General features: G+C 39.9%; 6 protein-coding genes and 3 long non-coding RNA genes across 9 annotated transcripts in view; 3 read left to right on the plus strand and 6 right to left on the minus strand.

Moving 5' to 3' along the window:
- Positions 1 to 815: 815 nt before the first annotated feature.
- Positions 816 to 1,536, minus strand: LOC146970388 (uncharacterized). Its single transcript, XR_015038137.1, has 3 exons — positions 1,442 to 1,536; positions 1,145 to 1,225; positions 816 to 1,045 (listed from the first exon to the last, which is right to left on the minus strand). It is a non-coding gene; the product is annotated as an uncharacterized LOC146970388 (long non-coding RNA).
- Positions 1,537 to 2,418: 882 nt separating this feature from the next.
- On the minus strand, positions 2,419 to 3,586 carry LOC146970389 (uncharacterized). Its single transcript, XR_015038136.1, has 3 exons — positions 3,264 to 3,586; positions 3,064 to 3,141; positions 2,419 to 2,943 (listed from the first exon to the last, which is right to left on the minus strand). It is a non-coding gene; the product is annotated as an uncharacterized LOC146970389 (long non-coding RNA).
- A 5,845-nt stretch (positions 3,587 to 9,431) lies between these two features.
- myripa (myosin VIIA and Rab interacting protein a) lies at positions 9,432 to 33,027 on the plus strand. The gene is made up of 17 exons (XM_085803680.1): positions 9,432 to 9,753; positions 10,770 to 10,940; positions 18,030 to 18,251; positions 20,590 to 20,726; positions 23,582 to 23,662; positions 24,449 to 24,546; positions 25,234 to 25,314; positions 25,447 to 25,581; positions 25,934 to 26,069; positions 26,683 to 27,212; positions 27,346 to 29,337; positions 29,527 to 29,583; positions 30,069 to 30,248; positions 30,493 to 30,654; positions 31,122 to 31,226; positions 31,355 to 31,415; positions 31,534 to 33,027. Exons 2-17 carry the CDS (start codon positions 10,831 to 10,833, stop codon positions 31,560 to 31,562), a joined length of 4,116 nt encoding a protein of 1,371 aa, XP_085659806.1. The 5' UTR covers positions 9,432 to 9,753; positions 10,770 to 10,830; the 3' UTR covers positions 31,563 to 33,027.
- On the minus strand, positions 32,802 to 40,560 carry plxdc2a (plexin domain containing 2a). The gene is made up of 14 exons (XM_085803678.1): positions 40,386 to 40,560; positions 38,365 to 38,591; positions 38,132 to 38,275; positions 37,825 to 37,894; positions 37,460 to 37,582; positions 37,233 to 37,348; positions 37,057 to 37,156; positions 36,839 to 36,934; positions 36,475 to 36,556; positions 36,005 to 36,065; positions 35,660 to 35,891; positions 34,235 to 34,270; positions 33,881 to 34,038; positions 32,802 to 33,017 (listed from the first exon to the last, which is right to left on the minus strand). Exons 1-14 carry the CDS (start codon positions 40,486 to 40,488, stop codon positions 32,802 to 32,804), a joined length of 1,764 nt encoding a protein of 587 aa, XP_085659804.1. The 5' UTR covers positions 40,489 to 40,560.
- Positions 40,561 to 41,863: 1,303 nt separating this feature from the next.
- Positions 41,864 to 45,082, minus strand: LOC146970392 (peptidyl-prolyl cis-trans isomerase FKBP1A-like). The gene is made up of 4 exons (XM_085803679.1): positions 44,925 to 45,082; positions 44,786 to 44,833; positions 43,751 to 43,863; positions 41,864 to 42,896 (listed from the first exon to the last, which is right to left on the minus strand). The coding sequence occupies exons 1-4, from the start codon at positions 44,959 to 44,961 to the stop codon at positions 42,771 to 42,773; spliced, it is 324 nt and encodes a 107-aa protein (XP_085659805.1). The 5' UTR covers positions 44,962 to 45,082; the 3' UTR covers positions 41,864 to 42,770.
- Positions 45,083 to 48,849: 3,767 nt separating this feature from the next.
- Positions 48,850 to 72,498, minus strand: LOC146970393 (MAM and LDL-receptor class A domain-containing protein 2). Its single transcript, XM_085803937.1, has 51 exons — positions 72,459 to 72,498; positions 72,024 to 72,152; positions 71,167 to 71,295; positions 70,946 to 71,039; positions 70,633 to 70,783; positions 69,971 to 70,184; positions 69,603 to 69,734; positions 69,304 to 69,428; positions 68,759 to 68,996; positions 68,370 to 68,638; positions 67,965 to 68,055; positions 67,720 to 67,860; positions 67,186 to 67,308; positions 66,190 to 66,323; positions 65,937 to 66,108; positions 65,608 to 65,727; positions 65,280 to 65,434; positions 65,083 to 65,178; positions 64,632 to 64,722; positions 64,417 to 64,536; positions 63,639 to 63,741; positions 63,403 to 63,550; positions 63,075 to 63,294; positions 62,060 to 62,189; positions 61,399 to 61,528; positions 61,236 to 61,314; positions 60,985 to 61,140; positions 60,619 to 60,744; positions 60,283 to 60,492; positions 60,062 to 60,181; positions 58,928 to 59,089; positions 58,751 to 58,842; positions 57,578 to 57,745; positions 57,199 to 57,354; positions 57,008 to 57,116; positions 56,169 to 56,291; positions 55,903 to 56,002; positions 55,586 to 55,745; positions 55,167 to 55,281; positions 54,890 to 55,033; positions 54,277 to 54,464; positions 53,787 to 53,952; positions 52,469 to 52,687; positions 51,793 to 51,971; positions 50,542 to 50,779; positions 50,280 to 50,439; positions 50,073 to 50,187; positions 49,674 to 49,794; positions 49,359 to 49,455; positions 49,044 to 49,107; positions 48,850 to 48,961 (listed from the first exon to the last, which is right to left on the minus strand). The coding sequence occupies exons 1-51, from the start codon at positions 72,481 to 72,483 to the stop codon at positions 48,866 to 48,868; spliced, it is 7,143 nt and encodes a 2,380-aa protein (XP_085660063.1). The 5' UTR covers positions 72,484 to 72,498; the 3' UTR covers positions 48,850 to 48,865.
- Positions 72,499 to 75,127: 2,629 nt separating this feature from the next.
- Positions 75,128 to 89,409, plus strand: mrc1b (mannose receptor, C type 1b). The gene is made up of 31 exons (XM_085804737.1): positions 75,128 to 75,259; positions 75,876 to 76,232; positions 76,486 to 76,656; positions 76,910 to 77,065; positions 77,919 to 78,029; positions 78,390 to 78,527; positions 78,633 to 78,809; positions 79,203 to 79,357; positions 79,642 to 79,755; positions 79,980 to 80,095; positions 80,193 to 80,341; positions 80,438 to 80,637; positions 81,560 to 81,678; positions 81,944 to 82,016; positions 82,123 to 82,276; positions 82,699 to 82,737; positions 83,337 to 83,500; positions 83,620 to 83,681; positions 84,149 to 84,249; positions 84,366 to 84,508; positions 84,730 to 84,835; positions 85,160 to 85,287; positions 85,385 to 85,429; positions 85,541 to 85,643; positions 85,924 to 86,156; positions 86,401 to 86,566; positions 86,825 to 86,989; positions 87,128 to 87,244; positions 87,531 to 87,686; positions 88,580 to 88,609; positions 88,752 to 89,409. Exons 1-31 carry the CDS (start codon positions 75,157 to 75,159, stop codon positions 88,997 to 88,999), a joined length of 4,299 nt encoding a protein of 1,432 aa, XP_085660863.1. The 5' UTR covers positions 75,128 to 75,156; the 3' UTR covers positions 89,000 to 89,409.
- LOC146970395 (uncharacterized) lies at positions 89,078 to 89,928 on the minus strand. The gene is made up of 2 exons (XR_015038054.1): positions 89,854 to 89,928; positions 89,078 to 89,452 (listed from the first exon to the last, which is right to left on the minus strand). It is a non-coding gene; the product is annotated as an uncharacterized LOC146970395 (long non-coding RNA).
- An 8,021-nt stretch (positions 89,929 to 97,949) lies between these two features.
- Positions 97,950 to 106,873, plus strand: part of LOC146970396 (macrophage mannose receptor 1-like) — a 60,591-nt gene continuing 51,667 nt past the window's right edge. Inside the window, exon 1 of the mRNA XM_085805917.1 lies at positions 97,950 to 98,114. Within this exon, the coding sequence (XP_085662043.1) occupies positions 98,018 to 98,114 (97 nt within the window). The 5' untranslated portion in view covers positions 97,950 to 98,017. The remainder of the gene's footprint in view (positions 98,115 to 106,873) is intronic.

Raw genomic sequence — 106,873 nt, forward strand, 5'->3', positions numbered from 1 at the left:
ATTTATGAGCAGAGCCGATGACATCGAGGAGGGAGAACTAATTTAGCGGCTGAATTCAGTACTAGGCCTACTGGAAAATGAAAGGTGAGTTTTTCATGCACACACAGACATGCTACCTAATCCTGTAGAAACACAAAATACCACAATCCAACGTTTCAGAATGAAATTCTAACGGTTATGTTTTATTTCTCCAGTCATTAAACAGTGAAACAACCGGCTTGATTCAAACTTTTGGGGGGTTTTTTTGGACCGCTATTATCACCCCTCAACTCATCTACTGGCTTGTTTTGTTTGTTATTTCAATTGGCGATAATAAACGCCTATAATATCTGTCAGGGCAATAGTACCTGTTTATTTTAACATGAAATATCTGGGAAACATCAACCCGGATGAAATGTCTGATGATGATGATGATGATGGTGACATGTATAGACAATGCTATATGCTATATATATACACAAGCAGTACTAATGGACATTTGTGGATGTTTGTTTGTTCCAACCAATTTATTTTGTGCCCAACAAAACAAACAAAGTGACAGAGACAATAAGCAATAGAACAGGAGAAATCCATATACTTTTAATCAAATAAGTATCACTTTTAAGTCCAATATGATATATGAATTAATGTATTGAACATACACTTCTATAGACATTCTCAAATTCACATAAGTACAACAAATTATATTTAACAACTAAATCGTCTCTTATCATGGAATAAACCCTGTACCATGAACATTACTGTGATACAAATGTACTTATCATCCACTCCTCGTGACTTCTTGGGTTTTAATGAGAAAGTGAACAGTGGTGTGTTCGGGGCACCAAGGTAGGCTACTTTTTAAACCTTTAGATTGCCTCAACAATTTAACAATTCTGGTAATTGAAAATCACACTGAAGATTAGAAACTATATGAAGCATTTTGCAGTTTTTTTCTTCTTCTTTTGTTGCAAGTGCAGATTAACAGCAGTGAGATGAAGCGCTCTGGTCCTCCAGTCTCTGGAAACATGGTGTATGGTGTGGAGCATCAGACCTGATCTTCTGTCTTCACCATGAAAAGAATCATAAAATAATGATGATTAAAGAGGAGTAATAAGATGATTTAACCATTTGTAAGATGTTGTAAATTTGTTGATTTGTTTACCACGGGACCAAATTGTCCTGGTCTTGGGCAATTTCTCAAGCATCTCTTACATCGGTACCAATGACGTTTCTCCACACAGACCTAAAAAAAACCAAAACATTATTTTACACAGAAAGTCTAGAAATTACTGCAACTCCACACGGCCCTTAAAACAATATGAAAGGCTCCACACAGACTGTGGATCTTCTTACCAGTTCAACAGACGGTACAGTGATAATAAGATGATTTAACCATTATTTCTAAGATGTTGTAAATGTGTTGATTTGCTATGTTTGCAAGAAAGAAGGAAAAGTTTACCGCAGAACCAGATTGTTTTGGATTTGGGCAATCTCCCGAGCATCCCTTACTACATTGGTTCCAAGAATGGTTCGTCACACAGATCTAAAAAACAAAACAAAACAAAACAAATGAAGACTTTTTTTACGCAGAAATTCTCTTTGTGGGCGGTGTTTAGCTCAGTTGGCACCCGCCCCATGTGTTGAGGCTAAGTCCTCACTGCCCCGGTTTGAATCCTTCGTCGAGCGGACTGTCATTCCCCCTCTCTCTGCCTCCCCATTTCCTGTCTCTCTCAACTGTCCTGTCCATTAAAGGCCAAAAAAAAATCTCTTTGTATGGAAATTACTGCAACTCCACACGGCCCTTAAAACAATATGAAAGGCTCCACTCAGACTGTGGATCTTCTTACCCGTCCAGTGTTTCTCTCTCTCCGTGCTGCATCAACAGGTGTGGGGACTGTGAGGAGCAGGAAAGCCTGCAGACACAACACCAACAGCAGCACAGTTCGGTCCATGGCTGATGTACTGAAGCCAACATCAGGCCTGTATTTATACACACACTTGACCCACAGTGGACAAAGGTGAAGCAACAACAGGATGCCAGTCCTGCTGCATTAATATCAGCAAGTCATGACTGCAAGATGCCAGTCATTCTTGGTAACGGCCTCGCAGATAATCAGTGCTGAAAATAAATGTTGAACTAAAGAAATGTTTCGTCTTTACACAATAATGATCCATAGATTCACAGAACACAAAGCAACACATGGGTATAACAAATATCTTAATTCCTTCACTTGTGGGTTTGTCTTTTGGTGTGTTAAAGGTTCAGTGTGTAAAGGTTTATTGGCAAAATCTGAATATACTACCCATGAATATATTAGTTTAAGTGTATAATCGCTATATTGTTTGGTTTCCGTAGCCTTATAATTCTTCTATATATACACATACAGTAGTACGGGTCTTGCTTTACACACAAGCAGTAATGGAAATTTGTGGATGTTTGTTTGTTTCAACCAATTTATTTTGTGCCCAACAAAACAAACAAAGTGAACTTGCTGTCAAAGAATTAAATCACTCCATCTTGTGTTCACATTATGCAGCTCTTGGATTATTTGTAAAACAAGACAATAAGCAATAGAACAGCCACCACTACAGCTACCACTTTCAAATCCAATATGATATATGAATTAATGTATCGAACATACACTATACACATTCTCAAATTCACAAATTCAGTACAACAAATTATATTTAACAACTAAATCGTCTCTTATCATGGAATAAACCCTGTACCATGAACATTACTGTGATACAAATGTACTGTGTACTGTGAATGTAAATGTGAACAGTGGTGTGTTAGAAACTATATGAAGCATTTTGCAGTTGTTTTCTTCTTCTTTTGTTGCAAGTGCAGATTAACAGCAGTGAGATGAAGCGCTCTGGTCCTCCAGTCTCTGGAAACATGGTGTATGGTGTGGAGCATCAGAGCTGATTGTACCAGGACTCAATGAGAAACTACTCCCCCTAGAGATGGACATGAAGAAATGAGGACATTGTCAGTGTTACAGTTACAGTATCAAGTTACAGTATCAAGTATCAGTATTGTTGTATTGCTATGTTTACAAGAAAGAAGGAAACGTTTACAATGGGACTATATTGTCCTGGTCTTGAGCGAGAGCAGCATTTCTGAGTTTGTTTCCATGATGTTTTCTCCACACAGACCTAAAAAAAAACAGAAGACTTCATTTTACACAGAAAATCTCTTTGTATGGAAATTACTGCAACTCCACACACAATCCTTAAAACAATATGAAAGGATCCACTCAGACTGTGGATCTTCTTACCAGTTCAAAAGACGGTACAGTGTTTCTCTGCCGCGTTGCATCAACAGGTGTGGGGACTGTGACGAGCAGGAAAGCCTGCAGACACAACACGAACAGCAGCACAGTTCGGTCCATGGCTGATGTACTGAAGCCAACATCAGGCCCGAATTTATACACACACTCGACCCACAGTGGACAAAGGTGAAGCAACAACAGGATGCCAGTTGTGCTGCATTAATATCAGCAAGTCATGACCGCAAGATGCTAGTCATTCTTGGTAACGGCCTTGCAGATAATCAGTGCTGATAATAAATGTTGAACTAAAGAAATGTTTCGTCTTTACACAATAATGATCCATAGATTCACAGAACACAAAGCAACACATGGGTATAACAAATATCTTAATTCCTTCACTTGTGGGTGTGTCTTTTGGTGTGTTAAAGGTTCAGTGTGTAAAGGTTTATTGGCAAAATCTGAATATACTACCCATGAATATATTAGTTTAAGTGTATAATCGCTATATTGTTTGGTTTTCGTAGCCTTATAATTCTTCTATATATACACATAGAGTCGTACCGGTCTTGCTTTAGAGAGTGTTGCCATCTTGCGCCATGTTTGTACGGCAGCCCGAATGGTAAATCCATCCAGCCAGAGAGCACATTTCACGTGCATAAATAAACCAACGAAGAGGCAGAAGGAAAGAAGAAGGAGTAGGAAACAGCAGACATATTGTAAAATGGTTTAAATCTTCACCTCATCGCTCCATGCCCCTGAAATACTCCCAGTCGTCCCGTGTTACACCCCAACTCAGTTCGTCCTAAGGGGCATACTGTAACAACGCACCACCAATGACCCCAAACAGACACTAAATAAAATAGGAAATGGTTTAATACATAATATAAGGCAGACACAAACTAAAACAAAAGAAAAGGTGAGGCCACTGTCACTTTGCCGACAGAAGGGGTGAGTGAGCGAGCGCTGCAAACCAGAATCTGAATGATAGATATCACAGTTTTACCCCCATATACACACTGGACCTTTAAGGTTAAAGGTCAGAAATTAGACATTAAAAGAACTGCACTCAATCATTTCAGTGTCAGAAATGGCAACGGGGCTTATGGTAGTAGGATATAAGTTACTCCATCAGGAGTGTGAATGGTTGTTTTGACAAATAAATGATAAAATCAAGTCAAATATTTGCATTGTGACACATTGCGGTTCTTTAGTTACTATTGGTTACAGATTACTTTCACATCTGGCTTCTTCAGGTTCACTCAACAGGATCCTGCTGAAGTTTCTATTGGACTTTGTGTATTTGCTTAAGATTTTGAATGCAGGACATTTCCCTTGTATTAACACATTTTTTATAGTGTGCTATTGTGACAAAAGTGTGATTCAACCACAGGCTGTTATTACAGAATATTTTAACCACAACAGATTTACAGATATCGAAGGATTAACTCGTTCTCTATCTTGTGTTATTAATGATTTATTAATTTTTTAAACTTTATTGATACTGGTTTCATATATTCACCTGTTTATCCTCATCTTTTTTTTTTATACTTGTTTTTATTTGCAATTTTCATCTTTACAAGATTAAAGTGTTGGCCAAATGCTTAAATGGAAATGTAACTCCTCAATCAGCACAATTGTGAACAGCTGCATAAACAAGAAACACAAGACACGGAAATGATGGAAAAAATTAAAACAACCATTCTAGGTTTGCATAATTTTTAATCAATAACACATTTTTGTGACATGTATAACATCTGTAGTGGTGCACATAATGTTGAACATAATGTGAGGCCTTTATTTTGCAGAGGGTTTCTCAAGCAGTCGCTGTTAGCAGCAATGCCAAGTGACAAGTCTCGTCAAAGTGCAGGGAAAGGAGACGATAACATGCTGTTTCTTGCTTGAACAGATGTTAAAGCTAGTGCAGTGTGTGTGTATGCATTGCAGCCATTACATTATGACTTTCCATTCATGAAGAAGCGGAGGAGTGCATCTATCTCTGCATTCACCTCATCCTCTGGTCTGGAGAAACAAGAGAGAGAATGGCAACAAAAAAAAGCAAGATGTTACACAGAAGAACAAATAATTTATCAGCTTCTTCTATCTACAACATGCAATAACTGTGGTAGATTTAGCAGAGAAATTATTGGCAAATTTTGCAACCATGGGTCCTCGATTTTAGAAACAAGAAAGCAGTTTCTTGTTTCTATCCAGCTAATGTAAAGTTTGGCAACTGTCACCAGCGAACTGGATCACCACTGGCCACTGAGCAAACGAAGCAGTTTGAAATGTGCTCTTGATATCTACATGTTGAAATCACCATATTAAGACTGTGGCTATGATAAGTACATTTTAGTCAGCAAGAAAAATAAACTTTTACCTGGGAGGAGTGGGTGGAGGTGGAGGGGGAGGGGGCTGCAACAGATACAGAGAGTAAAGAAAGAGCAGCTGATAAGACTCACAGCAGCAAACCACCATTGGTACAACTTCATTTCTTTGAGCAAATTAAAAAAAAGTTAGAATCTGACAATGATGATCCTTAAACGTCCATTGAACTCAAGAGTCTGTGAGATATGACCACTGTCTTGTAAGTTGGAAGTTTGCACTTACTAGTATTCCTAGTACTCCATACATTCCTGGTCTGGAGCCACCATAAGGGTTTCTATTTTTGTTCACCGGCGACTGAGCAGACTGAAAATTCAAACAGAACAAACATTTCAAGTTTAAGGCCTGCACAATGTAATTCTTTACCTTTGTGTCATAGAGCTATGTTGAGACATAAGTATAGGACTCTAGCTTAAGACAACATACAAGTTAAATTACATATAAATGAACTAGTAGTTCAATTATTAAGTATTTGATAAGTGTGGAATAAAGTATAGAGTCAATAGGTAACAAGAATGAGATCAGTGTTTGTTCCATATATTTTAAAACGCTGCTAAACATTATGCTGGTCAATTACATCTCAAAAGGCTTGTAAGTACACAGCGGTTATTATTTAAGTACAGGCAACAAAACAATATGTATTTTTTGTCCTCCCTTTTACCTACAGGTATGCACCTTGTATTTAATTGTGATAGCTATCACAAACTCTATGTACTAAATACTATTTACATAATTCACAGGCTGTTATGTGCAAGCATTACCACCAAGCTAATGGTAAAAAGAAAAAAAACAAGTAAAAAGAAAAAAATACAATTTAAATCAAGGGTGTTCTTACGGCACCCAAAGGTTCTTACAGCAGATCTTTTCACCAGACTTGGGGGGACTTGAGGATCTTTCATCACAGCGGCTGCATCGGTAGAAGAGAAGACGGCGAAGAGCAGGAAAACCTGCAGAGACAACAGGACCAGCAACAAACTTTTGCCCATGGCTGCTGAACTGAAGAGTTTGATGCAGCTGTGAAACACACATCTGCCTTTATATAACCACTGTTGACCAACCACTTTCATGTGCAGAATAATAAAGCAATTAAAGGGGTGTATGCCGATGCAAGATAATTCATCCACATGCAAATGCACTGTCTGAAATGGGTTTGTTTAACCTATTGCCTCTGGGGTTTTAACTGATATATCTGCTTCCTTCCCTTGCAGACCCTCCATGGACATTTTTTGATCCTATCAATGAAAATATGATTGGCATGTCAACACTGAATTGTATCGTTATATAACCTTTAGGCTTCTACTTACATAAACTTGATTATAATGAACATCTTGGTACATAAACTGAATTATGCCTAACCCCTTGCTTGCATAAAATTCAGTGGTATTCAACACACTTTTTTGTGATAGACAACACACAAAAAAATCTTCTATTGTATAATAAAAGAAAATAAAGTTGCAATGTCCTGGCAGCTTTCATAGCCTCCTGTTTGAACCTCCATGGGACCCTCTAGACAACAATCAGGGTGTCAGGATGGACATAAGAGCCCCTATTGGCAACCTCTTCTCATATGCATTATTATATAAAGCATATGGCAAACGATCAAAGAGATCAGTCTGGTCGAAGACGGTGGATAAGAATTAAAATAGTGTAATTTTGGGATTTAAAGACAAGAACAGAGCAGTAATGGCAACTGGTTAGTGATTTCAACACATTGCAGTTGAAATCAACACAACTGCATATGATAATTAACCAAAACCTCATCCTCCTCCTTTACAGATCCTGGTTGTTCACCACCACAGTTACTGCTATCATTATGTGTCCCTATGTGTATTTTCTTTTTTGGGACATCCCTTTCATAAAAAATAAAAACTGACTGACATTTCTTCAGTAATAATTATTAATCAGGTTGGATCGATCCATTGCAGTTTGGTTTTTATGTGCCTGGTTCATAAGGTGTCTGTTTCTGAATATCAATAAAGTTAAAACACATAAAGATTCAATTTCATACAGCTGCAATTTTGTTTGCATCTATTTGATCGTATGGTAGGAAATGGAATTGAAAGTTACTGCCCAACAACCGCTGTGAGGCACACCCGTGAAATGAAGCAACACCAGTATCACCAGTGCACACAGAAGGACTATATTTCGACATCAAGTTACAAGAAAGTTGATTGTAATCTTTCTGACTACATCTACCCTATCTGATAACATTTCTGAGAACTTGCCTTTGTCCCTTGCAGCACACAACAAATGGATTTCACAGCGGTCTTACACATAAGCATGTTGCACATTATAGTATGTGGCATGTTGTTGTTGTATTTAGTGTATGTCAGTGAGTGATGCCAGTGTGTATCTGCTGTGACAAAATGTTTTGAAGAGCCTCTATTCATGTGAAGGATGGAAAGCTACAATTTTTGAGCAGGTGACACCCACAAAAACACACACCAGATGAAACACAGTAAAATGACTACAACAGAGAGATGGAAACACAACTACAAAGAGACATAAATGAAACCAAAGGGCCACAAAATAACTACAGTTAATGTATCAAACCCTTTGACTTTAAACTTGATCAGATAGATACCATCAAATAATGTAAATGTATGTTTCTTTGATGTACAGTGGACTTACGGCTAAGATTAGATAATTCTGTTTCATGTTTATTTGTTCCTCCCCTAGGCTCCTGTCCTGAGTGTTTTTCTTATGTTATTTTATTAAACTGCATGTTTTATCTGACTTCATTTTTTCAATAGGGTTACGGTTAGGGTCAACCCATTTGGCACATGAGTGACAGCATGTCCTCTTTACTTCGTGGTATAAACACCAGACACTGTGGCAACTGGAAATACGTCAAACAAGCATGCACGTGATTGCTCACTATACAGTGTGCAAGTCTCAGTTTTGTGACAAACCCAGCGTGACAACACTTTGTCCTCATTACACCCTCAATGAAGACAAAATATCTAACTGTAACGTGGAATAAGGATAAATATAAAGAAAGATTTGCAGTATCTGCAAGTTGTTCAAACATGTTACAGGTGAAAAACTAGCTCTGGTCCTCTTTAATACCTCTTCATACCTTTTGTCCTCCCTCTAAAATTTGTAAATTCATTTTTCACAAGAAGTCATGCGAGAACTGCATGCAATATTTTCATTAAAAAAAATATTAGCTTAAGGAGAGGAAAGAAAATGATGCTAACATAGCTAATCATGAGGAAAAATAAAATAAAATGTATTAAATATAATTTTGAGAATGCCAATTTATAAATTGAGAACTTGTGCCATACAGTACCTTCATTAAAAAAAAATAGTTCTGACCTTGTGAATTGATTGGACGAGAGGAGATGGGACTTTTAACCACATGTATCACTCCGCTGCACAGGTGCTCATTCAGCTGGTTAATTAGCGCTACATTAACAGCCTAGATTGTAAGAAAGGTTGGAAAGATTTACACATTTGAAAAGAAGGAAAGAAGCCTGGATACATATCTCATATACATATTTGAGGTAACATGTGCAAACAAAATAAGTTTGAGAATGTGTAGGTCAGGAAAATGTTCGTGTATCTTGTAGTAGGCCTATGGAGTAGCGAGCTAAATAAATTATTAGGCTAAATAATAGGCTACTTCTCACTACTGTTTAGGCTACTATTGTAATATCACTTTTGTTTAAGGCCACTTGTGTGCAATAAATGTAGGCTATTATTTTTTCCTCTAAGAGCCTTTACACGCCGTTAAGCTGATAAGTTAAAACACGTCAGGTTTCATAACTCCCACGTCTGCTCCATAGCTGTGTCCGGCAGGGAAACAGTGGAAGTAGACGAGGCCCAGCTTTATCCTGACTTTCTCTCGGGAAACCGGGACAGGCTGCTGCGCTTAGCAGACCTCACCACATGCACTTCAACCTCTGGTACGAACAGGAAAGAAAGTCCTGACCAGCCCCTAGACTCTTTGAGACTCTGGATATCAGGCGAATTTCTGGCAGTGACTCTCACACACTCCATATGAAGAGTTTTATCTTTTTTATCTTGTTTTTTTCCCCCTCCTTGTATGCGAATGGGAAGGTAAACAGGTGGAAGTTGTTTTAACCAGGGAGAGAAACGGGCTCAGATGTCGGTGAGTTTTTCTACATTTGATTTATGTTAATCTTTAAGAACTTAACACAAAGAAAATAACTAAATTGTCTTTACAAGAACTTGGCACATGTTATACATTTTCATGACAGCAGCCTGAATGAGAACAATTATCTTATCTTTCCTGAGAACACACTGGTCTGTACTAGTAAACATTATTTTGTCTAACATGCTCAGTGAAACAGCTTCCTAGGTCTAAAAAACATACTGTTTATATGCAGAATGTGGATACTCATATCCACAGGGATTCATTATTTACTGTCATCTTAGCTTCAATCACTTAAAAAACAAAAATCTCTGCAACTCCATGTGTGGCTGAGAGACTGATATTCTCCTCAGGAATGCTAATGCAAAAATCCCAAATCCTGCTCCGTGTTAATACCCCTGATTTACTTGTGTAAGTGGCTTGTAGGACGACAAAATGAGTTTTCAGTGTTAATGGACACAGCCCTGAGATATATGAGGTCATTCAGGAGGGTGTTTACATGTGAACCACCTGGCATGCCAGTAATAAAGGATGAGTGTTGTTTACAGTATGTGCAGTCTTACTGACAACATCTCTTATGGGTCTTTCTTTTAATACCAATAATAATGTAGTTTCTTAGTGGGAGGATTATACTACTTACAGACCACAGCTGTGAAATACTCTTTGTTGTTCTCTTTTTACATTTCATGTCAAAAGATTTCAGACCTGTCATAATAGAATCACAATACTGCCATGTGTTAGTTCAGAAAATACAACATAATAAAACTACTATTTAACATTTTTAGCTTTTAGACTACTGATTCAACTAGAAGTCCTACTAATGCAACTATATAGGCCTATTGTAGTTTCAGCTGATTTTGTTTCTCTAATGTCTAGATCTGAAAAATAGTAATTTTACACGTTAGATAAATGTAATGGAGTAACCATTACAAAAGGCTGTATAAAATAGAGTCCATTGTATTTTTCTTTGCCTGGTTTTGTTTGACTCTTCATATAAAGTCTCTCTTCTTCAGGTGACAACAAGCTGATAGATTGGTCAGAGGGGTTGAGTGACAGACCAAAAGTTTGCCAGCCATGGGCCGGAAATTAGACCTGTCGGCACTGACAGACAACGAAGCGGAGCATGTGCTGAAGGTGGTGCAGAGGGACATGAAGTTACGCAAGAAGGAGGAGGAACGTCTCAGGTGAGTTCACACCTCCACAATGAGCCTGGATGGTAAACATGGAGCAGTGTGTTTTTTTCTGTCAGATCATTATATATTCAACACTTTTTGAAATTGAACACCCCTGTGTTTTTACTCAATCTTAGCCTTTTTAACGCATTATTCCAAAAGTCTGTATTTACTACTTAGAGTCAGAGGTGGATGTTGTATTCAGATCTTTTCTTCAGTACTTAATATCTCTTTAGCTGCCAACTGGCTGTTAACAGCATCTCTCTGCTGTTGCAAGGAGTGTATACAACTGAAAACAACTTCCTGTTGTGGCTGATAACAAAGCTGTACGAAGAGTGAGGGTGAACCAAAAACAGATAAACAGTGAGCTGAAACTCATTAGAAAGATTCAGGCATATTGTATACTGTATCTCCATAGGTTATCACTGACCACTTTCACATTACCACAAAGATAAATCGGTGGCTGCTTTGATTTTTACCAGTTCATCTAGTTTCACAGGCAGTTTTAGACTATCTCTACCAGACAAGCAGAATAAAATAGAAGCTTTACAGAATGCAGGATGTTGTAAAAGCAGTGTACATTTATAGGATTCATACTACGCCTTTTGTCTGTGACTGGTGTTTCACTGGGGCCTGATTTGCATTCAAGGTATTTTAAGTCCTGAGTGGAGATTTTCCGAACTGCCTCTGAAGTCTTTCCTCAAAACATCAGACAGGAAGTGACAGCCCTTCCTGTTTTACTCATGGCTGGCTTCCTCAAAACTTCTATCAAGCCTCAGAGGCCAAACACAATACCTCCTAATGGAGAGACAGAGGGATTTGCTAATTGGGTGGATTTGACTGGAGTCCCCAGTGTGTATCGAGCTGAGCCTCTGCAGAGAGCAAGTGAGGTGCATAATAGTCGGAAATTATCTGTAGTCACAGGTTAAGAATAAAAGTTAGGTCATTTCCACATCACTCTCCTACTTGCACTTTGTGTTTTATGTCCATAACACACAGTATTAATCTGTTGCCTACCTTACTGAATGCTTTCACCAATCAGGGACCCCACTCAGATAAGAAATTTGTTTTTTAGAAGCAAATATGCAAGATAAGCTTAATGGTTGTTATTTCCCTCAGATTTACATCTGCCTTAATGTGGAAATCTGCTCCAGCCCCACCTTCAGTATTCTGACCTACATGACAGCCTGTTGAGATTCAACATTCCTGATATAAACATAACAGAGACGGAATAATAGCCGTGTTGTCAATGGTTTTGTTAAATGTTAGTAAACAGGATATATCCGAAGTCATGTTTTTCTGTATGAAACCAGACCAGGAGCTTTCCATAAACTTAACCTAAAGCGAGCTGAGCCTAACCAATAAAAAGTCTAATGATGCAGTTTACTGACATGTACATTCAACATATTTGTGTTAGCCATATTGTCGTCATGTCAATACAAGATATAATCTATTGCAGTTACGTTTCCTACAAAGGTATTTGCTGTTGCTGTATAGTAGTTGTACAGAAACATGATTGTTGCCAAAGCATTTTCTTTACATTTTACAAACCTATAAACACTTCATCACTGCAAAACATCAACATCTTTTAGTCTCCCATAATTATACTTCTAAAAGAGCACAATAAACCAAAAATATTTGTCTTCATCTGTTAGGAGTTGGGGAAAGGTTCTGCGTGGCTTTGCTTACAATCAAGGACATTTAGCTTAGATAATACTTCCAACACTACAACTACGAACTCATTACTTACAACATAACTGATGCAATATGTGAAGAAATGTCCAATGTCATGCACATCCCATAGCCCGAGAGCACAGCTCACCCAAGACAGACACAACATTTTCATAGTTCTGTGTTACAAAATAGGTAAAAACCAGGGCATTTCATAAAAAAAAAAATTGTAAATCCACTTACTGTTGCCTGAAGTGGACAAACAGCGTAACAGGCACATTATCTAAACTCGCTCAGACTGTTTGGCATCTCCTACTAATTAGGGGAAAATTAGAGGAAACTGACCTTGCCAATTTTGGAGGGTGCAGTTTGTGATTGTGCCTGCTTTCGCCATGGCACTGGTGGCAAGAGGAGCAGGCTTGTGACTAGACGGCTGCCAGTTCAATCCCTGAACTGGCTGGATTAAATCCTGTTGGGAAAAGCACAGCTACCTCATGTATGTCACTGTGGTGCCGTTGAGCCGGGGCGCTAACCTCCATTCACACTGTATCTGTACTGAGCATCTTTCAGGTGTGAATGTGTGTAACTGCATGAGTATAATTAGGGATTTGTTAACTTGTCCAGTTGTTGAATCTAGTTTGATGAAACTATTGTTGTTCTGCATGGAATTTATTTCCTTTTTTTTGTGGTTGTTGTTTGCCATATCAGTATATGTCTAGACATATTCTGACATTTCTCTGTTGCTTCACACTAAGTTTCTCTATTTATGAAGAGACCAAGGACATGTTCTCTCAATATAAAGGATCTAAAAAAACCAAGCTACCAAATGATGTCCACCACATTCTCACACCATCCCCTCTCTCTATAGCAGAAGTATATTGACACACAGGATCACGTACCATTTTCTGATATCAAATCTATGATCCAAATCCCTCATGTCATGCAGGTTGTGCACTTTTCTGCTTCCTCAGTCCCTGAGTCGTTAAAATGGGCTTCTGGCTTCATGCACCGTGTTTCTCAATTTCTGCCCTGCCACCCCCGTGAGAAGAAACACCCTCACAGAATCTCAAGCAGTAGTGAGTGATAGACAGCGGGGACTGTGTGTATCTGTAAGGGAGAGCAATCTGCATCTACACTTGATGTTAGGAAAGGAATACAGATGAGTACCGTATGTTGAAAATAATGTTAGAATTTTCGCTTGTTTTCTTTTACTTTGCACAAGTTGGCCTCCCCTCTTTTAGTCATGCGGAGAGGAACTGTTGGTTAACTCAGATCTGATCTGATCTTGAGGCGTGCATCCCCTCTCATGAACTCTTGCAGGTGTCAGTGACAGATAACTGAACGTGTATCACACAACCATTTAAAAGTGAACTAATATTATGCGAGATAAAATCTTAAAATGCTGAAATATTTCACTCTGGATTGTTGCAACACAGTAACTACTTCAGATAATACTCCCTACAAAGAAAGGGGAAGGAAGAGCTCAGGATGAGATTAGCGATATTCATGTACTTTCAAACGGAAGGAGTGTTGAGCGGTAAAAAGGCTTTGAAACACTGCAGTAATTATTACTGCTAAGGACTGTACGTCTCTTGCCTACTTAGTGTGCATACATATATGTTATAATCTGTATGTACAGTTCCATGTAAATCTGTGTAATCCTGTGTAAAACATGAGATTATCTGAAGAATGAACTGAGTTGAGTACTTTGTCAGAATCTCTTCTGAATTTCTTCTTGTGTCCAAGACACTTGTTTCTCATAACAAAAAAACATTACAAAATATAACACCAAACGTCAGACAAAATGTCACATCAGACAAAAAACAAAAACATTAGGAAAATATAACAAAATATAACACAAGACAAACATCAGGCATGTGACGTGCTATATATACGTAACATCAAAGTTGCTGCAGTGCCTCCAAGTCCCTCCACTAACAGCTATTCAGTGCCCTAACGGACCCTGATTCAACAGCTTAATAGTTTAACATTTAATCTAGATATAGGTACTCTATATACTTAGATAGCAACAACTGGTATTCTTCAAATAAAACATATGTCGGTCTCACTGATTAGTAATTCTTAAATTAGTTTAGTAGTTAGGTCTACTTGTAGCTGTGTGATACACACAAACATGAGGGTGATGGTGTTAAGTTCTGTTGAAAATGTTGTGGAGATGTGTTGATTGATATTTATGGTGATAGTGATTATGCAGTGCTGTTGTACAATGTTATGTTACAGTTTCTCTCAGTTGCTAAAACACTAAACCCCGTTCTCTGAACCAAATTCTCAGTGGTCTAAACTCTAAACTCACACTCAACTAAACACTGTTCAGGTATTTCTGCACAATTTGCAAAACTCATCCTCTTTTTCTTTTTTGTAAAAACCTTACACACATTCTCAGTCACTAACCACCTTTCACACGGTGATAACGCTTGTGTTGCACATCTGTAAACACGACGGCCCTCTTTTATACACAACTACTCAAAATTGAACGTGTATATATATTTCTAATAAAAGTCAGTTCAGAGCACAGGTGGCACATGTGCATCCATCTACAATGCACATTAAACATACAGTTCAGTGTCTTCTGGCCGGACCCCTGCACAAAGACGTGATGTTTGATAATGAATCTCAGTGACTTTGTGCAGTAATGCCCTTTTCATTACAGTTTTTTATTTAGTTTTTATGAAAGTGCTAAATGTAGATATTACTTTGGTCATGATATTTTTTTTGCGAAATGCATTTACAATAAACATTTTCTTTTACATAACGACATGCCCTGAATGCTTTGTCCTAAATTATTTTACGTGGTGAATATGTTTTTACTTGCTGTGTGTTTGATCTGAACACATGTTTGGTTTTGAATGCAGGATAACTGCTTTTGAGGTGATAGTTTGACTTTGATGAAAAAGACTGGAGTTTGGTCAGTGTAGTTTGAAGTTTTCGATCTGTGTTTAAGGTTTTGAGAAAACGGGTGGAAGTTTCAAGAAATGTGTTTTAGCAATTGGGAAAAAAACTGTATAGAGAGGTGTTTTTACTATCAAATGTTGTGTACTGTATCAAGTGTAGACTGGATTTTGGGACAGAGTGTGTTTTCAATGCACATAACAAAATGGTGTTAGCCTTTCTCAGGTTTATCTTGTGTCTTCCAGCAGAGTGACAATTTCTCAGGAACAAACCACAGGAGTCAGTTCACTGCCACTGCACCTGATGATTCGGGGATTGCTGGCATGTGTTTCTCGCCCACACACGACAAAAACAGCAGACACACACATTCAGAGCACATGCACACAAACAGAGCACACACATCTTGGCATTCTTCACCTCCGGAGCTCACACACTCCCAAACACACACACACACACAGATATAGTATAGTGAGGGTGGTAATCCTGGTAGATTGAGAGATGAAGCCTGTGGAGGCGCAGACTCCTCTGCATGTTTCCTCAAATATAACAAATCGTTGCAAATGTCATGTGATAACTTGTAACTGACCTCTTTAAACTAACAAACAGCTATCAAAGCAGTTAGCAGCAGACCAGCAGTGGACCACATTACCCTTAAAAAACAGCATGACTGTGATTTGCCCTAAAGAAAAGACCACAGATTTTCATTCACATCCTCAAACACTAGTAAATTAGTAGAAGTCACATTAGCTTATCACCAAGAAACAGACTCTTTGTGAGGATTATTGCAGCTGACGCAGCTCGAGCTCTGTCTGTTCTCTTTGTACGCCTCAGAGCTCCTGTAGACGAGGATGTGTGAGGACAGAGCTGCACCACAGATACTGCACAGTGTGAGCTGGTGCACTGTATGTTTCATGTGTAATTGTGGGTATTTAAGTGGGAAATATTGGTGTTGTTTTGTTGTTGCTCCTGTCTATGTGTGCATTTCTGCAACGTGCTGCTGAGTCAGTGTATGTGAACATGTTTAGTGCAGTTATTCTCAGTAGGATAGTGTTGTGTGCATGTATATTTCTTCTTGTTACTTATCTATCTTGAACGTTACTGTTATTGTGTCTGACTGAGTTTGCACAAGTGTGTGTGTGTTCTGTCTCAGTTATTTATACCGTCCATTGAGCCTGAGTAATGGAGTGTGCTGTTGTACTGAGAGGACGTCCGTCTCTCTCTCCCACAGTGTGTGAGGCACACTGTTACATTTTGATAGTGTGAGAGTTGCAGAAATGGTGTCCTAAAGATTAGAGCCGTTTGAATGATCAGAGTTAACGTTCAAAAAATGTGTCTCAGTTGTTGTGTAGAGGTGAAATGATCAGTGGAACAATTTTGATCCATCAGTGGATTTTTCATATACTGTAGCTGGTTATTTTGACTGACTGAGATGTCTATGTTCTGTATTTCTATTCTGTGCACACAAAGATACAAATGATCTAAAATCTTTAAAGAGTGCAGTTACATTATGGGCTGTGAAACCAACACAATACAAAAATGTCACTCATGCATTCATACTTTATCAGTTTTTGTTCACTCTCTCTTACATAGTGTAATTTTTAGATTGTTGGCAGGACATTATTTTCAGATCTAAAAAGTCCCTAAAATCACATCATACGCTGAAGTTGGCAACTAGCTGGTGAACATAGTAGTGCATTTAGCAGCTAAGGAGCTAGATATCGCTTATGGAGAGTTGATGGAAGGGAATACGAAGTTAAAACGAGTGAATACTGGGCAGAAAATGGGCCCAAAATAGTGGTAATGTTGCCCAGTAGGTGTTGGATCTGTTCAAAAGAAAGTGTTCGCTAACAAGTTCACCATATCAGAAACTGAAAGTGGATGATGCTATGTGAGTGTTGTATTCAAAGCTTGTTTCCAACGCCCTCAAGTGGCAAAAAAAAGAAGTCAGGTTTAAAAGTTGCACATTTAAAGTGAATAAAGTGAAGTGAATGTAAATTTGAGCTACTAAATAGACTTTGAGCGAGTTGGTTGATCAAGCATTAATTAATGTTTCTACAGTACTACCACATTGGCAGAGAAGTGACTGATATGATGTTCAGCTCAGCCTCCTTTAACCTTTACATCAGAGTTTTACATCCAACATTTCTGAACAATTATTTTCTCTCTTTATAACATTGAAGACATGTACATTAAGGGATAGATGTGCAAGTCATTGATGTTTCTCAATCATTATTCAGTACTATACAGTGCTTACTATAATATTATGAGCATATATTGTTAAGTCTTCATTAAGGGAAGTATGGGATTTATGTGATAGTATTTATATGCACACCATGTCCTCATTGTGATAATCACCCAGTTTGATACAGTAAACTCTTGACTGTTGATTTATCCACACAGATGAAACACGTTTTCCTCTCACAAATACAAATACACATTCCTGGTTTCACTATCTTTCTCCCCCTGACATCTCTAACTCCCTCCCTCTCCTCCCTCCCTCCCACCCTCTACTCCCCACAGTGAACTGAAGCAGGAGCTGGATGAGGAGGGCAGTCGCTGCCTCCTGCTGTCACGGCAGAGTTGCTTCAACCAGCGCTGCTGCATCCGCTGCTGCTTGCCCTTCACCTTCCTGCTCAACCCCAAGCGCCAGTGCCAGGACTGCCGCTACAACGTCTGCAAGGCCTGCCGGGTCTACAACAAGCGGGACAAAACCTGGCTGTGCTCCGTCTGCCAGAAGAGCAGGTAAGGTTGCTAGTGGATCTACAGAACTGGTGGCGTTTTGGTGATTTGTGTGTGTTTGCGCCTAATACAGGAAGGCTGGGTTAAGGATGAGAGTCTGATAGTGATGCCAAAGGTTATTAAGGTCTTAGTCTGCTGCTGGTGAGATGGATTTACCTCTTAATACGCCAAACATGGTCACCAAGATACAGTACGGGATCAAGTCTGCCACTGGCTGGAATATTTATACTCATCCTGGCAACACAACATGACAGAGAGGAAGCAGGTCACTCAGACATGGTGTGGGAAAATACGTGTACAAAGAAATTCTTCTTCATTTCTTCTGTACGGATTTTATTTTAACATGGGCTGTGTCCCTCATGTACTGAAAAAAACACACATTTTCCAGAACATGGGTGACATTTCCTAGTTTAGCCTTGGGGAATATGAGCAAAATGTGAAACTAAACTGAGATTTTCTCCTAAAATCTACAATAAATCTGCAATATACACAGAGTCTGATAAATTATCTCAACTGACATCACTTTTGGAGGTCAGAAGGACATGTGCTTACCAGACCCATGTAGCATTTGGAGGCTACATTAGAATAACACACATGTGGTTGATTTGCATTGTGGACTGTGCATGAGCAGTGTCAGTGTCTCTGGTTCTGCTACAACAGCTTTGATACTTATTGTCAGGAGTCTTGTAATGTTACTGAAGTGCACAGAAGAATGTTGACGTTGGATGTTTTTGCAGAGTTCAGTGTTATTACTCGTCTAAAGATGGGGTTGAGATGCAGACATGAGGGGAATGTCGCCACCAGGCATCATCAAAAATGTCTAATTAGTTTAAGTTAAATTCCACCAAGAGGTTTACTTCCATCTCAACAGTAATGTAAATGATGAAGGACACACCATTGTGCAGGCTGCAGGATTTACCTCAAGATGGGCGACTCTTGGAAACTTCCTGTGTCACCTTCACTGCCCGTCAGCACACCTACTGTAGACTCTCACTCGGCTCCCGTCACACGGAAACTCTCTGACACAGTGAACAGATGGCAACTCATTAAACTCGCCGACATGAATATCTCTGCAGTATCCTACAGCTGTCACTCCTAAACATTCAATTAAACCCTAATGCATTTTAATCTCAGATAGGAAACATGAGGATGAGCCAGAAGCCCTGTTGTTGTCTGACTGTGTACCCTTTCAAGTAATAACAAATTACACTGTACTGCATGCAACACACAATGCTCAAAATGACTGTGGTGACAGGAAAATGATAACAGCTTACTTTTAAAATAGTTTTGCATGAATATAAATCAGGTGCAATATGTAGTGGTTTGTTGCTGGGAGCTGGTGGTGGTAGCAATGATGTTACCAAGAACTTCAGCCACCACTGCATTTGCCACTGTATCGTCGGAGCTGTGCTGCTTCTCCATCCTCTCACGCTGAAGTGACTACAGTGACTCACTATCGCAAAGTAGCACAGCCTGGGGCTAGCTGGTTAGCATGTGAACCTCGATGGAAGAACAGGAGTGATAGAAATAGAAGCAAAATCAACATTGTGTTTTGCCCGCTGGAGACCGGTCTTAGTGAGTAACATGAATGAACTATGTAGGTTTCTCTTAGACTGTTAAGCAGCTGTTAATTAAAATACATATGCCAGTTTTCATCACACACTAAATGTGAGATGTTTTAATCATTTATAGCATTTATACAGTAGCAGTTCACATCTGTTCTGCTTTTTTACCACAGATGTATTTGTGTATTTGTGCCATATATTTGTTGTTTTCAGGCTTAGTATCATCTGTTGGTGGTGTGCCATAGGGTCGGTTATGATCCTGTTGCTGGTAGTATCATAAGTACTGTAGGTAGCACAGTCTTTATATTTAACGTTTACCACATGTGTAACACAGTGACACTGAATTTGTATCACTAGAAGTAAATCAAGGTTCTACTACTCCATTTTAACAATCCCATCAGGCTTGCACACTTGTTGCGTATGAAGATGACCGTAGTAGATTAGTTAATGGGTTATTTATGACACTTAATTCATGCAAATCAATCAGCTTCAGTGAGATTTGCTGGACCTTAAATGTGAAAACTGAAATGTCAGGAGGAACAATAATGGAAAAGATTTATTTTCAATTACTTGTATTGGTTTCCAGAGAGATCGCCTTAATGGGCTGATCCAATGTACATATTTTTTCTTTTATTTGGGGGATTTGGGGATTACTTGGCCATCCAGTTGTTTTCTGCACATTTGGTATGAAGAATAAACTGTTACTGCCACAGGTTTAAAATGTAACACATGTTGAGAATGAAATTGCAGGTCTGCTGTCTGTCTGTCTCTCTCAGGTTGTTGAAGACACAGTCACAGGAGTGGTTCTACACTAATGTGAAGAGGCGCTTCAAGAGATTTGGCAGTGCCAAAGTGCTGAAGACTCTCTACAGGAAGCACCTGGCGGAGCACAGTGCGCTCTCAGAGCTGACTGGTAACCTACTCTGTCCATTAATGTTGCTGCTAAAAGCTTTGGTCATTCGTTTTATTATTTCAGGCACACATAGGACGGAAACAGTGAGTTTTTTTTTTTTTACTTGTGCCTCACGTTGGAGATATTTATAAGACAAATACGTAAGCTGTAAGACAAAAAATATGACATCTTAACTAAAATTTTGTATATGACGAGTTCATATATTTTTCTCCAAGACTAATCCTATAATGAATGCTGTAAACAGATTACTGTCAGGAGAATTTACTCTCATGAGAGATGATGTGTTTGTATTAGAGAGTTTGTGTCTGCTCAACTTCATGAGCTTGATTTTGTTTTGAATTTGTCTGATTTTTGCTGTTTTGTTGCTCAAAGCAGTGGAGGACAGGAAGTTAGGAGTAGGGTGAAACAGGATTAAGCTCTTGCTTAGCTTTCATCTCACATAACTTCAGCAGATTACTGTGGCTGCTGTCAGACTCAAGTGTATTAATGTTTGTTTGCTTCCCCCATAACATCTCTCAGCAAGGAAGGAGGACTCATCTCTGCTTTACCAAGCAGAAGTAACAAATATTCTGTGTTTCTTGTCTCTCAAATGTAAATATTGATTTGTTCTCTTGGTGTTTTATGATAGTAAACTACAGTACATGTCTTTGGATTGGATGAATAGTGGATTTATATTCATCAGGTGTTCACAAGCTTCTTTCACCTAAACTGTTAATAACTTTTAACATATCAGTAATATTTAATATAAATTAAATATTCATTCTTAAATAGATAGAAAGTGGCAGTATAATTTGTTAAGTTATGTTTTCCTCAGTTTAAACATGTTTTAATTTCACATGCAACAATAAGAAAATAGGTGTCGGCATGATGTTTTACACCGTTTCCGAACTGAAATGTTATAATCTGACAACACAAGGCACACTTTTTCAGTCTTTTTTTTCCATCCACTGTGTCAGTAGCATATTTCTTTAAGCAGTTCTGCACAGTTAAATATGAAGATTGTGGTACAAATACAGACGGGGTTAGGAGCTTTGCTGGTGCCAGCGGTGCTGAAAATGTATTCGTAGTACTATACAGTGCTTTGAATAAGGGTGTTCACCCGGCAGCATATGCCTCAGCATGTACCGAAGGTCTAGTCGGGGACAGAGGAGCAGCAGTGCATCCCGGTTCAGAGACTCTGATCTGATTGAATAGACAAGGGATTTCAGAGAATTATGCATGTTTTGTGGGGGAGAGGTCGCCGGCTGCAGATGATGCAGAGATGTGACCCCCGTGGGAGGAGGACTGATGTGGGCTGGCATCGGGCCAGCGCTCAGCATCTCATTCTGATTTAGGTAGCTCTGTTTATTGCACTCACACGCTCGCTCTTAGCACATGTTGTATCATACATTCTCATTAGTTTGTGTCTGACCTGCGCTGCCTCAGCCGTTTTTATTCAGCAGCCAAATCCGATCTGCAGTCTGACTCATGCTAATGTTACTTTGCGAAAGAACAATGTGAGCTGCATGAATAGCATCAGAATTAATAGAGCTGACATTTGGGAGCTAAAAGCTGTGGGCATAGACTGGATTCTGTGCGAGGTTTATGTAGCAGTGAAGCATTTTCCACCATGGCCCAGTGACTCAAACAGTGCTCAGAGATATCCTCCTATGAAGAGTGAAGCAAAAGAGCAAAGTGACCCTGAGGAGCAGAGGAAAGCGGCAAGAACACATAGTAAAAATCATACGAGTCGTAAGTCAAACTGATGCTAAACCATAAATCAATATTGTGTTAAAATTATAGCCATTTTGTTCTTTTGTCATTCATGGTTTCTGTCTATTTTAAATTTAGGCTGAATAAACTCAGCCAGGGAGGCAGAGAAAAAAAGCACAAACACTTCCCAATGTGGGGATGTCAGAGCTTGTAGAGGTTGCTAGATAAATCTGAGTGGTCAGAGTTATACCTCCTCAGGACAAAAATATCATTATCAATCAATCAGAGAAGAGAATATGGCTCTTTAGTCTTTAGTCTAATCTGATCACAGTTCATTCTGTTACTGAAATACAAGTTAAGAGCCTGGGTTTCCCACATCAGTGATTTCATGTCGGAGTTTTTAGCGATGAAACAGCTCAAAGAAACGGAGCAGAGTGCTCTCAGCGCTCTTTGCATTTTCAAAATAATCTACAGTCCATATCACTTGATTTAAGTCCTCATCTTTGCCCCTTAAAATGATTGGAAGTGACCCTGTGTACTGCACTGTACTTCTGAACCAGCCTTCTGCACACAGATCAGGTCGCCTGGTAATGCCACACACGAGGCCGCGCTAATGCACTTATATAACCACAAATGGCTGCATTGTTGCATGAATATTTACATGACGTGAAACAAGCTCAAGGCTCAGAGTCAGAGGGGGAGACAGTCTAGAGAATAACTGAGCTCTGCTGCTGCCCAATCACAAACTCTAAAATCAACTTGAATTTCAAATTTCAAACCCATGATAGTTAAGGGCAGTGATACTGCTGCAGATATTCTACAAATGATGAGAAATGTATCATTGCTGTGGCATTTGCTGTAAGTGGGGAGTATATACATTTACTAATATTTGATGCCCTACAGTATATTCATCAGTGGCAAAAAAAGAAACAGATTTAATTTGATCAGTGACATCGTGGCACTCTCTCCCTTTTCCTGTTTATTCATTCATCTCTTTTACTTAATCTTCCATCTAATTTTAAAATTCACCCTGATCCAGTTTTAGGATATGAGGTTAATTCCACAGGAATGTACTGTATCTGCCTTTTCACATCCATGTGAACATCTGTCTGCTTGTTTGTTTCTGTGTGTGTGTGTGTGTGTGTGTGTGTGTGTGTGTACAGAAGGCAGCGCCTATGAGGAGAGTGTCTGCAATGAGGGCAGCATCTCTGAGAGCGACTCCACCTTCTACAGACAAAGTGAAGGTGCAGATATGTTTTAATGCTTGTGTTTTCACTGAGGTTGTTGTTTAAGTAACCTTTGGTTTTCTGTTTGCAGTTTGCTTCACCATATGAGATTACATTTCCAGTGATACAATAAGTTGTATGTAATGATATGTGCGGGAACAGTAAAGCTCAGTGTTTCCCTTGTTCCCACACTGTGTGCTAAAGCTAAGCTAAAATTGTTTTCTGAACGTTTCCATTTCAGCTTGTATTAAGTAAGTTAATTAAATATTTACATTTGCCACACAATGAACCCTGCACTTCATGGCAGTTTCCCTCTTTGGCTTATTTGTAATCCTACAATCAGCACCTATAAGTAGAAAGTCACCACAACCAAGCCACATAAGTTTTTTAACAATCCTCTCATGAATCCATAAGCGAGCACTTGATATTTACAGCACGTAGAGCGGTGGAAAGTGAAGAGTTAAACAATCTTGGTTGTAATCTTTTTTGTGCAGGTTGCCAGTTGAATGTTAAAGACTTACTGTGATGAGCTGTCCTCTGTGTCCCACTGTGTCCTCACTGCCTCCTCACTCTCTCAGTTCACTGCGCTAACGGGATGATTGACAGCAAACATGAATGAACAGCTGCAGCAGCCTGATGGTCATGCTTCTGTCTGTAGTGGCTCTGTAACACGAAAGGAGGCAGCGATGGATTATTAACAACAAAATTAAACTGAAACCGATGCATACACTTCCTAGTGTACTAATTGTAATGAGTGAATTGTGTTTTTGTTAAATTTTTTAATTTGCATCCCTGTGTGTACAGAGCACAGCATGGCTGAGACGCTCTCTGTGGCCATGCGGGTGGCAGAGGAGGCCATAGATGAAGCCATCTCCAAGGCAGAGTTCGACACTGCCAATCAGGTCATTGATGATCCTCATATATAACTGTCTGTTGTTATAACTGGCAATTTAACTACACATTGTTAATTTTTTTTTCTTCAAATCTTTAAACTATATACACTGTACTTGAATTCATAAGAGTGCAATGTACCACCTTTTTATAGTAATGATAATGCATTGAGGAGGATTTTCAGACTCACTGTAGATGCTGCATGCATTATGTTATTACTATTGTTGGTCTGTCATGTATCCACTTTAAATATCCTCCATCATTTTTTCAAATTTCCCTTAATCTGAGATTATGGGAAACATAAGGATTATCTTGATTAATACGACAATATAAGACAATGGTACATGCAAACAGGATTCACAGGTATATACTGTATATATCTTAATACACCAAATAGGAAACCAAATACCGGTAGTTACAATAAATAGTTACAAGTTACACAGTGAGTACAAACAGACCAAAATGACTGTGCAGAAACACACACAACCCAGCAAGAGGCAAAACAACTACAGAGACACAAACTATGGGGCCACTTGTGGTCAATCTTAGAAAAGATTTACTGATCTGTTAAAGTATCGCAAAGCTTTTAAACAGAAAACATGTATTTTTAGAGAAGTAATCAGCTTATAGTGTGAGTGGTTCTGAATAGCTTCCTTCTTGTGTGTGTGTGTGTGTGTGTGTGTTTGTTTGTTTACCAGGAGAAGCAGAATGAGGCTCACTATCTGCGGGAGCACAGAGCAGAGCTCGTTGAGGAACTGGCCAAAACTATTGTGCAAAAAGTAAGAAAGAAGTAATAGATTTCAACAATGGATGCCTAAACTACAAACACTCACTTTGTACAGTGACAAATGTTTTATAGTGTATGATTAGTTTGATTTGCTGTATGTGTGTGTGCGAAAACCTATTCTAAGATCATCAGTCGGAGGAAGACTTTAGCTGAGATGAACACAGAGTGCGATCAGGACTGGCCCCTCGAACACAACGCAGACCCCCATCATCACTGTGATCAAGCCTCCAGGTCCCTCAAACACCAAGGAGGCCTCTGGGTAAAAAAAACAAACAAACATCACAGTCACAACCACTGTAGGCTGGAGCTGCATCCCAAATCCTCTCAGCTGTACGGTGACATGTGCTGACCTCTACTGGTCAAAGAGGTAAACATGCTGTGTTGTAAAGCCACAGCTAATTTGGTGGTCAAAGGTCAAGGTCGTTTTGTGACCTCACAAAACACGTTTTTTGGCCACAGCTCACAAAGTCACAAGGTAATCATGATCTAATGTCTGATGGGACGAAATGATGAAGTGAGGGCCAATGGCCGACTGTGACACACATAACCACAGAAGAGTGAGTTTTGTTTTCAGATGGTCGTACATGTAACTCGTGTGTCTCTCTCCTCAGAGGTCACACTCTGTCTCCTCACTGTTGGACAACGACTCTCCAGGTCTGATTCAAGAGTCTCTGCAGGCGTTAAAGAAGGAAGGCAACGCGTCGACTATTTCTGCCTGGAAGAGCGTTGACCGGCTGGACAACGCAGGTGAAGTCGTGCTGGTCATTGTTTCAACCTGTAACCAGTCATTACTACTGTAGCTCATGAGCAGAACTAAAAACCTCAAATCCTAGCGGCTCTCCCAAATGTCTTTAACATTATATTTCTATTTAGGCTACTTGAGACACAAGTATTTTCTCTGTTTCCAAGTCTCTGGTGGAAACTACAGTAAAGGTGACAGAGCCTTTAGTAGTCGGGGCCCAAAAACTTTGAAAAAAGAGATTCTATAAATACATTTTATTTATTTATTTTTGATTTGATAACAATTCTTTGCCCAGAATATTTAATATTTCACCCACTGTTATCACATACAGTATTTTCAGTGCAAAGATGGTTAAAGTGATAGAGAATATATACAGTCTGTCACAAACTCAAGTGGTGACTAAACCGTCATATTCAGTTAGGAATAATTACAATCAATGCTCAAACATACCAGGTGTAAAGTAGCTAATAGAGCTTTATGCAGTCACGACTCTTGGTTCAGGTTAAAAGTCTGTCAGCTGATTCTTGCCTCCTCTGTGTTTTTGTCGCTGTGTGTGTTCTCTGCTGGTCTGCATGATGTCTGTGTCCATGCGTGTGGCATGCGGAGGTGTGTCCTCAGTGCTGAAGAGCCCAGACGGGAACTGGATTGCCCTGCAGAGCGCCCAGCTGTCTCGGCCCAGTCTGCTGACCAAAAGGAAAAGCCTGGTCTACAGTGCCTTGGAGAGGGAGTCCGGAGTGGTGTCTGCCTACGAAGGCATGGGCTCTGACAACGAAACCAAGTCTGAGCCCGAGTGCTCCTGGGGCGCTGCCCTCCAGGAGATCCAAAGGAAAATGGCAGACTCTAACTCCAACCTGCGGGGAGCTCTGATGGACCGCCGAGGCAGCAGAGATGGTCTGTCTTCGGACTCGGAGGGGAACTGGAAGCCGAATAAACCTCTGCTTGCTTTTATATATAGAAATATGCCTGCGGAGCTCAGGCGACCTTCATCACCCCGACGGACAAGTATCATCGATGTGAACTTTAATGTAGAAGGAGCGGGAATGGGAGAGGAGAGCAGTGTTGCTGCTGCACCAGTGGGTGGAAAAGTCAGGAGGTCACGCAAGAAAAGGAAGAGTAAAAGAGATCAAAAAGCTGCTTCTTCTGTGTTGGTGAGAAAAAAAATCACCTCAAAATACAAATTGAGCAAAAGAAATTGTTAAGATTATTTAGTTTTTTGTAAGAAGGTGTAAGATTTGGCGTATAAAGTAAAATAATACACTAACACACTTTCTCTTTTCACAGGATTTTGACGACAACCCATCACAACCGAATTCTGACGGCGTGACGTCTGACACTTTGACTTCTGGTGCCACAACATCTGAATCTTTTGACCTCGACAGCGACATGACCGAACCTGCAGTCGGTCAGATGAGCAAGGAGCTCAGGTCAAAACTACAACAGCTAGTAGACGCAGTTTGTGACTCCTCTGCTCATGAAGTATTTGACAAAGACTTGGATTCTGGGGATGATGGACGGAGGGAGGAAAACAGCCAAGGAGATGAAGATAGAGGTGAAGATGATGAAAGGCTGTGGGAGATGGAGATCGACTTGGATGAAGTAAGAACGGAGGATAAGAAAGATGAAGAGAGAGATTTGGAAGAAGATGAAGATGAGATGAAACACAGATTATACAAGCTCATTGCACAGTCCAGGCTGACGTACTTTTCCTCTACGGATGACGATTTAAACAGAGCTGGCCGGAGTGAAGGAGAATGGGATGAAGATATGGAGGACGACAGAGAGCAGGAGAAGGAAAAGACAGAAGGACTCACTTATAAACTCTGTCAGCTGGAAAAAGAAGTCAGAGCTACACAGTTCTCCTCCACGGAGGACGAGCTGGACAGAGTTGGCATCGAAGAGAGCAGGACAGAAGAGGAGGGGGAGGATAGGAAGAACGAGGAGCTGGCTGTGAAAGTGTGCAGATTAGCTAAACAAATCAACGCCACCCAGTTTTCGTCCACAGAGGACGAGTTGGACAGAGCAGGCAGAGGAGAAGAAAGAGGGGGAGCTATAGACGACGGATCGCTGTGGATACAGGCAGAGAAGACGGTTCAGGCCGCTCAGCTGCGCGATCTGGTCAGTCTGGTCAGCGCCTCTCAGTTTTCCTCCACTGAGGATGAGCTGGATAGATTGGGAAAGAACGAGGGAGATGGAGAGCAGGAGGTGAATGAGAGAGGAACCGAGAGCAGCGTTGAGATGGAAGACGTGTGGAAAGGAGCAGTGAAGAGGAGGAAATCATTTGGAGTTCTGGATGTGAAGATGTTTGATTTGAGAAATGAAACTAAGGAAACAAAGACTGTGAGTAGTGATGAAAAGGAAACAGCTGAGAACGTTTTGGATGGTCAGATTAAGATAGATGACGTCCAACAAAGCAAAACAGAGCGAGAGAAGAGAGATTTCTTAGAGACAGTAAAAGGAAAGACTGAGGGAGAAACATTAGTAGTAGAGGAGCAGTTATGTGAAGACGAGGCTGAGAAAGCTAAAGAGACACAGAAAGGACAAGAGATGAAACTGGAATCAGTGGTGGAATCAGAGAAAACGGAGGACGTAATCCACCCCAACGAGACAAGAGAGGAACGCGAAAATCAGCCAGAGGCAAAGCGGCCGGACAAAAACCAAGGACAGGACAAGTTTAAAGAAAACAAAGAGGGTCAGAGGAGTTGGGAAGCAGCAGCGGACAGTGAAGAGGAAGACCCAGAATTTGCTAGAATAATCAGCAGCATGTTGATGATGACCCTGGATGACATGCAGGTAGAGACATTAAAGGATAAAGCTGCAGAAAACGGGAGAATAAAGAGAGATTTAGAGGAAGTAAAGACAGGTGAGAGTGTTAAAAAAGAGAGAGAGAGGAGTTTAAAGGATGATGAAGCACAAAGTAGAAATGCATCAGAGGAGACAGGAAGTGCAGAAGAGACTGAGAATCGATACTACAACATGACGTCAGTGTCAGCTGGGAGACAAACAGCAGGAGAAATTACTACTGAGCAAACTGGAGAAAAGAGTTTCAGAAAAAAGGAGAGTGGAGAGATGATGGATGGAAATGAAAAAGAAAATTTAGCATTTGAGACAAATCAGGCTCAACAGACGGGAAAGGCAATAGAGGTGGATGATGAGGAACAAGACGATGCAGAAGGAAAAATGGAGGAAACCAAAGAAAAAAGTGGGGATGACTCGGAGCGGAGCGACCCATCGTCTCCACGGGAGGGTTTTCTGTCACCAGAGGAGATTCAGAACGTAAGCACCGCAGCTCATCCTCTGCACGATCCTTTTCCTTGAGTAACGTAGACGTCATCGATCAGTTTAACAACATGGACGTGGCTGTAGGAGCTGCTAAATATTCACTGCACTGCAACTAACCTACTAACTGGTCAGCTAACCATTACCGCTCTGTCCTGTCTCCTTCCCTCTCTCTGTCGGCTGTAGGGTAGCGACATGGAGCTTTACAAAACTATTCAGTTTATATCCTCTCTTCTGGAGCAGGTGAGAATCAACTTGCTTTGCTGTAGTTACACAACAGTGTTTAATGCTGATTAATGGTTATTAATGATCTTTTGCACTTTTTACACTAACATTTCTTTCATGCATCTTCTTTTTTTCAATATCCTGTTCTTCACATGGCCTTGTCAGACACAGACCTTCTATTATGTGACGGACATTTTTCTGCCTTTATCGGGCAAGTGTGTGGCTCAACCTGAAAACTGCTGCTTATCCATTTCACAAAACTTTATCCAAGTGTTAGAGTCCGATTATAATCTGAATCCTGCAGACTTGACCTGGTTTTATAATCAGTGTTTATCTAGAGTTTTAAAAAAAGTAGAAGAAATGCAACATTATGGTCAAACTTTGTTAGGAATTAAAAACCAAGAGGACAAAGTTGGAAACCGGTAATGTAAAATATCATGTTTTTACTAAAATGCCAGTCTTTTTTTTAAGAAACTGTCTTTTTGTATGTGTGTGTACTGTAGAGGTATTCAGCGGTGTCTCTGCGCAGCATCACTACTGAGGTGCTGAAGGTGCTTAACGCCACAGAGGAGCTGCTGCAGGAAGCCGAGGGGGAAGACAACACCCGGCACTCCCCCACCTTCCTGCCCCCCAACACTGACCTCAACAAACTGGATCAGCAGTTCTCCAGACTGGAGGAGAACGTACGTTTGGTTTCATCTCAGTTTACATTGTATCTCAAAACAATAAACCTTCGTTTGTCTTACATGAATCCTACTGTTAAAAAAAAATCCATAAAAAGTTAAAAATGTAGTGTCTATTAGTACATTCAGTCTTTAAGAGATCACATTCTACACATTTTCAGGTTGATATACACTTTTGGTTTCTCTTCTCTGTAAAATACCTTATTTTAAAGTGAAGCCCTGTGCTGTGCTGGACATGCTTCAGGTGTACGTGACCGCTGGCTCGGTGTACAGTCTGGAGGCGGAGCTGAGTGACCTCGAGGAGTGTGCCAGGGGAATCTGCAGCTCCACATCCGACATGGAGCTGTCCTTCCTGGAGGAGCAGGTGGCATCAGCAGCTGCCAAGGTCCAACAGTCTGAACTACAGGTGGGTAGAAGCTGCACCAATGCACCAATTTGAGATGTAAAGTGGAACATTAAGAGATTAGAAAACTGTTCTGCTTCTCATCATTAGACTTGTATACTTACCAAGGCTCCATGTTGGAAAAGGTTTTTCTTCTGGGGTGGCAAATGAAATGCTACTTTGTCACTGGACAATTTGGACTGAGGGAGATGTTGGAGGACAGATCAGGAGGTCACTGACACACTGGCAAAACTTACTTAAGAAAACTGACGTCTAATTACACTGCTATAAGCATTTTTAGCTTTTTTTCTCCCTTTTTTTTTTAAACAACACTTACTTTTTTACTGATGTTGATATGTATATAAATCTCTGTTCCATATATATCAAACCTGGGTTATTGTGATACGTTGGTGCAGAGTCTTTAAAAACGTGAATGAAAACACTGCAGTCATCGGTCACTGTGTAACTTGTTTGCGTTACTGTTGCTGTAGATTTGTGACATCTCTGCAAGAATCGCAGCGTTGAAGAGCGCAGGCCTGGAAGTGGACACACAGTCAGAGTCACGCTTCACTAAGACCAAGACCATTCCAGTCATGGTACGATGCCTGTATTCGTTTTCATATTATTAGAAACATACTGTACTTATCAGATTCACTGTAACTAATGTTTGTATGTCAAACACCATGTGCACAAATAAAAAACACTAATGTTTTTTTTCCCACAGCCAGTCACCTTGGACTCATCAAGACAACTGAGGAGGCGACTACCTGCACCGCCAGTGAAGGGTAAGTCACATTATTTGACTAAATACAATGACAAGAACGATACTAGTATTTTAAAGTTAGTTTGGTATTTTGGACACATTAATGCATATTCCTTTTCCCGTTTGTTTGATTCTCTCAGATCATAAAAACGATCACCTAAATGACTGATCCAGGATCGTTGCAGTACCTCCAACACAGCAGTGCCTTTCCCCCTGTGACTCTGCAGCCTACAGGCCGGTCTTAAATGATCCATATAGATACCATTTGCCTTAATTTAACCCTACACTTAACATGCCTCAAATAAGACAGAACATAGATTTTGTGTAGATGTGTGGTATGTCACTGATAATACAGCAGATCATTGATTCTAGTATCATCTTGTCAGAAATGTTCAGTAAATGAAATGACTTTATTTTCAGATTAGAGGCCAAACAATGAAATTTTAGCAGCATTAATTAACCAAATAAAAAGACAGAGCAGATGAACCTCAGATATTTAAATGTCACAACAAGAAAATCACTAGCACTTGACTTTTAGATTTTCAAACAAGTAGATAACTCTGGTGGAAATATTATAATACACAGTATGTGTAAAAATAATTCAACTTTTATGGACTTCATTTTAACGCCATTAGTTGTATTTAACTTTTTGATGAATAAAGTTATAAAAAATAGAGTTTTTACTGTATATCATAAATATACAGATTACATATACATGGGAACAATAATAGCATGTTAGAAAAGTTGGGAGACTGTGTCATGTGTGAAATTAATACTATAGATAAATTAAACCTGTATTTATCTTGGTTGTGTATGTTGTAGTGTACATATTTGTACAGCAAAGCAATCAGTAAATGCTGTTTTCTGCCTTTATTTTTGAGTACAGAAAATAAAAAAATATCTTGAGTTGCAAACAGATGTTGTGCTCTCGGATGAAAAGCACTGAACACACTGTGTACCCTGCCTTCCCCTAGGTGTTATGGTGAGGAATTTATACTGTATTTTTGAGATGAGGAAGTGACACCCAAATATGACATTCCTCCTTGTGAAGTAGGTGTGGGAACGAAAAACATCGGCCGTCTTTGAGAGAAATGATCTCAAAACAAACATTCTGCAGTAAACGAGTGAATGACCTGAGCAAAGAAAAAACATCCAAGTACTTTTTTCCATTGAGTGAAAACAGTTCTGTGGCTCACAGAGCAAACACAAACATGAAGCCAGACTGTTGCATAAAATCTGTAGTCAGTTTCCTCCTCTCTCTTTGAATGCTTGGATCCTGTCCTGAAAATAAATCTGAGCAACAGCTTAGGTGAGAAATGCATCAGCATTCAAAGAAGGAACACTAACTCACATCATATAATAGAGTACCAGCTCTGTCCCAAAGGTCTTGTGGGAAACGTAGTTTTGGTCAGGAGCTCTCTGAGAACAGGAAGCGCTCTCTCTGATCGGGGACTATGAATCCTTCTTTCTGTTCGCTCTCTCTTCTGTCCGACATGACAAAAGACTGTTTGGGGTCGATGACCACTGTGCTGTCTCTGTCCTGTCCTGGAGCCTCCACCTCAGCGTACGAAGGCCGACCGGACCCCCGCCTGAACTTCATGATTGGCCAGTGGGTCGGCCGTCGCTGTGGGGGGAGGAAGGAAGGAAAACTGAAACACAAGTGGGACTGATAAAGGAAACTTTGGATATAGCATAAGAAAACAAAAAGTTATTATAAAATCCATATAAATTATTTATTTCTGATCCAAACTGGTGAAAATGATCAATTACCCATTTTGACACTTTGATGCATTTTGATGCTGCTAAAGAAAGTACGTAGTGCCCCCTGAAAGTTGAAGGGGGTCGCCAACATTTAAGAATCGAGTATTCATACAAGGTTTTCTGGTAATCTTGCAGTTGCTGTCAAAATGTCTTGCTCTCAGTTCAACCAGTCAGTCAACACTCTGCACTGATTGGAGGTCATAACCCACCAGTTTGTTGTTTATCAGCTGTCAATTAACTAGAAGAATCTAATGTGGATATTTTTTTCATTTAAAAGAAATCATGGCTCCAAACACAAATGGTTTGCTTGTTTTGTTTTTTGTTTTACCTCAAAGTCATAACACACTGCTCTGCTCCTGCTGCTTTCCCTGAGGTTTGTTCAAAATACTAATAAATAATAATAACTTTTATTTGTAAGCGCTTTTACAAATGCTCGTAAACACTTTACACTTTAAAAATCATAACATAAAGCAAAGTCAGAATTAAATAAAATTTAGAAAACAGCAATAAAACAGTATAAAACACACAATGTTGACACCAGATTGGAAATGTGTGGAAGCAGTTCGAGGTAGGACGCTGATTTGGTTTAAAAGGATTTGTGTGGTCGCTGCTTTTTTTCTCTTTTTTATTTAAATTGCGAAGGAAGATGAAAACCTAAAATGAAAAACTCTGGTAACTTGAGGAGTTCAGTTGTTCCAGACGGTTTGTACCAAGTTAGACACTGACCTCCATGAAGAAGAGGCTGGCGCTGGAGGTGGGGTGGTTGTACACATAAAGGGACAAGAGGACGGCTGCTGCCATGACGACCATCGTCAGGATGATGCCTGCCAGGAGACCGATCTGCAGCCGCTCCTCACTGTCTCCTGCGCTTTCCTTGTCTCCTGCTGTAGAAGGGTGAGGGTCACACGTTGGTGAGTCAGACTCCAGGTGATGCAGTTTGAAAGTTACAAAACCAAGTTAATAATCAAGTTTTCGCCCGATACTAAAAACACACACATCAAGTTGCAGTGTTATGAGCTCTTCCATAGATCATTTATCAACCCAGATGCTCAGTAAAGCAGATAACAATAAATGACTTACATGCTTCTTTGATGTGCAAAGAAATCTCAGTGTTATCTAGAAAAACAAAACAAAAACATAATGACATTCACTTGGATGTTAATCATCGCATGCATTTTTATTTGTTTGTCCTGTGACGATATGAAAAACATCTCAGGATAAAAAAAAAATGCATGTCCAAGACACCAGTTACATTTTACTAATAGTTTAGTAGCTTTTTGAGCACTTGTTATGTGATTACAGTAGTTCTTTAAGTCAGTAATTTTGATTTAAAGGGATAGTTCAACATGTTTGGCAAATTAGCCCATTGCCATAATCCCTATAGTCATAGCAGTAGGTTCGTTACCTTTAATTGTCGGTGCAAACTATTTTTAGAATGGCCAAGCAGAGCCGTGAGCTGCTCAGAGCTACGCTACGGAGGCTCATGGGATTTCTTGGTTTCTCTCATCAAACTCATCAAATACACAATCCAACAACTCCAAAACGCTCTGGTGGACAAGTTGTGAGCTGCACATTCACCACGCTATGAGATAATAACACAACATTACGAGACAGAGTTGTTTTTTAGGTAAATGCAGAGACTGCTTGCTGAAAAACTGTCCCCAACGAGAAAGCGCATCAGTGGTTTTTCATGAATTTACCTATAAAACAACTCGTAACGTTCTGTTATTATTTCGTAGCGTGGTAATTGTGCAGGTTACAACTTGTCCACCAGAGCGTTTTGGAGTTGTTAGATTGTGTATTTGATGAGTTTGATGAGGGAAACCAAGAAATCCCATTAGCCTCCGTGGCGTAGCTCTGAGCAGCTCACGGCTCTGCTCCACGGTTCTAAAAACAACATGCACCGACAATTAAAGGTAATGAACCTACTCCTAAAACTATTAGGGATTATGGCAATGGGCCAAATTGCCAAAATGTTGAACTATCCCTTTAAGTCAGTAATTTTAGCGTCCATCTTGTCCATCTTCCTCTCATGTGGCTTCCAACATTGTTACACTCAGTGAACAATTACAACTTAACTCTCAGCCATGTCAATGGTCTTTGGGGAAAAATATTAAATTCAACAAACATGTGAGTATTTTTCTCTGGGTAGAATATCTGCTTTGCTTTTGTTTGAGTAGGACGTCATATTCCTTTCATGTTACAAACAATAGCTACTACAGCCAAAAATAACAGACCACAGTGATGCACATATATCCAGTCGTCCCTCAGTAGCTGAGGACACTATGCAGTATTTAACATGGCACTGTATACGCTTAGCTATGACCTAACAGAGGCCTGGGAAATAGCTGACCACTTGACCCCGACACTCTCAGGCCTTACAGAACTCAGCCGGTGTGGAAACTGTGCACAACAACAAACACTAATCCATGAGATGGAAATGACGCCTGTCCTGAGCTGATATCAGTTCACTACAGACGACTTGTCCAGCGTTTGCCACCTTACCTTCTGCAGGTTTGCTGGTCGGGGGCTGTGGCGTGGATATTATTCTTCTGCTTGTGCTGCTGTGTGTTGAGGGGTTGGTGGTGATGGAAATCCTGCCAGTGGGGGAGGAGGTCATGCTGGAAGTCCTCTGCTGCTGCACCGTGGTCGCTGTAACGGGAGTGGTCGTATGTGTCAGCTGGCGAGATGTGGAGTTGGTGACGTCTGTTTTCCGGAGACACCGGGGATCCCGTCTCTGGACAGAGAAGACAGATCGGTATAATCTTCTTTTGTGCAGAAATACTGAAATATGATTCAGTCCTATCTTAAACTTTAACTCTACAAACATTTAGTAAAATGCAAAAGAACCTCCTCCGGGCAGCCGAGGTCAACCCAGTCCTGCCGGTTACGATCAAAGCCACTGGAGCATCTGAGGAAGGAAGTACATGTGACTAATGCATAGAGAGTATGGAGAGCTTAACCACAACTGCTTCATTTACAAATATATAATGACTGCTTCGTATAGATTGTATTTACAGTGTTTGATCCAACCGGAAAGAGTTTTGCAGTTGGATGACTTTATTTTTGTTAAATTAAACTGATCTGAATAAATGGGTGGGTGGACAATCATCACTTACACTGTAATTACTATTTATATTCCACTGCAACAGTAAGAAAAAAAGACATTAAAACAAGTATTACTCATATTGTTGCTGCCTTCGGCCATGATTTTCCAAGGATGTGTATTATTATAAACATTTAGCCATTATTAAATGACATTTAGAGGAATGTGCAGCCCTCTCAGTGGTGTGCACTCTCTGCATGCTTTTCCAGTTTACCTTTGTAGCCGACTGCACCAACTGCAGTTAAAGCCAATCTGAGAAGTGACACATGGACCACAGCTGGAGAACTGGAGACATGCTGAGAATAAAGATGAGAGAAGAGTCAAGAGGAAGGGACGGCTTTGGCCTCAGAAAATACAACCTGAATGCATTTTGACAGAATGTCTTGCAGGGTAGAGCTCACTTGAAGCAGCTACTGTTATCAGTTTCTGTATACTTTCTTGTTTTACTTTCATTTCTTTCTATTTTTTTTTTTTTTCACTATTTGACTGTCTCTGAAAATAAAAAAAAGATTAGGTTTGCCAGTGAATAGTGCACAGACAATATTTTCTGCCATCTATTATTAAGTAGATAAACTTACTAGGGAGAGGAATCATCTCCACAGCTGTAGAGTTGGAGATTTTGGACTTGAAAATGTCAACTTTGTGATACTCATAGATGGTTCTCCTTCGAACATCTGGAGCATGTAAAAGAAAGATGTGAATAGATGTGTAAATCATTGATGACTGTATTTCTGTTGAAAAATGTGGCTAATAGTATTTTTTTATAAAGATTTTATAGGACAAATCTATCACTTACTAGGGATCTGCTCTATGTCATGAAGAACTACAAAAGCATCTGATAAACCCACTTTGACGGGATGATTCTCAGTGCTGATTTCACTGACGTCAACAGGAATCTATAAAAAATGAAGAGCTGATTAAAATAATTTAACATTAAAACCGAACCACAATGTAAAAAGGGGGAAAAGTCACCTCTTTGTATGCAAACACAATCCGTCCGTCGCTGTGCAGAGCGGCCTGGAATGTGAACGTTCCCAGACCGACGTCCTGGAGGTGAATCTGGTTCCACTGAACCACCAATGCCGTTCCTGAAGGGAAGACATGAACACACACCACACTTATATTTAGTAAACATACTATACAGAAGATCCTCATAAGACAAAAAAAAACACAGGGTTGTGAATAACTGTTTTTCTAACCATTGTCAAAGTAAAACACAGTGGAGTTTTTCGAAAGACTTGGGTCAAAGTCTGCCATCAGGGGGGCGATGTACTGAGTGGCTGTGAGCATCCGGTGGATTATATCTCCAGTGTAGATGAAACCTGGAAGAGACAAACATGCAGAGGTTTGAATAGATACTTAACTTGGGTAGGAAAACATTTAAATAAAGAAAAGAATCAAAGGAAAGCTGTGATACAGGTGTGTCTCCTTAAACAATGACATAATTCATCATAAAATAATATAAACAATATGTGTAATAATACAAACATCAATTATTTTATATTTGTGGCACAAAACGAGATTAAATACTCAATGTTAGAAAATACTTCTGTGTGTGACTCACCTCCAGTTGCCACTGTGATTTCTTTGAGTATATGACCATAGAAAGGAAAATCAAAGGAAAGATTCACTCTCTGGAAGCAAATATAAAACAAAGTGCAATATCAGCTGTATGGTCCAGATGATTAAACACCACTATACAGCATGTAAGCAAGAAAAATAAAGTGAACTCGTTATAAGCACCAATGCAATCTATCCTAGAAGCTGCACTGCTTTGATGAACAATTCTTATGTAAGTCGAGTTTAATTCAGCAGCTAGGGTTTGTGCAAAAACAGCAACTGTGCCATTTATTCATTTGCTGATTTCATACCTCAGCCTGTCTGTGGGAGCTGGACAGGAAGCCACGGACCTTCGCCTCGTCTTCCTCCATCTCGTCAACGTTCACCCACAGCTCTTTACTGGCTGCATCTCCAGGGCCGTAGATTTTAGATGTGTAGTAGGCGTGATCGTTGTCCTGCCAAAAAAATATAGGTATGGGTATTTATTATCCTTTATTAGAACCGTTTATCATGTAAGTAGACAATGAAATGAAAAAAATAATACCACAATCTGCGTGGAGTTGTCATGTCCCTCCTCCATAAGCAGGTCTGAGGCGGACTCCTCTGGTTGGTACCGGTCTCTGTAGTGGTCTCTCTTACCTGCAGCCCAGCCCGGGCCCCCAGACCTGGGCCGGGACACCCACCTCCTCTCCCTGGGCCTGTGACTCCCGATGTTTACATGTAGCTTTCCCTCTGGAGACGGCGGTCCTTGTGCATCGCTACGGTGGACTCCTGAGGAATCAAAGACAAAGGGCAGGGGGATAAGGAGGGACAAGGATTCACACTAACAACATGAAGTCTAATGCAACACAGATACTACTTTGGTCTGATGTCTCACAAAAAGTCGTGACATAAACAGCCAACTGTGGTTCTCTTTTATTTATTTATAAAGATTTAATTGGAAAAATGCCATCATGTTTTACCTCCTTGCTAAATCAGTCTCATTCTCAACTTACTCAAGTAACTGGTTGACACTCAAAATTACATGGACAAACACCTCATTTGGAAGAACTGCTTTTAGTTTTTCTGCTGCATCCACCTGGAATAACTTTAACTAACATTAAAATCACACTTATAAACGTACACTTGTGTCTCCGGGTCAGTTTAAAACTATGATAACAAACTCCTCTGTCTATGAATGTAACTGTAAATGAATGTAACTGTTTTCCAAAATGTATGCTGTGTTTTTGTTGTCTTATCTGCACAGTATATTGTGTTGTAAATATCTGTCTTGACTCTCCACATCATTGAAAACGAGGGCTCTCAATGATTTTCGAGATTTAATGAAGGTTGGGGAAAAAAAGGAAAAATATCACACAAGTTTTGTGTTAGATATTATATTTTTCAACAACCATAACGCTACTGAAGAGGGAAACCTGCATGTTAAGGGATGCTAGATGTGCACATGTCCCTGAACATCTCAGACATCAGTTAACTAATCCCTGCATCTTCTCACATGAAAAATTCCTCCCCCATCCGTCCATCCGTCCGTCGTTCTGGCTCTCCAGTGACAACAGTGCGTCCTAATTCCTCTCTTCACAGCAGAGGGTGAAGACATGCTTCACATTCTTCACACCAGCAGGTCCAGGACCAGCCATGTGAGGCTGGGGAGCAGTGGGTGTTGTGTCTATATTTCTCTCTCAGGGTGTCCTCACAACCGTCCACCTGTGTGTCGGTGTGACGTGCTGCATAATCTGACCAGTGGTGCCGATGTCAACACAGAGCAGTAACTAAATCACTGATTGTAATCACTGCTAACTTGAATTAAATAAGGCACAGTAACTTTATATTTATCGTTTAGGATTAATACAGTTTATAAATTCCAGCACAAACAATCAAAGCTGCAACAGCAACACCCGATTACACCTTTAATTATTAGGCTACTTCCTATCAGGTTCTTCAAAATAAAATCTCAGTGTGATGGTTGGAAGTAATCAACACTTATAACACACAAACAACTATTTTAAATTGAGTGGTTATTATTCCTTGTTCTGTTTTTATTTTATTATAGTGTTTATGATTAACTATATTGTATTTTTACAACTGTAGGTTGTTTTAAATGTGCTTTATAAATAAACTGTGACGTGACTTGACTTAAACTGTGTTTGTGTGTTACTGTGTTAACTTGCAGAACAGAAATGTAATAGGCCTAACACTTTTTTACATTTTAGTACATTTTATCATCATGATTAACATAATATGGTCAAAAGTGGAGCCACATTGTTGCACAATGAGTAAAACCTAGGTTACCAGCAAATCCCTACACTAACAGCATATATGACGCAGTAAAATTACAGGAGCTAGAATTAATATAGGTTTGGCATTTATGTAGCTGGTTATATTTCCATTGAAAATAAAATTGACGGGATTAAGTAAAAAAAACAAAAAACAATAATAGTGAAAATAATATTTTCCTCTTCAAATCTAGTTTTTGTTTCTTTTTAGCTGCAATACTTGTGCAAACTGACCTGCCCACAAACAACATGCAGTTCTATGCAGCTTTACTGTTCATTTCTTGTGACTCACCGTTGGCAGATTTTAGCTTCATGAAACTGATTTGAAACTGGACAACGATGACGAGTCCGGTGATGAGATGAACCTTTGTCTTTGTCGCGGTCACCGCCATCATGTCCGTCCTGTCTGTCCGACTCCTTCAGAGCGCAAGGAAACTCATGAATGGACGCAAAGTGTTCAGACCTCAACGTCTGTCTCACTGCTGGGAATATATAAAAAATATATATTTTAAAACGCACACACTCGTGTAATTAAGAGAAAAACAGCACTTTGCGAGCCTAACTGTTAGTGTTGCCCAATATTTAAGTTGTTAACATATCAATATCCGCGTAGGCTAATTTCTTCTTTTAATTGTCCGCAGACAACTGTGCGCCACTTCGGCCTCAGTGGAATAAACTTCGCTGTTGATGAGACAGTAGGAGTAGGGATGCTGCCTTCAAGTGCTGTCGGAGTTTCCTAAATCATACACCCAAAAAGAGCGTGTTATTAATAACGTATTGATTTTAACGTGTTCAGTTACTGTTATAAATTTTATGAGGGGGTGACCAACTAACTAAATGTGCTGATTTAAGTGAATTACAAATTACGTTCATGTCGTATCATAGGCCTAATGCATGTTTCTGATTGAAAAGATTCCCTTATGTAGCCTATTAATCCACCTGGAATCAACACCTGAAACAATGCGTGTTGTTAAAGTTCAATCATCAAACAAATACATTGGATTTAAATTGCTGATAATGTAATAGGCCTAATAGTTCACCGTAGTTGCTCTGCCTCATAAATTTGTACAGATTGCCAGTGAAGGTAGCAGAGCTCCCTGGTGTACATCCAGTATTTTCCCACTAGATGTCGCTGGATCATAAAAGCTAGTTCACCTCAATCTTGTGATTTATCCGTATATTGAATATCTTTGATTTAATGTCGGGACCTGCTTGAATCCTGCAATATTTTTGTATTTGCACAAAGCATCATTAAATTTATACTTAAATGCCTACACTCTATGGAAGATTATATTTATATAAGTCATATTTATTTATAATTAGGATTCTTCATGTATGAGAAACAGAGCTTTGTTTTTGGTCATTTAAAAAGGTGATTGTGAAATGCAATCTGCCCACACACAGGGCAGAATCCAGTCTACAATCCAGTCTGACAACATTATTGTCATGAATAACATTACTAATGCCCGACGGGACAATCCCTTCAAGTCAAATATTTCAACCCCATCAACCTCTGTGAATAGCAAAACGTGGTGCCAAAAACACACACTTCAGTTCATTCACTTCTGTAGCACCTCCTGGAAAGACAGGCTTGATCATTCTTAATATGAATAAACCACCAACTCCTGAGCGTTATTAGTGCCTGAACAGATTTGTTTACAGGCTGTATCTAAAAATAAATGTATCCCCATATACGTATATATACACATATATATAGCTGTGTGCAAAGTGTGAAACGTGATCCTGAATGAAACATAAGACATTACAGTATTACGGTATATTTTTTTAATGCAAGAATGCAATACCCACAGATCAGACAAATTCTATTGGATGATACAGTGAAGAAATAAAAACAGCAGAAAAATGTCAGGAATCATGACAATACAAGAGCACTTCAGGCCTATAACGTGACAAAAGACCGAATAGTGTTAAGGAACCAGTTTTAAAAAACCTGTTCCCTGTATTATAAATGGCAACACAAGCAGGGTGAAGAACGAATTGAACCATGAGCCAATATTGTTTCTAAACATACAAAGTGTCTCTTGTGTCAAATTTTTAAGCTGCCGACTCGATGCATCTACTGAAGGAATAAATGGATGGAAAATACAAATATGCTTTTTAGTGAAAGGTGTTACATGTGCATTTTGACATCAAAAATCATTATCACACTACATCTGAAACACTAGAATAAACACTAAAGGACAAAGATGTTTCTGGTTCACTTTTCTGAAGTGAATTATTTAGCTTTTGTGCTATTAAATAAGTTAAGTCAAAGATCGAACCGGCCAATACAAGAGTGAAGATCAAATAATTGGATTTATGGGCACTGCAGATTAATCAACAAGATATTATGTGTTGATGGCAGGCTGATCTGAGTGTTATTGATCGTTTCATGTAACCCTGCAAGAAAGCGATGAAGAGCTTTCCCATGCTGTTGTACTATTTAATTTAAGTCCTTTGAAAGCGTCATCTTAGCACCAATGATAACACTTGCATTAACAGGATATGTTTGTAATTTGTCTCGATTACAACAGGATATCAAAATTATAATGATTTATCCATGTACGTAAATGCTACTGACGGCACCTTAAATTAAACACTTATTTGTTTCATAGATGTGGGTGGAATGAAAAAAAAAAAAGACCCTCTGAAGAGCAACTTTCATCTTAAAAAGACTTCAGCACCTCAGGAGCTCCACTTCAAAGATGAGAGTGGAGTTTCCCGGGATGATGGGTGGGTATCCTTTGCTGCCATAAGCGTAGTCCGGCGAGCAGGTCAGCAGTGCCTTCTGGCCAACGCTCATCTGTGGAGGCGGTGAACAGCAAGTTGAATGAAGGAAATTGTGCGGTTTTAATATTGAGCAGCTAATTTGTATAGCGAGGACCAGCCAGCTGCTGAGATTTATGACAGATTTGTGACTTAGAAAGCGGACAAGAGAGGCATCTAGCAGCCAGGGAGGCCTCAACACATGTTGTAGGCAATGGAAAAAATGTTGAATCAAGTTTTTATAAGAGTTTGAAGAGAGAAACAGACTGTGCACACGTATCTGTGTGCTCAGTATGTGTTTGTTAATGAGATATTATTTATATAGTATATAGCTACTAGGGCTTAAGCCAAAAGAGTTGACAAGGAGTGTGTAGCTTTTACTTGGTTGAGTCCGTCGGGCTCATGTTTAACAAGCACAAGCAGTCTCTACTGAAGCTGATTTATTTAAGTGGATGTCTGTTATCTAATTAGTTGAAGCCTGAAAGTCCATTGGTGTATACATAATGTACTTCTAGCAGCTACTGGGTGTATTATCAGGAACGGGAGGGGGAGTACAGGGATCTGACTGACAACAGCCTGAGGAGAATGAAGCAACAAGAACTGCCTCTGACTTTGGACAGTTTTCAGACGGTCAGTGTTCAAGGAAGGGCCACTGAGGTGGTGCACATTTATAAATATCCAGGTGTGCATTGGACAGTTAACTGGACTGGTGCCATCTACCAGAAGGGGCAGAGCCAGCTTTTGTTCCTCAGGAGGATAACAAAAGGAAACTGGGAAAGCTGCTTAAAATGGTCTATCTATCTATCTATCAATCTGATTGCAGGTTAACGTGCCTATGGGTGCTCTACGACAGGTGCACCGAGTATCTTAAATGTATGATCCTGTCCTTACCTGAGCTACGCCTTCATCCCAACCACGGATTACTTGACCTTCTCCAATTTTGAAATTGAAGGGTTGTCCCCGGTCCCTGGAGGAGTCGAACTTTTTCCCATTGGTCAGGGTGCCTGTTCAACAACAACATGCTTGTTATGACAGATTTTTTTTTAATTCACTCATACTCTTCACTTGTTGAAACAAAAATGACAAATGTTACCTCGTTCCAATTTCATAAATGTTAAGAGCCATTAATTAACATAACTCTAAAGGGTTACAGACACTTATAAGAACATTACTCCTACATTCTGGCATTTTACAAGCAAAATGATTGATTAAATAGTCCAGATCTTCGATAAACGTACACCATGTAGGTGCAGACCTACACCCTGTGATAATGATTGCATAACTGCTAAATCCTGAGTGTGGTGGTGGTAGCATCTTAACCACAACACGACTTAGTGTTAAATGTACTACAAAAGTGAAAAAATAGGTACAATTTCGTCGATTTAAAAAGGGAACAGTAGGACGATATTGTGGGATAGAGACCATCGCTGTCTCTCGTGGTTTTTCATTCATGTTGCAGGAAGCGCAGGGAGCCCGTTAGCTCGAGTTAGCTTAGCACAGTGGGTGGACATGAAGGGAGGCGGCTAGCCTAGCCTAGCCTGACGGTTGATTTACTACCTCGGTGTTTAAGAAATATAATATAACCATATGAGCTGTACAGCTGTGTGGGGGCTGTTTGGCAGCTGTAGGGCAAAACCAGGCTATCAGTTTCAACACCAAATCCAGTCGATGCCAGGCTAAATATACGTTAAGCTAAAATAGGCTAAGCTAGGCTAGGCTAGGCTAACCGCTGTTACGTTAGCTTCATTCACACAAGTGGCACCGATTTCCTCGTTTAATTCTCAGATAACGCGACCAAATATATTTCCAAACTGTGTGAAAAAACAAAACAAAACCCTTTATCTGTTGGGATTCCGTTTTAAATCGATAAAAAGTGTAAATCTGAGCAGGTAACTCTATATATAACGGTGAGTGAAAGTGTCTCACCAACGTAGTGCACGGAAACGTTCTGTCCTTTCTTCGGGAAAGTCCTTCCTAAAATGGGAGGAAAAACGCTTCATTTAGAAAATATATAATATAATATTACACTATCGATTCATCGCGATTAAAATTAATGAATCCTCACCGTCTCCGGGGGTGATGGTTTCAATCTGCACTCCCATTGTTGCCGTCTGACGCTTCCCTGCAGCAGCTCCGTGTGTCTACGTGCTCGGCTCAGTCACATGTACTGGGGTCGGCCTGGCCCGCTCCCTATAACATGTCTCACATGCTCCGCCGAGCTGGTCGGGCTTAAAGCAATGGCTCGCCCTATAACTGCACTGCATTGACTTGCAAGTGCAAATAATGCCCCCTTTTTCCCCCGAGCTTGTTTGGGTGTGTTGTTGAGTCTCCATGTCGGTGCCTGCCTGGTCTGGAAGTAGAAGAGGGGAAAAATGTGAATGAGAACAAGGAGTGAGAGTTGCAAGCAACAGCCCAGCCCTGAGTTTTATTCCCCAAATTCAACATGCATGCTAAATTACAGGCCAATAGAGACATGTTATGTAGCCTATTCATGTTGTTCCATATCTCTCACTGTTTCATAACCTGGATTTTTATCTATCAAATTAAACTAAATCGTGACATCTAATACAAACTATTTACATGTGTCTGCTATTAAATGGAGAGTGTTATGTCTGCAACACAAATATATGATTTAGTCTCAAACTAAAGGAATTTTAAATGTTAATTGTCTGACTGTGAGATATTCTATACTGAAGCTTTAAAAAAATATATTTTAGCAACTGAATTTCTTTTTTCCCCACATAATTTGTTTGCGTGAGCCAAAACATTTCAACATGTAGGGGAGAGCGGGGTAAGTAGTGCCAATTTTTACTTAAACTGCCTTTAAAGCAAGGGGATTATAATAATGCCCCCAACTAATATATAGTTTAGGATGTTGTGCATCCCTGGGAACAATCACTTTGAATCTTAAATCAACCGTTTCGGAAATATAGGGTGACATCAGGTAAATTGGGCCATCAGGTAAAATGAGCCAGTTAAGGTTTGAGCCTCCTAGCTTTTTAAGTTTTAACAGGCAATGGCTGTAAATGATTTCAAATTGTTGCTACAACTGTACTTGAAAAAAAACAATTGATTTGAGTGGTCTCTGGTTGCTGTTGTGGGTGGGACAATGCTTTATATCCAGCCTGCTGAGGAGAAGTGTGCGAAAAGTGGCCTGGCAAACAAATTTCACTTGAAACTGATAAGGTTGATAACTCCGTAAAAAAACAGATATACAATAAAAAATGTGATTTATAATACATATTGTGATTCCCCCCATTGGATAGAATGCAAAATTCTTGCCAAGCTTACTTATTTTTAATTTAAATGCATTTTTTGTGGGTGGCCCAATTTACCTTAATGCATCATGGTAAATTGAGCCATGCATTTCAGCTAAAGTGGGCCACATACAAAACACAGTCTTACACTGAAGTTACACAGAAATTGAGGGTGCAAAACATGTTCAAAGTTAGATATATATCCAAGGTTGGTCAGTGCCACTCATGGTGCCATTAGCACTGTGGGGGAAAAAATGGCATCTATAATGCCACACACACACATACACACACAGTAAAAGAGCCTATAACATAGTCAGTTAACAAAGAGCATAGCAACAACATGATCATGCAATTTTAAAATGCATTTTAAGATTAAAAAATGTCTTCAACCTCTTATGTATTCACTGTTAATGTTAAGTTTAGTGTTGTAGTTTAGTAGTAGTGTCAATTTATTATTAAAATGTAAATGATTTCTGCTAAAATTACTGTGTTGTTCTCTCTTGGCCCAATTTAACTGAACGGCTGGCCCATTTTACCTGAACCTTCATCGTACCTCGAGAGGGAACATCCCGATACTTTAACTCTCATAATTCCAAAATAATTATACTTTTTAATTTTTTTTTCACACAGAAACATTTAAGAGACCTATGTCGATTTTTAAAAATATCAATGGATTTCATGCATAGCGTTTTTGATGGTCTTATTAATCGTTTACCAAAAAGTGGCCCATTTTACCTGACTTCACCCTAGCTTTAGAAAAAAAAAAAAAATTCTGGCACAACTTGCCCCCGGTGCGGGGTAAGTTGTGCCATTAGAGAAAATACACTGGGGTAAATTGTGCCATTGATAATTGAAGTAAAACAGATAATTTTAATCTCACAAATGATAATGCTATATAAAAGCAAGACATTCAATACAAAATTAAAGCCAGAAGCGGCAATGATCGGGCCTTTGCGTGTCCCCATGCAGTCGTGGAGGCCTGAGCCACGCTGGGGGCTGTGGCGCAAAGAAACGCAATGTTTTGTTCATCCACCAGGCTACGAGCACAACCAGACTGGGCAGGTGTGTTCAGGGGCGGTCCCTCATCACACATGTCAAGTTTCAAGCAAATCCGTGCCCACTGCCATGTTTCTCCTATACACAGACAGCACTGCCACTGGCACAACTTAACCCAGGCCCTTTGGCACAAATTACCCCAAGCCCAGCATTTTGAGAAAAAAGGATTCCCCAGCTGTTTTGAGCTGGCATCATGCTAACTGTATAGACTCATGGTGTAGCTTAATAAAGCACTAAAACATGTGTGAACTGTTTTCAAAGTTATCTATAATTGTTCAAACATGGCAATCAAAAAACCTTGATCATAGAAATTTTTACTTTGGAGGGCAAAAACTTGTTTTTTGAACATAAATGTGCTTTCCTCTCAAGCCATGTGTCTCCCTTCTTGATAGGATGAGTGAAATGGATGCCCCTTCAAAAATATGTGGTCACATGACCAACTTCTTCTATGGTTTTCTAGATAACAGGGGTGGAACTACTTGCCCCATGGCACAAATTACCCCACTCTCCCCTACAAATGTTCACCAGCTCCAACAGTTTGTGGTGTTGCAATGCTCTCAGTATTGTTATTAAAAGAATACCTACAATAAACATCACATAAGAGTTTAACCACTGCCTAGCTGTGCTATTACAATAAGAAAAATAATAAAAAGTAGGGAAAAATGTGACTTTCTTACCTCAAAATTATATTTCTTTCCTCCTAAAGCTGTGCCTCCTACTTCTTTACATGTGGACTAAATTAAGCAGGTGCATAGTTTCCCCTTTGTAGCATTGCTATCTGGCTTTGTGTGTGTATATGTAAAGCCAGATAGCCAAGCCATATATAAATGAATGTATATCATGCAACACATTTCTGTCATTAACGTAATAAACACTGTATATTTTTCAGTTCAGCTTTTTATTCAGATCTGATATTGGAGGTATTGGTATATATATTGGAGTAAGGGGATCCACAGTGGCTGCATATATGTTCAGAGCCCTGAGAAGTTGTGCTGCACCACTGGATCGTATGTTCACTTAGCAGCAACAACCTCAGTCACGTAAGCAACAACATCCTGTTTTGTTCAAGGAAGTCATGTAGTAGGTATTTAGACCCCGAGACAAAAGCTGCCAGTCCTTACATACCTGAATGTGTTCAGCAGACAAAACCTTATTATTAGCCTATTCCCAGGAGAGGTAGAGGCACTTAACGTGTTTTACCTTATGTAATGTAGAGATGTTGCATCAGTTTTTCAGTTTACAGTCTATCTTTGAAATAGTGACTTGTTATGCATGAATGAATTAGTGCATAACAGGAGCTTCTCATTTCAGCTCTGTCACAGGTTTCTTGCAACAAACTCAGAGGCTTTAAGCAGAGCATTTCATTCAGAATTGATCACAATAAAATCCCTCAAACATTTGGGTGAAGACAAATAAGACAGGTTATTAAGATATTTCATTTTATAAAAACGGGTTTCACTTTGGCAGTATTAGTACTGTATATACATAAGCAGTACAGCAGTTTGTATTAAAGCAAAAGTGTCATTGTTTCATTGAACTGCTATTTAATCCTTTCATCCATATTTCTCAGCACAATGCTACATTGTCATTTAATCTTCTGCATAAAATTTTAATGGAATTTAAAAATCTTTCAGGAAAAGCTTACAAAATGGTTCATGTGTTTTATTTATATTTATATAACTATAAATGTGGACTAAGCATCAGATGAAACCACACTGGTTTCAGTTCCCTGTGGTGATGGATCATACAGCGTGTTGCTGAAAGAAAACTCAGCTCCATGTCGAGTGCCCTGAAAGGAAAAACATTCCTTTATCATCCGAGTTTTTTGGCGTTAGGACAAGATGCTTAGTTATCAATCCCTGTTTACTTACATCTATATTGCAGTCAAAGAGGTCAAAGGCAGAGTTGGGTTCAATCATAGTTGTTGGCTGGTTCCTAAGACACAAAAAAACACAGAGATGTCAGCCAATAACACAAATCTTTAGTGTTATTATGTACATCATGTTAATTATGTGGGGTTTTAAATCAGGGATGGAAGCGTTTATGAAAAAAAAGGTTGGAAATGGCAGATTGTCTTGTCTGACTGTCACAACGATGAGCCTAATGTCAAACTGCCTCGAATGTTAACAGAAAAACAAAACAAAACGCCATATACCGGACTGAAAACCTGCTTAAAATCACTGTACATTGCATTTCGTTTCCTGTTCAGCATGAAGAGCAGGACGGAGATGATGATCCCAGCCAGCAGAGTCAGACCAACTGCGAGGCCGGCGGACAACTCATCTACAGAGACAGAGAAACATGAGAAGTGCTCAACATTTTACATCAACACCTTTGTTTCTATCATGACACCAGTTTGACCACAAATCTTACAATGGAAGTAGTTATTTGCACTAAGATTCAGGAATTCAGGAGAGGTGAATGACATTTTACAACAACATAAACAGCAGAAGATAGTAATAGTAGATGCTGGAGTTGAGCTGAGGAGGATTTAAAGTTACCATTCCCTCCATCAGGAGGGTCGATGGGTGGATCTGAGTAGCAGCCGCCAGGGGAGATGGTAATATCATCGAGAGCAACATCCCCACCTGTAGTCATTCCCCTCTGATATACAAACACAAACTGTGCAAAAAAAAGAAAAGGAGCGATTCAGAAAATTCAGAAAAAGACACTCAAAAACAGTAATTTTACTGTTTAATGTGTCAGAGGTTACATTTTTCAGACACTCCTGACTAAATGAAGGTGTTGTATTTCAGCTGTAGTTCTTCTTTAAGTCCAGAATATCAAATCAATCCTTCACCTCATGACGAATAAAACTGGGTTTATTTCTAACAAACTGGCTCCAGAAAAAACAAAACAAGAGAAAGCCCTTATAAAATCTGTCAGAAGTCTATAATTACCCAGAATGCTTCTTTATGTTCAACAGACAAACTAGCCATCTGCCACTTGTCTCCCTTGTTTCCTGACTCAATCCACGTCAGATTCCCGTCTTCGGTGCCACTAGCATGCATTTTTCTATGAGAGAGACGACATCACCAATTCAATAACCACATAATGTTCATGTTTAACGTTGATACTCGTCAGATATCAGCTGTTGGTTACCTTACCTGTCATTTAAGAAAACTCTGAGAGTCCCAACATTGCTGCCGTACATGTGGTACCAGAATGTGAGACAGTGCCCTCTGGTGGACGGCTGAAACACATCACTGATCAGGAAGGACATGTCTCCCCACTCACCCACTGAGCTGTCCACATACAGATAGTGACCTGGTGAAAAACAATGCGAGACCAATCAATAAAATTAAGGATGGGAAGTGCTCATTCTTCATATAAGATGAAATGACCAATATGACTTAGCTCTTAACCCACCATATTTTGAGTTGGTGGTGTGATCAACACTGGGTCCGGTGTTGGGGTTAGGCGAGGCTCCGCTGCCATGGAGCCAGTCCCCCTGGTCGACTCTTGTACCCAGGTTACTCCAGCTGCACATGTTCTTCTCAAAGTCGCAAAATCCCGAAGAGGGACACTGAGCATCTGACAGCTGCACATCATCAAAAGCCATGTCCCCTTCCTGGGTCGGGCCGGCTTTCACACCCTCCACCACAATCTGAAACAGAAAGCAATGTATTGACAGAAAATGCTTGGTTGATGTATTGATAGTTTAAAATCAGTCAACTTTATCATACTAGAGAAGAGAAGGCAGAAGAAACAGACATCCAGTTGAGTTATATTTGGATTAACAGCATGGGTAGTAAGAGCCTTCTCACTCAAATCTCAAAGCAGATAGTTTCAGTTTAATGTGGCTGAAAGAGAAATCAAGTTAAATATCGAGTTGCATGTAGGCAATGGCCCATGTTATATTATTAATGAAAAACAGACAGTATTATAGTAGAAAGAAGAGGTGCCACCGCACATAAAGTAGTAACTTTAATGTAATTTATTGGTTAAAAGCTTTGCAACGCGTTTCACCACACGGGCTTCATCAGGCTCATAACAGTCAGTCCATATCAGCTGGTTTTTATAGGCTGCTTCTGCAATCAGTGGAATCAGCAGCAGCTGATAAGGGGCTAGTAGGAGCCAATTGGCATCAGTTACCAATACATAGAACATAAATCTGATGATTTCAAAATGTCAAAATATCACAGGGCTCAATCAATACAAATATCAAGCTGAACAATATATAAAACATTAAATATACAAAATTCAATACCACTTCATAATACTCCCTACGACTGATCCCTACATAAGGGGAGGGAGGGTAGTGAAAGAGAAAGAGACAGACAGTATTATATTGTTATTTGAGATAGTGCTAATTCAGATATTCAATATATTCTAGTAGTTTTATTTTCTGGAAAATCATGCATACTGCATAGGCACGTTTCGTTAAGTCAGTGGTTACCATAAACCAAGTAAATGTATTATAGCCATAGACTATAAAATAGCCCAATAATGAGCTATTTAAAGGTAGTAGAGTGCAAGTAAATAGTAGCATAAAAATGGAGATACTCATATAAAGGACCTACATAAGTACAGTTCCTGAATGAATGTAGGTCATTGCCTCTTATTGGGTGTCTATCTATATCTCTTCTCCCCCGGGGTGGCTCTGTATTAGTGACTCACCCTGTAAGGCTGAACCCGAGGCAGAAGTGAAGCCTGGGCAAACCTCCACAGCCGGCCCTGGTCTCCTGTCTGAGAGAAAATCAGAGCTTCCTTCCCATCTTCACTTTGCTGGTAAACATTCAGTGTCCCCGTGCCTTTGCCGTACATGTGGTACCACAGCTGCACACAGGCTCCTTTGCCTGCAGGCCCACAGGGAGGAAAACCACATCAAATGCGATTTCCATTAGGAAACATTATACTGAATATCCACAAAAGCACAATATTGTCATTGTAAACTTCAGACTGCTTAGATATCAAGCTATTTCATGGAGAAAAATAGCAGAGGTGAGTGAGGTCAGTCACTGTAAATTAAACCGAACATTGGTCAATTTGTTGGGCAGAGGACGGAGAATTCACACCATATTCAAGAGGCTTAAATCATGTATCTTTTCTATTATAATTTTCAATTAAATTTGGACTTTCTGGCCCTGAACCAGTGTCTAGAAGAACACACAAACAGTGGCTAACTGTCAAACCAATAGCGGCACCATCTTTCTAGTTGTGGAAAACATCAGTAAAACCAAATCAGAGCCATATATATGTGCCAAATATACGATGCCCTAATGCTGATTATCGCTTGTAGATCTCTTAGGAAACACTGAGAGAACAGTGGAGAACATGCTGGTGCCTCTCTGACCTGCAGGGAACAGCGGTGAAGACATGGCAGCTCTCTGGCCGGCGCGGTCCGCAGCACTGGAGGGTAGGTAGTAGTAATGGCCCGCGGGTGTGTTGGTGGTGTGGTCGCTGTCTGGTCCTGTGTTCGGGTTGTGAGTGGAGCCCGACTCTCTGACCCAGTCAAAGTCATCAGTCGTCTGCTGCTTCCAGTTACAGCTCCCCTCCTCAAAGTCACACAGATCTAAAAAAGAAGCATTTTGAAGTGCATTATAATAATATGCATGCATGAAGAATAACAGTTGGTACTTAACGTCGTCATTATCTCTTTAATAACGTGTGGAACTGAACATAAATGAAGTTCTGTGCTTTTCTTTGAGGATATTTAATCCTGTTCGCTGCAAGCTGTCACTAAAAGCTGCTGAGTGTCTGCACTCTAGTTACATCTCCGTCTGTCTGTATGCTGTTAGTTTGTTAATATATCTCCTTTCTCCTCCGCCTGATTTTATTTTACCCTGCTTTGTCTTTGATTGTTACTGTACATCCCCCCCATAATCCTTTAAAAAATAAAAATAGAACAGATTATATTCTATATTTTTATTATTATCCAAAAAAATCCCATGAAAAGACCAAAACACACAGGAGTTTCCGCGTCAGATTCTAAATCTAAACCCCGAGCACATCTGTAAAGACGTGCAGACGGAAACATTGCTCAAACAGGAGGAAATTGTGCATTTAGCGGTAACTGTTTTCAGCTGCTGATCTGGTGCACTTTGGTGTAAAGCAGCAGGAGGGTATGTGTTGGGCTGACTCAAAATGAACTGCGATTTATTTTATGTTCATTGCAATGAATGAAGAAACATGTCGACCATGTTTAAACAACAATGGGGATGTATGACATTCAGTAATAAGCTGTACCAGACTGTAGCCACACAGTTTGTATGATCAGTGTTGGGTTCAGTCCCCACATGAGATTCAAACATGTATCAAAAGACATATGCTTGAACTGCATCAGATCTAACATCACATGCAACTTAAGCATTTGTTGTCCTACAAAAATACGTATCAAGGCCTTTGCATGTCACAAGACTGAACACGTAAGGATGATACTGAGAAATAATTAAGTGGGAGGTTAAGTGGGAAATCAGTTTTCTTGTTCCACAAGCTTTCATGTCATTTTGAGCAACAAGATGAGTAAGTAACTTTAAACAGTAAAGTGTGCCCTGACTTGAGAGATTCAAGTCAATCTTTAACTTGCATAACAGTTGCATACTGAATCATATGGGGAAATGAACTAATAACTATGTTTAAAATGTGATCTTCTCCAGCTGTAGTCTTATTACCAGAAGCAGGACACGGCCCACTGATAAAGGAGATGTCATCGATGGCTATGTCTCCTGCCTCTCCTCCAACTGTAGCCTCCAGAACCACCTGGTGAACTTTCTGCAACGTCACATGGCTCTGCACCATCAGCCACTCATCCCCCTGATTTCTTGATTTTTGCCAAACCTACAGGACAGACGGTAGAGGCTGATTCACTTGTCACAAAGAGGATGTGAGGAGATTTTTTGCAACACCACGGTATGCAAACTGTGCAACTTGCACTAAGTATACCATGCATTAATGTTATTTTGCAATCAGTATTTCACAATTATGTGAAAAGTATAATAACATAGAAAACACAGTAGGAACACCCTCACATATTTCTCAATCAGCCTCACAGATGTGGCAAAGGGAAGTAATGTGGTTTTCACTGTCTTCCTCCATTTATACTTTTCCCTGCAGCAAATCGAACACATAATAAATAAATTAAACATTTAATGCATGCTTTACCAGTGTTTTCTTCAGGGGGTCAACAGTTTGTAGAAGTATCCTCAAAGAGCCGACAGTAGCACCAAACATGTGGTACCAAACTGTGAGACAGTATCCTTTTTCTCCAGCAGGTGGCAGTGGTGGAGACTTCAGCTGGGCCGTGTTCCCCTTCACACTGGGTGAGGAACTCTCGATGTAAAGGTATGTCCCTGTTAAACAACACACAGCAATAATCCACAATCTTTCTCCCTTTTGACACCTTAACACAAACAAGGGCCAATTTATAATCCTACAAATGTATCAATGAGTTGCGGGGAGTTCATTTACAAACTTTGTTATGTTATAAATAAACTAGAATTACTACCTTGTGGTTGCTTGTGTGTCTGCCAACCAGTCCAGTTGCAGTCAATTATGATATTAATTCTTAAATTGTTCTAAATTGACCATCAAAATCGAAGCATCATCATCCGTGTGAAGATACTGTATGTACCACATTTTAAGAAATTGTGTGAAATACTCATAAGAACTGAAATACATCTCTCTTCAATTCTGTTTCAGCCTTGCTTGATCTTGCACAACACGAATGTTTAGGAATCTAGAGATTGAGATTGAGATATTTTAGCACTGCAGTGACCTTTGCCGGAAGTGTGGTCTCCTGCAGGCCCGGTGTTGGGCGTTTGAGTGGGACCTGACATGCTGAGCCAGTCCAACTCATCTTCAGCCCCCTGCACCCAAACACACAGACCATCTTCAAAGGAACAGTCATGGGCCGACAGAGCTGAGAGGGGAAAGACAGTTTCAAAATAAGACAACCTGCTGTTTGTTTCAAACGCATAAATGACGAACTACCCTTTCCACTACTACTCGTTCTAAAATAAATTCACATGTCATGTTGATGAAACCTTATTTACCTGGTGGCTCATAGGACTTTTCACAGTTTAGAAAAGAGATGTCATCAACAGCAAAAATACGATCTCCAGTGACTGCTGCTCTCTGACTCGCTTTATTCAAGCTACTAAACAAAACCTGGAAATATAAATGATCATATTAGTGCTTTTGTAGGATTAGTATCCATGGAAACAAAACAGACATATTACAACAGTGCACTGAGGACATAATTGGAAAATGTTATGCATTTTTACTTTCAACATCCACCTCCATGCACTCCCTAGACTACTGATATTCACATCCCATTCTTATAATGAATTTGCTGCTGCATGTTTTAATGCTTTCCCCCTATTGATATTGTGACAGTAATCAACAGACTTTCTTCTTTGATATGCACATTTCCATGTTTTTTGAACTGTTTCATAGAGACATGGGCATACACCTTATAAGGCTGCTGGTGCAGGCCTAGAAGCAGATACTCCGAGGTCCAATTGGAGACAGTGTTGTGACTGCGTGACCACAGGATTGCTTCACTCCCTTCGGCTTGCTGCATAAGCACTCTGAGTGACCCAGCACTCTCTGCACTGATGTGGAAGTGAAACCTTTGCGCAGGAAAGAAGGAGGAAGGGGATAGTGTTGGATTGGAAAGACAGTTAAGACGGGGGCAGTGGGGAGGATTGAGCAATTCATACAACCTTCAATCAAAAAAAGAAAATTACAGATGTTAGATAATCAGAGTTTGTGGTGGTTATCACTCACAGAAGCTGGCAGTAGGGGGATGATAGGTGAAGTGAGCGACTCTGTAGCCGAGCCTCGCTCTGTGTAGACCCCTGACTGAAATTCACCGTCATGTAGTGGCCTGAGAATGAGGAACAACAACCTAAATCAACAAGACTGACTCTTAGAGAGAGAGAACAACTGCTATCATTTGTGTGCTGCGATATTTTGGCATGTTATTCCTTGAATGCTTTACCCTGTGCGTCTAGAAAAAATCAGTTACTCAGTCAATGAACCACCTCAGTTACCTGTGTTGACAGTGTGATCGGTGGGTGGCACAGTGTTGTTGCTGGCTCTCTGCCTCTCCCACTTACTCTGCCCCTCACTCTCATCGGTCCATTGGCATTGGTCACTCTCAAATGTGCAGAGACCTAAAATGCCAAGAAAAAGTGTGAGTAATACTGCTGCCACAAGAGGGGTGGTGGAATTGGTTCATGAATCAAAGGTTTAAAAGAAAACGATTTGTCCCATTGAGAAGGTTTAATGGATTAAAGAAACTGGGTCCTGTAGCAGAGGAGGTTGATGGCCCTTTGTTTTGCATCTTTAGTCCTTTGAAATAACATCAACTTCTCTTTTCAGTTTTTGTTTACAATTTTTTTACTTTTATGGTACCTCAACTTTAATAGGAAATCTCAGACAAATTCAGTGATCCACAAGATCTGCTCTGCTCGGGGTGAGCCCTCTATCAATTAGAGTTGTTGTGCAGTAAGTAACGTTACTGCAACTCTCTTTTGATCAGCTCAAATTGTGTACGTGTTCATCATTTCTTGTCAATGCAACTGTTGTTCATTTCAGCTAAAGAGTGACAGTTTGTCGTGACCTATTTTATCTGACAATGTAGCAAAACTGCATCTTACAGTGATTCATGTTCTTTAACCAAATGCTTAACTCGTCTCTTTCTACTTCACTAAAAAAGAGTTACTACCCCGCCCTGTTTTCCATCTTGTAGCCTACTAATGAATACACCTGAACAAAAAACTGAATACTTCTCAAAGACCGTGTGCCCTGCTGAGAAAACGGTGAAGGCGTTTTTTACTGCAGGTCTCTACAACCTGGTCCAGATCGATGAAAAAAATCCAGCTCTTACCACAGCCGTCCTCATCCTCCCCCTGTGGGCAGTCTGCATGAAAATCACACTGTAATGTTGTCAGGATACACACTTCTCCGGCTGACCGCCAACAGAAAAACTCATTTTCCTGCAACACCAAAAATAGGAAACATTAGCAATGAAAAACATAAATTTGTTTTATGGAATAATTCATTTCAGTTGCTGTTTACCTGACAGGGGTTGGATGGTGTAGTTGAGGGTGTATTAGTTGTTGTGGTGGTGGTGGGTGAAATGTCAGGGTCAAATACACACTCTTTGGAGAAAGAGATGTCGTCCAGAGCCGCCAGCCCTCTGGGGCCGTCGCCATGCTCATATCCGAAGACAATCTGAGAGGAGGAAAACAGAAAAAGACAAATGTTCAGCTTTCCTGCCCATCAGTTGTAATCAAAGTTTCATAATTTCTAATTCAATCTGTGGAGGGGTGCATTCATCTACAGATTCTTTCATTGCATCCAATAGCCTCCACGCTTGTTCTTAAATCTCAAATATATAATTTGGATACAAAACCAACAGGATGTAGAGATTTTGTCATCTACTGTCCTCACTGACCTTGCTGCTGGCTGCCGAGGAGAAGGTGACCTCTGCTCTCTGCCAGCTGTAGCTCTGTGAGTTTTCCCTGAGCCATAAAACTCTGTCGTCACCATCAGGCTGAAGCGTCCTGGACCGGGCCGTTAGTGTGGCCGCTGCATCATCCAGACTGAAGTAGAAGAATCTCACCTACATAGAAAGAGTAAAGTGTTGTAACGGTGGATGAACTGAGAGAAGAAGCCGATAGTGTTTCTTTAAAAATAGCCTTGTGAACTGAGTTCAACCCGCAAGAGTGGTTAATGATATACTACACCTTTATGGAGCTGAGATAGATAATAGCTGAATATTCAATATTCAATGCACAGCTAGGTATTACTGTAATAAAACCAGGAGACAGGACAGAACAGGCGTCTCACATCTGACATGTGCACTTTTTTGATACTTACAGTAAAACTACATGATTTAACCATTAGTCATTTCATGAGTTCACAATTAGTCATTTCTGGTGGATGTGAAAAAGATTCAGATTAAGACTAACTCAGCTTTTCTTAAACCTCCACAGAGTCTTTCTTCATAGGCTCATAGTTCTTTTGATGCCAAGATTTTGTATTTTACTGATTACCTGTTTATGCTGTGTATGATAATATTGTCAGTTTTTACTTTTATTCAATTACAGAAGAGTATTATAGCTACTCATGAAAAATAAAATGAGAGGAGGAATAATTTCTTTCATCATGCAATTCGAGAATAAAGTCGAAATGTTGTCAAAAAGTTGATATCAATTAAATGCAGTTGCATAACTTCAGAAACCTGCTCTTACCGTTACACTCCACGGATGCGTGCAATTGTCAGTCGCACTCCACTCCAAATTTAATGGACCAGAGAGGAAATTTTGACTTCCCTCTTCACACTGTATTTCGACTTTATTCTCGACATTTCAACTTAAGTCTTGAAATGCATAATGGAAGAAAATCTTCCTCCTCTCATTTTTTTCTTGAGTGGCTCTAATACAACCATAGATAACAACAGCACACTGATTCATTTTAGAAAATCCATTTCAGACCTGTCTCTCACATGTTCTTTTCACTGTTTATTCTGCACCATCCAGTATTTGATTTTTTCAGGGACCTTCTTAAGAACAACATGGTGTATCTAAAGTGGGTTTTCCTGTGAGCCAACATGTGGTGTACTCACAGTGCAGTTTGAACTGGGTAGTAAAGTCCTGGAGACAATCTCTGACGTCTTTCCCCTCTCGGCCAGGAAGGTTCCAGGTACAATATAGTGACCTGTGTGGTTGACAATCCAATTAAATCGAGTTATTCAGAGACACAACTGTGAATAACTAACCCTGTGGCTCAGAGAGTCTGATACCTGCAGCAGAGTTTTGGGTGTGATCCCTGGGAGGCCCGTGGTTGGGCCAGGCCTCTAGTCCTTGGCGATGTGTCCACTCAGCTCCTGGTGTGTCCACATCACTTTCTGCCCAGGAGCACAGGCCTTGTTCGAAGCTGCACCGCTCCACCACACCTTGTTGCTCTACATTATGTATTATTATCATGAAAAAGGGGAAATAAAGGAGGTCAGTTATTACCACTTGGGTAAATCCAGATCTGATGATATATTTTCTTTTAAAGGGATAGTTCAACATTTTGGAAAATTGGCCCATTGCCATAATCGCCATAGTCATAGCAGTAGGTTCGTTACCTTCAATTGTCGGTGTAAGCTATTTTTAGAACGGAGGAGTGGAGCGGCAGGCTGCTCAGGGCTATGCTACGGAGGCTAAGGCAATTTCTTGGTTTTCCTCATCAAACTCATCAAATACACAACCGAACAACTCCAAAAGGCTGTCGTGGACAAGTTGTGAGCTGCACAATTACCACGCTATGAGATAATAATGGAACGTTACGAAACGGAGCCGTTTTCGAGGTAAATTCATGCAAAACCGCTGATGCGTGTTGCGTTCAGGGACAATTTTTCAGCAAGCAGACTCTGTATTTACCTTGTATTTACCTTGAAAACGGCTCCGTTTCATAACGTTCTGTTATTATCTCATAGCGTGGTGGTTGTGCAGGTCACAACTTGTCCACGAAAGCGTTTTGGAGTTTTGGGATTGTGTATTTGATGAGTTTGATGAGGGAAACCAAGAAATTCCATTAGCCTCCATAGCGTAGCTCTGAGCAGCCTGCCGCTCCGCTCCTCCGTTCTAAAAATAGCTTACACCGACAAATAAAGGTAACGAACCTACTGCTATGACTATAGCGATTATGGCAATGGGCCAATTTGCCAAAATGTTGAACTATCCCTTTAAGTAAATCTTACAAGGCTGAAATGACACAGATCATTTCTTACCATATATTGAAATGCCAGGATTTAAACAATTCAGGGTTTTACCTTTTCACGTTTGGAGCTGTTAATTATTCATAAATCTTTGCAGCAGAGTCCAGAATAGCCTCCACACCAGTGCAAAATGTACCTTTCACCATTTACTACCATTGCGATATAACTCACCGCAGTCGTTCTCATCAGACCAGTCCCCACAGTCATCACTGAAGTCACATACTTGGTTGCGCTCGACACAGACAGTGTTGTTGCACCTGAACATACTCTGTGGACACGAGGGCTGTGGCTCTGAAAAGAAAAACAAATATTTTATGAAATCAGTCAGAAAGATATGGATATGGATGACAGAAAATAATAAAAAATGTTTTCAGTTAGCGCAGGTGCTCTACCTGGGAGGGTGCAGTTTGTGAAAGCTATGTCATCAATAGCGACGTGTCCTGGATTGTTGAAGGTCCTGGAGGCTTCGAAGAGGACGGCGAAGTCCTGAGGTATTCCCCCGAGCGTTACCGCGCCGCGTTGCCATCGGTCTCCTTGGCCGCCAGACAGCCACCACAGTGTCGTGGACCTGGAGCTTTCCTTCAGCACCACATTGAGCTCTCCTGTGTTTGAAACAGTGCACAGAATAAAAGATAACATGCAGAAAGTGCAGACTTACGCACGAAGGGAAGAAGAACATGTGATTTGTTTAATAGCTACACACATACACGTGCGTATGTGAAACGTACCCTCTCCATACATGTTATAGTAGAAGTGTAGAGTGCAGGTGGTGCTGGCCTGGGTCATGGTGGGACTCTGCAGGGCAGCAGGGCTGACTTGGTCGCCTCGGTCAGACTCCACTGACATGTACCAACCTGGATGAGTCAGGTTAGAACAACCATCATTTAACTTTGTGACTGATTTGCAGTTTAATATGAAAGACAAACATCTTTTTATCATTGGTGTAATATAAGCTAAAGATTGTGCGTGTCTGTACACAGGTTATGTTTGCTTTTGCACAGATTTGAACTGTGAAGTGGTTCAGATGCAGAAATCCTGTCTCTATGACTGTATATGAGTCTCAGTGTAAGAGGAGTTATAGCAGATGCTCCTACCCAGTTCAGTGCCCAGTGTGTGGTCACCGGAGGGTCCAGTGCTCCCTGTAGCATTTCTTCCTCTCACCCACTGAGACCGTCCCACACTGATGTCCTCCCAGTCACATGTGTCATTTTCAAACGAACAACCCACAAATCCTAAACTTGTTTCATTTACTACAAGGAAAAGAAGATTGTTTTATTCATTTAAAAACTCTACTGGAATAGAACTTATTTTAGTTATTATAGGTGGAAAAAAAGACAATCGGTACCTTGACAAAACCCTGGTGTGAGACTGATGTCATCAATGGCAATAAATCCTTCATTGTGAGCCTCTGCTTCAATCAGCAGCTGAATGTGATGTTGTCAGTGGATGTCATTGATCAGCCAGTCTTATTTAGTGTTATTGTATTTTAAACAACACATATACATTACCTGGAAAGGATTGACCGTCTCTATAGATTGGGAAAGCTTGGTCCAACTGAGTCTACTGTTGTTACGGTGGAACACCAGATCCTTGTCGGATGACCCTGAACGCTTGTACACCCGCAATGTCCCAGAGTCACTGACAAACAACAGACAAATATCATGCTTTTCTCTGATACAAAAAACTGCTTTACTTTAGTCAGTTAGAAATGTATTTTTGGTTGTTTTCTGACTGAACAAAGCAGAAGACGTTACACTTCTATTTCATAGTGCCAGAATGGGCTTTTGATTGATAAATGGGCTTTTGGTATTTTAATTTCCTTGTTTTCATTTGGGTTACAATGAAGGTAAAAATATCATTTATTTTTCACAGTAATTTTCAGGGAGTAGTTTTTAAAGGCGTAAAACTACCACGTTTTAAATATTAAGTCCTGTGTAAAGACTGAACTCTGCCACAGAATATTCTCAGTCTTGCCCAAAGAGAGAGCAGATGATTCATGTCTGAATGACATTTGTGCACACTTCCTGAGGAAGTCGATGAGGAAACTAAACAGGCTAAACAGGATAAAGTGCATCCTCTGCATTGTCACATACTGTATGATGTGAGAAGGTTGGTGATTTGGATGTTTATTTTTTTATTTACTGATTTATTGTTTTGTTAAATTCTTACCTGCTGTTCGTGTAGTACCAGTACCATAAAGTGAGACAGGAGGTTGTGTTTTTCTGTTGGATCCATTCTGACACTACCTGCGCAAAACTTCTGTGGTTTAGGTGCAGCGATGAGCTCAATAAAAACCAACCTGCATGCAAAAGAAAATAAAATTAGGATAAGAAAATATTAAGTTAACCCACCCATTTTTGCAGAAAGATCAATGTTTGCTAAAAACAATCTTGTCCAAGTGTCTTCTAAAGAAAGGTCACAAAGAAATCTTCTCTTCAGAGAAGGAAAAAGGTCATGTCAGTAACATGACGTACAGATTTTGTTAATAAATAATAGACTGTGATAATTGAAGGCTGTCAGCTGTTAACATTGCACCATCGGCAGCAGCACTTGGTCAGCTGATCAGCCGCGTCATCTGACCTACATTCACAGGTTTACCTAACTTATTTAAATAATACTCAACATCTTTTTATGCACTCCACTGTTGGCAATGCAAAGCAAATCGTTGCAGCAATATTAGCATTCGTACTCTTGTTTCTGAAAGACAATCATCTAAGGATTGTTCAGCACCATGGAACAGATCCCATTCACATTATGGATGGTAGTTTCCTTCTGTTTAAATTTTGCTGCCGTGCGGCTTTTGCTGAAGTCGCTACAACTAGAAAAGTTTGCGGTCGGCAGAATTGATCTCCCAAGGTGGCTTTTACTCTGTGTCACGGTGTCTTAGACCAGGGGTTAAACTTATACCGGAATATGCCTATATAATAAAATATTAATTAGTGCAACTTTAGGGGTCAAATCTGTAAATACTATTGTCTCTATGCAATCTATAGATTTACTTCTCTACTGAGACTGTTCTTGGGGATGTGGGGACTTTTTTTGCTGGTTCAGGAAGGCCCTATGTGTGGATATGGTGCTCTATCAATGGCATCTGACAACAACAGTGAGAAGACCTCTACATCTACTCCTCCTGAGTCATATCCATATTTATTCTATTATGATAAGATTATATCCGAGGTCGTACCATCTGGGGTCTGAGTGGTGTGGTCTGTAGGTGGACCATGGACTCCCCCGTTTGCCATCACCCAGTCATGTCCATCTTCTTTGGGAACGTTAACCCAGCTGCATTGTCCGGACTCAAAGTCACAGCTGCCTGGAGGACTGCAGGTCCCATCCCTCATAGAAATGTCATCTAGTTTTACTGTGGAATTAGTGCCTGGCACTTGGACCACCGTGAACGCCACCTAGTGAGGGAAATGCACTGTTTTAGTTTAGCATTTCACGGGAATGTTTGTAGTTTTGTGGAAAGGCATCATCGAAAAAACACAACAACAACCAAAACAACAGCTTACGCGGAATTTGGGCGGAGACGACACGGTGACCTCTGCCACCTCCCAGCCCGAAGACGGCGCTCCGGACCGTTTCCAGAGGGCATCGCCTTCTTCCCCACTCCGCAGCAAAAGGACAGCGAGGTCATTAGAGGACTCAGGTAACCAGTACCTGAAGAAGTACAGTGGATACACAACGATTAAGATGTGCACCACCAGATGACCTGTGGTGTGTGTTAATGTGGCAGCACGGGACTCACCAGAAGCGAATGCACATCTCTGTAGCTGATGTGAACTCCGGTGTGACCAGTTCAGCGATTTCAGTCTGTGTAGAGTTTGTTTTCATCACAGCGACATAGAAACCTCCAGGACAGAGAGATACAGGTGGTTCAAATCCAATCATGGGCTTAACACTACAGTATACATATTATTAATAAAATAACCACAATAACACTGTGCTAGTTCAGCTCTGAGCCTGGCATTGCATTGAGCTTCAAGCTAAAATAAACATGCAAATATTCCCATAATAATATTACTAACTGGCTGACAAGCAGGTATGTTTACAATATTCATCATCTTAGTTTAGGCTGGGTTTTAGCATGCTTACATTGTATATTTAGCACTAAACAGAGAACATCTGAGTTCAGTCTTCAAGATACTTGGTGATAAACCAAACTCATGGACAAATGCCATTTACAGATTTTTCTTTTAAATCACGGCAACTCTATATGAAAAGTTAGTTGATCAGTAGGATTCAAACTCAGTGAAGATCTAAAGACAACTTATTTTGAATGCAGTCCAGACGTTATGAGAGATATAATACTAAAGTGATGGACCATCTGAAAGAGTCATGCTGCTAAAAATCTATTTAAGAGTTAACTGTTGTTTGATAGCGTCCAGCATACATTACATATTCTAACCCCTAACCTGATCAGAAGTTAGTATTGATTTACAATTGATTCATTAACCTCTCTGTGGTGAGACTGTGATTGCTTTACTCTTTCAGGGTGTTGCGTGGTACCACAGTTTCCCACTCACCATTTTCAGTTCCATAGGTGTGATCCACATGATGCTTTGTTCCCCTTTCGCGGTGCCATTTACCCTTATGACTGACCGAGTTCGCAAAGCCACACAAGTCAGACTCAAACCCGCACATCTCTAAAATGTGGTTAAAACAGGAAAAGCTGTTGTCATCAGTGGTTTATTTTGAATTTCTGTTGACATCAGGTAGTGCTGGGTCTGAGTTCGCTTACGCCGATCGCTGCAGGCCCCCTCCCTAACTGCAATGTCATCAATGGCGATGAATCCTCGGCTGTTGGTGTTTCTATGGCCGGTGAACACAATCTGTGGAAAAAGAAGGAATAAAATCATGTAAGGCAGAGAAAAAAAGGGAATCTAGGTATAATCTAAATAAAATAATAAGTTAGAAATGCTAATAAAGAAGATTAAATAAATACATGTGCATATTTGAGCCCATTTGATACACTCGACAGTAATAGCTAACTTAATATATAGGGAAATATGCAATAGCTGTCAGCATATACTGTAAAAATCAATAAGTTACAAGAGGTTTGAGCTAAAATAACTGTGCCACCAATATATAGTATGTCCACATGAGAGATTTGGAAAGTACATTTTGTGATAGTTATGATACCTACTAGTGTCATTGTGCATACATGAAGAAGTTCTTTTGTCAATATTTACCCGTGCTACATCACTCATGCTGATGGTAACTTGTGCATTGATCCACTCAGGATTCTGAGTCCCCCTCCGAGTCCACACCGACACCTCAGAGGATTTCTAGAACAAAGCAAGGCATTGTCTGTTTAGCTTTGAGGTAAAGTCGCTAAAAGCAACATCAGCAACAGAAGATTTGTAGGAGTATAAATTGGGCTACACACTGTCTGAACCAACAGATCCAGAGTGGACACAGAAGGCCCGAGCATGTAATACCAGAATCCAACACAAAAGTTTGGCGCAAGATTGACAACAGGAACAGAGATGACGGCTCGCTCTTTGTCCTTGGAACTGGATCCATTTACCAGCAAAAATGCACCTTGGTAGACAAAGACAACACAGACGGGCTTTTATAACTCAGTGTAACTGGATCATTGTTCTTCTGTCAGTGTACCAGCCAATACAAACAAACATCGTTTTTTTTTTGTTTTTTTCTAAAACCAAAATAGGATTATTTAGCATTCATTATTTTTAACATTCAATAGTCAGTACCTTTATTATTTCCATGAGTATGATCATACTGAGGTCCATCCCATGGTTGGCCCACTTGAAGGCCACTACCAAGTGTCCAGTTGAAATCATCACTTTCTTCTTGTGCCCAGTTACAAAGACCTGTTGTACAAGATATAATTGTAATATCTTAATATATTTCATCTAAAACATTGCTAATAGAAAGCACTGGCTGCAGAAATATGTATTCAAACATGAAATGCTCCATCTCAAGGGGCTATTCTCTAAATAAATTCAACAACTGATTAATAAAAAATCACATTTATACTGTAACTCTAATTTGACTGAGCTCTACTGAAACTCAGTGTCACCTTCTTCAAAGGTGCAATCCATGTTGGAGGCAGGAGCAGCAGTGGTCGTGGTGGCAGGGGCTGGGGTGGTCGTTGGGACGAGGTCATCACAAGATTTGTCCCTGATGATGTGGACGTCGTCCAGAGAAAAGCTTCCGTCTACTGTGCCAGTATAATTGGCTTGCAAAATAATCTGCAATGAATGACAGTTCATTGGAAGTTTATTTCTATTGCTCCTGTGCAGTATTTTCTTGCCATTTTCATGTTATTCTACCTGGTGAGGCCCTGGTGCGTTGTAATCCACCCTGTCTTTGATCCATGTCCTATTCATATATCCATTCGTATTCCACAGAGGCCGCAGTCCTGCAGTCTCATTCACAAACACTGTGAGCGTAAGGGGTGAGGGCCCTGAAAGTACCACAATTAATCATCATCAAAGGACTGAAGTTTGCAGGCTTTAAGAATTTGCCACACATGGATAATGCCATGGGACACAAAGATGAGGACAGAGATGAGACATAAACATTTTGTAAAGTGTAATTACATCAGAGTATCCCAGAAAGCCTTTCAGTGCTAAGAACGGATGCTGGTATTTTGTTATGTTATGAGCCTGTACTGTACAAAGATTTGCTTATAGTTTGGTCACATTTTTGTTTAATATTTATCATGTGGGAAAACCTAATAATTTGGTGTTGCAGCTACAAACTACTAACGAAAGGCATGGCTATGCAACAAGGCATGCATTGAGTGCTCATTTTACACTGCCTCTACCAAGAACTGAGGCAGAACTGTAATGTACAGAGCAGTGACGTATTGGAATAGGCTCCCACCAAACATGACCAACATTGAAAATAAATGGAGATTCAAAAAGAAAATAAAAGAGGCCATTATTAGTAAAGAACTTACATTTTCTTAAGGTTTTGAAAAGTCAAAGTTGGTTTGTATTTGTAAAATATTTGTATTCTTATTATTTTGTTTTATTTTGTTGTTTGTCATTTATCTAATTCTGTAAGTTATTGTATTATGTTTTGATTGCCATATATGAGTGTCTGGACCCCAGGAAGAATAGTCCTTACCAAGGTGAGGACTAATGGGGATCCATAATAAAACTAAAAACTAAACTGTCTGCACTGTATGTGCTGTACTCTCACATGCATTTACAGCAAATGTCTCACTATGATCTACAGCCTTTGTTGACACAAGAGTTACAATCTGTGTTTTAACCAATAAATCATGCATAGTGGGAGAGCAGAGACAAAAATGTACTCACCATATCGCCACCCATCAGCGTAGTGCCACAGCTCAAGACAGGCTTGGTCCACAGCCGCCATCGACTCACTCTCCAGTCGGGCAGATTCTGTTTTCTTGTTGGGCCTGAAAAAAACAAAGTGGCCTAAAGACAGAAAAATTTCCACCTGAATTATTTTCCAGCAGTTTCAGCGTTCAATGTTGTACTTACAGGTACAGGAGACTTTACTGATCCCCGAAGGGCAATTCAGTTTCTACAATCCACCGTGACCATACACATACAATCAATCACACACAGCCTAACACACGTAGCAGGGGTAGCTTGATGGAACGTAGGAATGTACAAATATAGCTCATCTATGGATATATATATATATATATATGTATATATAAAACTCTTAACACACAAGGCAATTGTCAATAAAGTGCAATACTAGAAGAATGCGGAGAGCAGAGTAAATAACTGTGTTCTTTACCAACATAGATTTTGTGAAGTGTATAATGTCAGGATGGATATATTGCTGGGAAGTGGTGTGTTAAGTGTGTGGTGCTTTACCTAAACTAGAATCTGTTGAGTGGTCACTTCCTGGCTTAAAAGATCCCTGACTGGCGCCTGAAAGCCAGTCCCAGTCCACTCCGTTCTCTGTCGGAGGACTGTTGACCCAGCCACACATGTCCATCTCAAAGTCACAGAAACCTGCAAGGAGCAACACAGATGCCCACTGTACTCCCAATAACAAACATTCATTTTCATCTTTCATGACTTTTATTTTATTTTCCAAGTTGACGGGGGTCACTAACCTGTCGGGGGACAGGCACCGTTCAGGACAAAGAGGTCATCGATAGCTATATCTCTCCTCGGTCCGTCCCCAACTGTTGCTTCAAAAATCACCTGGCAGTCAAAATGACAAATTGATTTGATACCCTAAGCTATTTCCACACAACTTTCCATGTCTTATGAGGAAGCTTGGGCAAGAATTTCTTAAAATTTGAAGTATCTACTAAAAACCTTTATGTGTATACCACTAGTCGAGAATGTTATAACACTTCTCATCCCAAACCAGTTTGTCTGGAGAGTCTGCAGAGTCACAATATTTTCTACTGGTGTAGCTCTGATAAAGTCTGGGGGTTTGTTTTGCAATTCTTAAATTATTCATTCAAAAACCATTTTCTGATTACATCCCACTATGTAGGTATTAGTCCTACCTGATACGGGGTATCAGGGCTTAGAAGTGTCACTCTTCCGTGTCTCCAGTGCTTCCCCTGATCTCCACTTCTGTTCCAGAGCTTCTGGGTGTTTCTGTGGCTGCCAGGACTGTGCAGGTGAACAGTCAGTTCACCCACTCCACTTCCCTCCATGTAGTACCAGAACATCAGACATTCCCCATCAGCAGGGGTCGGGTCCATCGTCGCAGTCATCATTGCACCTCTGGACCCAACAGGATGTCTCCACAACTGCGCACTCAAGTAATAACCTACACATAAGGCATACAGTAGTTACGCACATGCTGACTTATATGATTGTATTTAACTTTTATCTAGTCCTGACATAGCAGTGGTACATTAGCCAGATGAGATCTCATGAAGTTGCAAACCTTGCTCTGTCCCCAGAGTGTGATCTGCGTTGGGGCCGGAGGAGTTGGCCGGTTGGGACGTCCCCGTGATCCGGCTCCAGCTGAAGTCTGAAGAAGGCTGGTGCTGCAGACCGCAGAGCGAGCCCTGGAAGGTGCACTCTCTCTCAGGAGGGCAAGAACCATTTCCCTTGGCGGACACGACTATGTCATCAATGGCTATGGTCCCCTGTGTGCCCCCCACGACAGCTTCTATGATAAACTAGAGAATAGCTTGAATTAATTGAAAAGGCAGTGGTTTCAAGATAGGAAAGAGTTTGACTTTGACATGAACTTGGAAGTTAATTGGACATAATATCACAACTAAAAAACACATTTATTCTACAGGGATGAGGTAACTATAATAGTGAGAGAGAGAAATAACGAGATAAATTTGTGATTTGGGGGGAAACATGACTTGATGTGTTTATAGTCTTTCCCATTTTCATATGAAACTGATCTCCATGGTCCTCTAAATACAATGCACAAGGTGATGTTGTCATTCGCACAAAAAAGAACAATAAGAATACCTGTATTGGTTTTTCACTGTTAAAGGTAAGATCAGCAAATCGCCATTTGTTTCCTTGGGTACCACTCCTCATCCACACAACTGTCTCTCCTTCACCTGGATGCTTTACCATAAATTTCAATGAACCTGGTGATAAGACACATAAACAGAACTTGATGTGCATTATAAGCTCAGAAGGTGCTGAGGATTCAGAATGACTGTAGTGATCTAAGGAAAATGCCAGAAATAATATCTTCCTTTAACATCCATATTGATTTAGTTTAGTTTAGAGAGTGCAACTTTGGAGATTTAGGCACGTACCAATGCTGTTGCCAAATATGTGGTACCAGAAGCTCACACATGTGACTTGACCTGCAGGTTGAGGGATGCTCATGAGTCTTGCTGTTGATGAAATGTTCCGGTTGTAGCGAGTGTCTATTAACATGAAGTAACCTGTAGAGAGAAAAAAAAACTTTCAAACTGTGCAACTTTTAAACTCATGTAGTAAGGGATGAGTATGCAGCACTGGCTGCATTATTACATAACCTATGACTTTTCTTACAGCAGCCCTGGGAGTTTTATCATTAATTAATACAGTTCATGTTGTACACACATGGTTTAAAAATATCAAGTCGCCACAAAGTAGTTGCTGAAAACATTTTTTTGTTATCTGTCCATAAGATATTTACCTTTGCCAACCAGGCCTTCATATGACCTACGTTCCCGTTTCCAAAAGGTGCTGGCAGTGTAATCATGATACCATGAACAGGTGTCGCTCTCAAAATCACATGAGAGTTGGTCTGATCCTGAGGGGACATCTCCCTCCCTGCAGCTATCGAAGCTGATATCATCCAACATCATGTATTTGGGTCCATGGTATGGAGGGTCAAATGAAAACAGCAGCTGTATAAAGAGAAGTGCTTTACTCCACATTTGCTCTGACAAAATAAATCATTGTTTTATCATTTTTTACTTTAATCCCTGAAGGAGCAGGTTACTGTGACAAGATGAAAACATTTTCTTGAGAAGTACAGGTGCAGCGATTGCATGTTACTGACGTTAAAGGACACGCTGGGCTCTCGAAGAAATGTGGTGTGATCTTCTGATAATACCAAGTAGAGATATAAAACCTAAATTATTTTATTGAACACCCAGGCGGAAATTAGGTGTCATAGAAGCTCATGAAACCAGATACAGATACAATAAAATTTTTAGGTACAATAAATGAAACCTTGAAAGTGAGTCCAGTATCAAGCTATTATATGTTTATTAAATTGTAGCATGACTTCTTAAATATTTTAGATTGCTCTGTCTGCATATGGCCTAAAGGCATACAGGATATCTTACTGACCTTGTATCCTCCTGGCTGATTACCAATGCGGACCTTGGCGTTCTCCCATGCATCACTGCTGCTTTCAGAAATCACCAGCAAATTTGTTGTATCCCAGCCTCTGAGAATCTGTACTTTAAGACTCTGGTAATCATATTTATGGTACCAGAAGCTGAAACACATTAAGAGTCCAATCACAGAAACAGCAGACAGCTAGCAAAGCATGTTTGTCAAGTCAGGTTCCAGTAAAATCACTGATATGCTCCATTAATCGAGCACATGCACCATCTAACTGTAAAATACATAAGTTACAAAGACTCATTCTTCGGAATACCTCATCTGGCAACCCAGAGCAGTTGCCTTCTCAACAGGATACTCCAACACAGCCTCAATCACAGTACTGCTATTTCCTGCGCACATGAAATGACCTGTATCCAGCAGACAAACATCCAACATTATCAATGAACACTAGAATTTAAAATGCTACTGCATGTGTTTAAAGTGAATAATGAACAAGGAAATGGCATGAACTGATCAGGACCGGTTAACGATTACCCTCAGGGGTTCCTGTGGTATGGTCATGTCCAGGAACTAAGGTTATGTTTGCCATCTCCCAACTCCAGTGGATATTGCCGTCACTGTTGTCTTTCCAACCACAGGTGTGATTCTCAAAGTTGCACGAGCCTAAAGGAGAGAAATAGGAAAAAAATCCAACCATAAAAAGACATATAATACACTGTGAGAACATAAAAGCATACCTCCTGTTCATGAACATGGGCTGTCTTTCATTGACAGCCTATGTCTATGATAGAAAGACTGTCAATAATAAAATCACCTGTAGACAGAATTCCAGTTTTATTTTTCATTTTTCAGTTTATTATAAACAATATAATATCTAATATTTTGAGTTATTTGTTCACAAGTGCATGTGTCCTTTTGCATGCACTTTGGGTTCCTTGCAGCTTCATAATTTGTTTAATTGAAAAAATGATGACCCTAACCCTAACCCCAGAAAAAAGGATGAATTTCAGATAAGGATAGATTCTAAAAGTGGAAAACTTTTGCACACCGGTTATCAGGAAGGTGTGTTGTGAAGCAGCATCAGACTAGTAGAGAAACTCCCACACACTTTCTCACTTGAAACATTTATTAAGCCAACGTCAATGACCTTTCTCAAGTCTTCAATGATGCCTTGAGAAAGGTCCGTGACCGAAATGATGGCTTAATAAATGTTTCAAGTGAGAAGAAAGTGTGGGAGTTTCTCTACTAGATAAGGATAGATTAAAAGGTGCTGAGCAAAGTCAAGGATGAATGCATAGAAAGTTGATAAAGGATGAACCAACATATATCTACTCTAAACAAGAGGACCTACAGAAATGTTGAAATTAGGAATTAGTTTGACAATGTTTTACCACAAAACTCCTCATCAGAGCCATCTTCACAATCCTCCTTAAAATCACAGACAAGTCGCGCAGGAAGACACTCTCCAGATGTGCAGTTGAACTCCCCATCAGGACAAGAGGAAACGATGACCAACAATACTATAAAGACATTACAGAGATTAAAAGAAGAGAACTTAGGAAAGAAATGTGACCATCTGTTTGAGTTGCACTACAGTTTTTCTGTTTTTATTCATCTCAGAGCTGCCACACATTGTAAATCCAACAGTTAAATACACATTTTCATGCAATATAGACATTGCAAAACGTTTCACTGTGGAGTTTATGAGTGACAAGTCTAGTGACTTCTCTTTACTGGACCAGTATGCATATTAAAAAAAATGTATATGACCTGAAGATATAAATGACACAGAGATGTGCAAGATATTCAGCTCTGGTGACCCTTACCTGACAAAACAAATAATTGCTTCATGTCTGGAGAATCATGACATGAAATCCAGAGAGAGGGTAAATCCTTAAAGCATGACTGATTAACAGTATGTGCCTGAATTATTGAAGAGCAACTTCTATTACAACAATTCAGCTAAGGCTGTGAATTCTTATCACTCAACCCCAGCTTAAAGTCCAGGGTGTACTCAGTAAACTGCATTACATTTCCGTTGCTTGTCTTTATGGCTCTGACTCTGAGTGCGTGCTGCACTTGTTTTAAGCAGAGCTTTAGATTACAAGAATGACCTAATGTCATAAAGGTGATACAGTAGATCCAGATTTTTATAGTCTCCTGTTGTACAGACAATCATTTCTTCAAACTGTGAGGTGATGGAAAATGTTAATGTGGGTCAACTTTGACATCTGCAAAGATTTGAGGATAGCGTCCAGTGAAATTAAACATGAACCTTTTACCTTGATGGATCCAGTGAATTTGGCAGAAACGTGTGAATGTGAACAACAGTACATGTTGTGAAGGCCAAACTGGCTCTTATCTGACCTTCCAGCTGGGTGGCAAAAATACAATATAACTTAGAAAAGTCCATGTTTCAACTTCACTAGTGAGGTCAGCAATAATAATTTGAATACTGATAATGATAATGTTGATAATGATATTGGTGTGACTCGGAGATTTACCTTGACCCAAAAAACATCAAACCAGTATGACTGTGCTTTAAGAGCTTGGGAAGACAAATACAGTAACTGTACATTATTACTTTAGACTTTACTCTACTTTTATTCCAATTATTTATTGTTTAATTGTACAATGAAACTTATAACAGTCTAACTGATATAACTCCATCCTACAGTACGACCATTCCTTTCCTCGAATTCAGTCGTCTGGAGCGGCTGTAAACTGACGTGTGTTTACAGTGTCAGGTCTTTCAGGTGTGCGGCCTGTAAAATTAGTGATGGTAGTATTCTGACTGTAAAGGACAAAACGCCTGAGCAAAGGTTTGTGTCTCTGGGAGTGATGGGGGTGGGGTTGGGGGGGTCACAAAGAGTGCATGTGTGCGCACGCACACACACATACAGACTTTTGAGCTGTCGTTACTGAGCGGTGGTGAGGTTTGGAGAGCATGCAGGAGGGGGGGGCAGCAACACTGACACTGACTGTTGTAAATTTTAATCTTCTCACAGCTTTCCAGTATCGACAGAAATGAAATGGTGCTATGCTGATTATATTCTCAACATTATGTTTTATGTTTTTATCCTCCACCAAAACGTACCTTGATATCGACCAGAAGACAACTCATTGGCGATTCAAGCTAGTCTCAATCTCAATCTAGTCTGGTTTTTTCTTCTTTTTTGGGGGGGTATTTGTGATTCTGGTATTCAGTTGATTGCAAAGTTTGTTTTACAATATGTAGTTGGTGCCTCCTCCTCCCTCTCCCAGTTGTAGTCTATCTACTTGTTCAGAGGGAAAGGGGCAATGTTACTTGTGTTTTTTCACCTTTGTGTTGGTCCATTTTTATTTGATATCTTTGTGCATTAGGCTTTGGCGTAGAGGTGCGGTAGTGAGGTTTAATTATAACATCTTATATGTATTTCATCATTTATTATCACTGTGCCAAATTGTCTGAAGAACATTTCCATTGGTGACACTAGCAGTGAAGTATAAGAGCAGTATAACAAAAGTGTACCAATCCCGCTTGTCCTACTTAAAAGTTGCAATGTTAATATTTCAGCACAGTCACACCAAAAAGGAGAATAACCAAAGAGGAAGTGAGAATACAAAATGCTATGATACATGTTAAGGAAGAGTTGGAGAACAAACCTCAACATCTGAATGCCTCTCCCCCAAAACAGGATATTGTGTTGCTACACTCAGGATGCACACAATGTTCTCTTCATCAGCAACAATGCAATATCACTCTGGTCTATTAAAATCACAAGTAATTTAAACTTATCACAAAATGTTTCTAGTACACAGACAATGTGAATTCATCACTTAATCAGCCTATGTCTGAGATTTTAGGTTATTATTGCCACTGTTCTATTATAGTTTTTCACCTATGTGTAGGTCATTTTGAAATATACTTTAAGTGCTCTACAAGAATCACAGAGGTTAAGTGTAAAATAAAAAAAATTAAAAGGGGGAATTATTGAGAAATAAATATATATAAACTTGAAAAAGGAGAACATTTCTGAAGAAAATCAGTCCATGCCTGCTGACAAGGCAACACTCATCAACTTATTGCTGACTTCTTCCTTGGAAGTTGCTTAATTTGAGGCCACCAACTCCATTTTGCGTCGAATCATTTTTAATTTTGATTTTCAGTCAGTGGAAGTCATCACGGATGTGTCTTTGGGGATGGATGCTGATCTGCACCACCACCCAGAATCTGATGAGTCATGTTTAAGACAAGTCTCTTGTAAATCTCTTTTCCCTTTTCCCCAGGACAGGAAGTAAATGGGGCCACACTTTCTGGAGTGTGACATCCGTGCGAGCAAAAGAGTGAGTGTATGTTGACCATACTTCCCTCCAAACCCCCCACCCCTTTTTTTTTTTTACCAGTAGCAAAATGCTGAAATCTGCCAATCTGAAACATGACACTCAATGAAAAGGAAAAAAAAAGTGATAGTGTCAGTACTATTAAGATTCCCTCCTTTTCATGGTCACGCTCATAAGTCCTCTGCTTGCAATGCATGGACAATGCCTGCTGCTGTAAGACTTATCAGAAGAATGCTGACCCCAAGGATAACGCTTGTAGCCTTTGTGCTCTTCATCCTTACATTTCAATGTTCTGCAGCAAATGGTAAAGTATGAACTCCAGGTTTCTTATGTTGCATAGTCTATATCTTAAGACTTTGTTCTTTGGGATTAATAATCTGTATTTGCTTTAGTGCACATTTGTTATATTGGAATACATGCAAATTCCAGCTGTGACATTCATAACTACTACTGCAAATAATACTGATGGCCTTATATTGTTCTTATGCACTTATGCAATTTATTCTAAAGAAAAAAAGAAGTGCAAATCTGGGCAAAACAATAGACTGACACAACTGCAGTGGTAGACTGTATCAATTGCTATTTCAAGGATGCTGTGAGTGCAGCTCTAGTCTGCCAAAGTTGAACAGGAACTGTCTTTGGAACAGAGAAGCTCAAGTAGAAAACAACAAAGACAAATGAAACAACTGAGTCTCTCAAAAGTAGACATGCTCAATAGAAATAAACAACACATTTTCTTTTTTTTTGTCATCAATCAAGTAGTAAAAGTAGTGATAAAAGGATTCATAGACAGAACATGAGGCTACCTGTGTTTCAAGGTAAATTCGCAATATGTTCCAAATTCACCTCTGCATGTGATGGGCTGTTCATAATATAACGTGTGGAACATGAGTTATTTATTTTTTTTTATTTCTCTGCAGATGGCGCATTCTCACTCACTAACAAGGCCACTGGCTTTTGTTTGCTGAAAAAACTGACCCGCTGCCTTGACGTGCGCTGGACGACTGGTAACCGGCTTTATACTGTTACAACCAAAAAATGCCTGGGAGCACAGGGCAAAAGTGTCGGGAGTGAAGTGAGCCTCTACGACTGTGACGACAGGAGCGATCTCCAAAAGTGGGAATGCAGGAATGGGACCTTGCTCGCCCTGAAAGGCCAAGAGCTTTACATTGAAGTCAGATCCGATGAAACGATCGCTCTCTCCAGAACCACTGGACCAAATAACCAGCTCACAATCACTGGGACATCCAGCGGTGCTTGCTCAAGAACATATAGAGGTACGGTATGAAACCTTTGGAGGCACTAGATATGTAGCAAACAGGACCCAGGAGCACTCTCCTTCTAAACTAGCATGTATGATTTTGGCAACTAAGATGTAGAGATTTTAAAATGTCAGGCAACAACATCCTCCATCCCAGGTTTTGACTGTGCAAAGTTTAGTGTGTCAATTGGCAATTTTGGGGAAAAATATTCATTTGTGTCATTTCGGTTTAATAAAATGGATTTTGATCAACTCTTTTCCCCTTTTAGAACTTTATACCATCGAGGGAAATGCGTTTGGCAAGCCGTGCATGTTTCCCTTCATGTACAAAGACCGGTGGTTTGGAGACTGCACTGCGTTTGACTCCTCACAAAAGCGTCTTTGGTGTGCAATTGAAACTAAATATGAACGTGAACAGTGGGGATACTGCCCAACTACAAGTGAGTACTGCATCTAGGATTGAAATATCACTACAGTGAGTAGGCAGTGATTGAATCTTGTTATTGTTATTAGTTAAATTTGATCTCAGAGCACACTTTAGTTTAGATTAAAAGTTGAATGAATAGAAGCCTAGCCCTAGTTTAGTCAACATGTTATATGTATGCAAAGCACAGCACAATTTTGAAGTCACAGTAATGAGTTAAACTGATTGAACGAACAACTCATTTCCCATATTTCTATATTCATGAACAGCAAGAGACAACTGGCCGAAAAACCTGGTAACAGGAGCATATTACCAACTCAACACACAGTCACTTCTGACTTGGCCTCAGGCTGAGACCAGCTGCAAACAGCAGGGCGCCTCGCTGGTCAGCATCTCCGATCCCAATGAGCGGGCTTACATCTCAGGTAAGGTGCCACCACCCAGTCATAATACATGATTTCATATACTTGTATATGTATCGCTTTGATGCATATAGGCTTTTATAAAAAGAAAAAAAAGAAGTTTTTTTTGTTAATGTTGTTAATTGAATCCAGTCTGACAAAGATAACTATGCCAAAGATGTACTCTAAAGGCTGGGAGGTTTTCATGAAAATATTTTGTAAAAAAAACTAAATTGTAAATGTGGGGAAATGAATGCCAGTTAATTTTTGCTCCCATCAAGTCATTTGATCAGGCGAGAATATAGTGCAAGAGCTTTTAAAGACCTCATGCAAACCTTTGTAACTGCAGCTATTTCATGCAAAAGAGCTCCACAACTTCACAGCAAACACACACACTGGTGTTTCCTTAAATAGTCCAAGGATCATTGAGACACAGGACAGATTGTGCAATCCACTTTGTTCACGAGTGATATGAGGCCTCTGTACTTTGGCTCCAAATCTGAAGGTCTCATTGAACAGATCACCCTGAATTCATTTAATATCACTTTCCCAGGAGTTACTATATAAAGCAACTCCTGGGAAAGTTTGCCAATGCATATATGCATTGATAAATGCTTGTTTTGTTTTGATAAATTCAAGGGACATGATTAAATTTGTTGCCATTTGTTCTCTGTACAATACATTGCTTCCTCTGTGTTTTGATGAACTTCATTCAAATGTCTCTGTGACTGTTGGACTGTGATTTCTGTTTTTTTTTTGTGGATATTTTTATTAAGCAAGGAAAAAAGGAACAGTGTGAAAGAGGAACAAGTTCTTTACTCTTTCCTTTTCTCTTTTTATGTCCCTCTCAACCACTCAAACACACATAAACACGCAGCACTACTAGGACCAGGGAAGCAAAAACTTTGGATTGGGCTGGTTCTGGACCCAGAACATGGCTGGCAGTGGTCTAACGGCAAACCTTTCCGTTATCTGAGATGGGGCACTGGTAAGTCGCCACTCCCATAAAAGGAAGTCAAATGCACTGCTATGGTTCCCCTCAGCTCTGACCCCCCAAAAATAATCTATCAATCCATGCTCAGATGTGAGTAGTGTGAAACTCCCCCTCTGGAACTTGAAACCTTCAAACCTGGTCATTTATACCAGAAGACATCATTTTAGCTTTGGCAAGTGAAAGAGTCATTGCTACTCTGCCAAACAGGAACAGTAGAAATTTATTTTTCAACAACAATGACACATTTTATTACATTAAAACTGTTGTGATATGATGTATCCACAAGTCAAGAATGAATCTGAAGTTAATGTTGACATTTTTCTTTGCATTTTTTTTTGTTTGTTTGTTTTGAAGGAAACCCACTTCCTAATCCAGGACACAACTGTGCATTTCTTGACTCTGTTGGGCAGCACACATGGCAAAGTTCATCCTGCGTGAAGAAAATGGGCTACATCTGCTTCAAGGAGGGGGCCCCGCCAGCTCCCCCACAGAGTACAGAGATATATTCTATTCTCCTTTTTGTTTATCTGACTCACTCACTGTTGCATATCTGTCATCCAGTCACTTATACTGTATATTTGTTCATTTCATCATCAGTTGAGCAAGGATTTTGTCCAAGCCCGTGGATTCCCTACAATGGTCACTGCTTCCACCTTCAGCGTGTCCCTCAGACATGGGTAAATGCTCAGAAAGAGTGTCGCAAAGAACATGGGGACCTGGCGACCATCCACAATGTGGAAGACCAAAGTTTTGTCATCTCGCAACTTGGATACGGTATGTGATGCATGAAGGCATTCAACCCTCACCAACACTTGAAACACAAGTGGTTTTCATTTTGCTCTAGACTGATTTGAAATGGAGGAAATCCTTTCTATTGATGGGCTGGTTCTTATCCCCAGTTTGCTGCAAGTGCTATTTCCAAAAGAATTAGGGTTGCCTATGTAAGAATTCATCCTTGTATCGATCAACTTGATTCTCCGTTATGTATTTATAAATACATTTCCTCAATAACTACACAACCTTGTCAGTTTCTCCATAATGGCTTAAACATAATTTACACAATTTTTGCTGACAGAAGATCTGTGTGTCTGTTTACCAATGCACAGATGCCACAAATAACACTATTTTTTTTCCAATATCATGTACTCTTCACTGTCTATGCTGCAGCACCCACTGATGAGCTTTGGATTGGACTGAATGACAGAAAGACAGAGGGGCTGTTCGACTGGAGTGACCACTCTACTGTCAGCTTCACCAGTTGGGAGTATGGGAAACCTGCTCTGACCACTGATGAAGAAGACTGTGTCCTCATCAAGGGGGAGGTAAGGAGCTTGGTGCATAGAAATCCTTCTTTGAGACATAAATCTGTATATCTGGACAAGAGGTGTCACAAAAACCCTCATGCAGCCAATTCTGAAATGAAGTACTGACCAATAAAAGACAGAGAGCAACACAAAAAATCATTTGTACACAATCAGTGGTATAAGCATGCTTTTTCCATGCAGATTCTCAGTTTCAGTAAGCTTTCGCCACAATATAAAATGTTTTTTTTTTAAATAATACATCCACAAAATTCAATGGCTTTTATGGTGCTTTTTTCTTTCAGAATGGGAACTGGGCAGATCGCTCGTGTGATGAGAAACACGGCTTCATCTGTATGAAGCAGGGTGAAACTGATCGTCCTGCAGAAGAGGTAGAACTGGACCCAGGCTGCAAAGCGGTGAGTGAAGATTACATTTCATGCTTTTTGAACAACTGGCTAATTAAGGTGTGGGGTTAAAACTCACTAAATAAAATTGGAAAAGTAACTGGTTCATTCACGTTAGAGTCATCTCATGTGGATCCAAGAAACCAAATCATTTCATTTTTTTTCTTCTTTGTTTAAAATAGGATGGATGGTCAACATTTTCAAGCATTCACTGGGTTTTTCATAATTTCTTACAGGGTTGGAGAAGACATGGCTCCTACTGCTACTTTGTAGGAACTGAGACAAAGACTTTTGATGAAGCAAAAGATCACTGCAAGAGCTCAGAATCCTACTTAGCTGACGTTTCAAATGGGTACAAAAATAATATGTTTTTACAAATCACGTTTTGTTAACTCTAACACTGCTTTTCTGAGAAAGAAATATAATCAAATGCATATATATCATTTCAGGGTGGATAATGCATTTCTTGTCAGCTTGGTGGGCTTGAGACCGGAAAAGTATTTCTGGATAGGCCTCTCTAACATGAAAAACATCGATCAGTTTATGTGGACCAACTCAGACTCAGTGAGGTTTACTCACTGGAACGCTGAAATGCCAGGTACATACAGATATTAAGTTCAATCTTTAGATAGTTGGGACAAACAACGGTGTGTCACAATGTACATTTAACGTATTTTCCCTTCTTCAACTCAAGGCTACCAACAAGGCTGTGTTGCCATAACAACTGGGATATTGGCCGGACTCTGGGATCTGCTGCCCTGCACCAATCAGGAGAAATACATCTGCAAACACCTGGCAGAGGGGGCAGTTATAACTGTCCCACCGCCGACTCAAACTCCCCCTGCATGTGCGGATGGGTGGACTCGTGTGGGAACGAGAAACGTCTGCACGAAGGTACAACAAGAAGTCAACCTCGGTTACGGGCAATTAAAACATGTTACATGCTCATAACTAAAGGAGGTATTTGAGCTGCAATCACCCTAACCCTGACACTAACTCTAACCTATTCAAATAACGCATTCATACTAAATGTGTAAAATTTCAGGAGCAGATAAATGGTGCTGGTGATGGAGGGGTGGCTTCTTGAACACTATTTCAAAATAATATATTCTTTTTATGATGTTGTTTTCCTTCTTGTCACCTGATTTCTTGGGGTTTGTATGCCTTTATCGGGATAGGATAGTAGATATTGCCAGGAAATGAGGAGGGAGAATGAGAGACAGACGTGCAGTACAGGATCAACACATATGGGAATCGAGCCAGCAATCTCAATTGTTTGGAGTAATTCTGCGCTGTGAGGGAAAAGTGCATTTGTAACCTAGAACCTGAACAATAAGATTTAAAATGGTGCACATATCACCTCACATAAAGTTGTATAAAATAGTAATTGTGAGATAGTGAGATAGTGTTTTCATATGAAAACATCTTACCAATGTGCTTTGATTACAAATGACTTTGATTGATAAGCTGTCAGAGCCACAGTTATGGTTTTGGTTCACTCTTTACTCTGCAGGTCTTGTTCAGCCAGAGCTAAAAGAACAGTAGTACACTACCTGACGGACACAGTGACTAGTTCATAAACAGATAGGGATAGAGTAGAAAGTAAGTTATTATTGGACCATTGAGTTTTAATTAGAATGTTGCTCCATAACTGTTGGATAAACATATTTGCCTTAAACTTTAAACATTATAAGAGATCAAGACTATATTCTCAAGTCAGGTTAATTTTGGTTTTAAATGAAACTAATTCAAATTCTTTGCAAATCTTCTCATGTCCAGTGAACTAAAGTCCAGCACACAACTCTTCTCTGTCAAGTTTTTTACAGGTCCCCGTGCAGATGAGAAAACCTGGTATGAGGCCCGGGATTACTGTAGAGCCATTGGAGGAGATCTGCTCAGCATCCACGGCTCTGCTGAACTACACTACGTGGGACGGTATGAGACTGTTAAATACAATTTCAACTTAAAATAGAACACAACAGCACTGATATCTATAACATTAATCCAGCAATTAAATGTCACACACATCAGCTCCAACATCTCCGCTCGAATCTTCCCTCAAGAGCGCAGAAAATGACGTATCCTGCTTTACACAGAAGCCGCAAGAGAGACGACCACACAAAAATGAGTTAAAGTTTTGTCTTTAAGAATACTGCCTGATCAAATGGCCTGTATGTCTATATACATATTTGCACTGCAGGCATGGAAAAGGCTGGATTGGGCTTCATGTTCCTGATCCAAGCACGGGTTATGCATGGAGTGATGGCTCCCCGGTTAGTTGTTCTACTTTGTACAACTCATTTAATTTGAACCAAAAATGTATCTCTCTCTTTTTACTATGCATGCTTTCACTATAAAATGATGTATATCTTTTCACAGTTTAACTTTCAACACTGGGAGGAAGGCGAGCCAAACAATTTTAATAACGCAGAATCTTGTGTGGAATACAAAATGTATCACTGGGGTGAGAGCGGGTCCTGGAACGACGTGAACTGCGAGAGTTACAATGACTGGCTGTGCCAGATCCGTGCAGGTACAGTGGAGAAAATGTGCTGATTATTTATCTTGATTCTCCTCTGAAACAAAGTATGAAGAGAAATGACTGAGGAGAGGTTATTTTTAACCATTATGCAGGAAAACGTCATATGCTCTAGTTTAGTTCCACCATCAGTGTTAGGGGAGTGCCTCACATGTTGCAACACTTCTCACAAGTGCATCCCAAACAAAAGGTCACAGGATCTCATTATTCCTTCTATAGGGAGAAGAAAGGGAATCCTAATCCCAACAATACATGACAACTGATATTTTTCTCAACAGTCAAACTGTTTAGTGCAGTAAAAAAAGAGAGAGCACAATCCAGAAACATCGACCCACAGACATAAGTACAGAGAGGAAAGTGTTTTCTGTGTAACCATTGTTTCAACTCAAACTGAAGTTTTGTTTGTGACCTTACAGGAGTGACTCCAAACCCACCTCCAAATACCACCACAGTGGGTAAGTTGACATTGTTTACCTACACCCACCCACGGTGTAGTGGTGGCTGTACATCTTTGCTAATCTGCTGGAAATATGATCCCAATCCCCCCATCCTGAGTGACAGCATTACAGCCAAGTATTGTTCAAGAAAATGATTATATGAGAGTGAAGATGTTCTTTATCCATTGGGAAAATTATAATCTTATTGCATAAGACATTTGTGTTAAATTGTAGCACAATTAGTGCATGCAACTTCTAGAGTTGACATTTGTGCCAAATTTGAATGGATAACATGAAGAGTTCCTGAAAAATGAATTTCACAAGACAAATGTGTTTTGTGAGTTTACAGTCACCTTTGCTTTGACCTTTGTGCAATCAGCACATCTTTAAGAATATGTATATTTATGCCAAATCTAAAGAAACCCCCTCAAGACCTCGTAAGAGATCCAGTCCCAGGTGGACAGACAACCCAAAATCATAATGCCTCCCTCCTCCCTTGGGTGTCACATGATGGCATAACATTTCTATGTAGTATACTCTGTCATTATACAGACTCTATGTAAACTGTAAAAAATTGTCAAAGAAAGGAATATAAAATGTGTCTTAAACCTTTGCAGATTATAATACCACTGCAGATGGCTGGCTTGTGTGGAGAGGAAATCAGTATTACATTAACAGAGTGTCACAACCCATGGAAGAAGCTCGTGACATCTGTAGGAGGATGCATGGCGACTTGGTATCGATCAATAGTAAAGATGAAAATGTGTTCATATGGAAACAGGTAGGTATTTTTTGGTGTGGAAAAAAACTATTAACACGTCCAAATTGGCACAAATTCAATTTACTAGTTAATGAAAGTCTTTAACTTGTGTGTATTCGTCCATATGTGTGCTCTGACAGATTTCCAGAAGCTATGGGCAGTTTTATATAGGTTTGTCAGTGGATCTTGATGGATCATTTTGGTGAGTATTAGTGGAGATATATAAATAAATAAAAAATTAAAAAAAGTTTCTTAAACTGAGATATATTTAGCATGTAACAAAAGATAAATGAATATTTTCCACATATAAAATATATAATGTGGTAAACAGACTGCATATTCTCAGGTGTTAAGGTTTGAGGTGAAGTATACAGCTTATTTTATTTTTAGGAAGGTAGATAGATATAATTGCAGGTGTCTGTCTTCTCATTAAATCAATTGATGACTCACTCAATGATCAACCAACTCACTCATTTCACTCACAGACTTCATTAAGCCTTTATGAACTGTTTTCCTTAATTTAAGAAGACTTGTTGTCATTGGCATCAGTTTATTTACAATATGCAAAACACACAACAAGGCAACAACAACGAGACAAAAAACAGGTCCATTGTCACATGATAGTTGTTATATGATTACATAATTCATCTTAACTGTGTGTGTTTTAAGGTGGATGGATGGCACTTCATTAGCACTGCAAAGATGGGATGAAAATCAACCTAAAACTGATGCTTATGATGAGAACTGCGTTACTATGGGTTATTATATGGGTGAGTAATCTAAAAATATACATGTTAAAAGAACGAACGTGGAGTGTAAAATTGTAAAATAAGTTTCCTTTGCTACGGGGGAAATGTTACTCATTGCATCTCTGCTGTGTTCATAGGCTTCTGGCAGACTTGTAACTGTGGCCAAGAACATTCCTTCATTTGTAAGCGAGGACCCTCACCACCTGCCAACACAACTGCAGCACCCACACCTGCACCTAAAGGTGGCTGCCCACCCATGTGGACCAAATTCGACTCAAAGGTTAGATATCACAAGTAGCTTGTAAGAATTTTCAAGCATTGTATCCCAGTCCTCTTTCAAATATCTGAGGGTTGATGGCAACGATTTTAGGGATGCAACGTAGACTTAAGCGTTAAGTAAAAAAATAAAAAGAGTCAAGAACAAATGTCATTTAAGCTAACGAAACAAAGATAACCTTTTATTGTGAATTGAAAAATCATTATTCTATTTCTTATCAACAGTGTTATAGCATCAATACTGCCCGCAAGACAACATGGGAAGAAGCACGCAGACAGTGCATGACCATAGGAGGAAATTTAGTTTCTATTCCTTCAAGACGTGTGCAAGGTTTGTCCATTTTTTTAAAAATGTATTTTTAAATGATAGCCATGAGAGGGAGCAGTCATTCTTAACCTGCCAAGAGTTGCAAAAATATTATTTGGGGAAAAAATTGTCAGGGGAAAAAAATTAGAAAGTGGATCCCCAATTACATGTATTGTATTGTCTGTCAAACTGCCTAAAATCTGTGGTGGTGTTTAGGATTTCAGGATTTCATTGTCTTATTTGTCTTGTTAGAAATGATCATGTTATCATTCTATTATGTATTGGAAATTATTTCAAAATAATGCACAAAAATTTGAATTACTTAATTTCTAAATCTGAAATTTTCAGCATTTTTGATCACCAAAATGGGTGAAGCAGCAACTACAGACCTGTGGATAGGTTTAAATGGTATAAAACAAGACGGATATTACTGGACTGATGGAAAACCAAGGCGATATACCAACTGGGGCTATTCTGTAAGTACACTGAATTGTTTAGGTCCCTACTAGAAATAACATCTGAAATATAATTTATGCTAATATTGTGATTTTAAAAATTTGCTTTGGCCTTTAGAAAAGTCAACATCGTCCTGGGACATTTTATCAAAGATGGAATGAGGTAACACTTCCAAGATTTAGTTGAGAGTGAAATTCAATTTTACTCTGATTCATCAGTTTTTTAAATCGGATGTCTTGGTGATATCCTAACCACTCCTCTGTCCTTAACCAGGAAGACTGTGTTGTGATGAACAGCAATCCTAGTCTTGGCATTGGTAAATGGTTGATTAAGAATTGCAATGAAACCAATGGATTCGTCTGTCTTCAAAATCTTGGTGAGTTCATCAATCTTATGTTTAAGAAATGATCTGATGAATCATATAATATCATGCTTAAGTACAGTATGTCTTAGTTCCAAGGTGCAATTTATGTACAGCACTATTCTTCCAAAGGAATTAAAGAAATTAGAGTGGGGACTGCATGACATGGTTTGGAAAATTGTTAGAATAACACATAAATTGTAAATAAGGCTAAATTGTATACAGTACAATAATTATGTACTGCAATGATTAGAAAAATCATTCTCACCTTTGATTTTTGTCTTGTTCTCAACAGACCCTAATAGACAGAGTCAACCTGAACCAACAGTTCCTAATGTCTATGTAGCTCTGGGAAATGACAGCATCAAGGCTGTGACTCAAAATCTAACTTGGGCTGATGCCAAGAGACACTGTGAAGGTGATAAAGCCAATCTTGCCAGTCTGCGAAATGAATGGACACAGGCCTACATTGAGCTGCTGGCTATGAATCTTAAAGCTCCTGTGTGGATTGGACTGAATAAACAGCAGGTACAAGGCTACAAACAACTGAAATTGCTGTACTTTAGAAAGAAAGTATGAGTAATTTAACTTATTCAATTGACAATTTACCAGACTTAATAGCTTCATGACATACAATGTGGAACCCCCACAAGGCAACTTATTTTAATACAACAATGTAATTCTGTACATTTGTTTAACCAATCAGTTACATTTTAACAAGGCTGCATAAATGTAGATGAATTCTAATAATTTGACCTATCCTCACTTTCAGACTGGGGGTTATTTTAGATACATTGATGGCTGGCACCTGAACTTTGCCAGCTGGGGTACAGATGAACCTAGCAGGGACAGACCTTGTGTCTATCTGGATGTGGATGGAAAATGGAAGACTGCTCTCTGCAATCAGACCATGAACAGTGTTTGCATGCAGTCCACAGGTACGAATGTTGGTAGGCAATGTGAATGAATACAGTCCATCTGTCTTAAGTGTCAAACTTGAAAAGCTCCATTGAATATTTAGCAGCAATGCTGAACTATAACTGTATGTTGAGATTATATGCTAAGTGTATCATCCATGATATTGAACAGAGCTAGGCAGGATGATGATTAAGAGTAAATCAAATTCACTGCATTGAATGTCAGACGGTAATCTTTTTAATGGCCATTCTCATCTTCACGTTCTCCGTCACTCATAGATGTGGCACCAACAGAGTCATCCACCTACCCAGGAGTTTGCCCTGAAGAGTCAAGTGGCGAGTATGAGCAGACCTATACCTGGATGCCATATAAGGGCTATTGCTATTTGTTTGTCACAGATGAAGTTGAATGGCCAAATGCAGCCAGCAGCTGTGCAATGCATGGTAAGAGACACACACATTCACACATTATATGTGTAGACTGAGTGTATAATATGTAGTTTAATGTCAGCACATGGACAACACCTAGCAATATGTGCTTGGTAACTGTTACAACTAAAATACTGTTTTTTTGTCATTAAGGTGGATCCCTGGCTACCATTGTAGATCCTGACGAACAACAATTCCTCCAAAGCAATATGGAAATGTTTAAAGACAGCCACAGCTCATTCTGGATCGGCCTGTATAAAACTCATAAAGGTATGACATTATTGAAACTATTTAATTTATTTTTTTGTGAAACTGTATTTACCCGTTTTAACAAAACATTTAAACAACTCAATTGTAGTATCAATTCCATGTTGATAAGATAAAGGGAAGCATTGATTGTGACTCAGATTTATTGTTTTTGTACTGTTTCCCTCTTCTATTTTTACCTTGACAGGACTACCATAGCAAACCAAGGCTACACAATGATTATAAAAGTATTATTTAACAAAGTATCAAAGTGAAAATAGTAACACCCTGAATTTCTGTTGGGCTTTAGGCACATGGATGTGGCTGGACAAAACAGTCATTGACTACACAAACTGGGCTGAAGAAGAGCCTCGTTCTGACTTCGGAGCCATCTCAACTGAAGATGGGTTTTGGAAGTCAGGACGAAGATGGCACGATAGACCATACATCTGTAAAACACCTAAAGGTAAGATTGTTATGCCCATATATTTTAAATATAATCTTTTTATAAGCATTTCTCAAGACATGTAGATTGATCAATAGTTTTCTGTTAAAGCAGAAGTAAGTGGTCCGGTCGTTTTCGCTAATGCTGCGTTCCAGGCAGGCTTTTGAAATCGTAAATTACAGCTTCAAGTCACAACTTACGATTTTGTAGCGTTTCAGGCAACCCACTCGTGTTTTCCGACCTGTTTTACCGGTGAAAGTCACTATAACGGCCACTCGTAACTTCCGACCGGTGAACTCGTACCAGATCGAACTGGTACCACTTCACGGTCGGAAAATTACGAGTTTCCTGGAACGCACCATAACAGTCCTCGTCGCTACGTCACCACATTCACGGCGTCCCTTGGCTGCACACATAGCCCTGCATGCCGTTCTCTCTCCTCATTGGATAAAAACTGTAGGATACGATAAATGTTTTCTCTTCGGCTCAGAGCAGAGCAGAGTGACTGACAGACCCGTGTTTCAGTCCAAACACTCTATGTAAGTGATTGCTGTCGGAAGATATAACTATTTAAGACTTATATTAACACAAATATATCACTTACTTCTGCTTTAAGTTATGTTTTTGTTGAGATATAAATACTGTAACAGCATGTGCAAGAGGAGATGCATAAAAATGAAGAAGATCAGTTCAAAGTCAATTATATAGCTTGATCCACCATAACAATAACACCCAGCTATTGAATATGTTCTGGGTTATTCTACAGGTTACTTGATACGTTGACCATGTAGAGTAGATTTATTTTCATGGGTAGACCTGGGAGTGACAGGGCAACCTTTGATGCAGGGATGATCGTGGGGAAAATGCAAGTTTATGCAATTTATTTTATTAATAATTATTCCCTTCTTCACCAGTGATAGTCAAAGATGCAGATTCAAAGTCTGGTAAGTTATACCTATTTAATATGTGTTATATGAGAATGTTTAAATGGTTTAAAAGGTACTTTCATCTTTATGATAATTTAACCTAGACTAAATTTGTGTATTGAATTGTTTGTACTGATCACTACTTGGTTAATCTGTGCAGAACGACATGAAGGTCAGGATCCTCAGAGCCGTGTCCACACGAGTTTGGTTGTGGTGCTGATCATTGCCATCATTTCTTCGCTGACAGTTTTGGCATTCTACCTGTACAAAAAGTCCCCCATTCCCTTACCCACATTTGACAATCCACTCTACTTTGACAGTGAACGGTCTAAGCCCGATGTGGTTGACACCAATAAACTGATAGAGAATGCAGAGGTAGAAAATCCTGAGCCCATTATAACTCTGTGATTTATTAAGTGTCAGAAACAAGTGGGATGTACATGATACTGTATCTAAGACTGATGTATGTATGACCTTTTATTCATGTTTCTGCTTTTTTTTTGTACTACAGACAGTTTATATTCAGTTATTTAACAGTATGTCACTAAGTGTGAGTTTCAATGGAGTTGGCAATGTCTGACCTCATGGAACAGAACAATTTAGGCTCTAGGATGTCTCAATGGGAATGATTGGTTTATGTGTTCTTTTTTTTCTTTTTAATCTATGATTGAATGTATAGTATTGTTAATTGTTATGCTTACACCCACTAGATCTGTTACTTGCTTATACCCTTGAAACTGCCTGTTACTGTTAAATGAATATTAAACCTAGCACAACACAAGAAATATTAATTTAGTGGATTATTCTTTAATAAATGAGAATTTGCTCATCTAGTACAAAATGTACTTAAAAGGGTTAGGCCTTACTGTGCGTTCACACCAAAAGCTTCCAAAGCGTCAAAACGCCGGAAGTCAATTCATTTTCAATGAGAGCCCGGCGATACTGAGCGTCCAAAGCTTCCAAAGCGTCCAAAGCGTCACCAGACGAGAAGTTGAGCCATGGTTAACTTTAGGGTAATTAGCTATGACGCGGTTCGGCGGCAACCGGCGGCAACCTGTCAGAATAGAGATGTCCGTCGGCTGCCTTTTTTTTTCTTTTTTTTGTATTTCGACTCCCCAATGACCAGCGCGATCGAACTTTGACGTCAGTCACGTGACGAGCGGCGAAAGCGGCTGAAAATATTTGCCGTTTTGGGGGCTGTCTTGTCTGACGCCCACCCTCGAGCGTTTTTGACGCTTTGGAAGCTTTTGGTGTGAACGCACAGTAACCCCAATTTGAATCTGGCTCATGGTCCTTGGCTGCATCTTCTCCCTTCCCCTGTTGATGACTCTCCTGACGTTTTACCTGTGGCTCTTATAATAAAGGCAAAAAGCCTCAAGTATCTTAAAACATATTAACTGCTTTATGGTTGCATGCTTTTGCCAAACAGTCATGTTGCAGTTAACATCAGTGTCTATCCAGACTCATATGAAAGCCTGCAGCTACATGACATCACCAGTTTTTCCACTGTGGAAAAAAATGTCAATGATTGCTAGTTATTAACTACAGTGGGTACAGAAAGTATTCAGACCACCTTTAATTTTCACCATTTGTTATGCTGCAGCTTTATATTAAAGTGGAAATTAATTAAAAAAAGAAAAACTGAAATATCACCTGAAGTTTTCAGACTCTTTGTTGTGACACTCATGTAGGTCATTCAGGTGCTGTCAATTTATTTTATACATCTTTGAGATGGTTCTACACCTTCATTTGAGTCCAGCTGTGTTGAATTCCAGTAGTTTGGACATGATTTGGAAGGCACACACCTGCCTAAATAAGGCCTTTCAGCTCATTTGCATATCAGATCAAAATGAGATCCATGAGTTCGAAGGAACTGCCTGAAGAGCTTAGTGACAGAATTGTAGCCAAGCAAAGATCTAGACAAGTGGAGTCTGAAGGGGAAGGAAGAGCAGAGCTGCCTGAACAACTGCCAAATATCCGTGATTGGATTGGGGTGGAGGTTGCTGTTGGGGAGGAGGTTACTGACAGAGGCGAAGAAGAGGCATTTGTTCCCCCTCCAGTTGTTGCCACAGGAGTAGTGATTTTTACCACGCTACTCCCAATTCCAAAGAGAGAGAGGGGCCAGACAAGAAATAGGTCCACACCTCCCTCTTATCACCTAACCAGTGATGAACACTTTTCATACATTGCTTCAAAAACACACCAAAGATGGCCAAAAGCACAAAAAAATAAAAAACAAGAAAGATGCAGGAGCCAGATACGGTGCTAGAATGATCCCAAGGAGAGTGAGGATTGGATCATGTGCATGGTTTGTGAGGACTGGTTCCATGAAACATGTGGTGAGGAGAATGGCATCATTGAAGATAAAGAGGTTTTCACTTTCCGTGACTGTCTTGATGTCTATCCAAATGTCCCCCACCTCACACAGCGGTCTTTTTGTCCCGTTCCAATGGATTTTAATGTGGTTTTAGTGTTATGTTTAAATGAAATGTAATGTGTATTGTTCGTAATTATTGTTATTCTTAGTAGCTTAGCTATTTCTATTCATCATATAATTAATTGTAGGCCTCACTTTCTGAATCGGTCTTAGCGTGTGGGGCCAGGATTGGCGGCGGGGGGTGGTGAAGGTGGCAGAGGGTTGTTCAGGGTAGCATTTTGACAGGTTTTGTATGTTGTTGGTTTTTTTTGGGGGGGGGGGGGGTCGTGTTTTGAATATTGAATTGTTCATTGTTCTGTTTTGGACCTCTGTTTTTTGAAAATTAATACAAATATTTAAAACAGAAATTAATGGTTGTTTTTATTATTGTGTTAAATAAAAATGGAATTTGTTGCAAGTGTCCCACTTTGACAATATATAGTGTCCCACTTTACCAACAGTGCCAGGAAATTTTGGTTTTGGGTCAATGTATTTTTGGTGAAGGGTCATTCATCCAGTGTTTAATGTTTCTTTGTTTTTTCTTCTACATAGTATAGTAGAGATCTTAAGCTGTTTAGAATGGTATCATGATGGGCTAAGACATTTGGTTCATAATCAAAAATGATGTTCAAGAAGAAACAAGAAATCATAAACACCCACTGGAGAGAGACAGAGAAAACCAGAGGGCGCTATGCAGCAAGGAAATGTACTCTGCCCGGTAGCGTCGCTCGAAAAATATATAAAGAAAATTCTGGCTGATGCAAAGGCCCTGTACTATCTGCAGCCAAGGAGGGTAACAGCGGCAACAGACAGCTTCTGGTATACCGCCGTTCCCCTGGGAGTAAACCAGCTGTCACAGATGTTAGCCAGGATGTGCAAGGTGGCAGAGACACACACGTCTTACACTAACCATGGCCTGTGAGCCACTGCCATACAGAAACTGCCTGATGCGGGACTCGAGGCGAGGGAGATCATGGCGGTGAGTGGGCATAGGTAAGATGCTTTATATAAGCAGACACAAACTACGATGTCATTTTGATTCATAGATAATGTGTTACAGAACATAAAATACATATCTAAACAAAAATTTGTTTTGCAGGTCTGAAAGCTCGCTAAAAAGTTACTGGAGACCATCTATGGAGAGCCAGAAACGATGGAGCAACGTGCTGTCTGAGCGAGCTGTTAACTCATCAGAAATTGTAGTGGTGTCCGAATGTTTAGTGTAGGGCTGCGCGGTATACGTGGCATTTGCGGTAGAAAATTTGGCCCATGGTAGAGATTTGCGCTCTACCGTCCTATCGCCGATGACGTCATCGCACCTGCCTCAGAGACAGCGGAGCAGGAGAGCTTGTTAAAAAAAAAAAGTGCTACGTCCGTGATTTGGACTCGGTTCGGCTGTAAAAATACAGCTGGTAAGTTGACGAAAGTGAAAGTAAAGTCTGCGACGGAGAGAGAAGACGTACTGTATCCATAGCGACCGAAGATTCCAAAACAATCTGACATCTTGCTCACCATGAAACACACTCCTCTTGCGTGTGTGTGTGTGCGCGTGTTAATTTTCAGTTTTGAGATCTGCTTTCTGTACAATAAATACTCTTAACTAAAATTACATTATTATATATATGATATCTACCGTTACCGTGAAGGGATTCGATTTATACCGTGATATGAATTTTAGGTCATACTGCCCAGCCACTATTCACCGCAAAATGTAGTGAACATACAATGGTCACAAACAAAGAGCTGGTGAGCTCGATGGGAGGGCTGGGTGGCAGACTGGTCCATGGGAAGGAAGGGGAGGCCGGTCTAACAGCAGGGGAAGGGGTGGGAGGGGGGGGGCGATGCAGGCGGCGGCTGGTGCAGAGAGATGGAGCTCCGGTGGATCTGCGGAAACACAGAGAGAGTGCGAGACACCAAGGCCAAACTACAAAGTACAACAGAAAATGACAGTTCAAAAATATACTGAGGAGAAGAGAGGAGAGGAGAGGGGAGGGGAGGGGAGGGGAGGAGAGAAGAGAAGAGAAGAGAAGAGAAGAGGAGGAGAGGGCTCTGTGTAACCAGATGTGTCCCCAGCAGTCTAAGCCTATAGCAGCGTAGCTATAAAATGGTTCAGAGCTACCTGAACCAGCCCTAACTAAAAGCCCTGTCATAAAGGAAGGTCTTAAGTCTAGACTTAAATGTAGTTAGAGTGTCTGCCTCTTTGACCCATGGAGAGAGCTGGTTCCACAGTAAAGGAGCCCGGTAACTGAAGGCTCTACCTCCCAGTCTGTTTTTAGAGATACTGGGAGTCACTAACAGACCTGCATTCTGGGAGCGGAGTGCTCTGGTAGGACAGTAAGGAATGATTAGTTCTTTCAGATAGGTTGGAGCTTTATCATTAAGAGCCTTATAAGTCAGCAGAAGGATTTTGAAGTCTATTCTAAATCCCACAGGAAGCCAGTGGAGAGAAGCTAAGGTGGGAGAGATGTGCTCTCTCTTCCTAACTCCTGTCAAAACCCTTGCTGCGGCATTCTGGACCAGCTGGAGACTCTTTAGAGAGTTTTTCGGACATCCTGACAGGAGAGAGTTGCAGTAGTCTAGCCTAGAAGTGATAAATGCATGTACTAGTTTCTCAGCATCACTCTGGGAGAGGATATTCCTAATCTTAGTGATACTGCGCAGATGGAAGAAGGCGGTCCTAGTCACGTGCTTTATGTGGGAGCTAAAGGAAAGGTCCTGGTCAAAAATGACTCCAAGGTTCCTCGCGGTAGTACTCGGGGTCAGGGTGATGCCATCTAGAGTAGCGATCTGATTGGAGAACGTGTCCCTGAGATGTTTAGGTCCAAACACAATAACCTCAGTTTTATCTGAATTCAGTAGCAAGAAGTTAGAGGACATCCAGGATCTAATGTCTTTCAGACAGTCTTGCAGATTGATGAGGCGGCTTCTGTCATCTGGCTCCATGGACAAGTAGAGTTGCGTATCATCAGCATAACAGTGAAAATTGATTGAGTGCTTCCGGATGATGCCACCTAATGGGAGCATGTAAAGAATGAAGAGGATTGGCCCTAAGACTGAACCCTGCGGTACACCATACGTAACTCTGCTATACTCTGAGTGGTCGTTATTAACATTAACAAATTGAAACCTGTCAGATAAGTATGACTTAAACCATTTTAGGGCAGTTCCTTTAATCCCTATTTCATGATCTAGTCTCTGCAGCAGGATGCTGTGGTCGATGGTGTCGAATGCAGCACTGAGGTCCAAAAGTACAAGAACAGAGACGAGACCTCTGTCTGAAGCTATAAGAAGATCATTAGAGACTTTGACAAGTGCTGTTTCAGTGCTATGGTGTTCTCTGAATCCAGATTGGAAAGCTTCAAAGAGCTCGTTGCTGTGCAGATGTTCATGTAGCTGCTCCAGGACAATCTTCTCAAGGATCTTAGAGATGTAAGGAAGGTTGGATATAGGCCGATAGTTGGCAAGGACATCTGGGTCAAGAGAAGGTTTTTTAAGTAAGGGTTAATGACAGCCACCTTGAAGGCCTGTGGCACGTAGCCTGTGGCTAAGGAAAGATTGATTTGGTTCAGAAAAGAAATGTTAATTAAGGGGAAGACATCCTTAAGTAGTCTTGTCGGAACTGGATCCAGCAAACATGTAGCTGACTTGGAAGAAGTAATTGCAGAAGTTAAGTCTGACAGGTCGATGGGAGAGAAGCTGTCCAAGTGTGAACCAGGTCTGGGAGGTGCTTCTATGGGTACCGTAATCTGTGGGCCATTACTAGCAATTTTTGTTCTAATATTAACTATCTTTTCGGTAAAGAAAGTTAGGAAGTCGTTGCTGCTGAGAGTTGGAGGGATGGATGGCTCAACAACACTATGGTTCTTGGTCAGCCTGGCCACAGTGTTGAAAAGGAACCTGGGGTTGTTCTTATTCTTTTCTATTAGAGATGAATAGTAATTGCTTCTAGCATTACGGAGTTCTTTTTTATATATTAATAAACTATCCTTCCAGGCTTGACGGTCTTCCTCATGTTGGCTGGAATGTGTTTTCCTTTCCAGCTGTCTGGTCTTCTGTTTCAAAGCGCGCAAGTTTGGGCTGTACCAGGGAGCTATTCTTTTCTGATTGATAACTTTCTTTTTGAGGGGAGCTACAGCATCAAGTGTTCCAAGGAGTGCTGCTGCAGTGCTATCCACAAGATAGTCCACCTGTGTGGGGGTGAAACCAGCATAACTGCCCATAGTATGGTTACAGAATGTGGTGAAGTCAGCATCACTGCCCATAAGCCCAGAGTGGGTGGTCCTATGATTGGTTTCTAGTGAAACCAAAGTCACATGACCACACCCCGAAACTGGAGGGGGGTCATGTGACTAGGGCTGTGTTCGAAACCGCATACTTTCCTACTACTCATACTAACTCTGACGTCATTTTGAGTATGCGAATGCGCAGTATGCGAGTTTGAGTATGCGAGGAGTACCCGGATGGCATACTAGATTCGCCAGATTGTTGAGTATACATGAGGAGCTCACTACTCACACTCAAATTACCCAAGATGCAATGTAAACGTGACGTCATCGATCGTCACTTCCGTTGCCGCGAAAAAAAAAAACAGTTGGAGGGAGAATCGTCTTTTTACGGAAGACAAAATGGATCCGCCGCAACCGCCGCAGCCGTACAAATGTGAGTAAATTGATGTATTTTAGCAACTTGACGGCATGTATGCGGTTGTGTAATATTCCTGAAGATATATCAGTTCTTCATCGGTTGGGTTAAAGCTAGCTAAATCGAGGGTAGGTTAGCTTCCTGTTTCAAAATAAAAGCACACATTCTATCGTCATGGTTTTCTGTATGTAAAGGGCAACGGGTGTTTTATTTGTTAAAGTAACCGGAAGTGCGTTGGTCACAACGGCTAGCTTTAGTAGCGCCGAATTCGTCCGAACAAACTTGTAAACAGCTGGTATTTAGACAAATTAACGACACACTGCTGATCTAAACGGCTACTTTCTTACCTAAAAATGTTTTAAATGTTGATAAAGTGATATATTTACAGAGTTTAGAGCTAAAATGAAATCAGCTTCTGACCACTGATTTCGGCTCGGGTAGGAGCGCAATGCATTATGGGTTATCATGTAGTATGCTGCAGTGTAAACGCTCTGCATACTGTCTGATCGTTGAGTATATAGTATGAGTATGGACAGTATGCAGTATGGAAGTATATAGTATGTAGTATGCGGTTTCGAACACAGCCTAGGAGTCACATGTCTCCAGCATAGACTGTAAAAGGTCTCCAGGTGTAAACTTCCTGGGGAGGAAGAAGAATAAGATGACCTGTATGACTGAGAACCTTCACCAAAGACGGTTTATATTGAATATCTTTGCCTTGACGGACATTAACCACGACAGGGCTGACGTCATCCTAATCATTTACTAGCCGAAGTTTCTCAAAGTTTACCGCAGAGATTTTGTGTGCGGTCATGTGACTGTCTGGCTCTGTCTGATTGGTTACACGGAGGCAAACGTCGCGAGTGGCTACATCTGATTGGTGAAACACAGTCATGTGACAGAGGCTCGGAAGTATCTCATTAAAACAAAACAATTTTCACATAAGATCTATAAGAAAAAGTAGCGAGTAGCGACCGGAATGAAGCTCAATGTAACGGAGTAAAAGTACCGCTTCTTCTGAAGAAATATACTCAAGTAAAAGTAACAAGTATGCTGCATTGAAACTACTCTTAGAAGTACAATTTATCCAAAAAGTTACTCAAGTAAATGTAACGGAGTAAATGTAGCGCGTTACTACCCACTTCTGGTGATTTCGGACACAACCACAGAGTAGCAAGCTTGTGTGCAGGAAATGTTTATGTGTTGCCTGGCAACAGCCTGGTTTCCCCTCCAGTTGCGGAACTACCACATTTGTGTTGGTGCAGAGCCAAATGATTAAAGGCGTTACGGGTAAAGGCCCCCACTACTCAGGCGTACTGTGTGCGTACTGTGAGCAGTGTGGACTCCGTGCGCACTGTCCGCGGACGTTTGAGCTTTCATAGTTGTCAGTTATCAACACCTCTAGCAACTTCTAGCATCATTCTTCTAGCGTACTCTGTGATGTCAAACAATGCTATCAGTTAATCTATCAACAGATATTGGTTTGGAGAGTCAGGACCCTGCACCTTCGGTTTGTTTGCATGATTTGATTGCCTCTGTGTTGTTAACTGTTCTTCCTCTAGTAGCAGTAAAGACTATACCAAATATGTATTGGGTTCTAAAGTGTTGCCAATCCAACAATTAAGCACAAAGCATACAAAAACAGAGACTTCATTGACAGTTATTCCAGATTGTCAGCATAAGGATGACTTCCTTTTTGCAAATATTGCACAAGCCTTTATCTAACTAACTACAATTCTCAACAGCAAAAGCTTTTTTTTCTTGAAACCATCTCAAAAATGCTTTGCAGAGCCAACTGAAACTTAAATCACTTCTCTTTTTGTCATTTCATATGGTGGTATATACTATAAGTACTGCTTTCTCTTTGAGTTTTATTTGTGTGATATTTTCATAATTTTTGGACCTTACATTGAATGTTAAGATGTATCACTACTTGCTATGCTATGCATTTGATTTAGTCAGTGCATGCCATTTTATGATCAAGTCCATATTCTGGGTGTGGAAATTCATCATCTCAGTGCCCTCAAGCAGTCCACAATGAAATGTATGTAAATTAAAATGAGAATCCAGATTAAAAATGAGACATTAAAGTATTCACCACTGCTGCAGCATAGGACTTGCACTTCCTGTTCCCCACCATGTGATTACGCAAATCCTCTTAGGAAATGTAGTCAATTGTTTGTACTGTGCAAGTTCGGAAAGTTGGCATTAATGAAACTGCTGGGAGTGCAAGCATCAGCATTCCAAAAAGGTGTGACAATATAATGTGTAAGATGTGTCTGTACTACTTAAATCCTCTTCTTTCTGCAAGCATTCACACAAGGCTCGAATTCTCTGCAAACAACACATGGATAAGGTCTGGCTAAAGAATGGCTTTTAGGAATTCCAGAAATTTGCTAAAAAGCAAGATCACTTTTGCAACCTTGTTGCTCCTCATCCAAACATTACAATGTTTGACGTTAGATGGTACAGTATTCTATCTTTTCGTTTTCACCTTTTTGTAATATTTTACATGTAGATCTTATATGTTCTGTGCATTATGTATATTACATAGCACACCTTGACTATGTCATTTACCATGTGTCATTGTGTTTTTGTAAATGTATTACAATTTTTTTATTAATTACAATATTGGTTGTGCAATAAAATAACCTTTTTTGCTGATTAATATTATGTTTATTCTAGAGCTGCAACAATTAATCGATTAATCAAACAATAATCGATGATTAAATTAAATGTCAACTAATCGAATAATTGTTTTGAGTAGTTAGTCCAAATTCTCTAATTTCATCTTCTTAAATATGAATATTTCTGGTTTCTTTGTTCCTTTTTGCTAATGAGTAATGAATAATATTATCACAATAATATCTCTTTGGTTTGTGGACAAAACAAGACATTTGAGGACATTATCTTGTGGTTTGGGAAACACTGATTAACAGATTAATCGATAATGAAAATAATCGTTAGTTGCAGCCCTAATTTATTCTGCGAATAACTGTGATTGTCAATATAATATAAAATTAAGTCAACCTATTAAGTAGGGGTGGGAGAAAAAATCGATTCACATAAATATCGCAATATCTTTTTTGACGATTTTTAAATCGATTTTTTTTTTTAAATCGATCTTTTTTGTTGTTGTTGAAAAAAACATTTTTTTTTTGAATTTTTTATTTATTTTTTATTTTTATTTTTTTTAAATATTGTGCAATGTGCATTTGTTAGCCTTTTTTACATACAGAGAGTACAGGTTTTGAAAAGGGTTATAAGGGTATAAAGTTAACTTTATAATGGAGTATGTTAATTTATAGGCTCCTACAGTATTTGTGTGCAGATAAATGTTAAAAATGCAGACTAAAAATCGAGAGAATCGGCAATATCGTAGAATCGCAATTTAAATCGAATCGCCATCCAAAAAATCGTACAAGAATCGAATCGGGAGAAAAGCGTATCGTCCCAGCCCTACTATTAAGAGTCTTTTGCTTCTCTTACAATCAGAACTGTTTACTGATCACAACAACAAACTTTCTTTGCAGATTCATCATTTTCTCTACAGGCCACAGGTTATTGTTTGGTTAAAGTACATAATTTTTGCCTTGATATTCGCTGGACAAGTGGTGACCGACTTATGGTTCCCTGGAAGGGCAATAAGTGCCTGGGAGTCCAGGGGAAGAGCGTTGGGAGTGAAATCAGCCTCTACGATTGTGACGAAAACAGTGAACTGCAAAAGTGGGAATGCAAGAATGAGACGGCGCTCGCTCTCAAAGGCCAAGAGCTTTACATTGAGCTCACAGCAGACAACACAGCAGTTCTCTCCAAAACAGTGGGACCTAATAACCACCTGACAATCTCAGGGTCATCTAGTGGTGCTTGCACAAGAACAAACAGAGGTATAGTAACTAACTCATAGTAATCTCTACAGAACTTTAAGTACAAAGCTGTAACAGTGAAGATGAGAAATATACAGAAAAATAACAAAGATTTACAGTACATGACAGCGTCAGCTAGCAGGAAGTTACTAGTGTTTATGCATGAAATGTATTATACAATCTTCAGGTAAATCATTTGAGAAAAAGGTAACAGATTTATTTGAAATGTTTCCTTCCATATTTTCACACTTTGATCATAAGTTGTGAGGTGATGATGACACACTCATTCCTCTAAAATGTTTAATGTTCAAAAATGTTGTATTACTAAAAAGTTAACTTAATAGGCTAATAATAAAGATTATCCATTGTAATGTGTTGTCCTTGTTTGGGTCTTTCAGAACTTTATACCATTGGAGGAAATGCAAATGGTAGGATCTGCATGTTTCCCTTCATGTACAAAGACACTTGGTACGGAGAGTGCACTACATTTGACACCCCAGACAAGCGTCTTTGGTGTGCCGTTGAAACTAAATTTGAACATGGTCTCTGGGGCTACTGCCCAGTTAACAGTGAGTATTGCCTGTGAACAATAAAGTTGTATTATACAACAGTGATAGTTTTCATTTTACACTTCTGTGAAGGTTTTCAGGATACTGAGCCCCCCATACTGTGTAGCAGGGCAGGCATACATTTGCAACCTGAAGCATTTCCCTGTACTTCACAGCCAAAGAAGGCTGGAACAGAGACATCACAACGGGAGCATATTACCAGTTCAACCTCCAGTCAGCTCTGACATGGCACCAGGCAGAGGCCAGCTGAAAACAGCAGAGTGCCTCCCTGCTCAGTATCACAGACCTCCACCAGAAGTCTTATGTCTCAGGTAAGGGAGCAGTGACTCTATTTTAAATGAATGTAATAGGGAAAGCATGAAGAATAGCTATGAGAGTGATCTATCCTGTAACATCTGAGGTCTACTTAAAAACAAACAAACATCCATTTCATTAAAATGACAGGTGTCATGTCATGATTATGACAGTGTTACGCCAGTCTTATGAACACATATTCAAGTAAAGTGTTGCCAAAAAGAGTTTTCTGTGTAATTTAATATATTTGTACTTTTAATGACAAAATTAAGGAATTAACACATTTCTGGTATAACAGTAAGGAAATAAGCCCTATTCATTACAGTAGATATCAACTTTTATTTTCCCTATTTTTTTTAATACACACTCGTAGCACTACTGGGACATCAGGGTAAACTTTGGATTGGAATGACCCTGGATCCAGAACATGGCTGGCAGTGGTCTAATGGGAAGCCGTACCGTTATTTGGATTGGGACTCAGGTAGGTTTTTCCTTCCACTTAAGCCCTTTTTATTTTTACTTTGATAATGCTGCAACTCACATCTTTATTCTGTTCCATCTGTCTTTCTACCTTATGCACACCACATTGTTTTCTAGTTAACAAATTTATATTGAATTGAATAAAATGATGACTCCTTGACAGTTTCAAGGAAAGGATTTTTTCAAAGACAACGACAACACACCAGTGTCAATAAAGAAGAAAAATGTTGGGCTTACCCTCTGACTTGAGCCTGACTATATCTTCTGCTTTTTTAAGTATTTTAAAACAGCAGATATAGCAGTAAAAGCCCTAGAATCATCTGTAAAGGTTGGAAAAACATTTCTCAACAGATTCCAGCAAGACTAGTCTCATCCATGGCCAGGATGGAGGAGGATCATACTGTCATCAAAGTGAAAGGCCTCCATTAAAATATAATCAATATAAAAGAGCAGAATCTGACTGAATGAAATTAATTACCAAAAACTAAATTGTATCAAAATATACCGTAAAATTACTTACAGTTTTAGTTGCAGTGACTCAGTTTTTTTCATTCTTTTGTTTCTATTTTTCCTTTCTCTAATTCTTTTTGTGGTTTTGCCTGTTGCCTATGTTGATATACCAGTAACTTTGCTTTGTATCTTGCAATTCTTATTAATGCCTGCAAGTTCAATATTTAATGTCATTATATGAGTCATAATATACAATTTTTTTGTACAATTTGTTGAAATAGTACAGATGAAGTAGTGGAATCTGTGCCGTCATGCCAAGCTCAAACATTGTCTTGTGTTAGGACACCCACATCCAAATCCAGGACAAAACTGTGCAATTCTGGATAGTGCTGTACAGTACTCCTGGCAAAGTTCAGTGTGCACAAAGAAACTGGGCTACATCTGCTACAGTGCTGGAGCTGTGGCTCCTCCTGTTCAAAGTAAAGACCTGTTCTACTCTAATTAGTATATCACTATTGTGTCTTCAGTTGATTTTAATGTCATCTGTCACTCACGCCTTGAATTCACATCTACTTTTTCCTGAGCAGCTGAGGAAGGATTTTGTACAAGCCCTTGGATTCCCTACAATGGTCACTGCTTCCACCTTAATCACACCCAGAAAACATGGTCTGATGCTCAGAAAATGTGCCGCAAGGAAGGAGGGGACTTAGTCAGCATCCGCAATGTGGAGGACCAGAGTTTTGTTATCTCTCAACTTGGATATGGTATGTGAAGACAATAGAATATAGTGCAGTTTGAAACAAGTCTTTACAACAAACAACACACCTCTGATCTCTGGTGCCACCCTGAGGCAAAACATTATATAACCTAATTGTTATTTACACATTTACTAGTGACTGGTTCAGCTACTGGACTGCTGTATGTTGGGCTGACACAGATCCTGATGGTTTTTGTATATCAAAATGACAACATATATCAACATGCATGACCTTTGCTGTATGCATGTACCTCTGCTCTTTCTATTTTAGTCCTCCAGCATCATATGGTTCATATGGTTTGCACCACAACATACCGGTACTCAACCATGATTTTTTTCTTTTGTAGAGTAGTGAAACTTACAAAAGTACTTGTGAATGTTGCACACAGACCTATGGCCAAGCAGCGGTGACCTACAACAGACACACAGTCAGTGAGCAAATACCTCACACCAAATGAAGACAGATGATTGACTGAGATTAATGTTTTTCTGTCCTCGTCTGCAGTGTCCACTGATGAGCTTTGGATTGGGCTGAATGACAAGAGGACAGAAGGGCTGTTTGACTGGAGTGACCACTCTACTGTCAGCTTCACCAGCTGGGTGTTTGGAAGACCGAGTGTGTTCACATATCAAGAAGACTGTGTTCTCATCAAGGGAGAGGTAATGTGCATCATGTGGGTATATGGTGCATAAACTTGAGAAGTTGAGAAGTTTGTATCTATGAGTAATCCCTTACTTCCCTGCATTCTGTGCCCAACTATGTGGCAACTTTGTGAGCCAGGCCCTTTCCTCTTTCAACACGATTAAAAGGCCATGGAATCAGCTGAATGTGCCAAACATGAGTCAAGTGTGAGGACCTCACCCAGTGTTGTGGACGAATAGGAATCAACTCTAGCAGCCAGGCCGCAAAATCGAGAATCTTGCTTCAAGAAAACCATACAACATTATTTTACCAGTGCTTTGGGAACAAGATACTCAACAATCCCAAAAATGTGTGACAGTTGGGTCTGCACATTTCTGGCCAAATAACCTACTGTTCACGTTTATTTCCTGGATAATACATTGGAACAAATTGCACACTATAAGCTTTCTGTTTGATGCAATTCAGTACACTGTGGTTTGCCTGAGTATCAGTGTTCAGTTTCCACACAGATTAACATTTTATGTTATGTTTCTACTTGCAGAATGGGAATTGGGCTGACCATGTGTGTGAGGAGAAACATGGCTTCATTTGTATGAAGGCAGGTGACTCTGAACGTTCTGGAGATGAAGTGGAGCAGAATGCAGGCTGCAAACCTGTGCGTGAGCTTTCCTTCTCCTAATGTATGAAAATATGTCTGTCTCTGGTTTAAGTGCTTGAATACATGTGCTTCTTGGCTTTGTTAAAGTTTGGAGTGGTACTGCACTAATGAATGATGCAATATACTGGGCTGAAGTTTTTATTCAATTTCAAAATTTATATTGACAAACAGTAAGGTTTTTTTTGTAATATATCTATTGATATCAATATGCAACCATCTCTAATCCCTTAAGATACAGCACAATATGCTGTTTAACTTGCTACTCCATAATGATGAAATGTACTAACATATGACAACAAACTAATTACATTTTCCCAAATTATTTTCCAAAAATCCAGGGTTGGAAAAGGTACGGCTCCTATTGCTACTTTGTGGGGACAGCAACAAAGACGTTTGATGAAGCAAAAGACGACTGCAAGAGTTCAAATTCATACTTGGCAGATGTTTCAACTGGGTAAGAACTTTTGTTTCGACTGCACGAGGATACTAGATTTTGGCGGTTCAGATGTAACTGTACATCATTCACCAATATGAGAAATTTGCCATCTTATTTGTGTTCCAGGGTGGACAATGCATTTCTAGTCAGCTTGGTAGGGATGAGACCGGAGAAGTACTTCTGGTTAGGGCTCTCAAACCAGAAAAACATTGATGAATTTGTGTGGACCAACACAGACACAGTGAGGTTTACTCACTGGAATGCTCAGATGCCAGGTACAGGAAAAAAAAGTCTTTCCACTACAAGACATGTTCAGAAGTGGCTTCACCAATGATGATTTATGTTTCTTCCCTTGACAACATAAGGTCACCAGCAGGGCTGTGTTGCCATGACAACAGGTTTTTTTGCTGGTCTCTGGGATGTGCTGCCTTGCACCAATAAGGAGAAGTACATTTGCAAACACCTGGCAGAGGGGGCAGTCATAACCCCCGTCCCACCAACGGTTCCTCAACTAAACTGTGCAGAGGGCTGGACTCCAAAAGCATCAGGAAGCATCTGCTTTAAGGTAGGATCCAATGCAGCTTAACATTCACCTGATTTACCTCATCCTAACAAACGACAAACATAACACAAAATGTCAACATTGTCACTGATCATTATCACTATGGTGGTACTAATGCTGCTAAATTGGGAGAGTACCAAATAGGGATGCAAATTATCGATTCATTCCTTAACCGTTAGGTGATGGACGTTATCGATCAATTAACGACTACCTGATAAGCAGCGATTTTCCTGAGAACCTAAACTTAAGATGAACATTCCTTATAAAGGGCTCTACACTGTTTGTTTACTTTAGGAGCAGAGCACAATGAAAAAGGTTAAGTAACACGTTATTTAACCTTTAAATAATGTTGAGGGTCCAATGTGACCCATTTTTACATTTGAGAACAGTAAAAACACCCTTGAAACATTTTTCCTCTGACTTTAAGTTGACTTCTAATCTGACCAATCATGGGCCATACATTTAAATATTTCAACTTTTTTTTTTTTTTTTAAATCAACAGACACAAGCAGTAACTATGCATACAGATGAAATGGTCTTTCCTGCCACTACACTATGATGATATTACTACAGTACTTAAATCACAGTAGCATAAACTGATTTGTTGAACTCCGCCTGATGTAAACATTAGTAAAACTCAGTAACCAATCACACAGGCAGCTCCATATTGTCCCTGTGTGATGTTCAGGGGCAGGTCAAGACAGTCTGAGGCCAGAGAGCTTTGAGGTTGAGGTTTATAATAATGAAATGCACCGTGAGACTGTGACAGGTCTGTACGTCCTGACCACATGTCTGTTGTGGCTTTTTTTTAAAAATTTAGCTCCGGTAGCGACCCGGTTGAAATACAGGAGGACACGTTGTACCGGATAGGGTTAGGATACGGTGTATTTATCAAAGCTTGGTCACTGTGCTGAGGCACCGGGTCGGTTTGAGCTGCGTTCATGAAGTTATAGGCTACATTAAAACTCTGCGTTTTAGCAATCGTACACGCTTGAGGCCTGTAAACAACAGGTAACAGTGTTGTTGTCTCTTTTCACCTCCCATCTCCCTTGTGTGATCAGTGCATTGTGCACACGTTTAAACAGAGATCCCGCTACATTTTGTCAGCTTTGCTATTTTACATTTCACAGAAAAACTCCAATTGAAAAGGATCGAATAACTGCAATTCATTTAATTTAATCGATTAATTGTTTACATCCCTAGTACCAAACCTTCAGTCACAGATGGATTTCTTGCCTTGTGTTTCAGATTTTTAAATACAAATCTTCGAACAAGAGAACCTGGTATGAGGCCAGAGATTACTGCAGGGCCATTGGAGGGGACCTGCTCAGCATCCACAGTGCTGCTGAGCTTAAACTACCAGGATGGAGGTACCTGATGACCTGCTCTCTTAAAAGAGACTGTTCTCATTTTTCCCAGATAGCCTACTCTAAATTCATTCAGGTTGTCAAAATAAATATAAGGTCACAAGTATGGTCATGTTCGTGAATGGAATGAAAAATTAAATTCAAAGGGTTAAAAATAATTATAAAACTGGCTGCAGCAAAATGTAAAGGTCGGTTATTGTACAGGAAAGCACTTAAACTGAACTTCAACGGACAACTATGAATTGTATTTCTTACACCTGTTTCATATTAAATCATTATGTTTGTCAATATTAGCTATGGGACAGTCTGGATTGGACTCAGTGCTCCTGACCCAGGCACTGGTTACGTATGGAGCGATGGATCCCCTGTGAGTCTCCTCTTGTTACTGTGGTTGAATTACGCAGGTACAGTTTATGTGTCTTCAATACATTGTCATGACATTTATCATTTTCTTTTGTTTACAGGTACATTTTCAACACTGGGAAGATGGAGAACCAAACAATAAAAATAATGTTGAATCATGCGTTGAATTCGATACGTATGGGTGGCGTGGTTCTGGGTCTTGGAATGATGTGCAGTGTGAGAAGTGCCTTGGATGGATTTGTCAGATCCGTGCAGGTAAAGACTGGTCATTAAGTTACATAAGGTACACACAATCACCCCAAATGCTCAAAATCTTATCTTCTGTTTGTGTCCTTACAGGAGAGACTCTAAAGCCACCTCCAGACCCTGTTGCTCCTGGTGCGTGAGCTACTGTATAGATGTATGAAACCTGACTGAGGAATCCTGTATTGTTACATTTTAAGCATTTTTGATATCTAAAACATAACTGCTCTGTGCTCCTTTTTTGGCCCATCCATGGGGATGGGAATCGAGAACCGGTTCCAGTTGAGAACCGGCTCAAATTAGTTCAATCCATCGATATAATTTGCCTTTATGTTTAACGATTCCTATGCTGTGCTCATCAAAACAATGACGTCACGCTCGTGCGAGAGGCGATCGGCACAAGCGACACTATCACCGTTTCCCATTAATAACAAAACACACCCGGCACTCTCACGATGCATGTCGTCATACGGGATTGACTGGCCCACCCGCCTTTGACTTTTTGCATTGCACATTAGCTGCATGCCTTTAAATTTA

This window comes from Trachurus japonicus, chromosome 17, assembly GCF_045865225.1.
Source record: "Trachurus japonicus isolate A0001 chromosome 17, Traja_1.0".
Lineage (NCBI taxonomy): Eukaryota > Metazoa > Chordata > Actinopteri > Carangiformes > Carangidae > Trachurus > Trachurus japonicus.

Bases quoted from the DNA above. Each gene is read 5' to 3' on its own strand.
- myripa (XM_085803680.1), top strand. From the start codon at position 10,831: ATGGGCCGGAAATTAGACCTGTCGGCACTGACAGACAACGAAGCGGAG. The intron at 25,582-25,933 runs GTAAAAAAAACA...CTCTCTCCTCAG, and splicing joins AACACCAAGGAGGCCTCTGG to AGGTCACACTCTGTCTCCTC. The intron at 29,584-30,068 runs GTGAGAATCAAC...TGTGTACTGTAG, and splicing joins TATCCTCTCTTCTGGAGCAG to AGGTATTCAGCGGTGTCTCT.
- plxdc2a (XM_085803678.1), bottom strand. From the start codon at position 40,488: ATGATGGCGGTGACCGCGACAAAGACAAAGGTTCATCTCATCACCGGA. The intron at 37,349-37,459 runs GTTAGAAAAACA...TCTTCCCTTCAG, and splicing joins TGTGTTTTACTTTGACAATG to GAACGGCATTGGTGGTTCAG. The intron at 36,935-37,056 runs GTAAGTGATAGA...TACATGCTCCAG, and splicing joins TGACATAGAGCAGATCCCTA to ATGTTCGAAGGAGAACCATC.
- LOC146970392 (XM_085803679.1), bottom strand. From the start codon at position 44,961: ATGGGAGTGCAGATTGAAACCATCACCCCCGGAGACG. The intron at 44,834-44,924 runs GTGAGGATTCAT...CTCCCATTTTAG, and splicing joins AACCATCACCCCCGGAGACG to GAAGGACTTTCCCGAAGAAA. The intron at 43,864-44,785 runs GTGAGACACTTT...GTTGTTGAACAG, and splicing joins CGTTTCCGTGCACTACGTTG to GCACCCTGACCAATGGGAAA.
- LOC146970393 (XM_085803937.1), bottom strand. From the start codon at position 72,483: ATGAAGCAATTATTTGTTTTGTCAG. The intron at 69,429-69,602 runs GTACGTGCCTAA...TCTTATCACCAG, and splicing joins CATATTTGGCAACAGCATTG to GTTCATTGAAATTTATGGTA. The intron at 50,188-50,279 runs GTAAGGTAACCA...TCTCTCTCATAG, and splicing joins AGAGTTTTCTTAAATGACAG to AAAAATGCATGCTAGTGGCA.
- mrc1b (XM_085804737.1), top strand. From the start codon at position 75,157: ATGCCTGCTGCTGTAAGACTTATCAGAAGAATGCTGACCCCAAGGATA. The intron at 84,509-84,729 runs GTTAGATATCAC...TCTTATCAACAG, and splicing joins GGACCAAATTCGACTCAAAG to TGTTATAGCATCAATACTGC. The intron at 85,430-85,540 runs GTAACACTTCCA...GTCCTTAACCAG, and splicing joins TTTATCAAAGATGGAATGAG to GAAGACTGTGTTGTGATGAA.